The sequence below is a fragment of the Barbus barbus genome (assembly GCF_936440315.1).
Source record: "Barbus barbus genome assembly, chromosome: 19".
Classification (NCBI taxonomy): Eukaryota; Metazoa; Chordata; class Actinopteri; order Cypriniformes; family Cyprinidae; genus Barbus; species Barbus barbus.
In genome coordinates, this window is record NC_136747.1 from 10,447,626 (window position 1) to 10,574,854 (window position 127,229).

A 127,229-nucleotide genomic window follows, 5' to 3' on the forward strand; every position below is an offset into this window, starting at 1 on the left:
TCACAAAAAGGGCTTGTTGATTTAGAAGATCAATTACACAAGCATATAAATTGCTACATTTCAAATAATGCCTAATTTGGCATGCTAATAAAAGGAATGAAATGATCCTTCCCCGCCCAAATACTATAGCTTTCACTAAAGAATTTAAGATGATACACATTCACGGTTTAAATCTTCAAATTTCAAATGAAAGCCAGAAATAATGACCCTCTTTGGAAAATGTCTGAACCAGTTCCACAGCTTCCACAAGTACATCTCCCCCTGTTGCGAAGGCAAGTGTGCAAAGAACAAAAATTGAAGAACTAATCTCAAAACATAGAGTCCATTCAATTAAATATCCCACTTTTGAAAAAAAAAAAAAATAATAATAATAAAATAACATGCAGTTCTAAACAGTTCCTATTGAAAATATGGCCGGACTATGAAGGTTTATGCACGTTTCAGTTCAGCGAGTCTCCGCAGTAACTGCTGTTGCCTGTTTTTCAGCTGCTTCTTTTCCTGGGCCTTCTGTTTGTCTCTGACATGAAGCGTACGCAGGTATTCTGTGGCCTTGGTCAAGATCACAACTTTAGGTGTCTTTGGACAGTCAACCAGGCCTGGGATCTCATCCCGTAGAGCCAGAAATCGGGAGCGTAGGTCATTGCGTCTTTTCCGCTCCAAGAAGTTGTGTGTCTTACGCTTGTCTGTGTCTTCACAGTCCGAACTCTGAGGGCTGGATGGTTGGGATTTGAGGTGGTAGGATGTGTGTGTTGGAGAAGCGGAGACAGTCTGAGATGGGGTAGAAACTGAGGGGGAAGGTGAGGGGGGTTTTCTTTCTGGGGTTTGGGGTGTGGAACTCAATCGTGGCTGCAAGGTCTCTTGCCTGATCTTCTTGCGAGGCGGCTCCTCTTCAGGATAGCTGTCGGGAGAGCGGGCAGCATAGTTGTGCTGTTGCTGGTGAATGGAGATGTGGAAACGCTTCATGCAAGGGTCATAGGGGTCTGCATGAACCGTGATGGTCACTGGTTTGCGGGCGTTGACCAAGCGTGACTTGTTCTGTTTATGTTCCACCGTCACAACATCAATCTCTTCATCATCTGAAAGAACAACAGAAAGAAATATAGATTGATTGTAGACATGCATCATGTGTAACGCCACTTCCTACCAAGTCCAACACCATTCCATTCACCCATCCTAGCATGTTAGAAACTCCATTCAGAATGTCTTAGGTTTCTGTTAGTTCCCTATTCTCAACAAGAGAAAGTAAATGAGGCTTTGAACCGCAATAACGAACTTGGAGTCACCTCTGATGTGCATTTTGATAAGAGAAGCATCTGTTCCCTCTACTCTGATTTCACTATGCAATTACTTTGGTCACAGAGACAATGCACAATGTCAAAAAAAACAGAAATTCACTATTTAAAAAAAAAAAAAAAAATCAATGAAAAGTCAATGGAATCTCCTGTTGTCATCAACACTCTAAAAATATCTTCTGTATTCTGCAGAAGAAAGAAAATCTAACAGGTTTGGAATGACATTAACAAATGATACAGAATTTTCATTTTGGGTAAAAGTGCCCTTACAATGCTAATGCTTCAGATACTAACTGTTTATTCAAATTGAGTGGCCCTGAACACTTTAGGATTCAAGCATCCTTATTATTGGTTTCTGCTGCTGCCAGCCTGGCACCACCCACAAGTAAGACAATTCCTCCTTTTCTTTCACTTGAGGAATGTGGAAGCTCAGCACACTATTACATTCCACACATATTAAGCAGAAATCTAGATAAAATGCCAACCTAAATGCCATGGCACCAATGCAACTTTTCTGTTCAGGCATGTAAGGTTTTGGCTTAGTTCTACTTAACGCACAAATGAATGGTAACTACTGCACTGCATGATCCTAGACGCTGGGATCCGCCAGGTGTCAAAAGGAGGCGTCAACACAGCTTGCACAACAAATAAGTGAGTGAACGCGACGGAGCGCTAAAAGTCAACAGGCTCGTGCTTACCAGAGGAGTCGGTGCGAGATTCTGACCCGGATGACACTTGTTTCTTGCAGCTGCTGCTCAGGGGGAAGGTAAGGACAGCTGCTGGATCCACGCAATCTGTCACCAAGCTGTTGTCCGCAGGGACGCACTGCGCCTTGCTGGAGAGTTTCGACTGCGCCGAGCAGGACAAGCGCTCGCTGACAACTTTCTCCAGCTGCTGACTGGCGGAGAAACTGCTCCACATACAGTCCTGAATAATGATGGAGCTCAAGTTATCCAGAGTCTCCTCAGCATTCAGTTTACACTGTCCCTCCTGCTCGTCGTCCTGCCCCAAGAACTGGGACATCCACTCTAGCCTGTCCCCTGGAGATGGAGCGGTCCCTTCCAGCGTCCTGACGGGCGACATGGGCGGGGTTGGCACGAGCTCGAATTTCTTCCAAATGTCCTCACTCGGTGCGGTTGATTTGAAAAAGAAGTCCTCGTCCAAGTTTAGGTCGTCGTAGAAATAGTGCTGATATTGGTCGTATTCCTCCATCTCCCACTTCTTATTTCGCGATGCGTTTGCACTGATTCCTGGCATTGGTGGTTTCCTCGGAGATCAAGATCTGAAAACCACAATTGATCCGCTTTTAAAAACAATCCGATCTTATGGTGCTCTCCTAGAGATAATGAACCTAAAACACTTCATTTTTATTTTCAATGAGCTTCGGGTATATATCATTACAGTTTAATGTTTTTTGTACCCTTGCAAGCATTTTAATAAATAAAATAAGAATATAAATGTATCTTAAATAAAATAAATGATGAATTAATTATTAAAATACGCATGCAAATGTATTATTAAAGACGCCAAACAGATAACGCGATACTATATAGAGTATTTGGTCTGCATGCACGTCCACTATACAGTACAAAACTTGAAGTTTCGCAACATACTTCTATTACTATTACACAACATGCTTCATGTAAATGCATATACTACTACGAGTGAATACTGTCTCAAAGAATTGCTCTATTCGTCGTAAAATGCCTTACATTCCCCCAAAAAACGATTAAGATAAACCAAATAAATGAGCCGCTCCTTGCTTAAACACTTACCGTAACACAGAGCCAGGAACCAGTATGCTGCATGTCATTTGAGACGCGAAAATAAGGTGATGCGGTTCACCGGTGAGCTCCAGCTAAATGTTTTGCACAAAAAGCTTTCATGTCAACAAGTTAAGAACGCGTCATCAGCTGCGTGTTGAATAATCCTGTCTTGTGTTGGGTTTCTCAAGTGTGGCTTTGTATTATCCGGCTGTTGTTTATAAGTTGAGTTTCGAGGACGTTTGCTACTTTGCAGTCTCTCTCTCTCTCTCTCTCTCTCTCTCTCTATCTGCGTGCTTTATAGCGCCTGTGTGACCCCTTCTCAAGCCGCGGCTCGCGCTCATCTGGACAACTGAACCGAGTACCGCACTATATTACCCACCCAGCCAATATAGTGGGAGGATTTACATAGAAGGCGGATCGTAATGCGCTGACCACGCCCACGCTTAAAGCGACAGGATCTGCTGCAGAGGTTCGTTTGAGTGTCTCTGGATAAATTCTGAAGATGATTGAAACAATGTGTTTTATATACTTTGCTGTTTCAGAGTGGGAGACACTTTTAAGTTGATGTACTCTTTATCAGCTCAACAACCAATTGAAATACGCAAGAATTAAATATGAAAATGCATTCTTTATTATACCATTGTCAGAAAATACAAGGGCTCATTCAAACATGCCACATAAATGTTCCAGATATTTAAAATATCAGTTATTTAAAACTTAGATTCCTGCTCATTACTTGATGAGCAATATATATATTATATATTCATATATTTTAAAATATATTAAAATGCTGTTCATATACATACAACGGTTTAAATACACTCTTCTATAATGAGCATGTTTTTATTTCTGAATTAAAATGTATTTTTTGGGAGGCATGCAGTAAAAAAATAAAAAATAAAAAAAATAAAACCTGTCCTAATATTATAAAAGGGAAAGTCCTTATTAAAACAATGTTCTTTAAAATGTAAATGTAAACAAACAAACTAACAAACATTATTTAATAGTTTGGCATAATCTTTTATTTTTAATTCTTAGAAAAAAAAAAATGTTTTATTCTCTTTTTTAAGGTGTGTGTGTGTGGGGGGGGGTTGTCCTGTTATTATTGTGAAAGTTCAATATATATGAAGAGTTCATTTGCAAAAACAGATAACTCCGTTTTTAACAATTCTCAAAAATCATGTTGGGTTGTTTTGACTAGGTTATAAAAATAGCTTTAAAAACAGCTAACTAACACAATAAAACACAATAAAAACATGATAACAATAAAATACATAGTTTTTTATCTGTTTATCTGTTTTTGCTAATATATATATATATGTATATATATCAAATTATCATTATAAAATATAATTTAAATATATTATTAAATATATTTTGGCATTTTCTTGCAGTATAAGAAAAAATATGTGCAAATGTGTGTAGTTTTGAAGTAAATTCATCTCGTTTTAGGTATATTTAGATGTTTGCATAGGTATATTTACATTCAAAAATACTGTTTTGTTTTTTAAATAATAATTTTGCAAATATTCTTTTCTTATACTACAAACAAATATCAAAATATATTTATTAATATAAAATAAAAATGTCAAGAAAGCTAATTCCAGGGAGCAAATTTTGTCCAATGATAAACTTTTAATAATAATAATAACATCTTTCAGTGCAAAATGCTAGCAAATCATTGTGCATTTGATCTGAGAAAAGTGAATCATTGGCCAAGATCTTGTTTTGTTTTTGTCTCATACACAACAGCAAACCTGTAATTTGGATTTACATACGCTGTATTCATGTTGAACTAAACATTGTTGTATTATTATTGTGAGTGAAAGAGCAAGTCATATCCAGCCTACACATCTTGTCTGTGTTAATTTAGCTCAAGATAATAATTAGCGCCAGACAGCTTAATGAATTGCTGGCAGTGCACAAGCTGTACTTGTGACAATACTGTTTATTATGGCTATACCACGTGTCCTTTTCCAACAATGTCCCATATGGCAAATCTGTGCATTAGGAAGTAAGTAATCGCTGACTAGTGTCTCAATCCAGTGTCTATCCTCTCCTTTCTTTTCATCTTAATTTAAGACTTTGACCTTACGCAGAACAAAGGCTCTTTCCACAGTGATTGACGAATCTCCCTGGAGAGATGTATCTTTCTTTCTCTGGCTTTATGGTCTTTTTATAAATTTGCTTTGCTTTTTTGACCCACTCTTTTTACACAATTGTCCCATACAAATGATCAAGTGTTTGTAAGAGGCAGCGACACCCAACTGAGTGACTTTGATTGGTTTGCAGTGATGAATCACCCTCAACTCACTTACTATATATATATATATATATATATATATATAAATAAAGTAAAGAATTAGAAATAAAAAAGTTTTTGTAGCACTCATTTTATTAACACTTTTTTGTTTTCTTCTGGCAGACATAAAATGCAATATACACTGAATGAGAGACCCAGGTCATTTCTAGGTCTTTTGACTTGACCAGGTCAGTTTTACATGAACATGCACCAATATGCTTTCTGAAACAAATGTTCAGAAATGGAAAAGTTTCTCTGACAATTCGTAGCCAAATAGGGTGGAACGCATGCTTTAAAAAAAAAAAGATCGATAAGTTTCATCGGAATAAGTTAACCAATTAAGTTATACAAGATTCAGCAAGACAAGAATTTATGAAATGAGTTTAAAAGTCAGCTAGTTTATAATTTCACATTTAAAGCAGCAACTGTACATTTGTTTTAAGAAAGTGAGGTTTCTTTATTATAGGTCTAGTGTAACTGCTTTTTCTTTTTTTATACAGCGGCTGTAGTGGTAGATGTGATGACGTAAAGCAGAATATAGATCATCAACAGATGTCTTTGGTGTGAATGATGTGAGAATTCTTGTTTCCATGACAGTGCTTTTGTTTTTTCAGGTTATGAAGGTTTATTGACATAAAATCTGAACTGAGAAGTCGAATAACAAATACTGCTGTGGAGAGCAAACTGTGAGAAATGTGCTGGGTTATCAAAAAAAGGGTTTAATGTGTTACAAATGATGAGATAAATACACAAAAATGCAATCTTCCAACATTCTCTGGATATCTAAACTCTGTTTGTTGCTCAATGCATCTATCAAAGACTGGTATCATGAATTCCAAGTAGCCTGACCCTTGAGTGAATAGGTTGACTGAGCAGGTTGAATAACACCTTATATCTTTCTAATCAGATCTATCTCTCCACGTCTAATGAAAGGTCAATGTCCTCTGATCTTCTTGACCACTATGCACAAAACAGGATGGAGACAGGCCCTTTGATCTATTAGCATTGTACACGCTTTGCTCCACCCAGAATACTCTAAATCAATCTGAACAACTGGCAGCAACAGACAAGCCAGAAAAATAATGCAAAGACACAAAAGACATAATATGCAGAAATGTGAGGGACTTCTGAGGATAAGCTCTCAGCATAAATTTTAAATTTCATGTAATATAATTCGTATGAAATTAAATATATAATTCATATTTTTTCCTTACTAAGAATATCATTCTAACAATGTTTTTATATTGGGTATATTTAAAATAAATGTTATAAATATTGTAAAAGTATTGTATAATTAAAAAAGCTTGTATAAATTAAGTATTTTTATATTTAATATAATTTTTCCTTTGTATATAATAAGGTGTGTTTCCAAATAATTAAAGACACAAAAGATTCAATATACACAAATGTTTCAAAGTAAATTTTAAGTTAATTCATATTTTATATTTCACTTTTTCAAATAAATTGTAAAAGTTTTAACATTTTAATATTTAATATTTTAATATTGTAAAACATTAAATACAGGTAATCTTTTTTTAAAGTTAATGATTTTAAGTATACTGTGCTTTAAATATATATATATATGTATATATATACACACACAAAAGACTCAATATACACAAATGTGAGTGGTAAAGTTTCAACCTAAATATTAAGTTAATTCATATTTTTTATTTTATTTTTTTATTTTAAAATATTTAAATTACGTTCAATATTGTACAATTGTTATAAAAAGAAAAGGTAAACTTTTTAAAGTTTTTTTAAAGTTATCAATTTTAAGTATACTCTGTTTTCAAAAAATATACAGACAAAAGACTCAATATACACAAATATAAGGTGTAAACAGGGGCTTTTGGAATGCATATTTCAACGTTCATTTTGATTCAGACTTTTTACTTATTTTTACTGAAAGTATTGTAAAATTATGAAGTATTTTTAAATGTATTATCATTTTCATTTTCTTTTAGCACTTTTTACACTCAAAAATACTTGAAGAGTTCAGATGCAAAAGCCTCTAATGCCATCTGATATTTTCTTATAAAATGAGCATTTTTATTAGGCTCCTATATTTATGTTCAGTTATTTCACTTTAATTGCAAAAGGGCATATACATTGCCATTAGAGTAAAATGACTGAACCTAAACATAGCAGCCTGATAAAAATGCTCATTTTAGATTATTTATTTATTTTCTTTGCTTTGTTTTTTTAAATACTGATTGAAGGAACCTTGTGTATAAGATAGGATTGCATTAAAATATGTCATTACATTGGCCTACACCTAAAACACTCCTCCAGGAGGGGCCTACGAGGGACTGTGTGAATTAGAGTTTGGGGTCAAATAGATCTCGTGGTGACTCTTTGTTGTTTCCCATTGGTTGGATTTTAAAAGATGCACAAGCCAATCCCAGCCCATCCATCGCCTACTGGGTTCATATGCCAATGAGGTGCTTGTGGGTGGGTTGACATCACTTTGAAATGTATGTGAGATTGATGTCAGAGCACAAGTGAGAGCCAGGACCAAGCAGATTTCTCTGCTTGAAAGCAGATTCTGGTAGTAAACAGGTATATGTTTTAATATTGTTTATTTGTACAATATGGAAATAAGTAGTTATAATGAAAAGGTTCTAGGCTTTATACATTAAACATTCCACTGGAATTTTAAGTAGCCTATAATAAAGTTTAAATAAATGAAGCTATATTTTTCCTACCCCGTGTTTGTGATGCTCTTATAATTTAAGGTGCTAGTTCACATTAGCATGATTCAAAGGGTGATACATGAAGATGAATGTGTGAGATACATATGGAAAAGATTGTTAGATTGCGTGGGCTTTTGAATTGCTTAGCGCTTTACAGCAAATGCACAGATGTTTATGGACATGTGCTTGCATGAATGAAAGCATACTTGCAGAATAAACATTAAAGTCAAGTCAAGTCAAGTCACCTTTATTTATATAGCACTTTTAACAATACAGATTGTGCCAAATCACTTAACAGTATCAAATTAGGAGATTAGAGTGTCAGTAATGTATAATAATAAGATTAAACACTCAATTTTCAGTTAAAGGCATTTCATTATTGAATTCAGAGATGTCATTGTCTAGCTCAATTTAGTTTAAATAGTATCTGAAATCAAATTGACGATAATCGCTAGAAATTAAATGTCCCCAACTGAGCAAGCCAGAGGCGACAGCGGCAAGGAACCAAAACTCCCTCTGTGACAGAATGGAGAAAAAAAAACTTGGGAGAAACCAGGCTCAGTCGGGGGGGGCAGTTCTCCTCTGGCCAGGATATTATTGTTTATTTATTGTTTAATTATTGATTTAATAAAAAAAAAAAGTTTTTTTTGTATTTCTATTTTTAAATTGTTGCAATTTCTAACAATAATAGTATTATGTAGTTAGGTATTTTATTATATTTTTAGTTATTTTGTTTTATTTTTAGTTTTATTGTATTTTTAGTCGAGGTCTTCACTGGGGTTATGTCTCTGGGGCTCATCCAGGTGTCCGGCCTCCCCTGACAATCAGGGCTGTAGACATCATCTCCCGGCGCCGATCCCCCATCTGATCTGGACACGGACTGAGAAACAGAATAACAAAGAAACAGACAAATATTAGCGTAGATGCCATTCTTCTTACGATGTAACGAGTACATTGTGTGTTATGAGGAGTGTTCCCGGTTCCGGTTGATCTAATTAATGCAGCCTAACAATCCTTTAACGGATTTGAATAATAGAAGTGTAGTAGTGTGTTATGTGTAAGCCAGGTTAAAGAAATGTGTAGTAATTGCTATCAAACAGCACACCTAGGTTCTTAACTGATGAAGAAGAATTGACAGAGCAGCCGTCAAGTGTTAGATAGTGTTCTAGGTTATTACATGTGGGGTTTTTAGGTTCGATAATTAACACCTCTGTTTTTTCAGAATTTAGCAGTAAGAAGTTACTCGTCATCCAGTTTTTTTATAGCGACTATGCATTCCATTAGTTTCTCAATTTGGTGTGTTTCACCAGGCCGTGAAGAAATATAGCGCTGAGTATCATCAGCATAACAGTGAAAGCTAACACCATGTCTCCTGATAATATTTCCCAAGGGTAACATGTAAAGCGTGAAAAGTAACAGCCCTAGTACTGAGCCTTGAGGTACTCCATACTGCACTTGTGATCTATATGATACCTCTTCATTCACTGCTACTAAATAGTTCACCCAAATAGTTCACCCAAAAAAGAACTATTCGCAGAATAGTTCACCCAAAAAAGAACATTTACTCACACTCACGCCATCAAAGATGTAAATGAGTTTGCTTCTTCATCAGAACAGATTTGGAGAAATTTAGCATTACGTAAGTCGCTCACCAATGGATCCTCTGCAGTGAATAGGTGCCGTCAGAATGAAAGTCCAAACAGCTGATAAAAGCATCACAATAATCCACATAACATCAGTTAACCTCTTGTGAAGTGAAAAGCTGCATGTTTGTAAGAAACAAATCCATCATTAAACCACTGATGATGTTTGTAAGAAACAAATCCATCATTAAACCACTGATGAACTGACGACACCCATTCACTGCAGAGGATGCATTGGTGAACAAGTGATGCAATGCTATTTTCTCCAAATCTTTTTTAATTAAGAAACAAACTCATCTGCATCGTGGATGGATCTTGAAATTTTCATTTTTTGGGTGAACTATTCTTTTAAAGTGATCAGTGACTTCAGAAATAGTCACTTCTATCTAGTCATTATATGTTAAGAAAATCATCACTGATAGTGCAGGAATATTTTGTGTCGTTCATGTAGCATCTGTATGTAAATCACAAATGTACCACCATTCCTTTTGCAACCTTTCTTTTGTATAACAATATGTGAATTTTTCCACTAAATTGAAATTCAGAAACAATCCCATTCCTCTCATGAATATATAAGCAGCCCGACGAGAGGTCCAGGCAAGGAGGTTTTGTCCAGCAGCAACTATTGACCAGCAGGGATGAATGTGAGTGGGAGGGTCACGTGGCCCCTTTGATTCATAGATGCTCATTAATTGGAAAGGGTATGGGATTTTTTACTGCATTCTTCTGAGACTCAGCCCTGAGAGAAAGCCGGCTGTCAGCTCAGTTCTGGGTACGGCGTGTACTTGTTGCAAACTGCACCTTGGCAGCAGAAATCGGGTGAGAGAGAGACTGAAAAAGAGCCGGAGAGGGAGAAGATAGATGGAGATGGAGAGAGAGAGGTGCTGCATTTCACAACAACAGCCACAGAGTGAAAAGATTTCATAACCACTATCTGGCAGTGAGAGAAATGCAAACGCTTCAAAATAAACAAAAGGGAGCAGCAGTTATTTGACCGTTCATTGCAGTTTTGCGTGTTGTTCCACTGAAAAACGTATTTGCATATGAGATGCAGAGATACTGAAAAGTTGCACTGGATCGCTCTGCTTGATGTCAGTTATTAGTTACATAATATTAGCTACAGAATTTAGATTTGCACGGGAATGCATTATCTGAGACAAACTTGAGGGTCTGTCTGGGTTATTCAGATTAAAATCATACAGGATATTACTCGACATACCATTTAGATCTTCTTGTAAATGTGATGGGATGGCGTTTAAACAGTTGAGACAGGATTTGCAAGTTGTTTCTGTCAATGTCAATGTACACTTCTTCTTTCCACCATATAAAAAAACAAAAGAGGAAACACAATTCATAATCTTGTTTTTAACGTGAGTGTTTGTGGCTCAGGTTTTGCATACACTTTGCAGATGAAATGTCCCCATAAGGATGACCAGGCCTACAGTTCCCATGTGGAAAACATCTTAATAAACTACAAACATACTAAAATTGTCCTAATAAAGAAAAAAGGTTTCTGTGACAGCTAAACATAGAATTGGGGATAAAAAAAAATATTATTAGATCAGTATAAAAAAGTCAATGCAAAGTGTCCACCATGACAGAAAAGCAAACGTATGTGTGGCTTTTGTAGAATTGCTTATTTTGTGAATAAATGAAATACTAAATGAATGAATGAAGGAGTTGTGAGTATTATAAAGACAAAAATATGTGTTGGCAGAAGTCATGTTCAATGAATGACCCATAGACCATTGTAAGTTCTGTCAGCACATATTTTGTTGTCATTTTTTCAGTGCATTTTTGTTTTATTTGTATAATACATTTTTAATTTAAAGCCATTACATATACAGCCTTTCCTTGTCCAGTCTTTTCTTGTATTTGTCTCTAGGCATGCTTCTTTTCCCCCTTTTGTGTTTCAACTCTGTAGTCAACAACACCCACCATCTGCATTTGAATACAGCCTGCTTCTCACATTGAACACTTGTGACTTGAGAGACTTTGCTCATACAACAACTTTCTAAGGTTCTACATGTTCATGCTTGTAAAGCCTAGGATACACTTGACTTTTGCTCAGATTCTTGTCCCGGTTTACAGTCTAGAAAAGTTGATGCTAGATGCCAAAAGTCTAATCCAGTCTGCAGATTTGAGTAGACAGATTTCATAGAAAATCACGTAGTGTATGATGGTCACAGACTCTTTAGCTTCAGACTATGATTCCATCCAGTCAGAGGATATCAAACATATTGTTTTCATTTGTCACCCGTCTCCTAATTCGGAACAGCTTGGAAGTCCGGTACTGTGTGTTCCTCAGTCATTCAGTGTATGATTCCTAGTGTTTTAAAATCTGTTCAGATTTTAAAACTAGTGTTGTGAATTCCAGCCTTAAGATATAGTATTGTTTCTATGTATAATTGACTGCTCATGTGTGTGTATGTAACAGTATACAGTACGGCATGATTCCAAAGCCATTTCCTCCATATCCTGGTTCAGGCTGGTCTTCAGGCTGATCACCACCCACTCATCTCTTCTGCTGGCTCTGCAATCTTGGTCTTTGCATTGTGCCAGACAGTTACCCACCCACCTGCTTACACATACGGATTTACATGTACAAATTAAGCACTTGAACATACTCACATCTTACTAGAGGCATACCATATAATTTGACTGTGAAATTACTGTTTTGATTTGAAAAGGGTCAGTTCAGCCAAAAATTTATGTTTTGTCAGTATTTACTCGCCCTCATGTCATTCCAGACCTGTATGCTGTCACTTTTTCTGTGGAAAGCAAACATAGAAAATGTGAAAAACAAAACAAAACAACAGATTAAAAGAATTAGTAAAAAGAATATTAAATTTCAGCATAAAATTATGACATTAATATAGCTGTATCTAATCAGGTCTGTCAGCTGTAATTTAAATTTGCACATTTTCTTTGAAAACAGCCTTATAGTATTATATATTGTATAAGATACAACATATTATTAAAATTGCATATTATTTCATTTATTTACTTTGTCTGTTTGTGTGTGTGTGTGTGTGTGTGTGTGTGTGTGTATATGTATATGTATATGTATGTGTGTGTATATATATATATATATATATATATGAAGTGTTAATTTGCAAAAACAGATAACTCAACAATTTTCAAAAATCATGTTTTTTCATTTTGCATTCCAATTAATCTCAATCAAACAGCAGCTGGGTTATTTTGATTAAGTTAGAAAATAACAAAAAATATATTTAAAAAATACAGCTAACTAACACAATAAAACATGAAACATACTAAAAAACATGATTTTTGAAAATTTAACAGATATCTGTTACGAATAAACTGTTACCATAAACATAAAATAAACGATAACGTCTTCAGAAAACACACACACCCACACACACACACACACACACACACACACACACACACACACACACACACACATATATATATATATATATATATATATATATATATATATATATATATATTACAAGTTTTCTGAAGACTTTATCATTTATTTTATGTTTATGGTTTGTTTATGAGGTTTATTTGTCCAATTTTGATTGTGTGTGTATATATATATATATATACATACATACATTTTTTTTCTTGTTATGCACCTCCAATTTTTATCCACTTTTCCATATTCTTTTCTTTTTATAGTAGTGTTCACAAGAATTCATTTTTGTTTTTTGTTGTTTTTTTGTGTGTTTTTTTACAGTTCTTTTTCACAAGTTGTTGTTTGTTTTTGTTTTTTTGAAAACACCCAAATAATGTGTAGACTACATTATATGTGTTTGTATATGATAAGGCTCTAAATGTAACTGCCAAATGACTAAATGTGAGACAGAGATTAGATTAAATGACGTCCCTTGGTGTATCTGTATGATAGAAATATCTCTCCTCCTGATAACCTCTTCAGCATTCCTGGAAATCCATGCAGCAGCCAAAAAGAATAATCACATCATTGATTTGAGGCCATCTTCGTTTGATCACACAGACCACTGTTCATTTACAAAGGGATTGCAGACATCGTCATGTGACCTGACAAAATTAATCAAACTGCCAGCAGAAGAGCCACAAAACCACAAAGGTCAGAATAACAACCCAGATTCTGCATCCAGAAATCTTACACTGGTAATATGAGTGAAGGTCATGGGTATGATTATAAAATCGCAAACCGGTGCCCAGAGCCTCACAATTTAATCTGTAAACACATTAATGACTCATACAGGCTTCAAAATCCCAGAAAAAAAAACAAGATGCACAGCCATATAATTGAGCTTTGCCTGCAAAAAGGCAAATTATCTTAAAATGAATATTGTCATCATTTACTTGCCCCCTATTTACATGTACTCATTAAAGGAATATCCAAATGAGGAATATCACAAGCAGTTTATCACACAAGAAGCCAAAAATATTTGTAAACCTCTTATTTCCCATTTACTTCCTGGGTAATCTCATGTGATCTCTTTTTACAGCTGACTGGATAAATAGCTTCCATTCCAGCAGAATGGGTCTTTCAGCAGTGGCATACTGGAATGCAGCGGGTTTTAACAGAGAAGCTCTACATCCTGGCTTGCAGTCTGCTCAATATCAAGATTAGCAGGCCTTCACAAAGAGCAGTGTTGAGCCGGGATGGTCCAAATGACCCAACATGACCCATAGACGGGCATACCCTCATCAAAGAGCAGGACCCTTGTATATCAACACTGAGCACAAAGGCCGAAAAATCTGACATCTGAATGACATAAAGAGTTTCAGCAGTGTCCACAAACATCAGCTCTATGTCAGTTTGTAATAAAGCACTACCTGAGAAACGTTAACATCCTATAAAGAAGTGGATACACACAGTTGTTAACTTACACCTCTCAACATAAGGATGTCCTGCTTGCCCGAGGTCAGCTGGAAAGCGCTTTAAGACAGTTTAAGCCCAGTGTTTTTAAAGTGCTTTAAAATAATAAAAACATCATTTTTTCCACTTTTTCGAGGCTATGATTAGGTAACTGCCAAACAACTGTAAGAGCAGATAAAAGCTTTGATACTTTAAATACAGACTTTATATAAGTAAAAAAAAAAAAAATGTTAATTTAGGGATTCTGTGTGTGAATATTTATGAAAATATTAATATTAGGTGTGGTTTATCACAGAATCATTGCTGTCTGATTTCACTGATTTTCTCAATATACTCAGGCTGAGCCAAGGTTGATCCTAATACTAGCTATAGTCTATTTTAATTTACTGTTTGAATCATATTTGGGTTATTTGACAAAGCTTTTTTAGAGTGTGCAGTTCCTATATGTTTTTAGCTGTTGCTGATATTTAAACTCAATGCATGTTTTTCTTGTTCTGTAAGATTTCCCGCAGTCTGCTAGTACTGCAAATAAAAATTGCATGAAAGAAGGTGGTAAAATCGAGTAAATTTGGTCTCTCACTAACCACAAATTCTTGCCCTTAACAACAAGGGCACAAACATTTTTAGTTGAAAGAAACATTATGACATAATCTCCGCTCTACAGTGATTCGCATGCATTGCTCTTTTTTTTTCAAATTAGAATGAGAATAGTTTCCAACTGACCCCTTCATTTGTTAAAGTTAGAGGATTGCCTTCATTGTAATACAAGCATGCTAGGCCAAAGAAAACAGTTGTTGCCTTGCCAGAAGACTATTGCTTACTCATAGTGGGATAAAACAACTGTTTGGTTGCCAGAGGCTCAATCCTTACATAGGGAAATGTGTGTGTATGTGTGTGTCACCATGTTTGCATTTTACCAAGGAGGATCAAAGTCATGACAATAATCTACATTATGCCAAAATAGTTCCAAATTGCTGTGCTAAAAACATTTAGCCATGCGGGGGTCTTGACTGGAAGTGGCTTATCTTATAAATAGAACAGCTCTGGACCTTGGCATTTTTAGTGTGGACAAATACAATTATGGCAGACCTTTTAAAACAAAAATAGATAGATAGATAGATAGACAGACAGACAGACAGACAGACAGACAGACAGACAGACAGATAGATAGATAGATAGATAGATAGATAGATAGATAGATAGATAGATAGATAGATAGATAGATAGATAGATAGATAGATAGATAGATAGATAGATAGATAGATAGATAGATAGATAGATAGATAGATAGATAGATGTGTGACTAGTAAATCTCTAGTCATTCCTTAACACATCATTGTCTGATTAACATGCTCTTAATATTCATGAGTGATTTGAGTCTCTAGAGAGGATGAATAAAACTCATGAATAGTGGAGCCAGTGAAGCTTTCTGCATTGTGTTTTGTGTTCTTCTGTGACAAGCTCACTGTTCTGGGCACACCCCACAATCTGTTGCACTTATGTGATATTCATTACAGCCTGAGAGAATGACAGGCCCTTTGGCCTTTCAGACAACCAGGGCAGCTTCTCCTTCTCCTCCCATGGCCTGCCTCTGTTTCAGAGTCCCAACATTCACATTTGAGTCCCAACAATTGTTAACACTGACAACACCGTCTTTCCCACCCAAGAGCCCTCCAGGTTAACTCAAGCTGAAGGTACCTCAACTCATCCACGTCCAACCCACCCACCCACACAAACCCTCTCCATTGTCTCTCCAGCATATGTCTGTGAAACAGTGAGGAGTAGAGGGCATTGTTGGCTTTAGGGAGAAGTCAAGCAGGGCACATTAGCACATTAGCAGCCAGTCACCCCAGAGAGATGGGCCACCTCAGCAGGAGAGGGTGGGGCCATGGGGCAGACCACTCTACAGGAATTCAAGACATCCAAACAATCCTCTGCATTGATCTATCGATCCCAGTCCCAGAATGCTCTCTCAACTCAAAGCCTTCCAATAGCCAATAGCCTCTTGACCCATAGTGAAGCACTCAAGCCTACATCTCCTCCAAAAACTCCGACCAGCCTTTTCCAGACACGTCGTTACAGGCTGTAGAGAGGCCCTGTACATCAATGATGTAGGAGGACTGATGTCATGCATCTTGTGGGACACCAATCAATCACTCGGTAATAGCCCAATAAATGCACATGGTGTTGTAAAAAGGGGGATGGATGGAACCTTCTTATGTTTCTCGAGAAGATCAGGGCTTTTGTAAAAGAAATGTTGCTGATTTTATCACAAGAAATTGTGACTTAGTTGATTTCCACTGTTGCTCACCAGTGTGTCAGTAAGGTCCTTAACCTCGGTTACTCAAGTGGGACGCAATAAGATGAACTTACGCTTGGGTGAAAAGGACATGTAAATGGCAATAGAGCATTTTTCTGTGAAAAGTTTTTTTCTTCATTATTTTTGTGCTATATACAGTTGCCTATTCATATTTAATATATATGAATAAATAATCACTATTGTTGGCATTGCTCATATTTGGATCTGGGTTAAGGTAAAATTTGTGTTTGTGCCGTGAATGTTTGTGTTTGTGCATGAATGAATAATCTCAAATCATGTGCACTACCTTTACAAAAATTGAGATCAGTAAGAATTTTTTTTTTTTAAGAAAAGAAAAAAATAATACTTTAATTCAACAAGGATGCATTAAATTAATTAAAAGTCACAGTAAAGACATTTATAATGTTACAAAATGCTGTTCTTTTGATTTTTTTACTCATCAAAGATTCATGAAAATTGTTTCCACCACAAATTTAACAGTTTTTAACTTTGATAACAAAAATAAATGTTTCTTGAGCAGCAAATCAGCACATTTTGATGATTTCTGAAGGATCATGTGACACTGAAGACTGGAGTAATGATGCTGAAAATTCAGCAAAAATATATATATGAAAATTCTAAATATATTAAAATACAACACTTTTTTTTAATGGTAATAACATTTTACAATGTTTACTGTATTATGATTAAATAAATGGAGCCCTGGTGAGCACAAGGAAATATTAACTCAAAAACTGAAATACCCCATCAGTTGTAAAGAAACGCAGACTTCAGCGACATTGCTCATGGCTTCATTATTGTAACATAATTCAGTAAACTGGTGTGTACTTGTGTTTATCAATCATTGTGCAAAAAAGCAACGCTCACTCTACGAGTTCTTTATTGGCTGATGAAAAAGTCTTGATTCAGACAGACACTCATTGAAAGCAAATTATTATTGCACTGCTAATGACTCCCAGGCCGCTACAGAGAGAAGCTAGCATGATCAATCAGCTACACGCGGCTCCACCAGCTCTCAGCTCAATACTGATCAATGCTCTCTAATAAGCACCAATAAATCACAGTCCTGAAGGCTTACTGGCTGAATCTAGTATCAATAATCATTCAGTTGATTCTAATGAAAATCCATACACAGCAGCAGTGTTAAATTAAGAAGCAATGAGCAGATGCTGAGTAAGCACTATACAGAAACAATCCTCACAAAGACAGTAAATATTTGCATGTAGAATTTATGACATAAAGCTAAAATAAGCACACAAACAAATCAGCCCAGTGGATTGGTTCGCCATAAAGCAGTTCTGATGTGTTGTTATTGGATGCTTTTAACTGTATCAAAAGGATGAGACATGAAGAAAATTGTCTTTTGTCTGCAAGGGTGCACACACACACACACACGCACACGCACACACACACACAGACACAGACACAGACACAGACACAGACACACACACAGACACAGACACACACACACACACACACACACAAACAAACACACAGACGCACGCACATAGGAATCAAAGTGCTGATATTCAACAATCTGCTCATGCTGTAAGTCATTTTAAGAAATGGTGTTGTTGTGTCTCCCATCCTACTACTGTTGTGTGTGTGTGTGTGTGTGCACATTCTTCTCTCTCTCCTCTCTCTCCTCCACTGTTCTGTGTAATAAAAGTGAACAGCCCCCTAATATATACCATAAAACATACTGTACAGAAATAATGAGCATAGTCAGATTTTTTGGATAGATTTATCTGTAACTTAAATGTGTAATGCAAGAAAAAAAATTATATTCAGAATGTATTTTATTTTGAAACCTATTTTTAGTATTTGTCTGGCAATTTACATGTCTATTATCACTATTCCATTGAATACATGTAATCAGTTACAAAGGATATTAAAAAAGTCCCCAGTAAAAATAAGTACTTGATTTTTCTGACATAATGTTTGAAGAAGTGACATCATTGCATACATTTTGACCAAAGACCAGTGTTTCAATATTCTCCATTATTGTTAATGTCGAAGGCAATGCTTTGTTAAGGGGTGGAAAAACTCACCAAAAGTGATACATAAAAAAAAAAAAAGATCTCATAACTCTTTTACGAATTGGTGATTTTGTATAAATGTATGATTTTATTTGAATAAAGTGTTTCTAGAAAAAAATGAGCATGATGGTTGACCCTTAAACCCATCGTACAAAAATTTATGAATTTGAAATCATATGAATTCAAATTAATAGTCCACCAATTCTTCAAAAATGTAAATATCCACAAATTGCTGAGTGTTGAAACTGAAAGTTCAGTTGTAAACTTTTCCAATGAAATATTAAAATATATTTACAGTTTTTCTCGATTATTTACACACATTTTCTGAAAGCATGCCTCATATTCTCAGAACTCTACACACAAATAAAAAAAAAAAAAAAAAACACACAATGGGCAAAACCCCACAATTCTCCTGCAAAATTAAACTTTACATTCAAAACAATGTTATTTCTTCTCAAAATGGTATTTTGTTTTCAAATGACACGCACAAACCATCATATGAATAGACATTTATAAGAACCAGTTGAACACTGATGTGCTCAATGTAAAACACTATGATGAATGGAAAACACTTCTTCTCCATTCATCATAATGACTTAGGCCTTTTTTTGGTTCAGTGTTACACTTACCACAGACAGTACATACATAAGTGTGTTGTAAAATATTTGAGAATATTGTTTTTATACTCAGAACACACCAATACACGGTAAAATTTTATTTTATTTTTCCCGCAAAAACAATGTACACAGTGTACATCCCATTCCCAACCAACACAAAGTTGTACATACACTACATACAAAACAACAGAAGAATTTACTGTATACAGTGTTGAGAGTATGCATCAATTGTGGGGCTCACTTGCACATAGTTATGTCACAATTCTTTGACTCTTTCTGAATTGCGTTCAAATGGCACCCTGTAGACCTGCTTCATCCTGAGATGATTTCTGCGCAAGACACGGTCCAGTGTTGATAAGCTTACCCTATCAATATTTTGAAACATGTCATTGTTTTCTATTATTTTTCTTTTTATTTGCCGTAATGTTATGGCGTTGTTTTCTAGGACCATGTTCATGATTTCAGTTTCCTGTTCAGGAGACAGAACATGTTCCCGACCACCTTGTGTTGGTAATCTTTCAGTTCTGCCAAACAAATAGTAAAATACTGTAAATACAAAGTAGGTATACATTTCCTAAATACTTGAAACATAATTTACAGTATTTTTACAGTCCTACAGAACAGTCCACAGGCAATACTGTACTACTGTACTCATTGAGTACTGTATTGATATGCAGTACTGCAATTTTCTAGTGAGAGTAGATTTCTTACCTATTCTCATTTCGGAAAGTCCGGATGATGGATGCTACAGCGTACCTGCTCAAATTTGGCTGTACTCTTTGCCCAGCCTCCCTCATTGTTAGACCATGGTTGACCACATGATCAACCAAAGTGGCTTGGATCTCATCAGAGATTACGGTCCTTGGCCTTCCTCGTCCTCGTCCTCGTCCTCCCCGTCCTCCTCCTCTTGCTCTCACTCCTCTGGCTCTGCCTCTGTTTCCAATGTTGGCATCCATTGCTCCAAAACAGAAGAGCTCACCTGTTGCCCTTTTATGCTAAAGCTCTGACTGCTAATTGTAAAACTGTGTGACGGGTGTTTGCCCTTGTGATGAGTCAGTGTGCATATTTGAATGGCAGTGTGTTCCTTGTGAAAACAAGATATTTTCTGCATGAAAATTGTGCCAAAAGCAGAAAATTGTGTGTAGTGTTTTGAAAAAAGTGTGTTTTAGAACTGCAATTTGAGTGTAAAGCAGGAACTGTGCTTGTAGTTTAGCAGAATTGGTTCAGGGGGTTGGTGAATGAGTTACATGTTGTGGTCATTGTGTCTCAGGTACCAGAATTTGTGTGTAAACAATTGAGAAAAACTGTAATAAATAAAAACAGACAGACAGACAGACAGATAGATAGATAGATAGATAGATAGATAGATAGATAGATAGATAGATAGATAGATAGATAGATAGATAGATAGATAGCCATACGTGTGATGTCCATGTCCTGACAGATGGGATGGTCACTGCATCCCATCAGCCCCTTCTGCCAGCAGCATGATGGACCACTGTATGAGTCCCTTGGGAATCCCCGGGTGAGCCCTCATCCCGCATAAGAACTGTCAATGAATGTGATTGATCCTCCTGTAACTTTCCACTCTCACACACACATCTGGAGAGTTTACACACAGATGCTCCTTTTCCTGCTCTCTTTCTGTCTCTATCAGTCACACACACACACTGATCCATCCCTCTCGAGCTGATCAAAGCATTATTCATCACGCACAGGAAGAGGGCCGGGGTGAGGTGGAGAAGAGGACCTTCTGTCCACTTAGAAAACCATTACAAGTAGAACTACACAGCCTGATCTCCCACAGCTGTTACAGGCCATATACTCACATTCTTGTGAGTGTGTCAATTGCTGAATAAATTATGATATTATTGCTTTCATTGTGCACAAAAAGTATTCTCGTAGCTTCGTAAAATTACGGTTGAACCCCTGATGTCACATGGACTATTTTACTGATGTCCTTGCTAAGTTTCTCTGCGTTGCTCGTGATAGTATCCTTGCTGTCTATGGAGGGTCAGAGAGCTCTGAGATTTCATCAAAAATATCTTAATTTGTGTTCCGAAGATGAATGAAGGTCTTACAGTGGAACGACATGAGGATGAATAATTAATGATAGAATTTTCATTTTTGGGTGAACTATCCCTTTAAGTATCTTCTCAAATCTGAGCACATTTTGTGGAACTGGTGAGATGTCATTTGCAACAAAGAAACAGTATGAGAAACAGGTTTTCACAGTTCTCTCTCTCTCTCTCTCTCTCTCTCTCTCTCTCTCTCTCCAAATGTCATTGTAGTCTAAGAGAAGCAACTGTGACTTTTACTGAGGTTTTATTTGTCATTTTACTTTCTTATGTGTAGTGTTAGGTTTGACTGCTAGCTGAGTGAGTTAGTTTAATTAGTAGACCTTTCTGTGGAATGAAAGTTCAGTTCAGACAGTAGAGGTCAGGAGAAACACTACCAAAACATGCCTGAAGTTTGTACTAGTCCCAGGATGTTTGGCAGGCGAGTTGAATTTTTTCGACAGCTGAGGCATTTAAGCGCTACAGAATAACAGTATTACAACATTCAGCCGTTGGGTCTGGCACCAGGCGGAGGCCCCCTGAGGAGGAGAGAGAATCAGCTGTTTCAGCATGCATGTGTTTGTTTGAGTGTCTGCAGGGAGGGCATGTGCTTTTACTGCCCTGCAATTCTGACATAAAAGCAATAAAATAAAGTGATACTCCATGGAGAAAGAACAGTTTGTTCTAAGATTTGTGTGTGCATGTGTGCCTGGCTGCATGAAAAGCATGCTGTTATGAGGACAGTATATGTGCCATATCATATGGTAAAGGGTAGCGGGCCGGTGGGTCCATTTGCTCTGGGATCTCTTGGGGAGGCACTTAGGTTGCTGTAAACTGATGCCGAGCAACTCTGGACAGCTGGACTTGCTCATCTGTCTATAGGCTTTCATCAAAGAACTGCTTCTTCTGCCTCAGCCCCTAAGGATTTCTTTACAACTCAGCCTATACTCTCACTCTGTGTGGGGTCCGACATGATCATGTAACCAAAACTTATTAAACATTGATGTAACATTTAGAACATACATCATTTATCAGAACTTTTATGTCAAGTAAGAATACAATCAGATGATCTGCACAAAATCATAATGATGAAATACCAATAGGGTTCTTGTACAATGATGTCTTTGGATTATCACACTTATGAAATATGTTTTTTTTTTTATTGAAATTACTTTATTACGTGAATAGAAAGAGACCACAAGCTGTTGTCCAGCCAGCTGTTGCCACAAAATGAATGTCTCAAGTAAATAATTAGACACAAAAATATTGATTTGAGGTGAAATATTTTATTATCTTTTCAAACACAAGGATTAGGCCTATGTGAAGAAACACAGTTCCTACCAAGCAGATTTGAACCTAGATTATCTTGTAATCCATTACGTTGTACAAAGCAGTCATTCTAACAACAAGACGAGCAAGTCAACAATATTATGCCTACTATTAATACTGAAATCCCCTGGTTTCATTTTACAGTAAATACAGTGTGTGTTCGTGTGTGTCTGTGTATGTATATATGTATGTATATATATATATATGTACAGTGGGGAAAAAAATATTTGATCCCCTGCTGATTTTGTACATTTGCTCACTGACAAAAAAATGATCAGTCTATAATTTTAATGGTAGGTTTATTTGAACAGTGAGAGACAGAATAACAACAAAAAAAATCCAGAAAAACGTTTTAAAAATGTAAAAAAAAAATTTGATTTGCATTTTAATGAGTGAAATAAGTATTTGATCCCTTCGCAAAACATGACTTAGTATTTGGTGGCAAAACCCTTGTTGGCAATCACAGAGGTCAGACGTTTCTTGTAGTTGGCCACCAGGTTTGCACACATCTCAGAAGGGATTTTGTCCCACTCCTCTTTGCAGATCCTCTCCAAGTCATTAAGGTTTCTAGGCTGACGTTTGGCACCTTGAACCTTCAGCTCCCTCCACAGATTTTCTATGGGATTAAGGTCTGGAAACTGGCTAGGCCACTCCAGGACCTTAATGTGCTTCTTCTTGAACCACTCCTTTGTTGCCTTGGCCGTGTGTTTTGGATCATTGTCATGCTGGAATACCCATCCATGACCCATTTTCAATGTCCTGACCCTGATGGTACATGGCCCCGTCCATCATCCCTTTGATGCGGTGCAGTTGTCCAGTCCCCTTAGCAGAAAACTGAGATTAGGAGTGCTCCCTTTAATAGAGTGCTCCTAATCTCAACCCCTTACCTGTATAAAAGACACCTGGGAGACAGAAATCTTGCTGATTGATAGGGGCTCAAATACTTATTTGACTCATTAAAATGCAAATCAATTTAATTGCAAATCAATTCAAAAAATAACTTTTTGTTGTTGTTGTTATTCTGTCTCTCACTGTTCAAATAAACCTACCATTAAAATTATAGACTGATCATTTCTTTGTCAGTGGGCAAAAGTACAAAATCAGCAGGGGATCAAAAACAATTTTCCCCACTGTATATATTAGTGCTGTCAAATGTTTAATCGCAATTAGTCGCATACAAAATGAAAGTTTTTGTTTGAATAATATATGTGTGTGTTCTGTGTATATTTATTATGTATATATAAATACACACACATACAATATATAATTTGAAAATATTTACATGTGCTTACATGTCTATATTTATATTAATGTAATTTCTATTATAAATATATTTAATATATAATTTTTCTCTCTGAAATATATACATGCATGTGTGTGTATTTATATATACATAATAAATATGCACAGTACACATACATATATTATGTAAACAAAAACTTCTATTTTGGACTCACAACTCACATGACTCAACTTTTAAACTGTTTTATGGAGTTTTATTTCTACAGAGACATTTTTTCAGAAAGAGGTTTCATCAGTTGAATAATCGGCATGTTGTTAAACAATAATACAATCCAATGAATGCACTGTACTTCTATCCCTCACAAACTCATTTTCATTCCTGTCAAAAATAAAAAATAAATATGCTGTTACCCCGACTAAGGTCTATTGATCAACCAAAAACAAGTGCAATTTTTCAGTTCTTGACAGAAGTCTTCTGAAAGTTGATTTCCTGGATATGTTGTGTAAGATCCATCTGTGCTGCTAAGCACTGAGATGTGTGAAGGGTCTGGAGTGGGTGGCTTGGGACTCTATGTTTTTCTCTCTCTAGAACCCATTTAAGAAGATGCATGTCAAGTGTGATTGCATTATTCTTATGGCTGTGACATTTCTCACAACTAGATACTGTTAATGCATCAGGAGATGTGTTGGAGGTGTTTAAGTTCATAGGTAACAGGCATGATGTTTGCAAACAGCTCCAACACACAGCTAGTGCAACTGCAAGTAACTAGTTACTCAGTTGGTTACCATTGTAACAGAGAAGTCTTAGTTTGTCAAGATGAACACAGCAGCATTCACATTACCACAATGTAAACTTATTAAGTGCAAATCTAAGTACAATCTAAAGTACGGTGACTTTAGATTATGAAAGAAAAACTCTGTGGTCCAATTACGCCACCTGCTGGTGATGTATGTAATAAAAGACTATATTAATATGTATTTATATTATGTAAAATTATACAAAAGTATCTTCAAATAAACAACACATAGACTAGAAGACTATAGATTTGTTTGTGTACGATTTTGTTTTATAAATGAATTGCAGAGTGGATCTTGGCTGAGGGATCAGGGCAAAGCTATGACATGGGTGACTCATTAAAATGTCTATTCCAAATCATTGTTTTTAATCATAAATTGTATTTACATATGTGTACATTGTGCGTTGCATTGCAGCACGAGTAGCCTACATTGTGCATAGCATTGTGTCACATTTTTTACTCAAGTGAATATTTCTCAGGGTAGGTTTGATGTGACATATACTGCCAAGTAGGCTATGTGTGGCTACTTGGCAGTATGCCATACTCGGAATTCGTGCTCTGCATTTAACCCATCCAAAGTGCACACACACAGCAGTGAACACACACACACCGTGAACACACACCCGGAGCACCTTTTGATTCAAAAGAACGAGTAAACCATCATTGTCTTATATCCTCTGAACTGGCTCAAAAAAGCCTTATTTATTCTGAACAATTGCAGTAATTCCAGGAATAATATCGGGAAATATTCTATAGTCTCATGTTAACAAACTGGGTTTAGTAAATTATAGTACTATACTAAAAACATGTTCCTGATAAATTTCGAGATGGGTATAAACGGAGGTCGGAGCCAGCGGTGCCAGCCGCAGGTGGGTGTGACTTAAGCTGCAAGTGGGCTGTACAAACCAACAGAAGATTTTGATTGGTTTGCTTAATGTGTAGGTTGTAGTATCGGTTCACACTCCTGGTGGCGGTAGTGTGCAATTTTTTTTGCGATCCGTCAAATAAACGAAGAAGATGACTTTCAGCGCCAGCGGTGGCACGGTGGATGAGTGGAAGAGGTAAGCGTGATGTACTTTTCTTTGTTTTGTTTTGTAAAAAGCTGTGAAAAGTGCATTTTCTTGGTGGCTTTTGTACAACGTATTCTGAATACCACACACAGCTTACACTCTGTAATATGCCTGACAATATCTTTGTTTATTTCTACATACAACAAAATGGCTCTCCCAAGTTATGGATACCGAAGACCATAAGCAGGTAATGTAATTACATGGCATTGTAATTTTGGTAACACGTTCGATAAAGCCCATATTTATAATACATTAATAAATATAGTATTTTTAAGGCATTATAATGAATGCATCATACATTATTAAAACAACAACAACAACAACCTTATAATATGTTATATCATCTTGTGAATATAAGAACAGTTTTAAATGATTAGTTTAGTATTATATTAGTATTAGTATTATAATATTTACTTATTAGTGGTTATAGCTTTTAAGAGTATGATGATTTATAACACACAGTGAACACGTTGCATCATCTTAAGTTACAATGGATCATATTTCTCATAGTTATAATGCATTATAAGTCTCATATCTTGCCACCTTTCTTATGCTACTTTACCTAAAGCTATCAATGACCACTTATAGGTATAGTAATAATAATACTATTTTTTTTCTCTCAAAAAGCCATAAGATCAGATATCAGATCAGATTGCTTTTAACTATTTCTATTTTAATATCAGTTTGATTATTTTGATGGTACTCTTTAGACAGCTGTTTACTCTGCAACTACATGTCAACTAGCAGTCATTGGAGTATAGTAGTATGTTGTCTGCTAAATATATGCTAACACTTTATTTTGATGGTTCCCCAACAGACAAACTGACTATAAGCAACTTTATGAGTACGTCAACATTCTACCAACCCTAACTTTAACCTAAACCTACTAATACTAGTTGACATGAGAGTTGCAAAGTTGCTTCTAGTCAATAGACAAAGGGGACATCAAAATAAAATGTAACCTAACATATAAACATTGCTTTCTTTTTTTTCTGTTGAAATTATTAACTAGCTCACATAAAAATTTATATTAGCCTAACAGGGAACAAATAACACTTCACACCTGACCACTTACAAGATGTACTGTAGTAAGATACTGTGCAGATCTTAAATAATGTCAAGATATATAGTCCATTATCAGTGTAAAAGTAGATTTAATATGGTGTTCATTGTGTTATAAATAGTCATAATCTTAAAAGTTATATGTACAAATGTGTAAGCATTATAATGTATTAAAATTGACAATTTAACATATTATAAGGTTGTTTATAATGCATTATGCATTCATTATAATGCCTTAAGAATACCCTTATAATATATTATAAATATGGGCTTCATAGAAAGTGTTACCGTAATTTATTTTTCTTACATTTTGGACTGCACTGATTTATAAAGTGTAATAGATAGCTGTTTTTATACAGTCTATGATAGATACACTGTAAAAAGTGAACAGTTGGATCAACTTTAAAAACTTTTTTTTTTAAATACTTCAATTGATAACACCTAAAAAAAGCTTGTTTTTTTTCAACTTAACTTATTACAAATAAAGGTAATAAATTAAGTTGAATTTTTTTTATTAGATGTTACCAATTGAAGTATTTTTTTTAAGTTGATCCAAGTGTTCACTTTTTACAGTGTCATTTTCTAAATAATAAGGTACATTTTCAAAAGTATTAAAACACATCTCCTAACCTCCTAATCCACAATGTAATATATTTAAAACATAGTTTAAATAACCTTTTTTTATTTAATACTAATAATAATCAATAATCAGTTTTGTGTACATTAATGGTGAATAAACTATAATTTTATCTAGTGGTTTTTAAAAGGAATACTTCATATAAAAATAGTAATAAAGTCTAATTTACTTGGCCTAATGTCGTCACTTAAAATTTCTGGACACCATTAACTTGCATAGCATAGACAGAGTGCATACAAATTATTCTTGAAATGTTTGTACATGTTCAACAAGAGAATAAAGTCATGCATATCTTGGATGGCATGGGGAGAATGTTTTAAATTCGGTTTAACCCTAATGCTCATTGTGCTTCTTGTGTACCCACCAGGTTATGTTAGGAAGGACAAGCGAGGCGAGCTCCGTGGAATTTACTCAGAAGCAATGCATCTGAGATTTTGCAGTGTCCACTGCATGCAAGTCTATTGTGCTGAATGAATAATTGTACATAATTTGAGTCATCAGAAATAAAATCATTTACCCACCCTGAGATTTCAGATTAATACATTGATTTGTGTAACATGTTCTGAAGAACATTTGTCTGTCATGTGTTGTAATTTGATTTAAAAAAAATATGAAAAATAAAAATGTGCAGTACAGGCAAATGGTAACTACATTTTCTTAACAGTACTCAACATTTTCTTTATGTATCACACATTTACCTCCAAAGTGCAATTGCATCTCACTTTAATGTTCCTTAAAAGGCTACTGTAGAAGAATTGTAGAAGTAAAATGTAATAACCAGAAATATGCTTAAATTACTACAGTTAAAGGACTTAAAATGACACCATCACGAAGCATGGTGAAAGGTGTAAAGACATGATTTCAATTTTGACAGTGAATGGTATTGAATACAAATAATAATGACAAAACTAAGAATAAGACATAATTTCATTGTTAACAGTGAAATTGGACAAACACAATGACAAAACTATGAATTTCAGTTTAAACTACTATGAAAATGTGTTATATTTATGTCATTCTAAACTACCATGAAATCCTGTCTACTTGCAGCATAAGCTCCTCCCACTTGCTTCTCTCAACACCTCCCACTTGCTGTTCTTGGCGTAAGCTCCTCCCACTTGCAGGTCTCCGGGCTGCAGCTATCACTACATGTAAATTTCCAGTTAAACGCATGTGGAACATGAAGGTATTTGCTTCATATTAAAATGAGAACTGTATTGCCAACGACCACAAGATGGCAGCTACATCTCATTGAAAACAAATCAGTCTTATTCCGCTCTCCCTCGTTAGTGAGCTGACTGACTCATTTCGGTTCTAGTTTCATACTGTTATTGTTTATGTAGGGCGACTGGGCGAGACTTGACTTCATCAGAAATGTGGAAGTAAAATAACCCAGATTCCTATGAGTTTACTAAAACAATTCTTAAATAGGTATCTGCCTTATGCTGGTTATCAATCATTCCACGGAATCCTTTTGTCTTTGGAATAACATGCAATGTTTACTACGAGGGTTGCACAGAAACAGATACAAGTTATAGCCTACAGATCTTGCTTCCACACAGTCATTACTTTTCAGTAGTAATAGGCTATGTCTGCCGGATGTACTGGTTAGGTTACTTGAGGAGGAAACAATGACAGTGTGGCACATGTACTGTACAGTCATCAGAAAGAAATGAAATGTACTACAGTACAGTGTAAACTTCCTATGGACGATGTGCTGTGCTTGACTAAGAGAGTGTTACATCACAGAAAGTTTGGGTAAGGCTGCTGGGAAGTGGAAAGAATCCAGCTAGGGAGGATATTATGCCTCAGTATGTACTTCAGATGGATTATCTTGAACAGTTTGTTTCTGCTATTTCTTCCACTTTTTAATGGAATAGTTTACTAAATAGGAAACTACCAATGGAACAAAACTCACCCCTAATGCTGATGACAAAATTATTATTTTTTATATTTCTCACTGGTCCAAGTAACTCAGAATCAATATCACAAGCTTTATTGTATTTGTGTGCGCTTTTCCTTTCCCCACAATGGTTTGTTAATGGTGGACCCAAGTGTGAAAATAACAACAAAGTTACACTCCAAACAAGTCAGCATTTGGTGCTGTCCCTGACACCTTTAAACACTCTCAGGTTCAGGATGGAAAATTCATGACGGAGGCAAAGAGCTGTTATGAATGTCAATGGCATGTCTGAACATGGCAGAGTTAAAATAGACAGGAAGCTGTCAGTTGGATATTGAGTAATACTCACGCTGAGCATCATGAATCCTAATAGGGGTGTGATGAAGCTGTTCTTAAAACAGAGAGAGAATGACTGGCTTACCTTGTGACCTCACACGATATAGTATATGCAATTGTGACATAGTGTTGTTTTGGAAGGAGTCATTGTACATAATTGATCCTCATACTGAGCTTTCTGGCATCATCTTTCATAATGAAGCTAAAAGGGGGAAGCTATCTTTTTGTACTGCATTATGTACATATAAATAACTATTATTTTCTTTTTTTATTTTTGTTATTATAGCGGGCCAAATGACTCAAATTTAAATAATTAAATACATTTTTGAATATATAAATTAATTAAATTCATAATTAAACAAATACATAAATGCATAAATAAATAATAAATAAATGTTTATTTATTATTTAATTAATTTATTCATTCATTTATATATATATATTCAGTCATTCATTTGTTATTTATTTTTTTAATTGATTCATTTAATTATTTTTTTTATTTATTTCCTCCATATTTCATTTCCAGGTTTACAGTTGTCAGAATGAATGAATGTGGAAGAAATTAATGAATGAATAAATGAATAATAAATAAATAAATATTTATGCATTTATTTATGTATTTAATGATTTATTTATATATTTCAACATTTATTTAATGATTTAATTTTGAGTCATTTGGCCCTCCATACCTTTTTGATATTCTATATGCATTATTTATTTAGTTACTTGTGTTAATCTTGATTAATATTTAATATATATTTTTTAGCATGTTTGTCACACTTTAATGTTTCAGATCATCAAACAAATTTAAATATTAATCAAAGATAACACAAGTAAACACAACATGCAGTGTATATACAGTATATAATATATATTTTACAATTATATAATATATATATTTTTTATTTATAGTATATATAGCCTACTAATACCAAAAATGTTTCACAGATTTTTTTATTCAGACCTGATGTGGTATTTTTTAATGTGATATATATATATATAGGTTTTGATATCACATTTTTAATAATGTATAAGTGGTGTAGGAGCACACCAATGGGTTGAACAACTGAGTATATGTAAATAAAGGTGTTAAGATGCTTTTAAAATGATTATTTAAATCATGAGCAGTCCAAGAAATATATCTTTAGTTGCACTGCTTGTATTATTTAGTGTCATGCAGTCATATAAATCGCTCATTCTTAATCTCTTGTTCCGACACGCTCTAAAGTTTTAATACGAAGTTTTTATCTTAACAAATACCGATAGGAGTGCAGAGCACTATTCCACATATGACGTGTTCCTCACCAACATGGCCAGAGGTATTACAGTCCATGTCCATCTCAGACAGTCGGAGGTCATGTGATTTTGCAGATTAAACAGACCCAGCATGGCCAAACATTTTGTATTTCTGCCCCACAGCCACATGGACAGATTTATTGGACTTTGAGACTATCAGCAGAGATTCTTTAATAGTGTGTGTACGTGGATTGTTAAAGTCAAGTCAAGTCAAGTTGAGCTTTATTGTCATTCCGCTACATGTGGGGACATACAGTGGAAGGAAATGTCGTGCCTTGCAGGACCACGGTGCTACATAAATACAGACATACAACAATGAAGTAAAAAACACTATAAACCTATACACAACTAACCTACTGACAGATTTAACTATAAGTATACTATATATAAGTATTTACCCTATACAAACTAAAAGAATAAAGGATAAAAAATACAAACTATACGAATGCTTCACATAAATATTTACCCTATACAAACAAAAAAATAGAAGATAAAAAATACAAACTATATGAATGCTTCACAAATACTGTACATGAAAATGTCCAGGATGGAGGGGAGAGGGGCACGATGATCTTTGCAGCTGTGTTCACTGTCCGCTGGAGGGTCTTGCGGTCAGCAGCACTGCAGTTCCCGTACCAGACAGTGATGCAGCTGGTCAGCACACTCTCAATAGTGCCTCTGTAGAATGTGGTGAGGATGGGTGGAGGGAGACTTTTCTTTTCAGCCGGCGGAGAAAGTGTAGGCGCTGTTGTGCCTTTTTGGAGAGTGACATGGTGTTGGTGGTCCAGGTGAGATCCTCTGTGATGTGCACCCCCAGGAATTTAGTGCTGCTGACTCTCTTCACAGTCGAGCTGTCGATGGTCAGTGGGGGGTGGTCAACGGAGTTTCTTCTGAAGTCCATCACAACCTCCTTTGTCTTCTCCACATTGAGGGACAGATTGTTAGTGCCACACCATTCAGCCAGCTGTGCCACCTCCTCTCTGTAGTGCGTTTCATCATTGTTGCTGATGAGACCTACCACTGTTGTGTCATCAGCAAACTTGATGATGTGGTTGGAGCTGAACTTGGCAGTGCAGTCATGGGTCAGCAGTGTGAAGAGCAGCGGGCTGAGCACATAGCCTTGTGGGGCACCTGTGCTCAGTGTGGTAGAGCTCGAGGTGTTGTGGCCGACACGGACTGACTGAGGTCTTCCGGTTAGAAAGTCCAGGATCCAATTACACAGGGAATTGTTAAGGCCCAGCAGGTTTAGTATATTTATGAGCTGTTGTGGGATTATTTTGCATTAATTTGATTATTCAGCCGAGCTGAAGTCAATGAACAGCATTCTATAGGAGTCTTTATTTTCTAGGTGGGTAAGAGCCAGGTGGAGGGTGGAGGAAATTGCATCGTCCATAGAGCGGTTTGGAAGGTATGCAAACTGGAGCGGGTCGAGTGTGTTGGGGAGGCTGGTTTTGATGTTGCGCATGACTAGCCTCTCAAAGCACTTCATCATGATTGGAGTCAGTGCTATGGGACGGTAGTCATTTAGACAGGACACAGGTGATTTCTTTGGTACCGGTATGATTGTTGTGGATTTGAGACATGTGGGGACGACTGCCTGGCTCAGCGAGGTGTTGAAGATATCTGTAAGCACATCTGTCAGCTGTGCAGCACAGTCTCTCAGAACATGGCCAGGTATGTTGTCAGGACCCGCATCCTTGTGTGGGTTAATCCTAGATAGGGTCTTACTTACGTCGGCTGGAGACAGACAGAGTGCCCGGTCGTTGGGAGGTGTGGGCAGTTTTTGTGCAGGTGTGTCATTCTGCATTTCAAACCGTGAATAAAAGTGGTTGAGTGCATCGGGGAGGGATGTGTCCTCATCACAGGCCTGTGGCGGGGGCTTGTAGTCAGTGATGGTCTGAATGGCTTACCACAGGCTCCATGTGTCTCTGCTGTCTGTGAAGTGATTGTTGATTTTTTGAGCATATGACCGTTTTGCATTTTTAATGCCACAGGACAGACTGGCTCTTGCTGTTTTGAGGGCTGCTTTATCTCCTGATCTGAATGCTTTATCTCTGGTCTTTAGCAAGGCAAGGCAAGGCAAGGCAAGTTTATTTATATAGCACGTTTCATACACAGTGGTAATTCAAAGTGCTTTACATAAAAGAAAGTGAAATAGACATTAAAAATCAATAAAAACATGGGAATAAAAATAATAAAAACAAGGAATTTTAAAATGATATAGAAATTGATTTAAAATAAATTTAAAGAAAATGATTATACATAAAATTCATTGCAGTCAGTTCGGACATATAGCACAGTGCTCATTCAACAAATGCACAGTTAAACAGATGAGTTTTGAGTCTGGATTTAAATGTGGCTAATGTTTTAGCACATCTGATCTCTTCTGGAAGCTGGTTCCAACTGCAGGCCGCATAATAGCTAAAAGCAGACTCCCCTTGTTTTGTGTGAACCCTTGGTATTTCTAACTGACTCGATCCTAATGATCTGAGTGGTCTGTTTGGTTTATATTCAGTGAGCATATCAGCAATATATTTAGGTCCTGGGCCATTGAGTGACTTATAAACAAGTAAAAGTACTTTCAAATCAATCCTAAATGTAACTGGAAGCCAGTGTAAGGACCTGAGGACTGGTGTGATATGCTCAGATTTTCTGGTTCTAGTCAGAATCCTGGCAGCAGCGTTCTGGATGAGCTGCAGTTGTCTAATGGTCTTCTTGGGAAGGCCGGTGAGGAGACCATTACAATAATCCACCCTGCTGGTGATAAAGGCATGAACAAGTTTCTCCATGTCTTGACTGGAAACAAAACATCTAATTCTTGCAATGTTTTTAGCAGCCCACAAACCTCTGCTGTCATCCATGGCTTCTGGTTTGGTGTGGTGATGGTCTTGGTGACTGTCACATCATCAGTGCACTTTTTTATGTAAGCAGTCACAGTTTCAGTGTACTAATGCAGGTCTGTGTGGTTGTTGTAGGTGGCTGCCTCTTTAAACATGTTCCAGTCTGTGTCCTGGAAGCAGTCCTGCAGTGCTGAGGTGGCATTGTCTGGCCATACGGTGATCTGCTTGGCAAGTTTGAGAAGTGGTCTATATGCTGGGATTAGCATAACAGTGATGTGATCAGAGTACCCGAGGTGGGGGCGGGGTACAGCCTTGTAAGCGTTCTTCCAGTGGGTGTGTTCATTTTTTTTTTATAATGTTTGCAGTTCACATCCGAGTAGAAGTTTCAAGTGGGCAAAATGTTGAAACTGAAAGTTAATTTTAGCTTATACATGAAGGACTCAGACAGGTGCATGGACTGGCATAAGAAGAGTGCACTCTGTTGAAACCTGTAGAAAACAAACTGTAAAAATATTGATAGGAAAACATTGCATCTGTCATTTATTTGCTTCTGTCAGCAAGAAATGCATAATTTTTATTCAAGAAGTAATACATAAAGTATGCTTTGCAACACAAAAGAATATTTATTTTTGTTATGTGGTTTGTCTTTGTTATTGTTTTGAGTCATTCAAAATATCTTGCTCAGGTACACCGGTTGCTAGGTGTGATTTATTTGTGAAATGGACGCAACTCGTGTTGACTTGCAGACTTGACTTGTGTTTCTGACAGAACTGGATCTTGCTTGAGTCTTGCTATCAAATGTCTTTTATTTGTGTTTCACTTTCAGTCATGGGAACCACTGAACCTCTCTTTGTCTAAAGGCCATACTAAACAGCGCTTACTGGAGCAGATTTCAGTCAAAAAAAGAAAAGACATGAAATGAAAAGAAAAGACAGAGAAAAACTACTTTCACAGATTCCGGAAATACACCCACATCTAGACGCAAAATTAGTTTTGTTTAGTATAAAGAATGTGCAGAGAGGGTGTTTTATTCAGTCATTTTTAAATAAAATGCTGCTTTTTCTTCCATGAACTCCCTTATATTTTAGATAGAATAGCCTAAATAAAATAACAGCCGCCCTTTGCCAAGAAGAATACAGCTCTATACACCTTGGCATTCTGTCTAACAACTTCATGAGCAAACAATCTGAGGTAACTTGTATGCCTTATTAGCTGCTTTTCTTCCAATCAATTTAAAATAAAATTGATTAAAAATTAATGAAAATACATATATAGGCCTACATACATACATACAGTACATATAAAAATATAGGCCCGATTTATATTTGTCTACAAAACTCTTTTTTAAGCAGTAGTAAGTGTTAAAGGGATAGTTCACCCAAAAATGAAAATCGCAACTTTTCATTTTCTGTCGGTCTTAGTGCGCGATGTAACTACAGAAGAGTCAAGATATAAATAGGAAAATTATCGAAACTCTTTAGTCATTTTTGATGACCAAATGCTAACGGTCTAATCCGATTCAATGATCTATGCTAAGCTAAGCTAAAAGTGCTACCGCCAGACCCGGAGATCGGCTGAATGGAGTCAAAAATGGTAAAACTCAACTGTTTATCTCTAGAGGAGTTGTAAAATGAGCCTATTTCCAAAAAAAGTGTAGTGTTCCTTTAAGCCATTGTAAGGGTGTATATGACTTTCTGTTTATTTTAAGGTGTCCTTGTTATAGTGTAATTATACATTTATACTGAGTCATATTAATTAATTACATGTACTTACTATATGGTTAGGGTTTGTTTTAGGATTACTTGCATGCAATTATGCATAATTTATTGTTATTATAATAGTAAGTAACGTGTACATATAACAGTCAGGGTTATATGTATTATACATGTCCTTGCTTTTCCACACTTTATAATGGCAGTGATTTTGAAGTCCAAAAAGCGTGCATAAATCCATCATAAAAAGTACTCCACATGGCTCCAGGGGGTGAATAGTCCTTCTGGATTCAATGCAGTTTTGGCAGCTAACTGTCATACATACGGTCACGAGAGAGAGGCGTTCCAGAGGATTACAGAGGACGTAGGCAAAACATTAGGCAAAAATACTGATTCCCTTCAGTAAGCCTTTATTCACCCCCCAAGCCATGTGGAGTACTTTTTGTGATGGATTTATGGACTTCAAAAACTTAAACCCCGTTTACTGCCATTATAAGAGCCATGACATTTTTTAATATAACTCCAATGGTATTTGTCTTAAAGAAGAAAGCAATGTGTACCTCAGATTACTTGAGGGCCAGTAAATCATGGGGTCATTTTCATTTTTGGGTGAACTATCCCTTTAAGCCTTTTCCTCCAGCCAATATCAAAATCAAATAAATAAATACATATATACATAAATGAATGCAGAATGTATATTTGTCTGCAGAACTTATTTTGAAGCAGTATAGCAAGTCTTCAGTTTAAAAGGTTAAACAGTCAGGTGTGTCCAGAATTTTGACTGGTGTATAACATTCTGTTTTAATTAAAAGTACGTTCATACACTGTGCACCAGATAAGCAGAACTGACAAGGGTACAGAAGGTGCTTGTGCTTCAAAGCTGTTGCCGTAATGGGAACAATTCTCACATACTGTACACACGCACACACAGATAAATCCCAACTCCTCGCTCGTCACTTTCCATAACACCTGTTGCTATGTATAGTTCAGAACAGCGATCAGGATTTCAGTGCCATTTTACACCAGCGTCCTGTGTGTTTGACATCACACTCATGTGAGCTGATGAAAGCAAATGTGCGCGTGCCGAGAAAGCATGAATGACCCCTCCCAACATTAAACCAGTGGGATAATGGTCACAGCAAGGTCACTGCTCCTCCAACTCCTTGAAACTTTGTCACGATTATAACACTAGGCTACAAAAAGCCATTGCTTCTTGATGCTGTAACAGAAAGTGAATGCAGAAGGACTGAATCAAGGTTAGGGCTAATGTCAGGGATTCTGGTCTGAAAGAAATATGGCGACTGTGTTATGAGGTACAGGAGAGCAGTAAAACTTCAAGGCTCCATATGTGAAATACCAATAACTAATCTGTTTCATGTTGGCATTTTTCCATGTGGTTGTGCAAACAAGAACGTAATGATCTCTGGATGGATTGAAAATTGGTCATTTTGTCCCAGACAGGTAAATAAGCATCAGGACTGTGTCTTTTAACCAATGGCAAACTAAAATGTCAACTAAAGCCTCCCTCATATTTTAAAGGAAATATTAAGAAATAAACTTCAGATTGGTTAAAATTAAGGATTGTAATTTTGTTGGACTTGTAACACTTTACAACTCCATTTGTTAACATTAGTGAACTACATTAGTTAAAGGTAGGGTAGGTGATTTGATTCAAAAACATTTTTTGTTATGCTGGTTGAAAGTCTCTTTACATCCTGATAGCAAGTCTTAATGCACAGATCCGATCTTCTGACCATATCCGACTTTTTGGCCTGTCTCTTTACATTCATTTTAGACAGGACTGGTACCCAATATCTGTGTTTACATTAATTCCCGCCCAAAAGAATTGTCTGCAGTGATTGCTTTACTATGCACATGGTAGACCCTCCAGTTTTAAATGGCTGTGCTATTAAAATTATTTAAAAAATTTATGTTGAATGACCATTATTATTTGCCAGCAGCTGTGGTGGATATTTTGCAGCACAAAATCTGACTGAACATATAAAGACCGGAAAAATAAAGGTCATTTTAATTTGTTAGACTATTTTATCTACAGCTGAGGTAGAATTCTTTAGATAAATAAAGATGATGTTTATTGAAATGAATTCGAATGAATTAACAAGAGAGAGCATGCACCCACGTGAGAGCAGAGTGATTGTGAAGCATTGCGAACAAGCTTGCCAGATTTTTAACGTCAAATGAGGGTTTGCACTGGCGCAAGCTGATAGTAAATCTGGCCCTTTATATGTATTTCATCTGTGAAAACCGTAGGACCATAACATTTTCATCCAATCATATCCCTCGGTATGAAGGCTACGATACGCTGTCCTACCTGCCCGTCAGTTTCTTGCATACTGCGTTCTTGTGTTTTGGAGGAGGTGCTTTGGAGAGTGATTTCCAGTGAGGGTGGGATTGTATGCTTTCAAAGCTTGTTATTTGCTAGCCTCTCTGAAATCGCCATACCCTACCTGTAATATAACTAACAAGGACAATATTTTAAAGCATTTATTAATCTGGGTTAATATTAATTTAAACATTTACTTATTCATGATTAAAATCTAAATTTGTATTTAGACTATTTAATGGACCAGAGCCAACATTAACTCACAATGGAAAATATTTCTAAAGTTTAATGTTTAGTTAATTTTAACATTTACAAAATACATTTTTACAATCAAAAGATGTATCTGTTAATATTATTTATGGACCTGAACTACAATGAACTAACAATGTTTTTAGACAATAGGCTGTTGTAGCAAATGCACTATTAGTTGCAGCTAACATTAACGGGACACTTTGTTAAGCTTTACCATATATTTTTAGCCATAGAAAGCTTTTAGATCAAAAGGTTGCGATAAACCAGTCAGGTGTATTCAGATAACCTAAAATTGGGCAATGATGTCAGTTTCTGGTTAGATGCAATGGCAAAGTCAATCTAAACTTAATTGGAACAGCAATAGGCAGCACTGCATTGCCCTCTGCTCTCAAGATAATGCCTTCCCAAACACACCTGACACTGAACGAGTCAACCTAACAGACTGTTATCTTATCTTCTGTTGACACACATTGATTAGTGCGCGAACCTGAATTCTGTAAACACTGTATTTTTGTATATTTTGGCAAGTTACTTTGGTGGACGCCCCCAATATGTGAGTAAAGTTACAGCCTCCCCAATTGTATTGAGTTGAGTGTATTGCTGAATGGAAAGCTCATTGCACAGCTTTTGATAAATGATGAGCATAATCATAATATACACTAAGCATGATACATTAGGCTATTATGATTTTCGATGCACTTAATTTCAAAAAGATTTTCATGAGAACCAACCAGTGAGTGCATCCGGACATGCGTCAGCGTGTTGACATTATGTTTGCGTGAGAAATCATACGAGGTTGAAGAAGGAGGGGTTTGAGGGGATGAATGACTCTTTGAAAGGGGCGGAGAATCCAAGCCTTCAGGTACTACTACAGCCGGCTAGTACAGGGACCGGCAGAAACACAGGTTGATTCCGAGGAAAACGCTTTACGCGAACAGATACAGTGTTGTTGTTGTTCTTTTTTATCGCGCCGGTTTATTTTTTCCCCTCTTTATTTCATATCATTTAATAACTGGATTCATAGGTAAAGTGTAAACGACTTTGAACGTAAATCTTCAAGAACGAGATGGCTAGAGGAGAGGGCGCAGAGCAATACTCCAATACCAGTTTCCTTCAAAAACCCAGCCCAGATGGAATCAAACTGGCAGCAAAGGTAAGAAACTAAAAAATGTTTTGCTTTCATTCAGTGATAAGTTTATTAGCAGGGTACGTGTTTCCCATTCCCATGATTTCCCTGTAGAACAGGCACGTAGTTGATCGACGTGTCATTTGTCAGGTTAAATTACGCGCGCACGCCCAGTCTGCACTACTCGCGACGACGCGTGGAGATTATATGATATAAACATAGTTATTAGATCGATTGTACATGCATTATCTGGCTGTTCGAGGACTTTTCGTTTAGCATGCACGCTATCGGTGTCAAGGATTGAAAGGGAGCTGTCTGCCTGTTTCATTATTACTAGACACGGGATTTGTGATATATATAGCTAGGTGTGTGTGTGTGTATATAGCTACATCTTAAATGTGCTTACATTTTTCGTCCTTCAGAGATCACTGAATTGAACAAAAGTATTTTAAATTAATTGAGGGAATTCGTGAGGTTATCAGTTAAAAGGAAAATATTTGTGTGTAATTTAATCTATATCTCAAATGATCGCAGCGAAGCTAACTAAATGAGTAGGCCTACAAAATATTTCAGTTCAATTATTTTATTTTAATTTGCTGACAGATAAGGTCTTGATTTTTTTTGTAGGGATTTCAAAGAGACTTACTCAATACAGCAAAAGAACTAGAAAAAGGCCACAAATAAATATGACAACAATATAGGTAAATACAAATATGGAAAGCCCTGTCTCTCTGTTCAGTAAGTGCATAAACCGCTTAAACTTCCCAAAGCTTTGTGAATTATTAAAACAAATTAATGCACATTTCCACTTTACTACTTAAGAGTTTGCATTGATTTTCAGTAATGTCATGGTCTGCTGTCAACTATTCCTTACGTAAAATTTTATATATAGCAATTATTCTACCGATCACCCATCAATTTTAGATTCGTACAAAGCCTGAATTAATTGATTCCCTATAGATCCAAGTCCACATGCCACATCATCAGAATGGATAATCCATGCAAGCTTAAATTTAAACATAGTCATTTGATTTATGAGCTTGATTTTATGTGAAATGGCTTTATTGCTGTAAAACGTGATATGCATTTATTGCTAATGTAGATAAGATAAATGAGTCATAGATTCTGCATCCCAAAATTGTCCTGATAGCCCTAGATGATAGATGGAAATGGCTATCATTTAAACACATAAACACTATCATTTAAACCGAGACTAGCTGGAGTGTTTATAGTTTATCCTGACCATTGCAAAAATGAAGGGAAGCCTGACATTAGAGGATACCATCATGATTCCTAGAAATGATCAGTTGTCTTGTAGACATGTCCTGTTTGACAGCAGTTTTTCACTGTTTATTGTCATTACAAAAACATTGAGTGTGTTTCTCTACTTATGGCTGACTTTATAGCAACCATATTTACCCCAAAACTGTATATTGGCATCACAAGCGAAGTTAGTATTTGGTCCAGAATTAATGAAAGCCCCACTCACACAACATGCCAACAAATCCTCTATTAACAGTCCTTAGTGAAGCAGCTGGCAAAGAATTGTTCTCTGTTTCTGCTATAATAGCTCTGTTGCGCTGAATCAGTGTCAGTTGGACACGACCGTAATACAGTGTCTGCGTTGCATGATGTTGGAGTGTTAAGGTTGTCCAAGTGTCCTTTAACATGAGCAGGTGGCACTGAGGGAACAGCACGTGCAATAAAGCCAAAGGTAGTTACTTAACGTCTTCACATTGCAACTTTAATGGTTTATTTTAGGAGGATGCATGTGACAGACACTTGACTAATGTATAAGAAGTCACCAAACTGACTGAATCTCACGCCCACTCTTAATAAATGAAAACAGGAGTGTCAAACTCATATTTGACCCTCCCTGAGCCTCTCGAAATGTACCGATCTGCCATGAGACTATGTACTGATGTTCATCACAGAAGAACACTGCCTGTCTCATCTGATTGTGTTCTGATTGTGGGATTTCTTGCTTGAGGGCCCCCTGACCCAAATATCAGAAGTTACCGAGCTGTATGGGGAATGAGGTTATGTTTGGATTAGAACCGAACAGCAAGTCAAGCAGAAATGCATAGTGTTAGCATAATTAAAACCAGCGCTTGTCTAAGAGTGGAAATCCTAGTTAGTCAACAACTTAAGCTAAATTACAACCGAGTCTGGCCACAGTGTGCTACAATTATAGTTTGAATCCCAACTGAGACACTGAACTCAGTAAGACCTTAATGAATATAGCATATGTACTGTATTCTTAATTATTTGGAGTGTCTTTTTATGAACGTCTCAAAACATATCCTGTTTCTTCCTTTTTAAAAAAATAAAAATAGCGTGAATCAAGGGGCCGGTTGTCGGTATGCAGCAAGTTGTGTTATGCCATTGGAGGAGCACCATATCAGATAACAGGATGTGCAATTGGCTTCTTCCTTCAGATCTACCTGCTGGACGTTGCTTTGGTGAGTGAAACCATGTGATTGATTTTACTAATAACATCTTAATCATTTGGATCGATCAACGGATTTGATCAACTGATTTATGAATTTTGATGTAAATGACCGGTGCTTAACCTTTTTATTGCACCTTCCATGAAAGTTGTGCACTTGTTGTCCCATTACTTTTATTTGTGAAAACTATCTGTTCAACAAATTATTATATATCATAACATTAACTTAGAATGACACAGAAGCAGTTTTATACACACAAAATGTCACAGCAAATAATTTGGACCGGTGCCGCCTCAGAGGTCTTGATGATCTCAACTGTATCCAACAAGAAATCAGAATCATATGTTGTCATAATGTTTCTACTGAATTCAAGTCACTGAATTAAAAAAATAAATAAATTATAAACTAATGTTAATGACCAAAAGTGCAATAGTAAGATTTGAAAATGAGGAAATAATCTTACATTTTATGAATATTGTTGCTTTGGCTGCATTCGTCAAGCAAACCTCATGGAAAATGGATATAAAACAAAACAACTCGTGTAATAATTTGGTTCAACCTCGTAAGGATGACATTTTTGCAAAGAACTTCCTCATACTAACCATTTTCTAAAGAATCTTGACCTACAGTTTCCTGTAAAATCTTGCCCTATTTTGAATTCGTGGAAAGTGCCTCAACAGAACATCAGATCGACTTGTAGAATGTAGAATCTGATTGTGATCCTCAGGGGGCAGTGAGTTTCTTTACTCCCCTGTTCACATAGTCAGAGGCGACAAGTACAGTCACAAAGGGGGAATTGTACTGGAAAATGAATAGTTTTGCAAAGGCCTTTCATGCCATTAACTTTTGGGGAGCTACTGTAGTCTTGGTAGGCTGATTGACCAGATTAAAGAGGATTGTTCTAATAGCCTTCAGTGTTTATCATGTAACCACTGACTACAGAAGACAGGTTCCCAGCGTGAGATCTACTAATGTGTTTAATCCCATAATTAACAGTTATTCCTACAATACACAATGGCCAGCATGAACCACTCAATCTGAACCGCATTTCAGAGTCCTTCAAGAGTTCTGCAAGTGTGTTGTACTGGAAGTAAAACGGTTGCAACTGAGTAACTCCATTTACCTGTCATGTGGTTTATGATCTCATGTATCTCAAAGTCATTGGGCTGGCCTCATGTGCTCCTCTTGATCTCTGTAAGAAGTTGTTGTAGTTTACATGCTGTCTAGCCCCTCGAAACGGTTATAAATATTTGTAGATTTATCGTGAGAAGTCATATCTGCAACTGATATGTAGTGGTGTATATCTCTTCTTTATCACCAAATGTAAATATGTAATATTTAGCAGACATTTTTACTGTTTAAAAAGGTTTTCTTTCTTTACTTTTTACTTTTTCATGTTGGTATTTCATCTGTTAGTTTAAGTTATCATTTAGTCCATTCTGATGCTGAATAAAAGTTTTGTGAAAACTCTCAACCAGTGATGTGCGTTGATGACATGCTGATATTTTTTATTTTCTTGACAGTTGGACCCATTTTATGCCTCCATCATCTTGTTTGTGGGTCGAGCATGGGATGCCATCACAGACCCTACGGTGGGCTTTCTAATCAGCCGTAGTCCCTGGACCAGATTTGGACGAATGATGCCCTGGTAAGTCTTTCTTCACCTCTGTTTCATTTAATTTCTCCAAGGGTTTACTGTCCAGGTCTTTGTGCATTCATACCTTGATGTTCAGAGCAATCTATCACATTAAACACTGAACAAGACTCAGAATTGTCTTGTTTAAGGAACATGTTGCCTGTACTAACTGTCTGCCCTTCTTAGGAAAATCCACTAACTCAGCGGACTCCTCTGTTGCGTCTCAAATTAATCTCTCTGCTCCGTCACTTGCTTTGTCTTCTGACCCATTTCTCTGTTGTTGTGAAATGTCAGGAGGTAGTCTTTAAGTAAGCGAGCCAAGTGAATCTGGTGATGTTTCTAAGTCAGAGGACACTTGTGGGCTACATGAAGTCCCCTGAACTCTCATGGGGGGTTGAGGGGCGTGATGGATGGTGGGCTTGATACACCACAGTAGCTTTGCCTTCGGTCAATTTGCATTTTCAGCCGGCCAATCTGATTTGATTCTACATCACATGCATGACTAAACCACTTTATCAGTGTCCTGACAACAAGAAATGCTTGCCATTGAGCAATAAATTATAAGCAAATTAAACGGTTCCCTTTCTTAACTTGTATTGCAGAATATATGGAGGCAAATATGCTTAAGAAGCCAACATTTTGTCCAAAACTAACTACCAAGTGACGGCTTAATTTAGGTAAAAATTTAGGTTCTTACTCATTTTGGTGTAGCTAATTATTACTTCTAGCAAAAACAAATAAACTGTACTTTGCGACTGCTTTTTAACTGGACTCAGGGCATGTGAAGGAATCTGGTAGGAGGCTGGTGAGAAAGTTCTGCCCTAATGAGCTCATTTCAGTGACACTGGATCTGAGCAAGATGGTTGTATCCTCTCAGGGTGGTGTGATTACAAAATCCCTAGTGACGTTAGATTTGTGCTGTGATGTCTCTTGGGAGTGCCTGAGACACGTTTGTTGGTGCAGTTCTGGGCATATGTGGGAGAGAGGGGACTTTTTCTCCCCTAACTATTCCCGTGGAGAGTCATATGAACCACAAGCCTGTATAATTTCATTTTCTCTATGCTTGATCACATGCATTATTAATAGTCACAAGCATGTGAGTTAAGCTATCATAATCCTGAAAGAGAATTCATTGCAAATGTTAGTCACACTTGCAATGGTATATTAAATGACATGAGCTGGGGAACTGTAAAGAAAATGTCAATATTTGAACATATGATAGTATCTCATAAACCGCAAATGATTTTCATGGCACCATAAACCTAAAAAACATTTAGAGTCAGAACAGCTAAGAATGTCTCTGATCTTCCTTAATCCATGTGATATTTTCTGTAAGCGACTCATGTTGTGTGGATTGAATTATCTGAGGTGTAATTCTGTAAATGGCATAAGACATTTGTGCCGGGCTCAGAAGGCAGACACTCCTTTTTTCGTGCTGCATGCCTTGGGGGTTGGGAGGTTGCCAAAATGGTGCAACTCTTGAGTGGTCCAACCCACAACACACCACCTCTGTCATCCAATCAGAGTGAGAGGGAGGCAGACCAACTCTGCTTCAAGTCTAAAGGCAGCATACTGGGGTTACTTTAGTTTAAATGGAAGAGTGAGATAGTAGAGTGAGAGTGAGATTGTTACTATTTTGAACTGTTAACTATTTGCATCTTTTTGCTAAAACGGATAACTCTATTTTTAACAATTTTCAAAAATCATGTTTTTTCATTGTGCACTCCAATTAATCTCAATTAAACTGCAGTTGGTTTATTTTGATTAAGTAAAAATAAATACACTAACTAACACAATAAAACACTAAAAACATGATAATATAATAAAAAACGGAGTTATCTGTTTTTGCAAATAAACTCTTCAATTACAAACAGATACAAGAAACTGTTGAGAAATCGAATATGCAATTTATTTTCATAAATGTTTTTAATAGATTGGTGATTGTATAATAGTATTATACTGTAGAATCATTGTAGGATGTAATATAGGTCAAAACAGCTGTAAAGGGTTTTGAGTTTTTTGTTGCTTTTAGTTCAGAGGATATTCCTTTCAATAATTTCAAATGCACTTTAATAACCCTCAATCCAGCAAACCCAGTCCTACCTTTATTTCCTATTAGTTTATGAATTTGTTCAGTGCAGGCAAAGTCCAATATAATGTGTATATACTGTATACTATTATTATTTATTTATAGAGAGGCTAAAATTGTTGTTTTTGCACAAAATATATGATGATAATAGTATACTAAAGCTCAGTGAATCTGACTTTATTTGAAATTAATATTTTCTGTCTTACATCATTCTGAACACATTTGTGCAATAATATCACCATAGTATCTTTTTTAAACTAGAAATGTAACCCAGATAGATTCATGGGAAACCTGCAAACGCTTTCTGGGGAATAGCTTTAATGACTTATATAGGTATTGCTACACCTTTGAGTACTGCAGTCCTATTGGTAGCTGAAAGCATTATGGAATTAACCAAAATATTTGATAAACAAACAGAAAGGGGGTGGAGAGAAGCGTGCAATGTACTGATTGAATACAAACATTCACATTCTGCATAAATCAGTGTAATTCTATAGGGTCCGATTCTGTTAAGGTCTGCTCTAGAAAAGTGAGGTTCCGCAAACCTGTTTTTTTTTCTTGGAAATAATGCTGGGTTTACTACTCAGGATCTTAAGTTACCAGGAAAACAAAATGTGGTACCATTCAGTTGTATGACGTGTTACGCGCCTGAAATGGTATTTCCTTGTACAGATGCAACAGATTAAGAGCAGACAATGTATTTCCACTTCAGGATCCTGTTGGCCACATAGGTCACTGAAGAAAGACAGGAAGTTGTCCAATCAGTTCTTTCATCTCTCATAGTCACGGGGCAACAGAAATGACACAGTGCTTGACAAGGTTCAACAACATGACACCTAGTAAACTTCATCTATATGTACTTGAACCCAAACCTGTTTATCATCATGGGGAAGCAGTATACCAACCTAGTTATACTTCATTTTTTTACCTTTTTTACATTTCTTCTAATCTTATACATCCTTTCCTTGCAGGATTGTACTGTCTACCCCATTTGCCGTGCTATGCTATTTTCTCATTTGGTACGTGCCGTCTGTTGAGCAAGGCAAGGTTGTTTGGTACCTGATCTTCTACTGCTCCTTCCAAACATTACAGACAGTAAGTAACCATCTTTATATGACCATAGCCTGTATAGTTCTACATAATTTCCTTTAACCTTTTGCCATTGTCTTTTTCTCAAAAAACAACAGTGCTTCCATGTACCGTATTCTGCACTTACTATGTTTATCAGCACTGAGCAGAAGGAGAGGGATTCAGCCACAGCCTACCGTGAGTTTTAAAACATCTACAGCTAGATACATCCATCGTTTTCAAATTCACAGCTAACTGCTAATCTCTTATCACAGGAATGACTGTTGAGGTTTTGGGCACGCTCATCGGCACTGCTGTTCAAGGTCAGATTGTGGGAATGGCTAACGCTCCTTGTATCAGCACTGGCGAGGACCTGAACTCTACAGATCTGCAGGTGGCTCCTGAGGTCAACATCACTGAGCCTCATGCTTCACTGGAGCATCTTGTAAGGATTTTTTCTGTTGAGGTTGATTTAAATAAAAATTCTTGCTGTATTGGTATTAAATGCCTGGTATCATGTGGTTCCCACAGAGAAATGCTTACTTGATCGCATCTGGTGTCATCTGCTGCATTTATGTTGTCTGTGCCGTGGTCTTGTTCTCTGGTGTGAAAGAACAAAAAGGTAAGTGCTACTACTACTGCAAAGACACATTATTACAACTTCATGTAATTAAACTTTTGGGGTCGGTGTAAGATTTGTTTTTAAAAGTAGTCTATTATGCTCTCCAACACTGCATTTATTTTGCCAAAAATAAAGTAAAAATGATAATATTGTGAAATATTACAATTTTAAATAACTGTATTTGAATATATTTTTAATTTATTCCTGCGATGCAAAGCTGAATTTTCACCATCATTACTCCAGTCTTCAGTGTCACATGATCCTTCAGAAATCATACTTAATATGCTGATTTGGTGTAGAAAACAGTTGTGCTGCTTAATATTTTGTACAAACTGATATGTGACCCTTTTTTTTTTTCAAGTGTCTTTGAATTGAATAGAAAGTTCAAAAGAACAGTCTTTTTGAAATAGAAATCTTTTGTAACATTGCAAATGTCTTTACTGTGACTTTTGATCAATTTAATGCATGCTGGCAGAATAAAAGTATTGATTTTCTTAAAAAAAAAAAAAAAATCTTACTGACCCCAAACTTTTGAATGGTAGTATAGCTTCTTTCTTATAGACTTTATGGTATCATAATTTAAGACTTAATTTTATGCTTTTAAGCTGTTAGCTATGAGGTCTTGTAGAAATGTTAAATGTGTATCTAGAAAAGGTTAATCTTCTAATATGCTGGTAAAATTGACAAGTATAAATGCTGGAAATGTACCAAAATTTCGATGACTCATGCAGCACAACACAGATTTTTGTCCTATCCTCTCTAAAATGTCCCTACCACTGAAACAAACTTGTAAACAAGCAATTTGTAGTTTTTGGCTGTGATATAACTAAAGCCTATTGGCTGTCTTAACATGGGGAAATGATCCATTCAGTATGTCTCGCCCATACTTTCTGTTTCAGTGAGAAATGTGTGTAAACAGTGAATCCCATGAAGTTGCTTGCAGATGTACCTGGGTTTTTCCACACTGCTCGGGTTTCTTTGAGTCAGTAGTTGGCCCACAAGCAGAGCTCAGCTGGTCGCAGGGAAAGGCCAGTGAATAAGTTTAGCAGGGTGATTAGCTTTCACAGCACAGATAGGGCTGTCTAAATGGGGCACATCACATGGTAAAGGAAGGTTATTATTGGTGTTCTCTAGCGCAGTTAATTTTAAACTAAAATATTGAGCCTTAGCATGCAGACCTCAGTAGACTGTTGAAAGGAAAAATCAAGCACAGTCCTAGCTCATCATCAAGCCTCATTTGTGGATTTATCATGCTCTGCACTTATAAATGAAAGCGTACAAGCAATTAAACAACATTTTTTGAGGCAGATTCCTTGTCATGCAATGCAATGACTCATTTTGGCAGCTAATCAAAATGCATACGCTTGTGTGCACCAATTTATTTTGATTCTTCAGTAAGCTAACACCTGAGAATTGATGGGGAAAAATCCTAGTCTCTTTCCCACTGCTCTGTAATTCATTGCATTTAATCTAGCACCATTAATTACCATTTGTTTCCATCATCTCATCTTGCCCCTCTCTTCTTTTGACAGAGACTTGCAGGGTCAGGACTGAGCCCATGTCGTTCTTCCAGGGTATTCGTATGGTGATGGGCCACGGTCCGTATGCCAAGCTGGTCATGGGCTTCCTCTTCACCTCTCTGGCTTTTATGGTGAGTTCTTGTGCAAATTATACATTCATTTCATGTTGAGTCGTGGTCACCACCAGTCGTTTGGGTTGTTTAATCTGTGACCACCCTGGACGAGCACTGTTGCCTTTGTCGATCGCTTTATTTGTTAGGTTTTGCTAATGTGTCTTGACTGTGCAGCTTATTATTTCTATAAACATTTCTTGCAGTTCCTGGAGGGAAACTTTGCACTGTTCTGTAGCTACACCCTTGGCTTCAGAAATGACTTCCAAAACGTCCTTCTCGTCATTATGGTAAGCAAACTAAATTTTGTTTTAAATTGTAAATGTATTTTAAATGGGCTTTTTGAATGCTAAAGTCTCTGTATGGTCTGTAAAGATAGGTGAGGTGTCATTATGGAGTGATTGACAGTGACATTTTGATAGACAAATGTACAAAAGGAGAGCACTTAATGGGTCCATTACATAACACATTTGCATAACACAAGTTCCATTTTTGCTGACCATCTGAATAGACTAGTGTTTCCAGTAATGCATTACACCTTAACCAATCCACAACTCACTGCTTAAGCCCATAAAAATGCTTCAGTATTGCAGAAAAGTTGTCAATATCTAGAGAATTGACAACTAGATTGTTGTTTGAGGAAAAAAGTTGTTCATCTAGTTTCAAAGAACAAGAATGTCTTGTTCATGGGCTTTTGTCCATGAGAGCAGAATGTTCAAAACCCAGATTCCTTTAAGAATTCATGTTCAATAAGAGAGTATTATTGTAGTCATGTAAAACCCAGTCTGCTGACTTTTTTCAGACTACAATAACCCTTGTTCAGTGAGCTGAATGCACAAATAGAACAGTTTTCAGCCATTGTCCTAGATATGACACAAAACATGCCAGTATTGTTGTCAGAAAGGTGTGTTAGGAAGCATTCTTATTGATGGGAACCTGTGTGAACACATAGATGGATACATTCATTGCCAGAAACCTAATCTTAGCTAATGCCTTGTTCGCACACATTATAAGTCACGAAAACCATCTTGCAGTGCATTGCTTTTACTGTAATATAAACCGATATCTCTGTCGGCATAGATCATCAAAATGTTTAATATTTAAAAAATGTTTGTTTCGCAAATCACCATCATGTGGTGTGACAAGCATATACACAAAAACTAAAATGTTTTTCATCCTGCACACTTTTACAGTAGTTGTCTTTGAGCTGATTATGTTTTAATTTTCTCTATTTCAGCTCTCCGCCACACTTGCCATCCCATTTTGGCAATGGTTCCTCACAAAATTTGGCAAGAAGACCGCTGTGTATATTGGGACTACAGTAAGTACTGACAGCGGCACATAAACCTTCAGTTAATTACACTAACTGACCAACAGTGGCTGCTTCTGGTCCGTCATATACTGTAATTGATGTTTTGGTTCCTGTTACTGATGGTTTATATTCTTTTTGCAGTCTGTGGTGCCTTTCCTCGTCTCTGTCGTCTTTGTGCCCAGCAATCTTATTGTGACATACGTCGTGTCCTTTGCCGCTGGAGTCAGTGTTGCAGCGGCCTTCCTTCTGCCGTGGTAAGTACCTGAGAATTGTACAAATGTGTGTGCACTTCCAGATTTGGTGCCGTTTATTCATGGAGTGTGTTTTCCCATATGCTCAGGTCCATGCTTCCTGACGTCGTGGATGATTTTAAAGTCCAAAATCCTGAATCTCAGGGCCATGAAGCCATTTTCTACTCCTTCTATGTGTTCTTCACCAAGTTTGCATCTGGAGTTTCCTTGGGGGTCTCAACTCTTAGTCTTGAGTAAGTTTCACAGCCTTGTACATGAATCACTGGCTTTTAAATTGGATTATAGTGTTCATGATCCACTAAGCCCGGTTTTTTGTTTTACTGTATGAGAATCAGTCTATCCTCCTGACATTCAGATACAATGCGATTAGCGTCGGTTTTATGGGTCTTTTGAGTTTGGAGAGTGACCACACAGGATAGTGTTTTACTGTGAGATCCCGTGATCATTCATGAGGTTGTATTTATCTGGATGAACATGAATAAGATATTAATCTCTCATTTCTTCTTTCAAACAGTTTTGCCGGCTATGTAACGAGAGGTTGCACGCAACCTGCCGAAGTCGATTTAACATTGAAGATCCTGGTGTCTGCAGCTCCGATATTCTTTATAATTATCGGGCTGCTAATATTCATCTCATATCCAATCAACGAGGAAAAGAGACAAGGAAACCGTAAACTACTTAATGAACAACGGTAAAGCCACCTATTGAAGTCTTCCAGTCACATGTTTTTCTTAAAGATGTTAATCCTGCTCAACATTCTCGAAATCTATAAATTGACATGGTACTTTTAAACCTCTTAAGCTGATTAAATGGCATTCTTTAAATTATTTTGCCTAACTTTATCCTGTTTTTTTTCCTTCAGAGAAAATGAGCTTGACTCAGAAACAGACTCCACTGAGCTCAATGTGGTATTATAGCACCAGAACACTAGATAGAACATTGTGCCAATTACGTCGGGCCAACAGAGCCAAAACAAACTGAGTGGATGCTTTGAACCAACCATGCTGCCTTGTGGCTGAAAACTTTCAACCATATCACACCTAAACGACCGCAAATCAACTTGAAACGTGGCCTTTTCCAGCTCAAGTTCTAAGTGCCTTGCCATTTCCAGCTACAAGTGCTTATAGACGCCAGAAACGTTTCCCTGAGTCACACAAGGTTTGTGTGTGTCGCCAGTATTTGTGCTGCTCGCTGGTATAGGATCTCAAAGCAGTGTCCATGTGGTGGGACATGTCTACCGTAAGAAGAAACTTGAAACATTTAAAAAAGGTTTTTAGGTGCTAAAACCAAAAATGAATTACATCAAACTTCAGTATTGCGCACAGAATTGTTTATTTCTTGTATTACTTTACTTCTATTATGTTCCTTTTTCATCTGTTTCCGCTCTCTTGGGGCAAACAGAGCTCTTTTAGAGGGATGTGCTGAGGATAAACGTACAAATGTGGTCCCTCAACGCCTTCAGATGATATCCTTCAGATCACGGGATCTTATTCGATTACATTCTGGATGGGTTCACTAACATGTGGGTAAAAGTGCTGCTGACAACTGAGGCTATGAACTAGCAGGATGCCATCAGACTATGTGGGGTTATCAATTGTTTATGTTGTGAGGTGAACAAGATTATTTAAGTATTTATTACTTTTGTTTTAGATCATGTGTTGATTTGATTGTCTGTTTCTCCCATCTTCCTTAATTTATATTGTTTAAGGGCCTCAGCTGTATGAAATAAGGGCAATTAGAGCTGTCACTGCTGAATTATGTCTAATATGCCATTAATTCCTATGAAAATTAATCTGATTTCTGGTCATTTCATGTCAGTGTCCGTTCAGTAGTTGTCTCAAAAGTGCTTTTATTATTACATAGTTCTCTGCCTGCAACTTCTGTGTCAAAGATCTGAATGCCAAGTGTTTCTGTATGTACATAAACCATCTGAAAATATTAAGTCATATTTTTCATTTTCTATTTGGGGAAAATGGAATGGCTTGTAAATAATATTTGTGTCAATGTATTTTGTAAATATGATGCGCATTGAAATCTCGTCAGTGCATGTTTGGAGTGAACACCGTTTTCTAACACGTGTCAATTTTGTATGGATGCATCTGTCTTTTTTTTTTTTTTTAACCCAATTTGCATTAACACTAGTTTGTGGCGATTTCCATATTCTGATATCAAACATTACAGTTATTGTATATAACAGATACGCTGATGTTTGTACATAGACTTGATATTTTTGGATGCAATTGTTGTAAGTGTAAATGTGTGTAGTTATTTAAAAGAAACCATGTTACAAAAATGTTAATAAATACTAATTAATATTCAAGGATCATCATTTGCTTTTTCCCTTCTACACACTCAGCCTCTTAGATAATAAAATCTAAAAACATGTTTTAAAAATATTTTATATCTATAATATATTGACGAAGTCCAAATTCCATTTCGCTATGGTTTTACTTCAGTGTCATTATTTCGTTATAAAATGATCAAAATCGGTTTTAAAACGGGGTGCCCGTAGCCTACTCTCAGCTGTAAATCTCTCTCTCTCACACACACACACTATATATATATTATTCAAAAATGAAGAGAAGGACAAAATCTCGCCGTCTCAACCATAAACATAATATATTTTATATGGTCTCAACTTTGGGCGGATCGATCCTAAAGTATCGATACTTTCGATACTGATGTTGTATCGAAAGGATCGATCCTCACATAAAAATATCGATTCTAATTAAAGTGCATTTTTTTAAACCACTAATTTTATTAAGACATTCTGTGCATAAATAAGCTTTTAAGTGTTAGTCTAATTAGAGTGATTTCTCCTGCTCGATCGGAACGCAAATGCTGAAAGACAAAACCAATCAATCACAGACTCATGGCTCAGTCACAGTGTTTGTTCAAATAGAGCTACGCTTCCCAAAAGCATCAGAAGCATAAGTAAATCTTTATAAAACATTGCCACATCATTACATTACATATCATTGTTACTATGTATACAATTAATTCTGAAAAATGCATCACGGTTTCCACACAAATATGAAGCAGCAATAATCAGAAATGTTTCTTGAGCAGCAAATGATAATTATGAAGGATCATGTGACACTGAACACTGGAGTAATGATGCTGAAAATTCAGCTTTGATCACAAAGGCATTTTAAATTACATTTTAAAATATCTTAAAATAGAAAATAGTCATTTTAATTGTTATGGTTATATTTCACAATATTGCTATTTTTACTGTATTTTTGTTCAAATAAGTGCAACCTTGGTGAGCATGATGTTTATTTAAAAAATATTACAAAATCTTACTAACCCCAAACTTGGTTTATGTAATATGTATTTTAAATAGGCTAGTTTGTGCAAGTAAATTTATTTAAACTGGTTGTTAAAAGTTCAAATGGATTGTGTTAGGTTCTGTAATTGCTGTTAATAAAAAAATATGCTAAAGTTTCACCTTTAGAAGTACAGCAGCCTGGGAGCCTTTTACAAAAATTAACCATGGTTTTATTACAGTAACCACAGTTTAACACAGTATTTGTAGTAAAACTGCAGTAACCACAAATGTATCATAAAAATAATAATTTTAGTACTTATGGAACACAATGTTTATTTTTCATGAGGTACCCTCAAAGGTGCACATTTGTTATTTACCCTTAAAGCATGCATACTTGTATGGTACTAATATGCTCCCTTTTAGGGTAGGTGCACCTTTGAGGTTACTGCCCCAGTAAAGGGCTGAAATACAATTTATTTTATTTCTGAGTGTAAACAAAAAACAAAAACAAAAAAAGCCTATGAAATGTTAAAAAAAACCCATCTAATATTAAGTGAGTATAATTACTGATTATATTTTTTTAATAATTAAAAAAATCAGTTTAGTCGAGGTATCGTTATCGTTATCGTTATCGATATCGACGATACTGGGCTTAAAAATATCAGTATCGGATCGAAAATAAAATAAGTGGTATCGCCCATCACTAGTCTCAACAGGGTCAGTGTAGGAGCGCCTCCTGGAGGCTCAATGGGTCTCATCTCTATGCACTCGATTACTCTTCCTGCTGTTGAATAGCTGGATAATCGATTGTTCAGAGCTGATGCAACACTATCATTATAAAGCAAACTAGTTTAAAAATAGATTAATAATACACATTTATTTATATAAATCTAATATATTACACCGATATATCCAAATATTATTGTAAACTCGTGTAAATAAATTGATAAAACTGACTTTCATTCATAGATTTATCCGGGGGACTTTTATTATGAAATACGTGATGAAATCTTTCAACAGGAAGAGCCTGTCACCGGCATACACGTTTCTCAGCTACCACCGGTGAGATTTAATGTGAAATATTTATTAAATATCTTCTATTATCACTGACATTTCATAAGGATAGTATTACATTTTATACCGACCCATGTCCTGCTTTGAAGTGTTTCCATCACTCTGGGAAATTGGTATATAAGACAACCCACCCTCAGAGGTTCATTCAAAGCGGACGTCATTTTAACTCAGGGCTGAACAACTGATCCTAAAAATATCAGTTTTGACATATGGCTACCAGAACCACAAATAGAGTTTATCGTCGTTATTTGTCATATAAGCCTGTGATTGCTTCATTCGCACAGAAGCAGCAGACATCATGGGAGAGCAGCTGAGTCCTGATGAGAAGTTCCAGCTCATCACCAGAAACCTCCAGGTGAGAAACAGCAGGGAAAGATGTTAAGAGATTCCCAAACTTATTTAACATTTGAAGTATGTCTGTTCTTGTTTTGAAGATAATCATTAGTCATTTTTACATACACCGTTAATGAGGTATCTGTTCTGTCAGTTTTTAATAGACTTTTTTTTAATTTAAGATTATCACTTTCGATATCACTTTCGAGTTCACGAGTTCGCCTACCAATGGTATGAGAGGAGCACAGCTTTCACTCTCAACCAAGCTAACATTACTATATTTTTTCAGACTTTTTTGCTCTTATAGGGGTCGCAGTCTAGAAAAAGCATGGTCAAAGATGTCCATCTAGTGCATATTTACATAGAAAAACTAATTAAAAAGCAGCTGAGCTTTGTAAACGGCTCAGCATAATCATGTAATCTCCATAAGAACGTTATGATTGGTAGAAACAAATGTACAGGGACTTTTGAAACGGTCTTGTTCACACATGATCTTTTAATGGTAGTTTATCAGTAAAGACTGCATGTGTGAAAGGGGCTAAACTCTTCCTCTGCATATGCTGTGAATTTTAGTTGCTTAACGTTCATCTGGGAAAACAGTGTTCATTATCTCACTAGATTTGTAATGTAAATCAGTAAAAAAAAAAAATCAGTTTGAATAAGGAAAACAATAACTTTGCCATAGTATCCTTTCAAAATGTTAAAGTTGCCACAGTCATTGCATAATATTTATGTGCTGCCCAACCCCTCGACCCGCCCCGCATCCCACCCGGGAAAAAAAGTTTACTCTCTTTAACCTCTGCTGTTGTTTTCTCAGGAGGTTCTTGGTGAGGAGAGGTTGAAGGAGATCCTGAAGGAGAGGGAGCTGAAGGTCTACTGGGGAACAGCCACCACGGGCAAACCCCATGTGGCCTACTTTGTCCCCATGTCAAAGATCGCTGACTTCCTGAAGGCGGGCTGTGAGGTTTGACTCTGGTGTTCTGTATTGATTCTGAATTACTTGCCTGAACAATTGATCAGGGCATGGGTGATGTTTCTGTTCTGTAGGTGACCATCCTCTTTGCCGATCTCCATGCCTATCTGGACAACATGAAGGCTCCCTGGGAGCTGCTGGAGCTCAGGGTGAAGTATTATGAGCAGGTCATTAAGGCCATGTTGGAGAGCATTGGAGTTCCCCTTGACAAACTCAAATTTGTCAAAGGCACAGACTATCAGCTTAGCAGGTAACCATTCCTTTTATTTAAATACTGTAGCTATGAATTTCAAACGGTTACATAGGATGATAATTGACCAAATGGTTTTTAGGAAGAGTTTTTACAGATTAAGAAGAGATATGCGTTTTTCTTACCATGAATACAAAGATGATGCTTGTGGTTGTTCTTTCTTTAAGAAGGCGGCAAATGCTTTGTGTGGTTGTTTATTATAGAGAGTACACTCTGGATGTTTACCGACTGTCATCCATGGTCACTGAACATGATGCCAAGAAAGCAGGTGCTGAGGTGGTCAAACAGGTTGAGCATCCTCTTCTGAGTGGCCTGCTGTATCCTGGACTACAGGTATGCAGATCATCTTCTGCTAACATTTTCCTCATCTTTCTGGTCTTCTAGAGGGGTCTGTATGTATTGTGTTTAATAATAGTGTGAACATGAAGGCAATTTTCAAAACCTGCATATTTTTTCTAATTGGTGCATATGCAGACATAAAACCCATTATGCTTATGTATTTCTATATTATTGTTCAGAAGATTGGGACCCGTAATTATTATTTATTTTTTTTAAAGAAATTAATACTTTAATTCAGCAAGGGTGCATTAAATTGATCGAAAGTAACAGTAAAGACATTTATATTATTTTAAAAATATTTTTTTGTAACTTTCTTTTTTTGTTATTTTAAATGTAATATTCTTCCACAAAAAATATAAAGCAGCACAACTGTTTTTAACATGATGATAAGAAATGTTGCTATAGCAGAATATCAGCATTGAATGATTCAGTTGAATGATTGTTTGAATGATTTCTGAAGTATTGTTTTAAAATGGAAAAGTTATTTTAAATTGTAGTAATATCTCACTATATTACTGGTTTAAGTGTTTTATGTTTTAAGTGGTTTAAATATTTTTAAATACATGCAGCCTTTGTGAGCATAATAAAAATCGTACTGACTCTAAACTTGTAAATGGTAGTGTATTGTTACTCTGTGCTTATCAGTACTTCTGAGTTATTCTCTTATTTAAATCTTAAATTTCTGGACTGGATGATTTTTTTGTTGTTCTGTTCTATATTCAAATTCACAGTCCAGACACTGTGACACTGTTTTTCATTTCTGTCAGGCACTGGATGAGGAGTACTTAAAAGTAGATGCTCAGTTCGGGGGCGTGGACCAAAGGAAGATCTTCACATTAGCAGAAAAGGTACATTTTTACATATTTCTTATTCCATATGATGATTTTAAAGTGCACCTATTACTGTGCGGAAGTCTTGGGCACAATAGATGCTTCTCAAAAGTTTTTAATTTGATGTTTGTTTTTTCTTCTTTTGCTTTAACTTGACAGTTGGAAATAAAAATCAAACTTGATTATTACATTTGTATAAAGATGCGGATCCCAATGCATATATGTATGTTTGCTGGATATCTTTTTTTTTTTTTTTAGAAATTTAGTTTTCTCTCTTTTTTTGCAGTATCTGCCCTCTCTTGGGTACACCAAACGTATCCACATGATGAACCCAATGGTGCCTGGACTGACGGGGGGCAAAATGAGTTCCTCTGAGGAGGTACGGTACCATCTACACCTTCAAAGATTTCAAGAATGCTGTAAGATAAAGATTTACAATCACATTCTTTGATTCGTGTAATCAAAGAATCCTAGTAATTCTGCAGGATGGGATAGTGGCTTATGCTGCTGTATTCCAGGTGTCGGGTTAATACACTAAAATTCATTATTCTCTAACTTTCAAATCTGCTACAGGAATCCAAGATTGACCTGCTGGATAAGAACCAAGAGGTGAAGAAGAAGTTAAAGCGAGCCTTCTGTGAGCCTGGAAATGTGGAGAATAATGGAGTTCTGTCCTTTGTCAAACATGTGCTTTTCCCACTGCACTCAGGTGAGTTCTGGAAAAAGAATAATTATTTTGGAAATGTAAACATCTAGTTAAGTGCTTAATGATGTGTTCTGTTTTCAGAGTTTATGATCAAAAGAGATCCAAAGTGGGGAGGCGACAAAGTCTACACAGACTATGAGGAAGTGGAGAAGGACTTTGCTGCCGAGGTATCTAAACATTATTTATATTTATTCAAAGGGGTAGTTCACCCAAAAATGAAAATTCTGTCATTAATTACTCAGCCTCATGTCGTTCCAAACCCGTAAGACCTTGATTAATCTTTGTAACACAAATTAAGATATTTTTGGTGCAATCCAAGAGTTTTCTTAACCTCCATAGACAGCAACACAACAATAGTCCATGTGACATCAGTGGTTCAACCGTAATGTTATGAAGCTATGAGAATACTTTTTGTGTACAAAGAAAATAAAAAAATGACTTTATTCAACAATTTTTTTCTCTTCTGTGTCAGTCTTCGACGCGCGTTCATGACATTACAATGAGACGTGTGTGGTCCTGCTGATGCAGGAATCGGCGTTTTGATGGAGAACCCGGATGCGCTGCGGCTTGTTTACAAGCAGAGGAATGTATGCATGCATTGTTAATCTTGTGAATGCGCGTTGAAGTCTGACACGAGAGAGAAGAACTGTTGAATGAAGTTGTTTTTTTTGTTTTCTTTGTGCACAGAAATTATTCTCATAGCTTCATAAAATTAAGGTTGAACCACTAATGTCACATGGACTGTTTTAATGATGTCCTTACAACCTTTCTGGGCCTTGAACGTGTTAGTTGTGTTGCTGTCTATGCAGGGTCAGAAAACTCTTGGATTTCATCAAAAATATCTTAATTTGTGTTTCAAATATTAATGAAGGTCTTACCGCTTTGGAATGACATGAGGGTGAGTAATTAATAACAGAATTTTCATTTTTGGGTGAACTATCCCTTTAATGTACAAACGACATGTTCACGATGTTCACATAAATTGAGTTGAGCATCATATGTTGACCCCTGCACTGCTTACCTGCAGCAAATCCATCCTGGTGACCTGAAGGCTTCGGTAGAGGTGGCTCTTAACAAACTGTTGGACCCCATCAGAAAGAAGTTTGAGACCCCAGAGTTGAAGAAACTGACAGCATCAGCTTACCCAGAGCCCTCCAAAAACAGTGAGTGAAAATACACAACATTTAATATCTTTTTGGACTTAATCATTGACACTTGTGAACCCATTTAACAGTGCTTCAAGTTCTAGATTGAGTTTTAGGTCAAGGAAGAATTTGCCCATCTATTTACACATACATTGAAATTATAATTGCTTCACAGAAGGAGTAGCAAAGGGAAACCCTAAACAAACCGTTGATGAAGAGGAGGTCATCCCATCTAGATTGGACATCAGAGTTGGCAAAGTCATCAGTGTAGAAAAGGTAGAGAAAGCCAGCTATAATTTTAAGTGTATTTTTTTTGTAGTAAAAGGATGTTTAAGTAACCTTGTTTGTTGACCTGTTAGCATCCAGATGCAGACTCATTGTATTTAGAGAAGATTGATGTTGGTGAGGAACAGCCACGGACTGTAGTGAGTGGACTGGTGGCCTACCTCTCACAGGAGCAGCTTCAGGATCGTCTTGTTGTGTTGTTATGCAACCTAAAGCCCCAGAAGATGAGGGGGATTGAATCTCAAGCCATGCTGCTCTGTGCTTCAATGTCAGTAGGACTGATACACCCTAATTCAACCACCAAGTTCTTATAGTAAAAGTCATCTTGATTTTTGATCTTTCTAAATGTGATGGTCTTCAGTGAGGGAGAGCCCAGGAAAGTGGAGCCTTTGGATCCACCAGAAGGATCAGCACCAGGAGACCGTGTTTATGTAGAAGGGTATGAATCAGGCAAACCAGATGATGAATTGAAACCAAAGAAAAAGGTGTTTGAAAAGTTGCAGGTATGTGAGTTTTATATCTTTGTACTTAAAGATTCATATTAAAGGAATACTCCACATTTTTTGGAAATAGGCTCATTTTACAACTGCCCAAGAGTTAAACAGTTGAGTTTTACTGTTTTTGAATCCATTCAGCCGATCTCCGGGTCTGGCGGTAGAACTTTTAGCTTAGCTTAGCATAGCTCATTGAATCGGATTAGACCATTAGCATCTCGCTCAAAAATGACCAAAGAGTTTCGATAATTTTCCTATTTAAAGATTGACTCTTCTGCAGTTACATCGTGTACTAAGACCGACGGAAAATGAAAAGTTGCGATTTTCTTGGCTGATATGGCTAGAATGAGCCTATTTAAAAAAAAAAGTGTTCCTTTAAGGTATCACTGTGTCTTATTCTTGGTTGTATGTTTAATTGTCTGATCTCTTCAGGTGGATCTGAAGATCTCAGGCGAGTGTGTTGCACAATGGAAAGAGCAAAATCTGATGACCAAACTAGGACAGATCACCTGTAAAACACTGAAGGGTGGAAATATTAGCTAGTTGTATTCACCATTTCTTTCAAAATCCTCAAAGCTAGAGTTTCCCTGACAGCCCAGTATCCCCATGAAAAATACACAGTGTCAGGTATTGCTCATCATAGTCATCAAAACTGTTAACTGACGCTAATGGAGAAGCAAATGGCTTATAATGCCATTATTTAATTTCAACTGTCCCATTCAGCCATATCACACTGAATAATTTAATAGCCCATGATTAAAATACATATGGGTATCATCTGTGCTTTACATTGCATGTATTGCCGTCCAGGTTGTTTTACACAAAGTACTGCAGGAAATAATGTCACGCCGATTTGTTTGAATAACAAATGAAGACTCTTGCAGAAGTTCATCTGTTATTCTTAAACTCAGGTCCTCCTATTGTGCCATGTCTGGAACTAGATCATTGCTTACAATGATCAGTCTCCAGTCTGACAATATTCACACTATTTAATCATCAGTGGAAACGGTTCAGACATGGACAGTCCATATACTCAAACTGTTGTGGATACATATTTTAGCATTAGTTAGAAACATGGAATTTAATGTAATGAAACATTCAGAACTCATCTGATGTTAACCAAATTCATTAAAATAAACAAATGATTCATAACCATTTCCTATATGTCTTAATGGGATGATGGAAATGCTTTTGGAAGTACCTTCACGGTTTGATCCGCTGAAAAGAGATATTAAAAAATATGAACCTGACAAATGTTTGCCTATTTTAAAATATCACCATATGCAGAGGTGTAAAATAGTTGAGTAATTTTACTTGATTACTGTACTTAAGTATTATTTTGGGGGATTTTTACTTTATTCAAGTACAATGTAAACTGAGTACTTTACTTGATTACATTTCTGAAGAAAAAACAGTACTTTTTACTCCTTACAATTTTATTTAAACTTAAACAGTACATTTACATTTTTATTTTATCTTATGTACAATAAATATGGGAAACGGAAGCTCAAACGTGTGCGCTTGATGTGAGAACCAATGATCATGCATCTCTCTCTCTCTCTCTCACACACACACACACACACACACACACACACACACAGACAGACAGTTCTTCTTCAGTTATGACTTTCATCAGGTAAATGTCTGGGTTCACAAGTTCACCATCAAATCTGAGGAAGTGTGTTGAGGTAGCAAAGTTTTGTTTTTCCCCCCAAAAAAGTTTATTCATTATTCTTTGTTTTGATAGAGCCATTAGCTGTGTAATATATTGGCTGAATGCACAAGACTGAGTGCAAATAAAATCAGTGATAAAAATTTAATATAATTCATATTTTTATGGGAATTCATATTTTTTTTTAATTAAATGTTACAAATCGCCATAAAAGTGTTTAAATGAACATTGTTTACTTAATTGTAATTCATGTTTAGTGATGTTCTTACCAGGTAGTGGATAAGTTGTATTAATAATATGTCATTATATGACGCATTGAGTAGGAATTTGGACTCTCAATTAATATATTTTTAAATCTTAATAATTACATGATTTGCTCATTAATTCATATTAGTCGCAAATAATTATGTAGCAATATTTGCTGAGAAAAAGCCCCCCAAAAACCCCAATAAACAATTAAAAGATTAATTATCCTTTTAGACAGTGACGTAGACAACACAAAAAAGTGGCCTTTCAAAACGTTAATATTGTATGACTCTCCTCATTAATTCAACCCAGTCTTGCATTCTGTCTATTTCTAAACTCTGCATCACATTGCTATTAAAAGTGATAGTTCACCCAAAAATTAAGATTCTCATGTCATCCCAGATGTTTATTACTTTCTTTCTTCATATGAACACAAGCAAAGATTTTTAGTCCATATAATGCAAGGGGACAGAACCAGTCCGGAAACCACACAAAGTGAACACGACGGTCAAGTTTAAAATATTAGTATTTGTAATTTTCTTACATATGCCTATCATTTAACTTGAGAAGACACTGATTCATTAACATGTTGTATGAGGTACTGTCATATTCACTTTGTGTAGCTTTTGAAGTGTCATTTTTGGACGTCCCTTGTTATTCGAAGAAAGATGATTTAGTTTAGATGATTTAGATCTTAGTTTGAGTTCATCTGGTAAATGAAAGTCATATATATATATACACTCACCTAAAGGATTATTAGGAACACCATACTAATACTGTGTTTGACCCCCTTTCGCCTTCAGAACTGCCTTAATTCTACGTGGCATTGATTCAACAAGGTGCTGAAAGCATTCTTTAGAAATGTTGGCCCATATTGATAGGATAGCATCTTGCAGTTGATGGAGATTTGTGGGATGCACATCCAGGGCACGAAGCTCCCGTTCCACCACATCCCAAAGATGCTCTATTGGGTTGAGATCTGGTGACTGTGGGGGCCATTTTAGTACAGTGAACTCATTGTCATGTTCAAGAAACCAATTTGAAATGATTCGAGCTTTGTGACATGGTGCATTATCCTGCTGGAAGTAGCCATCAGAGGATGGGTACATGGTGGTCATAAAGAGATGGACATGGTCAGAAACAATGCTCAGGTAGGCCGTGGCATTTAAACGATGCCCAATTGGCACTAAGGGGCCTAAAGTGTGCCAAGAAAACATCCCCCACACCATTACACCACCACCAGCAGCCTGCACAGTGGTAACAAGGCATGATGGATCCATGTTCTCATTCTGTTTACGCCAAATTCTGACTCTACCATCTGAATGTCTCAACAGAAATCGAGACTCATCAGACCAGGCAACATTTTTCCAGTCTTCAACCGTCCAATTTTGGCGAGCTCGTGCAAATTGTAGCCTCTTTTCCCTATTTGTAGTGGAGATGAGTGGCACCCGGTGGGGTCTTCTGCTGTTGTAGCCCATCCGCCTCAAGGTTGTGCGTGTTGTGGCTTCACAAATGCTTTGCTGCATACCTCGGTTGTAACGAGTGGTTATTTCAGTCAAAGTTGCTCTTCTATCAGCTTGAATCAGTCGGCCCATTCTCCTCTGACCTCTAGCATCAACAAGGCATTTTCGCCCACAGGACTGCCGCATACCCTTTTCACACCATTCTTTGTAAACCCTATAAATGGTTGTGCGTGAAAATCCCAGTAACTGCGCAGATTGTGAAATACTCAGACCGGCCCGTCTGGCACCAACAACCATGCCACTCTCAAAATTGCTTAAATCACCTTTCTTTCCCATTCTGACATTCAATTTGGAGTTCAGGAGATTGTCTTGACCAGGACCACACCCCTAAATGCATTGAAGCAACTGCCATGTGATTGGTTGATTAGATAATTGCATTAATGAGAAATTGAACAGGTGTTCCTAATAATCCTTTAGGTGAGTGTGTGTGTATATATATATATATATATATATATATATATATATATGTATGTGTATATATATATATATATATATATATATATATATATATATATATATATATATATGGGACAGCATGAGGGTGGAAAGGATGGAGTTTCCTTTTAATCCCTTTCCCTGCAATCTTGCATGTGTTCCGCTGTGCTACATTTTAATTATCGCTGCACTAGATATGTGTTTGACCTCTGCCATTGCAATTTGTTTCGTTTTTTCCCTTTAACCAAACTTCTGTATGTCTGTCAGAAAAAAAAGGACTTCTACTTTTTTTAATACTTGAGTACAATTTAAAGTTGTACTTTTTTACTTTTACTCAAGTATGTTTTTGGCCAGATACTTGTACTTTTAATTGAGTAAAATTTTCACTGAGTATCTTTACTTTGACTTGAGTAAAATTGAGTACTTTTTACACCTCTGACCATATGAGCAATAAAATGTAATGCTTGATTAAAGATTATGGAAATTATAATTCACTTATGTACGGTGTTGTACAATAGAAAACAAGTGTTGTAGTAGATTTACCAGATAACATCCTTAAAAAAAACAAAACATATTGTGGTATGGGGGGCTTATGTATGATGTTACGAATGTATGGCTGTCGGTAATGTTGAAAAGCACATGGACGTCAAAAACAGTCAAACAGTCAACAGTCATGGAAGTCAAAACAAGGTAAATCTATAAATATCTTTAATGCATATTTATTTTTAAACAGTGTAGTAATTCTGTTCACTCCTCCCTTAAAGTAAATAGCTACTAAAGTATTTGTGTATGTATATTTTTACATAAATTTTAGGACCATCAGTCAATACTCTTACCTGTTTGCTGGTTTAAAAAGAAATGCAGCATTTAGCTTACAAAGTGCTTTAATCTAATGAAAAGTAAATACGTAAATGTGTATATGTTCAGCTATAGTCAGCATATTGCAAAATTCATAAAGGTAACAGATGGTTCTGTACATGTATAATTACACATTTGCTAAAAGCAAATTCTGAAAGGTGATTGCAGCAGCACTACAACTTTCAAAATTGTTAGTAGAATTTCATTAAAAGCTAGAAATCAATCTGTGTGCTTGGACATATTTGTATATGCCAAAAAAAAAAAAAATGTTTTTGCGCCAAGCAGTGATTACTACCACTAGTGCCCACTAGATGTCAGATCAGTCTTGCGGTCATTAGCTATTTTAAGTCCACAATAAACTAAAAGTGACTTTTCCCAGAGCAGACAAACTCATTTAGAAAAATACTTGAAAGCTGTAATAAAGCTATTGTATAAAACAGATTGGGGAAAAGCTTTTTGCATACACTTGAAGGCCATTTCTCCAGGCTAAGGTTTTTAAGACAACTGTGGCATCCATGGATCCTTGAACAAGACATATTTTGGGCTTTCATCACTTGCTTTGTCCTCTTGGTTGTCCCATACTATGACTAAACAGTCCAATCAAAACTCAACTCAACTGTGTCCTGACTCTTCAACATGCAGTCTCTGTACTTCCTGAAAAAGAAATATAATTATAATGATCATTTGCATAGTTCTGGCTGTATTTCATGCACAAGCTAAAATAACCAGTGAATGCTTCCTTACTTGCTTGCTTCTGGTTTCCTAACGATTGTGCTCGCTGACCAGCAGGATGCACTTGATCACTTTGCCCATTAACTTCAATCCTCGTTAGTTGTTTATTTGTCAAGATCTTAGTCTTATCCGGTGTTGCATTCTCTGTCTTATTGGGAGGATTTGTTCCAGGCACTGGTTTCTTAGCAACAGGTGGCGGTACCTTAATTGGCTTTTTTGTTCCATTTGTAACCATTGTCTTGGCTTGGTCAGAAACCTGCATTATCTCAGCTGCAAGACTTTGTTTGAGGCTTGCTTGGACCTCAGGAGAAGTAGGCGTTTCAATGACAACTTTCTTCGTGCTTTTTGAGAAGATAAAGCTGGCTGTAGATGCAGGGGACTTGTGTAAGTCACAGCCGTCTGGTGTTTTAGGGGATGGCACAGGTGAACTAGCACTACTATTTGAGGAAAATCGTAGATTGAGCATGGCAGGTACTCCGCTGGAGGACATTGCAGCTGTCTTCACACGTATGGCCTCTTGAAGACGCATGGATGGGACTGTGGCTGGAGCAGGAGATGACTTAGTAGGTGAGTTGGTCTTCAAGGTCAAGGATTTGCGAATAGGCTTTTGTGGCGTTACTTGACTAGTAATACTGTGATCCTCATTTGTTGTGGCCTCGGTGCTTGGTTTGGTATCATTGTTAACTTGATCTTCACCTACATTTACAGATCTTAGTCGAACCATCTGAAGCAAGGAAGGTGTGACTAGGGGAATGTTGGCATCCTCCTTTGGAATAGGTGTGCTTTTGTGACGACAAAGCAGGTCTTTGCTCCGACTGTCTTTGTTTATGAGGCTCAGTTGCCTTCGGAAGTTAACAGTGGATTGGTCTTCCACTGGAAGTGGAGGTGCAAGCGGCACGTTAGTGGAATCTGCTTGAGTATCAAGTGATGTTTGCTCTGATGAATCTTGTGCTGACAAAGTTGGCATTTTCTCCCCTTGTACAAGTTCACCTGGTAAAAGAGAGGACATTTTTGTAGGAGCTACAGTTTCCATGCCACCTTCGTCTACAGAGAAGTGTGAGACATTGTTAGAAGGCTTATCTTGCCTGTCCTCCATATCATTTTGTATAGTTCTTGTTGGCAGAATGGTCTGTATTTTGGAGTCTTGGTCTGGACTGCTAGCCATATCTGAGGCATTAGATGACCTCAATTCTATATTGTCTTGCTGTTCACAGGACTCTTTGTGGCAGTTGACAGGTACCTCAGAAAGGGAGTCATGGATGAACGAGGGAGGTGGTGGTGGGAAATCAAGTTCATCTTGTTCCTCAAACATAAAGTCAGTTGATTGTTCCATTGGCGGCGGTGGTGGAGGCCAAGAAGTCTCCATGAGAGTCACCTGTTCCTCTGTTTCTTGCTTCTGTTCCTCTTCATCAGATGGTGGTATAGACCCTGAGGAGGCTGAAGTCTTTTTAGTAGGCGGTGGTGGTGGGTGGTGTTCTGGAGGTGGAGAAGGAGGAGAAATGCCATTAACCTCAGGTATTTCTATGCCGAGAGTTTGCAATTGTTTATGATTGAGAATGTCCTTAGCAATGCAGTTTCCTTTGTTCTCCTCACTGGTTTCATAATTTCTTAGGGTGCATGTTGTGATCACAATTTCAGGACTTGTTTTGACTTCACAGTTTGTTTGTGACAGCATACTTTGATCAACTTTGATTGTTGGTACCGTCGTGGTAGAAAGTATTTTGCTTCCTTTTTCCTTTTGATCCTCTACAGTTCTCTGATCTTGTGTATGAACACTCTGGTTGACGTCTGTAGGGATTTTTGTACTTTCTAGTTCATTTAGCACATTGTGTAATGTTGAGCTTTCATTATGCCTCAAATATGGAGGTTCTGCCATTATTTGTTCATGCACTTGTGATGACATGGACTCATTTTGTTCTTTTATAGCTTTGTTCTCCAGTTGTGTACTTGACTTCATTTCTTCTGTTGTCTGTATCTTTGGGATCATTTGTTCAGTGATATGTATGGAATTTGTGTTTTGATTTTTACCTATTAATGACTCTTTTTGCTGTTTTTGAAGCTGATGTAACCTATGGGGGTTTGGACCTGGGCCACATAATAGTTCAAGTGTGCGTTTATTGTGAATCCAGGTTTCAGGGGGTGGGGGAGATGGGGCTTTTACCTTGGGTGGAGGGGGAATATTGAACAGCTCCCTAAGGGGAATAGTTGGGTGTGTCAGTGTCACCTTGTTTTTCACCGTTGTAACAGGAGGGGAGCACCTGAATGGCTCTGATGGAGTGGTGTTGGTTTGAATGTCATGATGTGCTGTGTCTGATGTGACTGAAGATAGAGATGTCATTGATGAAGAGACTGAAACCACCGGCGAGGTCTGTACACCTGTTCTCTCAGGCTTTGAAGGCTTAACTCTTCTCTTTCCAGGTGAGGAGGGACTGACCTCTTTAGGGGAATGCGTAGGTGTCCCACTTTGGCTTGAGTATCCACTCGAAGGAGACAAAGTCCTTTCAAATTTGTTTTCACCAGATTCTTCTCCAGTTTTCTGTGGGAATGAGTTACCTAATCTGACATGACTTCTAGTAAAAGCTTGATCAGGACTAAGTGGGCTGCATTCTCTTGATGAGTTGAGCACTGAAGAATGGACAGAACTCTTCTCATTATTGGTGGACTCGTGGTCTTTTGCACTGCTAAGATCTCTACCTGTTTGCCCATCATCTGGGGCCATATTTTTTTGACTTTTTATATCTGCTAGTTCCCTTGATCTCCGCTTAAGTTTTTCATGGTGCAGGGAATAGGTTCTCTGAGGTGGTGCTGGTGGCAATTTTGTCTTCATTACAGAGAGACTGCGAGAGAATGAATGGCTGTTTCTGACATTTTCTCCTGCTTCACCCATCTCCCTGTGGTCTAGTCTGTGATTTGTACCATTACTGTTAGAGCTTTTACAACTGCTTGAGCTTGTAACACTTGCATCCTTTGGGATTAAATCTGAAACTTCTTTGGTGCTATCAGCAACAAATGTTGGTAGACACTTTGGTTTTGAAGAGATTGTGGTGGCGTTGGAGACGATCGTCTCAGATGATTGTGATTGGCTCCTGTTGGGGCTAGCGGTAGTTAGATCTTGATTTGTGCCACCTCCGGATCGTGAAGAAACTGGACTAGCTGATTCTAAACTACTCTTGCTAACTGTACTTGTACTGCGCCGGCTGTGATCACGATTAATTTCAATGATGTCTATTGCTGCAGGCAGAATTGCGTTTGGAATAATCTTAGATAAATAAGTTGCCTGTGGCGATATAGACATAACGGGACCTTGAGGCTCATGAAGGAAATAGGAAGTGGTCATCCCTGGCACAGCAAGAGACTTTGGCCTCTGTGTAGGACATGCTCCTATCCCAAGCTTTCGGTTTAACTCATCTTGGTAGACAGAATGGATATGGTTTATTAGAAACTCCTCATCTCTTGATGTCTGAAGAACCTCAATGTTCTGCAGGTGTACACGAGCCCCTTCATGATTTACTGAAGGAAGCTCTCCATCAATTGTTGGGATGAAAACTCTGCCAGAGGAATCATCTTCACTGTCATGTTCTCCATTTGGACGCTGCTGCAGTATAGTTCCTCTTGCCATATCTTTAATAGAAATAAAACGAAGTAATGTCATTCTTCTGTTTTAGGCAGAACAGTTTGTGTAATCTCATATTTGTCATTTTAGTTGCTGTTTTAAGGTATGTCATGTTCAAAGAAACTGTTTTCTTAATGGTTGAAAATAACATAGTTTTACATGCCCAGTTCTCTTTGGACTTCTGGTATGCCCATTATAGTTGTTCTTCTACTTCTCCTCTTAGTCTTGTCCAGTCGTTTAACTGGGTTCAAGGGCTTAAATGTGGAACCTAAAGGGAGTGGTACAACATTTAGAGATTGAATACAAAGAAAATAAATGTATCATGGGTATTTTTTTTTTTTTTTTTCAAATCAAATCTCAAGTCATACTCTGAGTGATGGCTTCACTATATTAAAGGCATAATTCACCCAAAAATGATTATTCTGTCATTAATTAATGATGTCATGGACTATTTTAACAATGTCCTTGCTACCTTTCTGGACCTTTTTGAACATGGTAGTTCCCTTGCTGTCTATGCAGGGTCAGAAAGCTCTCGGATTTCATCAAAAATATCTTCATTTGTGTTCCGAAGATTAACGAAGGTCTTAAAGGTTTGGAACGTCATGACGGTGAGTGATTAATGACAGAATTTAAATTTTTTGGTGAATTAACAAACAAGTTTTATTATTTACTCTTATGTTGTCATTTTGATTATCACATTTTCTCAGAACCTATCACAGGACAGATCATAACTTTTTTTGTCCAAATGTGTGACAAATGTGTGTTTGCATTGCCCCACTACAATGCAGATTATAAGGGTGGCAAATGAGCGCACTGTTAAACTTGTAAACGCCTTAGAGGGGGAAAAAAAACGAGGTAGTATGTGCCACTAAGCATTGTTTATTCCTAGACCTTCTTAGTAAGTCAGCATTGTATACCTTGACGTGTAAGCACTGGACGTGAGGAGACTGAGTGTCCAGCAGTGCTATTAGTCTCAAGTGATTCATCTCTTTCTTTTGAGCTTGAATCTTCCTCTGGCTGTGAAGAAATGGAGGTCATCAGTAAATTGTAAGTGATCGATTAAAGGTTCAGTTTATGCATAGATGTTTTCATTTTAAAGAGTTAAGTGATTAAACGAATAGTATACAAGATAGGGCTTGCATTAAGTTGCCAAAAAGAGAAAAGGAAAACCTCTTAGCGGTAACTTCCTTAATATTACAACTAAAGCTTATCCTCAGGGGTTTGTTGGAACCAGGCCGTAAATATTTAAGTAATTAAAGTTTTATGACTCTGTTTTAATTATTTTATTGGTTAGATATAGTTGAACGATCAAAACCAGATGTAGGAGATGGAACGGGTCAAAACTTCCAAAATATTTGATTTGTTTAAACTGAACAACTTTTCATGCTAATCGAATCTTATGTTAGATTAATCTGTTGTCTGAAATACCAAGAATCTTTTTTTTTTAATGCTTTAAAAAAGCAGAATGGGATCCTAAAGTATACCATATTTGTGGAATTTGCCATGGATATTGATGTATAATTTTGGAGACTTACCACAGTCTGATCATCCTGAAATTCTACTCCATTTTTGTTCTCTGCATGGAAGAAAGACTGAGTGAGGTGCATCAGAAAACACAGTTGTACGTTAGAATGCCAGACTGTGAGCAGTCATTAAGGTTGTCATAGATCAGTGTTTTGTGTAACAAAAGATGGGCATAAGGCTCACCCTCCTGTTGTAGTATCTTCAGTCCCTCTTGGGCCTCTGTATGCAGGTCTTCCAGGTACTGTGGTCTGCTTCCCTCTATGAACACATTCTCCTGGTAGTGCTGGGAGGCCGTGTAGTGTACAGTCAGTTTTCTTGGCTCATTCTGCTTTTGGCCTGCTAAAAATAGAGGGAAGGGAAAGGTATTGTTATTCTTGTAAAAAAAAAAAAAAATGGATGTAGTCATTCTCCCAAACATGCAGAATGAGATTATCAAATCGCAGTCTGCTTTCAAGGAGAGTTTAAGAAATCTTTCTTCCAAATCAAATTAAAATAGTGATGCATAAGCAGGACATCTTTGCTAAAGACATAAAAAGGTCAACATTGACAAATTATCCTGTTCAATTTTATTAATTTCTGTGAGAAATTTGAAATGAGTGATTGAAGATTTTTGCATGCCCGCTTTGTGCAGTGAAAGAAACTCTGGCTGTCAAGTGCTCTATCTATGTCCATTCTTTCTCTATCCAGCAGCAACACATGCTATAGCTCGCAGCTAATTCTAGTCAGAATTTGATGGACGTTAGAGGCACATGTTGATTGTAAATTTCCAACATGGTAATAGACTTCACACTCATGCTGTGACCAGGTAATCTCTTCTGATCTTTAATTCCTTGAAATACCAGATTACCCTTTGCTTGCCTCCGTTTAACATATGGCACCACAAGAGCCTCTGCATTCACAGGAAGAACTTGTCTTGTCTTTCTTTAAATCTTCAATCAGTTTCATTCTGAAATCACCCAGTCAAGTATTTGTTTGTAACCCAACAAGACCAAGCTGAGGAACTGATATAAATCCTCAAAACAAGGGCAATGCACCTAAATTTCAGCAGTCATGATACAACACTTGTTCCTGTTAGCAGATTTTCTAGAAAATCTGATAAACTGGATTTCATTTTCAAATATCTATTATTGGCAAATTTATTTGTAAAACATGCAAACATTGCAAACATCAAAGCACTATGAATTACCTTAGTGGCCTTCATGTCTGACTTGCACTGAGACTCACTGTTAACTTTACAATAGGGAGAAACGGGACACTTGAGGGTCGCCTATCGTTAGACTGGGGCACTCTCAAAGGAACAGTGACAAGCCTCATACTCATACCCCTATCATCTTCCTTACGTACCTCCTGAGTGCCTTAAACCAGAGGTCTTCAACCCTGCTCCTGGGGACCCACTCTCCTGGAAAGTTTATTTCCAACCGGCTTCAGCTCGCCTGCCTGCAATTTTCAAGCAGTCTTGAGGAGCTTGATTGGCTGCTTCAGGTGTGTTTGATTAGGGCTGTAGCTAAACTCTTCAGGATAGTGGGTCCCCAGGAACAGGGTTGAAGACCTCTGCCTCAAACTACTGGCCATGAGATAACAACAGTTTTGATGCTTACAAAAGGCATTGCAAAATGGAGTTAATGAGAGTGTTTTAGGTAGGGACTTTCCCTTAACAGAGATCTTCTCCTCAGCTTCTTAGCCATTTATGCAGATTTCTAACTGTTCACTCAGTATCAACTTTTATGCTTCTTGTATAGTACACCCCATGAGGGGTGTCAGGTGTCCTGGCACTGACTACAGGCATTGTGGTACAACAGAAAGTCAAAACACACACTGTAGGCAAGTGCACTGTATGAGTCCTTTTTGCAAATTATTCAAGTTAAAGGATTGTTCCATGTTAAATACAACTCGGTTCGTAAAAACATTAACAGTGAACTTTTATACTCCAATAAACAGGTAATATTCCAATGGTCTCTCATGGCCAATTCATACATATTTTACAAGGTGGCTAATTCTTACGACTTCCTATGAATTTGCTACCACGTAAAATACATACAATTTTCACAAATTCGTAAAAATTAGCCACCTTGTCATATATGTACGAATTTGCTGTGAGATCGGGTTGAATATTCACCAATTCAATAACAGACTTCCATTTTTAAGTGGATTTCAGTCAACACATTTTATGGGTTTGATTTTTAAAATTGAGTTAAGATTTTATGAAGCTTAACTTGTATTTAACCTGAAATATTCTGTTACTTTGGTTAATTTTAACAACAAACATTTACAAACAATGTACCCTAGTATAAAGGTAAACTGGTAAAATGAAATTAAGTGTGCATGCTAAGGACTGAACTGAACGTGGCTCCTGACCTTGTTACCTCAGGTATGAACAGCAAAAAGGACAGCAAGATAATGGACTTAAAACCTTATTCTCTTTTTACTAATAATAATTATCTCTATCTGTTTGGACACATTAGTATTGAGTCTGTAAACTTCATTATAAGCATTTCATTGCACATTCTTAAAGTCCCTCAGTTTTGCCAACATTTTAAGCAAATAGAAGCCACCTGCTACATATACAGGTACACAGAGAACTTTCCATCAACTTTTAATAAATACAACTGAGAGTAGCCAATACCTTTACAACATTTGTTAACACCAGTACTCCAGTCTAGAAAAATTAACTAGAATAATCAAGACACAATAAATAAAAACTGGAAAATTCTTGACAACCAGCAGAAATATTTATGTTTGAAGGTGAATAATTACCTATGAATTCATGAATCTACTCACCCTTCTTCTTGAAGATTGACAACAGAGATAGAACATTTTTACTAATGATGACCACCATGTCTTATCTTGAGATAAAGGTCCAGGCAGAGAGTATTGTAGTTTGAAAGTGTCTTTTATTGGAATGATAAGAGAGAAACTCTTTCACCAAGCAGCATCATGACTAACTCTACACTTCTTCGGCTGCAGACTAACTGATGTCAACTAGCTGTCTCCCGTGAAGGATAATCAGGTTGGACACAATGAGATCTACTGTGTGCCACCAATCCTCCAGCTGCCCTGATCTTTCCCACCCCTCTTCCTCTCTCCTCCCCCTTGCCCCGGCTTTTGTCAGCATCTTACTGAGAGGTGTCCCCCAACGGGTTGGCTGGTTTCCTCCATTGTGCCACCAACTGAATTTGGGATTCGCCTTGACAAGGGAGCCTGGCTAATCTTCCACCCTTAAAATTTGCTTGGAAACATGCCACACTCAGATTAGAGCATCTGCTCCATGATTTGACCCATAGTAAACATCATACATATTAAAAGGAATAGACTTTTTGATATACATATAGACAGGGACAGTGTCTAGAATCAAATACTTCATCTAATGTGTTGACTAGTGTTGGTGTGTTACATGAAGTAATGAGCAAAGCTGATGGTCCCTGTGATTCAAATGGCAAAGTCCTTGTGTTTTAGCAGGAACGATGATGGTTATTTGAACTTTGTTTACCCGAAACTGAAATTTCTGCTGCTTGTTTTTAAAATTCAGTTACTCAAACTGTTCTAACCTGTAAAGCATTGAAGGAGATGTTTTAAAGAAAGTTCACACTGCTTTTCTCCATACAATGAAAGTAAGGAACAAAGCTCCAAAAAAAATATCATAAAAGTCCATGACTCCTGCACTATTTTACAAGACTTTTGAAGCCATATGATAGCACTTGTACGCTTCCATTTTATGGAAAAGAATTGTGTTCTCAGATTGTTTGTATATTGATACTCTTATGATCAGAGTTTATTCATCGTTGTGTTTTAACTTCATATCTTGGAAATTATTTATTAGTTTCTTAAAAACAATGCAATGAGAGGTCTAATTACAGCTTTAAGTATCAGAGAAGAAATAAGCAAGAACAGCAGATGTCAGAAACCATTTTAATGGATTATTTCAGGTTTAGGGTAACATAGCTACAAGTTGGTATTTTTCGTATACTTCTGCAGGGGTTGCAGCAGTGCTTTATCATTCAACCATTTATCAGACGTCCCATGTCTGCACTCGTTTCACAGTCACTGGTTTTGGCACTGAATAGAGTCTCAAGTGGAGTTGTCTTAGAATTATGGGCGTTACTTCAAACAGAGATAGAAAGGTCACTATTTCGGCTGGCAAACTTCCCATTCTTTGCTTTGAACAGAGATTCACCACATTTGCATGAATGAATCATATCTTAACTCTTTGAGATGTTTGAGAGGTGTTTCTAAGCAGTTGATTATTTTTTCATCTTTTACTTTTTTCAGTCTGTCATTCAGATTGCACCCAATCTACCAACTGCCTGTTGTCCAACTCCAGAAATCCCATTAATATTTATCAGGAGAGCCAAAAGACACCATCTGGCACATGGTGTGAGATGAGGGTTGATGCATGCCTTTAAACCATCACCAGACCCTTGAGTTTCTTCACACTGAAGCTTTTGCATTCCTAGATGCACAGGAAACAAATGACACACAGGCCATTCTATGGTAAATTACAGAAGCATAACCTGAACACTCGGTTGGCTTGGCTTAGCGATTGGGTTTACATAAGCAAAATTAATTTTTAGTATTATGTTGTAGAAAAATTAGTTTAGCTTTCATTTATTTTTATTTCCGTTTTAGTTTAGTTGCCATTTATTTTTTAACTGTGTATTTAATTTTGTTTAATATTTATATTATATTTTTAGAGCTTTTTTTTTTTTTTAATAAAGTAAAAATAATGTTCCATAAAGTCCACCAGGTGGTGGTACAGGATGTCTTTGTTGTCTGTTGCAATGTCTGATAGATATGATTCACTAATGAACATCTCTCCTAAAGTTTCCAAAACTTGACCAGATCCACTAGTGGAGCAGAGTAGAACTGACAGAGACAATATTCCTATATATATATATATATATATATATATATATATATATATATATATGTCTGTTCTCATATAAACTGAAAGTTTTTGTGTCTATATGTGAGTTTGTGTTTATAGTTGCACATGGATATTGAATAGCCTCTAGGTCTGAGAACAATGAATGCTTTAACAATATGCTTTAAATATTTCTATCCACCACCCACTAAGACTATGTGCTAATACAGTAGTTACTTATAAACGTGGGATCATTTTGTCCTGGGGCTTTCAAAGGAGGGCGTACTTTAACATCTGACTTAATCTGGGATAAACACCAATAGAAGGTTAATGTACCTTGCAGCTGTTTTAGCTTCTATTTTCCACATTTTTCCATGACGGCTATTGTGTTTGATCACAGGTAAGCGTCAACCAAACAATGCAACGTTAGCCATGCTAAATCTTCCATAAAAGTTGTATAAATGCCTAGAAATTAGCATTCGTTGTTACTATTATATACACCCACAGAATTACAGTAGTTTGACTTTTGCCAAGAAGTGCGTCAATTGTTGACTTATATTTATTTAATTATATGCTATAGTTGGTTAAGCGTTACTAACAGAGTCCTGCCCCAGATATCAGACCCAAATCTCCCATTTTGACAATGGGTTGCTTTCATAAAAGTGCCTCTGTGTTGTTTTCAAGGAATCGGACCAAACGACTGGAGGAGATGATACTGATGTACTAGGGCGTCTTCTCAATGTCTCAGGAGATGATGAGGCGTTTTTCCTCGGCTCCGCTCCCCTCCCCTCCCCTCCCCTCCTGATCATCTGGTTAATTTTAGAGCGCCCTGCAGTGCAAGACCTCAAGTCATTAGTGCCAGGAAGCCAAAGACAAGTTTATTTTCTTGGCTGTGATGGAGTTCTGCATCTATCAGTGTTTACAAGTCCCCTGAAGCATCTATAAATCTTCTGTACAAAAAAACACTGTGTGAAGCAATCCTTTCCCCCTGCCTAAAAGCTTCATCAATACTTACTAATAATAGCATGAGGGGTTGAGGAGCATGCAGGGTTTGTTCTGCAGGCGTCACAATGTTTTAAGATGGCTCTCATTCTATCAGACACAGTCTTCCATACTAAATTTACAATAGCCACAGAAGTTGGCAATTAAAGAGCGCTTAAAACATGAGCATGTCACTGCCAATAGATAGTAAGATAGCAAATCAAGTGGCTTTTTTTTTTTGCACAAGAACGTTTTTCAAGCAAAGTATTTAATTAAAAGATTGGGACGCCATGATTTTTGAAAAAAATGGCACCCAGAACTCTAATATGAACACTGATGCATAGGTTATTTGTGTGTGTGGTATAGTGGCAAATTAACATGTTTATATATTCCTAATAAGATATGGAATATTTGATTTCAGGAAATCTATTTAGTGTATATTGCTCTCATCCAAAACAACATCAGTCTAATTTTCATGATGCATATGTCTACAACAGAAACATGGATCCCCTCCTCCAGACTAAGGTCATATGTTGAATGTTAAATGTTATTACCAATAAAAGTGTTACAGTGAAATATATAGTGATTCATATGTTGCATTCCATCTGCTTTTATTCTACTATCATCAGAACAGAGGTCATACAAGGTCGCTTGGTGCTAACAAGCAGCTGCATGTCACTAATATAGGAAAAACAGCAGCTTTTCTGTCATGGTATTCCTGACTTTTTAAAAGTTGTAGGCTTCTAAGGGCCTTTTTTAGTAGGGGAGAGCAGGGCACAACCTAACAGCCTGACTCTCTCAGTTTGGGTTAATCCACATGGGGTTCAGAGTATAATTTTTTATCCACAGTAATTTTACAGTTGTCTAGAACAAATACGTTGATTTTTCATAATTACAATTTATACGTTTTTCTTTATTTACCCTCAAAAAATGGAAGTGAAATGTGACATCATGCCCCACAGGTGGGGTACATTATGACATCTGAGGGGCACGTTTTAACATGAGCATATGACAGCTTAAAATGTTATCTGATCTAATGAAAAAAATATACAAGACAAACTAAAATATTTTGTCAATAAAATAAAATAATTTTTTCAAATAAAATAATGGTGTTTTTTGACAATGAAAAATAACCTGATTTTGGAGTTTGACAATGAACACATTGCAACAGAAACAAGCCAAAATACTTTACATTTCTTGAAATAATAGTTTCTGAACAAAGAACTGTTCTAAAACAATGTTCTAAACAATGACTGTCAGTCTTTATTCACCAGTTTCTCGTGGTTTCTCATTAAAATTAATTAAAGCAAATAGTGTAAATTATATTGCGTCATAGAATAGCATAGTTTAATAATATCGGGGCACATTGTAACACAGCGTTACAACGTTCCCCATCTGCTTAAATGGAAAAACTGATTATTTAAAACTGGTTAGTGTCTTTTGAACTGACAAACTGAAAGATTAAAATTATAGCAGATTTGTCTCATTTTAAATTAATACTAAAAACTGAGATGACAAATCTACTTAAGCCAGAAATAAATAAAACAGCAAATAAAGTGAAATTATATTTATACAAACATTATTCTTCCGCCAAACAATCAAACAGTTCCTCAGAAACGGTTGTGGTTTCAAGAAAGTGGCTACCAGGCAACACACAGATGTACATGTTTGTAGAGTAATTTACAACAGCTTCAAACACAACTCAACCAATCAGAATCATGGACAGGCACTATCCGTTTTATAATAAATATTCAGCGATATGGTCAAAAGATTTTTGAATTTCACCGTGCCTTTTTCTCTATATAGTTATATATGGCAACTAGTAAATACAGTAAATTGTGTTACACTAGCATGTGTGGAAATATTTAAACCACATGTGCTACAACTAACCCAACTAGTTTTTGTACTAGTATAAATCCATACCTATTCATACATTTCACTGCAGTTTCCAGCTGAAATGAACACTATAGTGACAGTAAAACACCAACAAATGTTGTTCCTTTTCACACAAATCTTAATTGCATTATTAATTAGATTATTAATAAAGCTTTATTTTCAAACGGTTCCTTGCACAATACTATGTTAGAGCCTCAAAACACTTTTACCATAATGCATGATTTGTAAACTAACGTATTTTGACATTTGCATCACATAACTTGCGCCACATATATATGCTTTTCTGATGTAGTAAACTTGCTTGGAAGCTCACCTGGTACAGCACTGAACTTGCAATATAGAGTACTCCGGTACATATGAGTCCCGTGAAACACGATCTCAACACTTGATCAAAGAACTCAAAGATCTTTTGTTAGCATTATCGGTTAGGTATAGGGTGGGGATTAGTGATGGTGGTACTTTATTTTCAAACACTATAGAGCTTTAACCTTTTATCAAGAAGCAACGTGACCATTTTGAAGAAATGCCCCCACAAGCTGGGTTCATTAATTACTTGACTTGTTAATAGAACCTTGTAAATGTTTTGAAACAGATACTCTGTGTGTATAGTGGTATAAGACCCTGTGGTGCTTAAATGTAGAGGTGACATTAGGCCATACAAATAAAAGCATCTATTGTTTTTCTTTAAGCAACACCAGTGTTTATGTAAGTGTGTATTTTTCTCATGCTCCTGTTATTTATATCTATTGGATCTCAATCTGGCCACTGTTCTGTCCCTTTATGACGTTGTGTTATAAAATGAATTAAATAATGTGTTGGGAGGGTTGTTTAAATTAAACACTTGATTAAAACAAAATTACAGCTTTGAGGCCTTTAGTCCATGCTGTAAGCTTTGAATCGATCATATGATAGAGCAATATATTTACAATCTTTCTTCATTGTGCTTTGTGATCTACCCATAAACATGGCCCATTTACATGTCCTTATTCTTATTCATCTCACTTTTTTCTTGACTTTGCATGGCTTTTAATGTGTTTGCTTATAAAGACTGTTTTTTCCAGAGCTGGGAGACTATTTGTCAGTTTTTAGTTTTTGTTAGCAGAGTGCGACCCTGAGCAAAGTCTTCATCACATCTGATCATTCATTAGAGACAAGATCTCCAGGCAACAAGCCATTTCAACCAAAACAATGTCAATTACATTGTCACGACAAATACAGCGCAGGATTATACTGCACAGATCATTGTGTGGCTTTCACATAATGTATTTTTATTCATTCAGAACGTCAGAAAATGTTCTTATAAGATGATTTTTATGAAGTGATTTCAATATCCCTGTCAGGGATTTAATCAAGGATCTGGGAATGCTGTGCAATGCAGCCTGTGGTCAAAACTTCCAAAAGTTTCTAAGAAAGGCAAAGAAAGAGACACAGAAAGAAACCAAAAACATATAAATATTATAGTTCATATCCTTCCACTGTGGTTAAATCAAACACATGCCGGATGCAAGAATTCTGAAGGGGATTTGAGTTCAGTGGTATTTTTATTCTTTAACACCACAGAAGGCTGTTGTGGACAGCGAGGACAGCCGTCCAAACCTCAACACTCAAGCTCTGTGAGCTACTCATATTCATACACACTTTCTAATATAGTCTGTGTGCCCTCTGATTTTCAATACATTTAAATGCTTTGATGCTTTTATTATAGCCTGAAATGTATAAGTTACATTGCTATTTTTGTACAAAAATGTAACAGCTTATAATTAAACCCAGTTATGTGAAAGTATTATCTGCATGTCATCCATGCACATTCTGAAAAGCCACATTCTCCACATAAAGGAAAACAGGATGCATGACCTGTGCATGGCACTGTGGGTGAAACACACTTCTTTCCATGATGTAATGATTACTTTAATTAAATTGAGTTCAAAGCATGGTAAGCTGGAGAATGAGTGTTTCTTCTCAACCAGTCTAATTGTCAGGTTTTTGCCCATGGGGGAGTGTTTTGCAACAACAAAAAACATTCATTTCTAATAGTTTGGTAACTGATAAAACACAATTTTTTTGTTGACTGTCACTAAGCTTGCAGGGCTTTTATAATACATGTATTACTTCCTCTCTGCGAAAAGTTGCGTTAGATATTAGAGCGGAGCAGTTTCTTACCCCAAGCCTTATAACCATCATTTAACCTTTGACCCCACTGACAAAAACAGAACAACATCATGCTGGTTTTAAGGTAAAAATAATGTTACATTATTACAAAGTGCACTCAAAGTGTATTTAAAATAAGTGTGTTGGAAAAACATTGCCATGAAAGAGTACTCATGCACATTCATTACAATAAAGCACACTTCTTTTTCACTAAGTTTGTTTTGCTTTTTTTTTTTTTAGTTTGGTTGCTTAGAAAAGTAATGGCACAGCTTGGATTAACACACTAATTTACATTTATTAATTTAGCTGACGCTTTTATCCAAAGCGACTTACAATTGCTATATATGTCAGAGGTCGCACGCCTCTGGAGCAACTAAGGGTTAAGTGTCTTGCTCAGGGACACATTGGTGTCTCACAGTGGATTCGAACCCGGGTCTCTCACACCAAAGGCATGTGTCTTATCCACTGCGCCATCACCACTAATGTATGAGATATAAATTATGTGTTCAAGTTTAAAGGGATAGCTCACCCCAAAAAAGGAAAATGATGTCATTATTTACCTACCCTCAAGTTAGGGTTATGAGTTTATACCTGCATGAGTTTTTCTTCCGTTGAACATAAAAGACAATATTTTGAGTGTGGCTGACCAAACAGTTTCTGGTAGCCATTGACTTCCATTGTATGTAAATAAATAAATAAAACATAGTTTGGTTAGCCACATTACTCAAAATATTGCCTTTTATGTTCATAAAGAAGTTCATAAATTCATACAGTTTTAAGTTTGATAAATAATCATAGTGAAGTTTGCTTTAGCTTCAGAGTGAACTCGAGCAGACCCACCGTAGACAGTGCAGCACAGTTAGGAGCTTTAGAGACACTGATGGGTGCGTCTTTACTGCTCTTAGTCCATTAAAGGGTCTGTGAGTGCAGGAACCAACATGCTTCAACCAGATGTGCAACAACAACCCAGTAACTGTGTCTTCCTTATGATATCTGCTATTAGTCACAGTTCCCATCCACTTGAAACATGAGGTTATAATTTTGCTTATGGCTGTTCAGTAACACTTAATTTTTGGGACCCATTCTCACTATTAACTAGTTGCTCATTAACATGCATATTACTAGCATATTGGCTGTTTATTAGTACTTCTAAAGCACATATTAATGCCTTATTTTTCATGACCATATTTTAGATACCTTAATCCTAAACTTAACTACCTTCCTAACTATTAATAAGCAGCAAATTAGGAGTTTGCTAAGTTAATAGTGAGAACTGGTCCCCAAACTAAAATGTGACTTGCTATTTATTATAAAGGAGAAGAAATTACAATGATTGTGCCAGAATCATACTTCAAACTGTATTATTGTGAAGTTTCATTGAATGAAACATCCAGACAAAAATGATTTGCCTATTAGAACTGACAGCAATTTGAACAATATGCTTTTTTTAAGTTACAGGAAAATGGAAAACTGTCAGGAATGGGAAAACTATGTAGCTGCTTGCAAATGTTTTATAGTATTACTCTGATGTGGGGTTCAAATGGAGGGTGTTTGCTACATTAGCTCACTAGATACACTGTGAAAATGTTATCAGCATTCCATTTGTCAGTTATCATCCTTTCCTAAAACAAGGCAAACCCTGTTCAATACGACCACACAAAGACACTTTCACTTGGTTTTAAGATGTTGAAATAACTGCAAACAATAGCAATGGTGGCTTGTAATCAGCTTGTAGTCAGTCCAGTTTTCCCTCTCAGTTGCCACCGACCTAAATTTGTCCCAAGAATCAGAGGCTGTAAATGCGAGCTGCTCATGTCTTGAGCCGTCTAATTTGTTAGACAAGATGACAGGCAAATATGCCACCTGGATTACTGCTGTGACACAAACACAGCTGACTATGACAACAGAAGAAGAGCTTCATCAGCATTTAAGTGAACTGAAGGTTCTGTGAAGATCATCAGAAACTAAATTGCATCAGAAGGGCCTTAGTTAATCATTTAGACATATTGACATCATTAGTGAAATTAGGAAATAAGAGCATCTGGAGTCTGTCATATGGTATAAATGCTATGAAATAACAACATCGGTCCTGTGACTTTACATGAACTCTCAAGTCTTGTACAGAGCTGTCAGATGAATTTATCATCAAGCATAATTTGATTTAAGGGCAGTTACAAATCAAAAACAGTTCCCTTATTGGCGTGTGTGTGTTACTTTAACAAGCTAATAACACAAAGAGCAGTTCTGCCTATGCTAATGGACATGGTGTGATTCTAATACAGAACAGACAGAAGTTTTATGGAAACAGACACTACCTGGTGTTACATAAGGACAGGGAGTCAAATGCCAAATCTGTGTTTGCTGTTATACAGCAAATAAAAAAAAATCCACCATGCAACGAGATTGGAATCGTTCACCCAAAAATTACAATTCTGTTACCATATTCATCATGTTGTTCTCCAAACATGTATGGCACTCTCTCTTCAGTTGTATACAAAATTAAAAAGAGTTTGTAAGCTGCTTTACTCAAAGCTGGCCTGTTGTAATTGGTCACAACACATAATTTCACTGTCTGGAAATTGGCAGCATAATCATTCTTCGAAATATCTTCTTTTGTGTTCCACGGAGGAAAGAAAGTCACACAGATTTGAAACAACATGAGGATGACAGAATTTTTGGGTGAATTAACGATCAGACGACTATCAGCTGAATTCAACCCCAACCTTATAGTTAGTTACAGTAATTACCATGAGTGGAGGAGACGGCCATCTAGAAAGGTATGACAGTGCAAAATGCAGTAAATGCAGTTTTAACTGGACAAGAGAGGCTTCTGATTTTATATGCTGCAGAAAGCTCCCTTTAATGACTGTAGCTTGTGTGTAGGGATAAATGCATCACATATACTTTACTGCAGTCTCATTGTAACTCACATGCTCTGTTCTGCTATCACTGAAACACTATCCAGTCAATACAAACTGCTTTCTATGGCCTTGAGAATTCATTGCAGACCTTTGCATCAGACAACTTTCAAGCCTGGTCATAGACCTGCTAAATTACAGTTTGTTTGCAGAAGAATATGTGAATATTTAATACAATTTAATTAATATCTGAATGCAGCGCCAAGGCAGACTAACAGCAGTGTAAGTCTGCCCTCAGTTTGTTTATCTGAGTCTATCAGGATGAAGCGGTGGTGTGTGATAGCAATTGTTAGTGCGCTTTCTTACACAGAGTGAATGCTAATTCTGAAGTCTTTACATTGACGTTCACAGGTAAGCAAGAAAACTGCAGACTTCAGCACAGTGACCTACTTCATTAACAGAACTTGCATCAAAGCAGTAGCAAGGCTGATGACAGTGTCTTAGCATCAAGTGAAAAGAAAATTAGTGTTGTTTGTCAAAGATAACGTTGGGTCCCAATCTATAGGCTATTTCAACACTCCTACAACATTACTGTGCATTTAACATGTGGATTTGCTGAGTAATACTAATGAACTATTTATAAGTATAGTTCACCCAAAAATGAAACATTATACCAAACCTGTATGACCTCTTTGTTATTCTTTGGAAGATAAAAATGTTCCTTTTACATACAATGAAAGTCAGTGGGCGTCAGTGCACAAAAATCTATTCTGAAAAAATGGTTCAGTGAGCAAAAACAGTTGAACCATTTTTCAGAATAGATTTTTGTCTTCTACAGATAAAATATAAGATAAAAGGACAGTAGCATAAATAATGAACGAATCTTCATTTTTGATTGAACCATCCCTTTAAAGGCACATCCCAGCTACTATACTTGTTGTTCTCACAGCTACCATTTGTATGTTATTTGTTGGTCGAAAAATGTACAAAATGGCTTTGGTGTTGTCTCCTTGCCTCTAATATGCTAAATCAATTTGTCTGTAATGGAGGAAATGGCTGCAACAGGCCCTATTACATTCAGACACAATGGCTTTATATTGGGCCCTTTTCTATTCTGCCTATCACTAGATGTGAGCAACAAAACCAAAACTTCAAACAGTCAAAACATGTTTCTAAATGACTTGAAACAACTATTTGAGTTTGGAAAACAGGTTGACATTGCTAGGGATTCTTGAAACAACATTTGGCGGATTCTTCTGGTTGCAGCTCAAGATATAATAAAGGCGACTTTCTCCTCCCTGAGGAACCCTGGCCTGGTCTGAGAACAAATGCAATGCTGAGGTCACTGGTATAGGGGGATTAATTGGAGTGTGCTCTAGAATCCTATTAAAATAAACATTAAAACTGTTAGCAATTTCTATTTTGGGTATGAAAGAATTTCCCTCCACTGACACAGATTATCGTGCTGTTCTGTAACTCTCTTTGGAAACACTTTTAACTGAAACTTCAAAGAGGGAAGGATGTGCACACGCCTACACCAGTCACAGAATTCAAAGGGATTAGTCGAATGCTACTCGTGGGATAATGAAAAATGGAATATCTTGCCCACCGCAGCCTGTTGCTATGGAATTATTAATTACTACATCCAACCTCTGAGATGAGTCCTAGAGTGCAGCTTCTCCGTGTTTTGTTTTAAACAGGTGGAAAGTTTGAACACCAAATAGTATAAATCTGCTGGGATTTTTCAATATATTGTTGAACACATGTCCATGTCCAACTTGCTGAACATAAAAACGTTCTAAAGGTGTGAAACAGGATGACTTAGCCATTCACACAGACATAAATATGCAAGATGCACAGAAAATCACAAGCTGAACTGAATGCAAAAAAAGCATTCTGAACAGCTCCTTATACTGCCTTTAAGTCTTGTCAGAATTATTGCGTTTACAAGATGCAGTGATGAAATATACAATATAACACACACACACACACACACACACACACACACACACACACACACACACACACTACTGATAAAAGGTTTGGAGTCTGTAGCTTTTTTAGTGTTTTTTAAAGAAGACTTACAGTACATGCTCACCAAGGCAATTTAAAATAACTGTTTTCTATTTGAATATATTTTAAAATGTAATGATGCAAAGCTGAATTTTCAGCATCATTCAGTCTTCAGTGTCACACCACTCTAATATGCTGATTTTATGCTGAATAAACATTCCGAGTTATTTATCTTTTTTCAGGATTATTTGATGAATAGAAAGTTCAAAAGAACAACATTTGAAACAGCCTTTGACTTACACAGTATGGGGAAAAAATACTAAAATATGGAAGTCAATGGCTACCAGCAAATGTTTGGTTACCCACATTCTTCAAAATACCTTGTTTTGTGCTCAACAGAAGAAAGAAACTTAGGTTTAGAAATACAGAAATAAATAAATACAGGTTTAGAACAACTTGATAGTGAATAAATTATAACAGAATTTTCATTGTAGGTTGAACTATCCAATGCAATTCAGTAAAAGAATGTAGTTGAAGATATTTGAATGAATGGGCTGCTTTCTTATATGCTTGTGTAGGTAAGTTTAAACACTTTAGCAATTTTCTATATATTTTTTTTAATATTTTGTCTTATCTGGTTAAAATGTAATGGAGAGCTAAAGGTCAAGCAACAAATGTATTATTTTGCTGTATACTGCTTGTGAGAATTGTTTTACTTCCTAAGGCAAAGCAATCTTAATGGGAGCTGACACATCTGCTGTACATGGGAACCATCAACTGTGGATCCTAATAACTCAGAGTGATAATCAATTTTATGCCTCATTACCAACCATGCTTTGATGCCACCCCTCAGTGCATTTGACACTCTAGGGGGACATTTAGTGAGAATTTCTCACAGTGTTTACAGACACTCAAATACTACACACTATAACCAAACTATACTATAACCAGATACTATAACTATATATCTATATTATGCATTTTTGTGTTTTATGCACAATAAGATTTTATTTAAATTGTTAGTGTCCATTTACTGCTATAAATTCAAGGCAGCATGCTTGTAGTTTTCAGGAAAAACAGACAGTCACACTACATCTTATGACTTGTCCTGCATACTAAGTATCTCGATTTATATCAGGAGTATGACACAAACTCTTTTTGAACTTGTTTTGACTGCTAAAACAAGATTAAAAATGAGGTTGTATGGAAAATCCCATACTGGGTCCTGATGAGCATTTAGTTTGGACCACACACACAGAGTTTCTGCTCACAGCACTGCCAGAGTAAGAGGATTTCCCTCAAAACAAAAGCACACCTGCTCTTCTTTCTTCTTCAACTGTAATTCTGTTAGGGACTGAGATGATTTCTTTGCTCTCTAGAGGTTACTGAAGGTTAGCATGTGGTTTGTCTTGTTCAAAACGTTCAGTTTTCTGATGTGACAGGGACAGTGTGATATTTGATCATAAACAAGTACACAAAGTCTCAAAAACAATGTTTCTCACCCTCTTCTGCATGAATAGTTCATAAAAGTCTTGCATATTAAAAGTTACGTATGCCTATTTAGTGTTCATTTCAAAATGCAAGTGGCTTATGGTGTGTTGAATGAAAATGAAAAGTCATTTATTTGAAGTGCATTTATAAATGTGACCCTGGACCACAAAACCAGTCATAAGGGTCAATTTTTCGAAATTTATACATAATCTGTAAACTGAATAAATAAACTTTCCATATGGTTTGTTAGGATAGGACGATATTTGGCCGAGATACAACTATTTGAAAATCTGGAATCTGAGAGTGCAAAACAATTGAGAAAATCGCCTTTAAAGTTGTCCAAATGAAGTCCTTAGCAATGCATATTACTAATCAAAAATTAGGTTTTTATATATTTACAGTAGGAAATTCACAAAATATCGTCATGGAACATGATCTTTACTTAATGGCCTAATGATTTTTGGCATAAAAGAAAAATGGATAATATTGACCCATACAATGTATTTTTGGCTATTGCTACAACTATACCCCAGCGACTTAAGACTGGTTTTGTGGTCCAGGGTCACATATCGGTCTAATAAAAAATCAAAGATAAATTAATAAGAATATAAAAAATGTGTTTAAAGTGTTTATTTTCACCTTCCATCATACTGGCTAGCTTTACTGACTGCAGAAATCATGTTTTTTTTATTATTACTACTATTATTATTATTATTATTATTATTGGTATATACTGTAATTATGATGAAAATAACATGCTTCTTTTAAAAATACATCACAAACATGTAAGGTCTACTGAAGTCTTTATTAATACTAAATTAAACATTGATTTACAAAATGTTTTTAGTTTATCTTAAGATAAGATTCTACTTTCATAATTTAGCTAACTAAGCTTTTGTTTAAGGTGATATTAAGTTGTAATAAGCTAAAAATTAATAAGCTAAAAAAGGCCCACATCTAAAGTAAATATATTGTTTTGTATGACTCGTTTGCATGTTTTTGTCTTTGGGGGAAAATGTTTTCAATTAATATCAAATCAAACTGAACCAAACCATGACAGCAATTATATTGTGGATTGTTTTTCACTGTATTCTTTACATTGCTTCTTCCCAAGTAACAATTTTGTGTCAATAAAAAGTTATAAAAATGTTACGTCCAAAAGTTCTGGAACATTCAAAACAGTCTGCTGACCCTCCCCCAGTCCCACTTGAACTGCAGCCTGGTTGACTGGGATGAGCGATCTGTCAGAGTTATGTCCAGTGTTAATCATCATTCACGTGACCATGGAGAGAGATCTAACATATTGGATTTCTCCCCGTGAGCCCAGATTCCCCAGTGCATGACTTGACTCCTGCAGCTCAGGCACTGATGGGATGAGGAGAACTCATTCTCCATATTCCAACGTCCATCTATCAATCTCTAACATCACTAATGGCTCACGGACCTTGAGAGTCTTCGGTTGAATAGTTTGCTGCATGCAAGGTGGAGCTCAGCTACAAGAACACTTATTTTCCTCTAAATATTTAAACCGCTATAGACCGTTGGACATACGTACACAGCACCGCCGCCACAGGGGCCGACCCCTCTGTTGTGTATTCTGCCCAGTCACGCGTGAGGAGAGAGACTGGTATGCTGGAATGCATTCAGATTCAGCTCTTCTGAATAAACGGCTCGATGAATGAGTAAAGCTATGCATAAAGACAATCCAAGGAAAAGTGTATAACAGTTGCTCAATACAGCACAGCATTCAAACCTTTGTTCCACAGTCAGCCTTCGTTTTTACAGTTTTATAGTGTTTGTCTTTTGACAAACATATTATAGTTATATACACTGTAAAAATAAATCCAGAAAAGTACTGGCGGCTATAACTAATCACACATGATTCTGTTTAGATGAGTCACCGGAAACACCAGAGTTTTGTTGTTCAGTGCATTTTGTTGTTATATATTCAAATGGAATTAACAATAGAGCATGGTTTTTTAGTCCACATGTCATACTAACAAGAAACTATGCTTCTAAGCACAAGTCGAGAGCTGTAGTTCCAACCATCTACGTTTCCAGTGCGTTTTGTGAATGTTCATTTGAAGTACGGTTTCAGGAAACAGCGAATCATTGAACTATGTTGGTAACAATGGTATTTGCGGGCACAGTTAGCTAATAATGTTTTTGGGAAATGCATTGCTGATTGAGCTCAATCTGAATGAATTTTGATTGGGTTGGAAAGGAGTTTGTAGACCTGAAAAAAAGCATTTAAATGCTTGAATCAGACTACTTTCTCAATCAAATTGAAAAATACCTTGCACATATGTGCATATTTACATACATTTTATGTCATACAAACGTGTATTTCTATCTGTAAATATTCAGTTTCCTTCACTGATGAGCTGGTCAGTGAAGGAGATCAAGTATTTACAGAATCCGCCTTATTTTTAATGAAAGAACAGAATCTGCCATTTTTAACTTGAATATGTAAGGCATCAAGTGTAATTTTCTTCCAGTTATTCTACAAAAATCTGTCCACTATGCTCCCAATGGGCAATTGGTGTTGAAAAAAAACTTGACATCTAAACCGACGTCAAAAAAACAGGTCAAATATGCAAATCAAACTGACGTCAAAAACTTGACATGATGTTGATTTGATGTAAACTGAATGTTAAACATTCATACATGACCTACATACACTAAACAAATTTCAGTATGGGAATAATTTCTTATTTTCACCCAATTACCAATTTTAACCTTTTACTGCACTTTGTTATTCTTCTAGCTATTTACACATATAGCAGCTAATTATTCAGAAATCTCAAATGTTCAAAGATAGGTTTCTTCCATGTTGCAAAATAATTGGATATGTTTTCATTAAAATCATCTAGTTCATTGCCATAATGCACAATATCTTTTTATCATTCTTGTTGTCTTTATTATAAAAAAACAACAACATTTTCTTAATTATTTTACTGGCAAAAAAAGTTTATAGCAAACAAAAGGAGAAAGGAGATGTCTTAGTATATGGACATAATGGGCCCTGCACGCACAAATGACATTACTGCTAATAGGCTAATTTCCTCTTTCCATTTACTCTACAGAGATATTTTGATGTTGGAGTCTTTGCATCACATGAAAAGTGAGGTGCCTTACGAAGCAAGTCAGATTGGTGAAATGTTCCACTTGAGAACAGGCATCTTGTTTTTTATTAATACGCAACCGAGACATAGATGAAAGGGATGTGTTTGACAGATTTGTTCATCTCTGTAAACAGCAGCTCTTTCTGACGTACACTTTTGATTTCATTTTCTGTCCGGGGTCTTAGTGCTGACATTCCCCTGTGATTTTAAATGACAGAACTGACTGTCTCAAAGCCACTCACACACCCAAAGCCTGAAATAACAGAAGTGTGCTGATACTGATGAACATTAGTACCAAACCTTCAGTCAAAGACCTCCTCTGTTGTGTGCTCTGGAAAATGAGATGTTGCTTAATAACAGAGCCGTGATTGCAGGGAATTTGTGGAAAACAAGCTGTAAATGATAGACTTATGACGGGTTTACAGCATTTTCCATTTCAATAACACTCCCAAACCTTCCCCAGCCACTGAAACAACTTACTGGAACACAGGAAGAGACACCTGGATTTCTTTCCCTCCCATAATGACAAAAGCACAAAATGTCTCAGGATTCCTACACAAACAGAAATGCACCAAAAGTATATGATGTACTATCATGGTTTCTTGGACGTGTAGGCATTAGAAATGACAGATTATTATTATTATTATTTTTTTAAATAGTTAGGTCATAACGTGGCCACACTATTCCATGTTTTATCATGGATTGGTTCATACAATTTGTAACATTTTAATTTTAATAAAATTTTTATAAAAAGTTGTACATTTTTGTTATAATTTGTGATGCAGGTATTACTATAGTTTTTTTTTGTTGTTGTTGTTAAAAGGATACTTCCACGGTTTGCGGAACAGTGTAATTTTAGTATCATTGATATAATTATTATTATTATTATAATTTTTTTTTTTTATTAAATAGTTTAAGTTTTGTAGATTTTATTTTATATTAGTTAATGTTTATTTTATTTCAAGCAATGATTTTGATTTTTTTTTTTTTTTAGTTAAAAAGAACTCTGGTACCAAAATAGTATAAGGGAATATTTTGAAGTACTCATGTATATAGTAATTATTCAGTACTATGGTATATATCAAAGTACCATGCTATTACCATCTGATACCATGGTACCATCACAGTGCTTTTTTGTCCGTATTACACTAGTAATCAATCAATATGGGTTTTTCAATGACAGATTATATTTTATCTTTAAATCCCCCAATACTGAATTTGTTATACACATATACAAATAAACAAAAATACTTTAAGACAAAGTTACCACACATTCCACTATTAAATCAGCATACTCAAATCTAAATAAATAAAGCACTGCCAGAAAACGTATTCACAGTATCTAAGATGGGCAATACTAAACACTTTATCAATGCAAAATACAGCATTGCTTTTCCTACCTGTTTTGAATTTATCCACATGGCTAAAGTGCCAGATAGACTTTACTCTGCTAGTGCGGTAACTGCTGGTGAGGTTAGCTGGGGTTTTCTTCTTGCTGTTAGAGTTCCCCATGGCACTGATGTCAGACCCCACCGGCTCTAGACTCCCCAAACCCACTGGACTGCCACATATGCATGGACCCTTGCTTCCCTGCTCTCTCTTCCTCCTCCTCCCGATGACTGTATATTCCTGTTCCCGCTCAGAGCTCCAGCTGCCGCAGCAGGGACAGAGATGTCCCGCTCTCTGCTGTGTGTGTGTGTGTGTGTGAGATCCTCCCTCCTCGCCTCTGTTGTTCAGACCACACCGCTCTCAGCGATGATCAGTCACAGCTCACCCCAGCCACTTGGAATGTGAAGAAGGAGGGATATTTGCTTGCTTCAGCCACTCATGCTTGTATACTCACACAAACACGCATTAAAGCACTCACACTACAGTAATGGATGCAGTTTAACTATCAGGATTCACATATTTGAGTATATCCTGTATTGTCTCTCACTCTTTCCTGTTTTCTGTTTTATAGATCTCGCCTTAGGCAGTTCATACCTCTGTTTACACGGATGCCTGCTTTTATTTCCATTGCCTTTATCCACTAAATCCCAATGACTCCATCCACAAAATGTTTTCCTAACCGTAGGTGGGTGAATCTTATGAAAGCTGTTAAGAATTGTCCAAAGAAAAACTGCAAAAGAAGCTTAATTTTTAGGAACTTTTTTTTTAAAATTCCTGTCTGTATAGTGGAGAGCTTTAAGTATTTAAATAGTATTATATGTTAACTGTATTCACTCCATATGTCAAAGTACTATTTGCACTAATTTAATTTAATTTAATTTATTTAATTTAATTACCTTGTTATATAGATTAGATTAATGTGCTTAACTATATATTATGTGACCCTGGACCACAAAAACAGTCATAAGGGAAAATTATTTTAGATTTATTTAAGATTAATTTAAGATTTAGATCACCTGAAAGCTGAATACATAAGCTTTCCATTGATGTATGGCTTGCTAGGATAGGACAATATTTGGCCGAGATAAAAAATATTAGAAAATCTGGAATCTGAAGGTGCAAAAAATTTTTTAATATTGAGAAAATTGCCCTTTAAAGTTGTGTGAAGTTCTTAGCAATGGATATTACTAATCAGAAATTAAGTTTTGATATATTTACAGTAGGAAATTTACAAAACGTGTGGGTGTGTGTGTGTATGTGTGTGCGTGTGTGTGTGTGTTTAAATTTTTTTATTTTGTTTTGATTTTGGAGTAAAAACGTGACCCAAAGACGAGACTTTGCTTGACCAGGATATACCCTCCAAAACATTTCCCTGGTTCAGTATTAAAATGTCATGACTTAAACATCTTATATTCCACATATGTGGAAACATATGGATGATATCGTTTGATATATTACTGCTGTAGGCATGTAATTCAAATCTACACAAGACAAAAAAAAAAAAATATATTATTCAACTGCTACACTGTTCAAGCCTCAAACCTCATCCCCATCTCAGCCAAGGATATGCCAAAAACCCTGCATATTTTATCCATTATTCTTTCTTCCACCAGCATCTCTTTCTTTGTCCTATTTCTGGTGCAGTCCTCTTGTGTCTCACTCTTCTTGTGTTTCCAACTTTCTCTCCCTCCAGCTTACCGTCTTTCACTCTGTCTTTTACTGTTTCTCTCTATCAGGTAACCTAATATTCATTTGACTCTGATCTATACCAAGAAGTGTGTTAACGGCAGGATATAGCAATTTTAACTCTACATTAAAAATAAAATGTACAATCAAAGGAAATGTGCAATCAACACATTGCACATGAATCTAAATAATTAAATATTCACAAAGGTGAAATTAACAAAAATATGGTCTTGAAGGTAGGCTTATTATAGTTAACTAAAACTAAATCTAAAGATGAAGCAAAAAAAAAATAATTATTTTGAAATAAAACAAACTGAAATATATAAGAAAATATAAAAAAACCTTAAACTTACTGTATTCAGTTGATTTACATAGAGTCAATTATTTTATGAATTTACATAAACAGTGGCCCTTGTGTTATGAAAAAATGTGGTCTTGATGAAAGGCTTATTATGGTTAACTAAAACTAAAAATTAACCAAACTTCTCTTTTTTTATTTTTGTTTAACAATGTACTAAAACAACCAAAAAGTAAACCTGAAATAAAAATTAATAAAAACTATACATATTTAAAGAATAATAAAGTCAAAAACACAACACCAAAACTTTCACATTTAAATGATAACAAAGTATTAAAAATAAACACTAATCCAAAATATTAATAAAAGCTATAATTACAATGATACTAAAATAACATGCTGGGAATTTATGAACAGTATGAAGTATAAAAATATGGTTATAGTGGCTTTTAGACAGTGTCATGAAAATGTTGTTTGTTTTCCGTCTAAATTAAGGAGATGACAGTTAACAGTCTTTATGCACACTTTATGCAAGTTTTGCTATTTTAATTTATTCCATTTTATTTTGTTACGCTTCAAGTTTAAATGAAATTCTATTTAGCATTTGTGTGTGACACAGCTGTAACTGAAACTAAGCCTACCGGGCTTTAGAAACGTTAATTTATACATTGCGTACTGATCTGGAAGAAAAGGAATGCCCACTGGAGATTTTAGGAGGGGAACACAGTGCCCCAGGAATGTTTTTGACCTTTATCAGGTACAAGTTGGGCCTCCCCTTCCCTTGTTTCCTCTCCTTCAACCTCCTCTCGCTGTAATCAAGAGCCCAGGCTTTATAAATACTGAAAGCTTTGCAAATCATTGTTAATCTAAAACAGACAGAAGACATAGGAGGCCCCGGCATAAGCAGATGCAAACATAATGGAATCCTGGGAATTACGTTATCCTCTTGTAACTTGGCAGGGGAAACACTTTATGAATCATGTAACAGAAAAGGATTGTAACAAAAACTATGACGACCATCTCAATCAGCTACCTCATGCCTCATGCATTACATTTCAAACTGATCCTCTCTTGAAACACTCCTCTTTTGAAACATTATCCATATTATATCATATGTTATTCACAAACACAATGAAGCAAGACCACTATAGTGCATGTTATCATTCTCCACTAAAACAACCAGTTCTAGCAAACCACCATCAGAAGAGCATGCAAACACCAACACACACCCTTCAACATCACTCTCATGTTTAGTCATAGACTAGCTCCAGGTTTAATATCAGGTTTGACTAAGACAAGTACATCATACATCAATTTACAGACACTTAGAAGTAGTCTGAAAACCACAAGAAGCTTTCAGAGGGCATTATCACAGACTAATGTATAATAATGCCTTATAAATCGATGCCACCCTTATTTGGCTTTGCATTAAGCTCTTTGCACAGACTCACATCACCATTCTTCCATGTGACTCAGCTCATCTGAATTCTGTTGATTCTTCCTCTCCTGAACCTGAGAATGTGCTGTGGGACACGCTATGCTATTTTAGAGGCTTGTGATGTGAAGAGAGGAATTTCACCTGACAGGAATTTAATGCTCTGAAGGTGTGTAGTGATATTACTGGCTTCCTACCTTCCTGCTTCATTCGTCACTGCTGAAGTGACAAAAGTGTGTCAGTTGTTTCTATGTCACACTTCAGTTTTTCGTAAGAAACGAAAAAATGTTTTTTTACATTGTTTTACACTGAATTGCTTTATTTATAGAGCATTGTCAAAATGGCAAGTATGACAAAATGACGCTGTATTAAAATGCATACTAGAACATGCATTCATCTATAAAGATCAATTTATTGTGAGAAAAATATTACACGATATTTCTCAAATAAATGATTTGCTTTATTATTGTCATTGTACTAAGGCAAAACAGCACATAAAAAAATAAATATTAAGGCCTAAATTTAGGATTTATGTATTTGAATTTCATATAAAATTTCCATCCATTTGGATTACACAGTTTTATAATAAACCTTTTAACTAATAAAAGGTAATAAAATGCCTATGTCAGTTATGCATAATTGAAACCAGTAAGAAACGGCATAGATTATGATGAACTATTTGCATCTATTTGATTTAATTTAAATCGTCATATTTCCAAAATGCATTTATTCAAACTGCTTTGAATCACCATAAATCTGTTCAATGTGAAAATAATTAAATTCATTAAGTTAATCTTATATTTAAACCTAAATATTTTTGAGTAAAAAGATTACTTTAAATGTAATGTTCTATTTTGGAATTATTTATATAGTGATTTTCAAAATAAATATTATGCTAAAGCAGATTTTTAAAATGGCATCAATATCTTAATATTGATACTTTTATTTTCAACTTTGATTATTTCCTTAATTTTTATTGAAAATAAATGCCTTTCTGATACGACATGAGATTTGAAAAGGGAGAAAAAAGTTTGGCAAAAAGCGGACTCGAACTCGAGTCGATCGCATCAAAAAGCACACGCGTTACCATCTACTCCAGTTAAACTCATGTTAAATGAGCATCTTTTTTAGTGTTGACTAACCTAATCATACTTTAGTGGGTGAAGTTAGTGTAAATAGTAACTGAAACAAAATACTGGTCCATCAGCTACTGTGTGTATCACTGCACAGCACGCATAGAATAACATTTGTTACTGTTTACATGTCAGAGACTATATCTTCTAGAAGACGAATTCCATATTTTAGAACCTGGAGAGCAGGTATTCTTCACAAATATCCGAATGCTGCGACTGACCAATGAGGATCAAGTATCTCACATAACTTTTAGTCACCATGGCTTCTAACACCTTACTAGTTAAATTAGCCACCAGCCATCATACAAATGCAACAGCCTGCTCACTGCTGTTTACAGTTAGTCATACAGATATGACGACACATTACTTTGTTAATTAGCAGGTCGTGGCTCCTGTTGTCAAGGTGAACTTTCAGTTTCTTGCACCTCTAGAAATGTAACAGATTAAGAACCCCATCTGTGCATGAGTAATGTTACATTCCCCTCTATAGTCTAGGGGTTTCAGAGTGGAAGTAACAAAGTCAAAAGATGTGATTAAATATATAAGTGAACGTTTGAGAAATCTCCTTTTCCTCTATCCCAGCTCTTATCACTTTCACCATTAACACTTCCAATAAAGGTTCACACAAAACCCTCTATTAAACATCATGATACAAAAGAATATCAAATGTCGGAAATATACTTAATTGTTTTATTAAGAGCTTAACATAAACCAAAAAGAATACATATTGAAAATATACAATATCAGAGTAGTTAATCAACTTAAATAACCAAGTCGTCAGGAGAGAGCAAATGCCAAAATAACAAACAAAACAGTCTTTCTAAAGGTTATAACAAAACTTCCCTAGCAAAAGAAAACAAAATAAAAGACAATAATCTTACCTCTCTCCCTGACTAAAGAAAAACAGGAGAAAAGTTTAGAAGAGGTTAAACCCAAATAAATCGGCTCCCAACTCCCTACACGGTTTCACAAAACTAGACTCACACAGAGTCTCAACAGTAACGTTGTTGTAACCACACTTTAAGTTTACAGATCACAGATTGCTCAGAATAACAGAATTCTGTAAACGAGTAAACTTGAACATCTCGGTTACGCAGTCCATCTTCTTCCATGGTGTAGCTGGTAACCATAGCAACAGTGGAAGTAAGCACACTCCCCGTCTCACACTCTTCTTCACTTGTAACCTTGTCACATTCTGGTTCACTTTTACAATGTGTAGTCCCATACCTTTTTAGCATATTGATGTGGCACACACGGCTTTTGCACCTACAGTCAGGTGTGTCAATGATGTAATTTGTATTACTCCCCACTTTTTAACGATGTGGGGAGCAGTAAACTTCGCCTGGAACACCGAACCAGGGGTGGGTAACAAAGCCAGAACAGAATCGCCAGGTTGGAAAGAACTAACAACAGACTTCTTGTCATAGCGTGCTTTCATCTTGCCCTGCACTGTTACAAGGTGTTGTGCTGCCACCTCACAAGCGCGTTGTAGTGTCTGACGGAGAGACTGAATATAGTCAGGCATAGTCATAGGGGTCGGATATTCAGTCAGTTGTTCACTCAACAATTTTAATGGTCCTCGCACAACATGACCGAAAACAAGCTCCGCTGGACTAAATCCCAACGACTCTTGCACTGTCTCTCTTACAGCAAAGAGAAGAAAGGGAAGACCCTCGTCCCACTCTTTTCCCATCTCAACACAGTAACTTCGCAGCATCGTTTTCAGAGTTTGATGAAACCTCTCAATCACACCCTGCGACTCTGGATGGTATGCTCCTTCAAAATTTGGTCAAACATTCTTGATGTAAAATTTGTGCCACGGTCTGTCTGAATTATCTTTGGCAAGCCAAAAGTAGAACAGAACTTAATCAGTTCTTTCACGACTGCTTTGGCTTTCAGATTACGTAAAGGAATTGCATCAGGAAAACGTGTTGCAGCACACATAATAGTTACTAGATATTGATGTCCTGCCTTGGTCTTCGGCAACGGGCCAACACAATCAATGACCAGTCGTTCAAATGGCTCACTCATGACAGGTATTGGATTAAGGGGAGCAACAGGAACTCTCTGGTTCGGCTTTCCTGCGAGTTGACAAACTTTGCAAGCTTTACAAAAAATAAACACAGCTGATTTTATACCAGGCCAGTAGAAGTATTTCGAAATACAATAGAATGTCTTTGTCACGCCCAGATGACCGGTCTTTACGTGTTCATGAGCCAGTTTTAACACATGAGTGCGATAGCCAACAGGCAAAACTATCTGCTGTACCTCCTGACAATTCTTATCATCAATGTCTGGTTTCCATCTGCGCATCAGCATTCCATCATCCCAGAAATACATCACCCCTGATTTAGGTGTTTGCCCAAAATCTGCAGCTTTAACACACTTCACTAGTGTTGGGTCTTCTCTTTGTGCCGTTGCTAAGGGTTCTCTGCCCACTTTTAAGTGGGTTTTGGACTCTGAACTGGAATTAAACTCAAGCTCAGGCTCTACGGACAGTGTGCACTCCAATGGGGCAGATTCAGGAACTAGAAAAGAGTCAGCTAGATCCACCACTTCCTTGAATTTTTGTGCCTGTGCACGAGTCACTGCACATACAGGAAAAGCTGAAGGATACAAAGTAGAAAGGTTAGTCAACTCTTTTACAACAGGGGCATGCATCACAATCGGGGTAGGGAAAACTTCACCACCTGCTAAATCATTCCCTATGATTAAGTCTATTCCTTCCACGGGAAACTGTTTACGGACACCCAGTTTAACAGCTCCACTGACAAGATCTGATTTCAAATTAATCATATGCAGAGGCACATTAACACAGCCCATTTCAATACCTCGAACTAGTACATCACAACCAGTGTAGGTATCAGCAGAAAATGGTCGGGGTGAGAAGAGCTGGGATAGAGGAAAAGGAGATTATTCAAACGTTCACTTATTTATTTAATCACATCTTTTGACTTTGTTACTTCCACTCTGAAACCTCTAGACTATAGAGGGGAATGTAACAAATGGGGGCTCGTCCGGGATACCGAAAGAGTTACTTCCCTTTTTCGCAAGAATTCGTACACCGTTTCTGACATCCTCATAGGTGGTATTGAGATGAAGTGTTCATCTTCACATCCATCAGGTGTATATAAAGTCTGACTTTGTGATTGGGATGGTTAAACTTGGAGTGTGTTCCAAGTTGCCATTTCAAGGGGTAGGTCTTGTGTTGGGGAATGACCCAGCAGGTGGCCAGGTTTACCCCAGACCTATTGTTGTGAGCAAAAGTGGCACACCAGCAGGTGGAAAAGTGGAGAGAGTGTGGACCTTACTGACTCACTCTGGCAAGCCCCTCTGAGTCTCCCAGATGTGAGCATATTAAACCTGAAATTAGTGCGGGAACTGATGTGAGTAAAAACACTCAAACTTTACGTTGATAAAGGTCAGTTAAGCGGTGTGCAGAAAATGGACCCTTTTCTTGTTCAGTGTTCTGATGTAGTGTCAACTTTTGGGCAAGTACCTGAGGGCCAAATTGTTTGCTTCTGTGATAATAGTGCACTAACACAGAAGTGGAAGCCCATTTGTAATTTATTTGATTGTGACAACCAACAAGTAGTACAGACTGCCATGTACCGTCCTCCAATATGGCAGCTTGCATCTGAAAATGTGCGAAGACCTTACTTGGATTGTAGAGGTTGTTTGACGAAACATTAACCTCGACTTCACTTGCCCTGTGCCCAAACCCTGACATTCATACAATGTTTTGTACATGTGGGTTAACTTGCATTTGTTTTTCTTGCAGTTTTGTGAGATGTCAAGAAAAATCTTATCGGTGGGGGTATTACGTCCGTAGGGAGGAATGTTTAATATTATATTTAATATTATTATTATTCTTGAATTTGTTTAGCTATTGTTTTGTCTTGTAAATAAAACTTTTTGTATATACTTTTTGTTACTTCCCCTTACCCCTAGACACTTAGGGGAACGTAACAGTAAGCATGTGTGTGACAGCCATTTCATAGCTTGTGTGAAGACAGAAGTGTTTTCAGGTACATGTTAGAACTGTACCTCAAGACTCCACACAGAATCTGAGTGCATTTTAAATATGTATTAAATGCTGTCAAGCCTGATGTTACAGAATGTAGAGTATTGCATAAATATTATGTTTTGTTCCACACTGTCCTCTAGTGGCTGAAGGTGAAGACAACTTGGCAAGGATTGCTGGCTCATGCTTTATAAGATCAATGACCAGTAACTCAAACCTGCTGTGCTCACTGTTTTTAAGAACACAAAACGGCGCCAAAAAACTAAACCATACTGAGAACATTTTCTTTAAGTTAACAGTTTTCTCTTGCACAAATGTGTTCTGGATTTGCTGGGATATTGCTATCCCGGAATGAGGGGTGTAATCAAAGCAGCATCAAATCAAATTTCATCCACCTGCATTCCTCCAGATCCAACACTTGGCAAGACACATTGCCAGTTTACTCCGTGCCAACCAACAAATGTAATTCACCTGCTCTTAGAGGGATCTGCTTCTCCTTTATTGTATTATTGTTTCCTCCCTTTTTAATTTTTCAAGACAATTTGTCTTTGCAAGTTAAAAGGGTAGGAAAAGCTAATCTTTTGAGAAGCCCAGCCTGAACCTTCGTAGTATATCTGTGTTCATTGTTCCCTGACTTCATTCCTAGCATGCCAGCTCACAGTGCCAGAGTTATGAAGAGGCTAGAGGAGGCAGAAGAGAATCAAGGTCAAGGTGAGATGAGTCATGATTCATTATATGAAAAAAAAAAATCAGCAGAATTTTATCTCTGCATCAACCAGGTGGAAGAAGACAAAGCAAAGCGCAGGGTGTGAAAAATGTTGTCAGTGGAGAGCTAAAATTGTTGTGCTTCACAAATCAGGCAGAATTATTTTCTCATTCATGCCTATAGTGTGACGTTTGTCTCCGAGTGATGACGCACAGCTTTTTAACATGCTGAAATCCAGCATGGTTAGCAGGCATTTTAACTTTCACAAGTGTATGAACAAATTCCACCACCTTTTAATCAGCCTGTTTTATTACATCAACATGGAATCATAATTTATCCTGTTTATTTTAACACGTGTTCTTGGTCTTATTGTGCACAACTCTTCAGTGCATTTTTCTTGTCTTGGTAACATTTCATAAAAAAACTTGTTCTACCTCAGAAATAACTTTCCTTTTTTTGCTATGCAATTGTACAGCAATGCAGATGTACGGCTTGAAAATTCACAATATCTACATTCATAAAATACAGCAGATAGCAATGCAACTACCATGTTCAAGGCCCAAAAAGGTAGTAAGGACATTGTTAAAATAGTCTATGTGACATCAGTGGTTCAACCATAATTTCAAAACTACAAGAATCCTTTTTGTTCGCTAAGAAAACAAAACAACTTTATTCAAAATGTATTTTCTTCCGTGTCAGAGTTCGACCCGCTTTCTGAGAGTAGTACAATCAGTGTTCGAACTATACCGTGGGGGGGGGGTATAGTTCAATTATATATATATTTTATAATTTGTTTTATAAAAATTGCAATGACTTACTTCTTGGTTGTCATCCCGGTGCGGCGGGAGGTGAGCTAACAGGGCTTGCAGCAGGTGAATCGAAACTTAACTAATTAAACTGCCTTGTGTTCATGGTAGCTAGCTATATGATGATAACTGCAGAATGGATTTGAAGGACTGCGCGCACAGATCTATGTTGAATCCAACGTTTATATTTTTCTACGAATCTTTAAGTTAACATGCACTAAACATGAGTGGAATGAATTTGCACCGCAGCACCCCCACACCTTGATGCTCATGACAAGAAGAGCATGTATAGTTATCTTTATTGAAGTGAATTAGGTTTAAATCGCCGTCATGCATGAAGATATTTTTGCAGTTTTACACATAATAATCGATGATCACATTACACAAAACTGAAATTGCACGTCAAAATAACACATTGTCAATATTTTTTGAGACCCCCCAAAATTTCACAAATCACGTTTTCAGGGGAGCCCATGTCTTATTAAGGGGAGCCGAGCTCCCCCTAGCTCCCCCGTAGTTCGCACCCTGAGCACAATGCATGTGTGTGGTGCTGCTGGCGTTCTGACAAAAAGTATTCTCGTAGCTTCATAACATTACAGTTGAACCACTGTCACATGGACTATTTTAATGATGTCCTTGCTACCTTTTTGGGCCTTGAATGTGTCAGTTGCATTGCTGTCTATGAAGGGTCAGAAAGATCTAGGATTTCATCAAAAATATCTTAATTTGTGTTCTGAAGATAAACAAAGGTCTTATGGGTTTGGAACAACATGAGGGTGAGTAATTAATGACATTTTTCATTTTTGGGTGAACTAACCCTTTAAAGTCGTAATGTATTTTCATTATATTGAATCCACCTAACCCGCTACTCATTTAATTACCTTATTAATTGAAGAAAGTAAGTCACGAGTTTAGATGACATAAGGGTAAGTAAGTGGTGACACAATTTTCATTTCTGGCTGAACTATAACTTTAAAGCCAAGGTAATAAAGCTTACAGCCATAATTTAGCAAAATACATTGTAAAATATTAGATACATCAAGATACATACGAAAAGCCAAAAAAATAATCGAGTTCCACCCACATGACAGAAGTAACACTTCTTTATACTGCTGTGCAAACATATCCTGATAGACATAGCGACTGGATTATTCCATCTCCAATGGTATTAATCTGAACAAAGAGATATAGAGGTCAAGAGGTCATGGGCCGGCTGCCATGACAACAGGAAATATCCCCATACTGTTATCTGGTTTCACAGCAGCAAAGTGTGGGTGTGTCAGCACCCCTTGTTGAGCTTGTGTGTGTTTGCCGGGCAGTTGGGTGTTACCGTCATGACCCAGACTGAGGTCATGAGAGGATTGTCAGAGGTCAGAGAACTTGTTCGTGACCTTGGCAGCTTCTTTTAGACTCTCCTCATTCCTGTGCTTTCTCTCTGGAGCTCTAAACTGCAATTTCATCCATTAATGCTGTCAGAGTGTCCTTGTTTCATTACACCAACATCAAAATCAGCCAAAATCAAACAGTCCAGCTAAGAGGTTCAGCACTCAGATAGTTTATTGAAGCTATGTAAAATCTTACTGCAAAGGGATTAGCGACTTTGTTTTATTCCACTTATCTTGACTTTAAAAGAGGTGTGTGAGAAGTGTGCCTTAGTCTCCCTGACAGGTTTGTGGTAATAAGAAAAAGACTTAATGCTTTCTTATGTAAATGAAGACTGTAGTGAGAGGCTGTCAGTGAGCTGCCTGGTTGTTTTCATGCTCAGGCTGGAAAAGGGTGAGAGAGGGCAAGAATTTGTTGGGGTAAACCGTGAAACGATCATGTCAACAGGTGTATCATTACTGTGAGTTACATAATGAAAACCACAGACACTGAGACACATGAGACGACTTGGCTGATTGGGACTCAAAGGCGAAGGATACACAGAAAATGTAGAAGTTTCTATTCGACGGGGTAATATATAGAATGAAGTGTCCATGAAAATACACTATGGTTTAAAAGTTTGCAGCCAGAGAATTTTTTTTTTTAAGAAATGTATACTTTTTTTTCAGCAAGGATACATTAAATTGACCAAAAGTGATAGTAAAGACATGTTACAAAAGATTTCTATCTCAAATAAAATTCAAATTATCCTGAAAAAAATAATAACAAATGTATATACAAAATTATTAAGCAGCACAACTGGCAGATTTTCAATCAATAAATTAATTTTAAAATATACTAAAATAAAAATAAATAAATTGTACTTCACAAAATGAATGATTTTTACTGTATGTAATGAAATAAAGCTTTTGTGAGATAGTTCTTTCAAAAATAAACTTAAAAATCATTTGTGATAAACCTGTGGAATTGTGGCTTTATATGTTGTAAAGTGTGTTGAATGTATAGCTGATAATACTAGATTCTTTCTGATGGAATAATTGACTCCAAACTAATTCATTATTGATTATTAATGCACACCTGAGTACGTAATTTGGTCATGGCATGAAGCAGAGAAGCTGTTACACTTCAGAGTACATTAATATTTAATAATATTTTCAATATTCCAGTGACCTAAAATGATTTTGAGTGTCAAAATACTTTTTACAAACAGTACAAAATGCTGTTACTGGTTTGGAAATAAGACAAAGTAATATTTAGAATTGATTTACGACTGTAATGTAGTCAACAAAATATTGGAATTACTTTATAACCCTTGGAATGCATGTCAGCCAAAATCAGGAATTTAGTTTGTGGTCATTATTAAAAAACATTTGATTGCGTCATATTGGGAATGACCAATCAGAATAAAGTACAGCAGAGAGCTGTTTAATATGCAAAGATATTTATTAAATGATCATGCATTTATTGAACTTGAATGGCTGGTGTTCCTATTCTGTAGAAATCTGCAGCGTTTTCTGTGGAATTCCGTGGTTGTATATTTTGTAAAGGCCTACTTATCTTCACAATCTTCTAAGCAACACTTTACTTCTTAGGAAAACATGTCATCATATTATTCTACTCTGCAAGACTTTTTACACAAGACTTTGTCTTTTACAGTTTCCCAGTCTGACCTCATGTGCTCTTTAACCGTCCTCTGGGCAGAGAAGCGCTCGGAACATTAAATTACTGTCTTTTGTCACTCTGTTCCTTTGTGTTTCTGTGACGTGCGTTGGGATGTATATCAGTGTCTCCAAACGCCATTAAACATTCACATGTTCTTTATTTCAGAGCTATTACAGGAAGCTCATGTTTCATTTGACCCTCCTCCTTTTGACCACAAGTCATCATTCTATGTTGGCATTCGAGATCATCGTTAACAGATGTCTGGCTTCCACAATAAGAATGACCAGTTAAGTAACATCTGCTTTCTTCACTTTTTTTCTTATTTCCACTACACTTGTCATAAGAGTCTCACATGCTTCATCAACTACAGAAACTTTTATGTATTGATTTAAAAGTAAAAAAAAATATTTTTTAAGGTCACGTTAAGTCACATTTACTGTGTCTATGTTTTGCGTTAAAGGGAATCCCATGCACAGTGATCTCACCCCTCAAAAAGCTTCCGGACCAGATAGAGTCCTCTGGCTGGAGGGAGGGGGGTAGACAGAGGCTGAGCTCAGTCAAACAGGGGTGACGCAAGGAGTTAGTGCTGCACTGTTGAGCCCCTAAGCCCAAAAATGTCCTGAATCAGGATAGCCCAACTGATTTGTTTGGGGAAGGGCACACAAGAAGCAGCATGTCCCAAATCCTATTTCTGTATATAGACTGGAATATGAGAGTCTTGCGGGTCTTGTGCCTTCATGTAACTATAACAATGCCATGTAGCATCTACACACAGCACCCTAGAAACTGCTAAGCAATATAATAAATATGCTACTAACCAAGCACAGACATGCACCACTCACATCATCTTCTGTGAATTAGTAACTTTTAATATTGCAATTAAATTCATACTTTACATTTTTATTTTAATAATAATAATAATAATAATTCATTACATTTATATAGCGCTTTTCTGCTTTTTCTAAGCACTCAAAGCGCTCTACATTGTGAGGGGTGGTGTCTCCTCGTCCACCACCAGTGTGCAGCATCCACCTGGATGATGCGACGGCAGCCATAGTGCGCCAGAACGCCCACCACACACCAGCTTACTGGTGAAGAGGAGACAGAGTGATGAAGCCAATCAGTGTAAGGGGATGATTAGGAGGCCATGATGGTCAGAGACCAATGGGAAATTTGGCCAGGATGCCGAGGTCACACCTCTACTCTTTTCGAAAGACATCCTGGGATTTTTAATGACCACAGAGAGTCAGGACCTCGGTTTAACGTCTCATCCGAAAGACGGTGCTTTTTGACAGTATAGTGTCCCCGTCACTATACTGGGGCATTAGGACCCACACAGACCGCAGGGTGAGCACCCCCTGCTGGCCTCACTAGCACCTCTTCCAACAGCAACCTAGTTTTCACCGGAGGTCTCCCATCCAGGTACTGACCAGGCTCAACCCTGCTTAGCTTCAGTGGGCAACCAGTCTTGGGCTACAGGGTGATATGGCTGTGGCTGTAAATTAAAATAATAATTTTAATTATTATTATAACATTATTTTAATGTTATTGAATACTTAACTTTGAATTGCAATTAATTGAAAATGTATTATAGTTTAAATTGATATGAAATATAATTGGCTGAACTTTAGTTTTTGGCCCACTTATGTAGGACTTCAGTAGAACTTTATCACTCTAAAAAAATTGTACTATATAGCACTAAAAGTGGTTATTTGGCTCGTAATCATAGGGGATCCACTTTTGGTGCTGTATAGCACCAAATCTTGGTGCTTCAGTGGTTCTTCTGCGGTTCTTCACCGGTTCTTTGGCACCGCTACCATATACAGAACCTGTTAAGCTCATGTATGGTTCTTCAGTGGTTCTTTGGGGTGATTAAGGTGCTATAAAGCACCACTGCCGTACAAAGAACCTGTTAAGCTCCTTTAAAGGTTCTTTACGAGCCAAAGAACCACTGTTGGTGCTGTTTAGAACCATTTTTGTTGAAGAAATACAATGCAATATGGCACCTCTTATGGTTCTACATAGCACCAAAAGTTGTTCCCCTATGATTACGAGCCAAGAACCAGAGACCCTAAAATAAAGTGTTACCAAATACTTTTAAGATATGCAGTAAAACTACAAGTACATATCCATTAAAATTAAATGTACTTTTTGGGTTGGAGACTGCGAAACCAGATAAAAAAAGAGATTATGAGGTAAAGAAAAAGGATGTAATATTACAAAGCATTTCAGAAAAATCAGTCATCTTTCAATAACACAGCATGTTTCATCTCTCAGACCTTTCCACACGTTGGCTTTGTCGCCCTCTCATAAAGACCAGAAAATGCTATAAATTGTGAAGTTTAAGAAGAGAATATGAGACTAGAAGACTCTGAATGACATGTTATTCTCTGTGTATGTCCAGCTAAAGTCCCAAGTGCCTGTTAACTCACAGACTCTGGCAACTCAAAGTCTACTTGCTTTTTCAGTGTAACAGAGGGAGTGTGAGACTTGTGGGGGCAGTAGGAGAAAAATCCAGAAACTGAGACTTTTTACATAGTCTTCTGCTCTTCTGGTTGGACCTCTACATAAAAGTGGTCCAGTAGGTTTTAAAGAGTCAGTGTCCAAGAGGACCCCAGGGGCCGGCTTTGCAAAACTTTCCCAAGACCACTTAGCAGAAAGGTTGGGGATATAATGCCGAATGTAGTGTCCAATATTGTTCTTACAATCTTAGGTTCCACACAGGGTTTTGTGAGCAGATGTCACATGGCAGAGATCCTCAATCCTCTTGCTGGAAGTCTAATTACAGCACATCTCTCTCAAAATTTTAGTTTATTTCTAAAGCAGTTGATAGGGTGGGTGTTATTATAGTGGTTGTGGGTGGATTATAGGGTGTTTCTAGCTTGTTGCTATAGTGTTGCTAGGTGATTGCTAGAGCATTGATACATTGTTCCTGGGAAGTTCTGGGTGGTTGCAAGGATTTACATTAGGTGTAGGTGGTTGCTAGGGTGGTGCTACCTTGTGGGTGGTTGCTTGAGTGTTGATAGGGTGTTGCTAGGAAGATATGGGTGGTTGCTAGAGTATTCCCAGGAAGTTCTGGGTGGTTGTTAAAGTGTTTCTAGTGCTTACGTGTAGGGTGTTAGGATGTTGCTAGCTTGTCTTGGGTGTTTACTTGAGCATTGATAGGGTCTTGCTAGGAAGATATTGGCAGTTGCTAGGTGTTGCTATGGAAGTGCTATGAAACCACCCCAAACTTTCCTGGTTGCTAAAATGTTTCTAGGTGGCTTCTAGTTGTTGTTTTTTTTCTTAAATGTATGGTGTTGCTTGGGTGTTGATAGGGTGCTTCTAGTAAGATAAGATAATAAAACAGATCTATATAGCCTACCTCGGCCATATTTGAGTAATTCACCTTCCTACAGGGGCTGCGCAGTGTTGCCAGATTGGGCAGTTTAGAATTTCATGTACGAGTAAAAACTGACTTGGGCAGGTGGAAAAAATTTGGGCTGGTTTGGTGGTTTTCAAATATCTAAATTGTATAGACTAATTGGTTAACAAACAAAACCCAAATGTGCATGTACTTCAGCCAATCAGTCATTATGACGTTACAAAACACACACGCACACTGCAGAAACGGCTGATGCTGATGTTGACGTTGCCAACCGCGCTTTTAGCCAATCACTAGGGATCAGCAGACAGATGTGATGATTCATGAGTTGATGGGTTTTTAGCATGATAAGGGATCAGATTTTGAATGAATAGCTGTATATTCAAGTGATCACAATGCCAAATATAAATATAAATTACACGGAAAAGAGTAGAAGAGTGATTTAACTCTCAAAATGTGAATTAAACCTATGGAGGGAGAAGACACGAAGGCTCTAATATCATTGTAACTGAAATCAGAGCACGGTTGAATAATTTAATCAAAATCAAAACTGAATATGGGACTGTGCCAAGTTCTGTAATATATGTTCTCCATGAAAGACTATCTAGTTCTGTCTGAAGTTAAAGTGTGACAGGGAGGTAAGCACTTCACTGTTGTTGATTTTTTTAAGGTCGGATTATCATACAGTATGTATTAATGAGTGACACAGTTTTAACTGTCATGATGTGTGCATGAACAAATGTGAAATACCTGCCAATTACATTAGTTATTCCAATCATTTATATGAGAATGAGAATGAGCTTTATTGGCCAAGTATGTTTACACATACAAGGAATTTGTTGTAGTGACAGAAGCTCCACAGTGCAACAGAAATACAGCAACAGGACAGGACACAGATAATAAAAGAATAACAACAAATAAACAAATAGGAAATGTACAAAGCAGCAAAAACACAATATATAATATAGACACCTAGTATGTACAGGTCAAGTATGTGCAAATTAGTAATTAGAAAATAAAATAAGTGAGTGTGGTGAATGGATAGTGTATTATAGTTGTGTGTTCCACATTTATTGTTGAGTGTTCATGAGATGGATTGCCTGAGGGAAGAAACTGTTTCTGTGTCTGGTCGTTCTGGTGCTCAGAGCTCTGTAGCATCGACCAGACGGTAACAGTTCAAAGAGGGAGTGTGCTGGATGTGAGGGGTCCAGAGTGATTTTACCAGCTCTTTTGCTCACTCTGGATGAGTACAGTTCTTGGAGAGTGGGGAGGGTTGCACCAATGATTTGCTCAGCAATCCGGAATACCCTCCGTAGTCTTCGGAGGTCAGATTTGGTAGCTGAGCTGAACCAGACAGTTTTAGAAGTGCAGAGGATGGATTCAATGACGGCGGAGTAGAACTGTTTCAGCAGTTCCTGCGTCAGGTTGAACTTCCTCAGCTGGCGAAGAAAGTACAACCTCTGCTGGGCCTTTCTGACAATGGAGTCTATGAGAATATCCCACTTCAGGTCCTGAGAGATGGTGGTGCCTTGGAATCTGAATGACTCCACTGCAGTCACAGTGCTGTTCATGATGGTGAGTGGGGGGAGAGCAGGGGGGTTTCTCCTGAAGTCCACGATCATCTCCACAGTTTTGAGCGTGTTAAGCTCCAGGTTGTTAAGACTGCACCAGACAGCCAGCTCCTTAACCTCCTGTCTGTAAGCAGACTCGTCACCGTCCTGGATGAGGCCAATCAGTGTGGTGTCGTCTGCAAACTTCAGGAGCTTGACAGAGGGGTCTTTAGAGGTGCAGTCGTTGGTGTAGAGGGAGAATAGCAGTGGGGAGAGTACGCAGCCCTGAGGAGCTCCAGTGCTGATGGTTCGAGTGCTGGATGTGAATTTGCCAAGCTTTACTAACTGCTGTCTGTCTGTCAGGAAGCTGTTGATCCACTGACAGACGGAGGTGGGGACGGAGAGCTGGGTTAGTTTATTTTGTAGACTTTCCGTGATGGTGTTAAAAGCGGAGCTGAAGTCCACAAACAGGATCCTCACATAAGTCCCTGGTCTGTCCAGATGCTGCAGGATGAAGTGCAGTCCCATGTTGACAGCATCATCCACAGACCTGTTTGCTCTGTAGGCAAACTGCAGGGGGTCCAGTAAGGGTCCAGTGATGTCCTTCAGATAAGCCAAAACCAGTCTTTCAAATGATTTAATGTCTACAGACGTTAGGGCCACAGGTCTGTAGTCATTAAGTCTAGTAATTTTATTGGGCACTTTTTGCATTTAAATTGGCTTATGATTGTTGACATTGAAAATAATGCACTTTTTTTTCTCGAGGGAATCGGTTAATTTTTTGATTGCCGTTTTGACATAGTGTCTGCCTGCATATTGTAGTTATATTTGGTAATTCTCTTTTTTGTATTTGCCTTGATTTGATCCGTTTCCTGTGAGATTTATCCATTTTTATATTATTTTGTCATAATTATTTTGTTTTAAATAGTTAAAAAAGGTCCTTACATGGCAGGGCAAGAACATTATCACATTATATTGACAGTTAATGTTTTGGGCGTTTTTTTCGTTTGTTGCTGCTGTTGTTGTTGTTGGAGTGGGCGGGTTTTGGTGAGCTTTTGTGCTGGAAATCTTCCATCCAATCTGGCAACACTGGTGCTGGATGATACTTAATATGACAATTCTTGTTATGTTGCATTCAAACTGATACGCTAAGAAAACATTCACCCGTGACCACACCACACAATCCCACTGATTTGTTCAGAGACACATAATAGCATGTCAACACTGTTTTGTCTTTGCAGTAAAAAAGTTGAAACCAAAAGCAAGTGTAAAGTAGGAAGACATAAAGCAAAAAGAAACAACAAAATAGCAGATAAGCCATTCCAGAGAAGACATGTCCTTGTGATTGTAGCCTAATCCTGCTTGAATAAGTGATGTCCCAGTGATAACCATTCAAATAAAGCAAGAACAAAATTCCACGTTCAAGGTTTGGACAGACTGGCACCAGAGAACGTGGCTAAAACCAAACTTTATGGTATTTTGAAATCTTTCCATGTATGGTATCAAAATCAGGCATCTGTGATTAGCATCAACTAATCCAATTCTTCAAATACAAACCTGCTAATACACAACTAGTTATAAATACACTGCATTTGAAGCAAGCAAGGAGTTTTTGCTTACCTTTAGAGTCACCACTGGCATGAATCTGTTTGGCTGTAGTGCTCTCTCCAGACCTTCCACATGGACCTCCTGACCGGCTATGCCCATTACTGAGACTCCTCTTGCGTTTACTGCCCTTGAACCAGCTGAAAGCCCGGCCCAAGGATGAACCCCGTTTCTTCTTACTGGCCTGCTGCAAGGCCAGGATCTCAGTAATGTCTTTGGGCACCAGATCCCCCGCAGAGCTGCTCCTGGACATCCTGAGACCAGTGATCACTGATCTCTGACTGCTCTCCTATTCCACTCAAAACACCTGCCACAACATCAAGAGAGAGAAGAAACATGAACATTTACATTTCAGAAAAGAAGAAAAATAATAAGAAAATGACGTGTGGCTCAATAACATGTAAGTGTGTCCAATAATTTTTTTTTTCTTCATATGGTTTTGAAAAATGTTATGAACCATTTTCAAGAAAATATTCAATTTATTGTCTCCAAAAATGTCAAGTGGTGTAACCATAAAGTAACACCACTTTGTAAACATTGGAATTTACACATCCTACAAACCCTTTAAAAAATAAATAAATAAATATATACTGTATATATATTTATTTATTTATTTTTCAAACACTTTAAAAAAATAAATAAATAAATATATATACAGTATATATTTTAATTTAAAATACTTTAAGTATTCTTGGCAGATTTTTATTATGATTAATTCATAAATATCAGTAAGTTTTTGGGCAGTTGCACCACATGACATTTTACAACTTGAACTTACCTTGTCATACAATTATGTCAGATCATTTGAAATGTTACAAGACTAATGGACCTCAACACACTCTGAATATTGAATATTCAGAGTGTGTTGGTGGTGATGGCGCAGTGGATAAGACACATGCCTTTGGTGTGAGAGACCCGGGTTCTCTCCACTGTGAGACACCAATGTGTCCCTGAGCAAGACACTTAACTCCTAGTTGCTCCAGAGGCGTGCGACCTCTGACATATATAGCAATTGTAAGTCGCTTTGGATAAAAGCGTCAGCTAAATGAATAAATGTAAATATTCATGAATATTGCAATATAATATCCTGTTTTCTGCTTTTTTGTATGCTGGTTGCACCACATGACTTTGACCTGGTGGATGAAAGTTTCTCCAAATGTCAATAAGCGGCAAAGCAGTTTTGTTAAAATATTTTTTTCTAACAAATCACAACTCCTAACTATTATCTAGCCATAAAATCAAACAGGGTTATAATAATGTTCAAGTCCAATCTCAGTTTTAATCCAAATATCTGTTTGGAATGTTTTCCAGGACCAAGAACCAGGATCAGAACATTTGTTACAGTTCCAGTCCCTCTTGAGCAACCTGGGGTGGACGGCACTAATCGGGGACTGAACCCACAACGTTTTCATTATCATTATTATGCCCAGATCTTGCATTACGCCACACTTCTGTGTAACAGAAGAAATGCCCAGAAGTCAGCAGCCACTTCAGCTACTGTGTCTATATCAAGTCTCTCTTAGTACCCATAGAAACAGTGAAATCTGAGAAAAATTACTATTACTCCCTCTCCAAAGATGCCTCACATGTGTTCTGTATCAGGTACTTGCAAGTCCCATTTCAGCATTCACTTGCAAATGTAGCGTCTACACCCTCATTCCCTGAAAACGTTTATTCTTGCTAAGCCTTCTAATCTGTCATGGTGCGAGAACTGGAGGTATGAGAGACAAAATAAAAGTAGAAGAGTGTATGGGAGAAAAAAAAAACTTAATTTTCATGCAAAAGCAGGCAGTGAAGTTCCTCTCCCTCTGAGAAAATATTCAGAACTAAACTCTACTATATCCAACTCACCCACAAGAGCTCCGGTTTGCTGATGACCATGTATTCTGTATTTCTCTCTCAATCTTACCTCAGTACAATAATTCGACAACAACAAAATCTCTGGATGGAGTAACACACACCCCAATTACACACTCATAAACCCAAACTCTAACACACCATCACACTTACAGAACTACAGCATGCAACTCAAAACAGTCGTCACATTCCCAAACACACATTTTATGTGGCAACACACACACAAAAGTGCACAAAAACACCAGAGGGTACCTTGCTTTCCTTTCTTGCGTCCTTTTGTCTGTGTTTCTCAGTGTGTGTCTTGTCTTTGCTGCAGTGCTGTGTTGTACTGTTTATTCAGCTCTTTTTGGGTGAGTGGAGCTCCATGCTGGTCAGTCCTCCCCCTCCTGTCCTGTCTCCTGGTCACCATTCAGCGCAGTGCAGTGCAGAGAGGAACTGCAGTTCACACGTGTATTCCACCCAACTATTTCACAATGACAAGCTGCCTCCCTCCCTCCCCGACTCTCTCCTCCTCTTATCGCTCTCTCTCTTTCTCCCTCTCTCACGCTCCCACCACAATGTACACACCGTTTCACTCCTCTCTACCTTCACTTATCGCTCTTAGACATCGTCTGTCCACTCCTCCTGTTTCTCTTCCTCACGCACTCATTGGTTTTTGTTAACTTATACTATCTCATCCTAATCAGAGGTGGTGGAGAGACACCATCCAGGCTTTGAAGCATTGACATGAAGCCAAAAGGCTGATCATTGTGTTCGGCATATGAAAAATAGACGAGCACTGCACACGCCACATGTTCATTATGAGCTACAGGTGATTTATGGACTCTGGAAACCTGAGATGTAGCGTGTCTTTGGACATGATTGACAGGCTTAGAGGCTACAGTACTGTACACTACTAGCTATGAGAGTGAGGCTAAAAATAAAGGAATAAACCAAAACATGGAAAAAGGTCCTCTTTTGGCTCCTAAAAGTATAGTAAAAGTAAGTTTATTATATCAGATAGCAGAACATCAAATAAAGTGATATTTATTGTTAAGACAGATAGGACAAGCAAAACGGACAAAAGAAAGTATTTTTAAATGATCAAACAATAGATTTCCTGTTCAAAAAGAAGACAAGTGTCTGGACACTTTGTGGTTTGAAATGCTAGTGGATCATGTTCATAATTAAAATGATCAACTACACCTGTTAAGGTCATTATCATACAGCTAAAATCAAAACTAAAACAGAAAACATTTCCCTTATTTTAAATAAAATAAACAGTAACTGGAATTACGTAATTCAACTAGTTGCCAAGGCAACACTTTAGCATTTAACTTTTAAGTACTAAAATAACTAAGACTGACATAAAAATGTATAAGAACTATTGACATATTTAAATAAATAAATAATGACAAAAATAATTACAACTTTATCTAAAATGAAAATGGTCATTTAAAAAAAATCTAATTCGAATTCACATAATAAAAACTATAATAGTACATCACTGACACTAAACTAACACTGGATTGCTCTGATAGGACACCTGTGTGAACTTGAAGGAAACTGACTTCATAATTACATTAAAATCACCATCATCTTGAGACCAGCTTGTTGAGGTCAGCTGTGAGAAACTGTCTACCACCAATTATTTGCAGATGCTATTTTATATTTTGTATCTTATAGGCTATTTTAATATATTTTTGTAGCTAATATAGTGACAGCCATACATTTTAAAGAGTGTCCAAATACTCCTGGGGCCACTGTCTGCCTTAATGAGGTCTGGTAACCAGTGGAAACGGTTAAAGGAGGGTATGTGCAGAGACTTGTCTCCTTAATGTACCGAGTAGCTCTTTAACCTCTGACGGTGATTCACCCACTAGGGAATTTTCTCTTGAACTTTGAGAGCTTGGTTGCTGTGAATTCGCTATTTTCGTTCTTTAGCAGCACAGAGAAGCCACAGAAAGCAGGCTAAGAATAGCAGAGCTAATAGTGATGTCATGTCCCGTGGGAATCGGTGGCAAGGGATCTGTTACCCAGCTCATCTGGTTTCATTTTAAATCCTAGCTGACGGTGAGCTAACTCAAAGATTTTAATGTTGCCATTCTGACAATATCCTCTGAAATGATGTTTTCTGTCTGTTGCTAATGCTTTCATGTTCATTGTACAGGCTAAAGGTAGTATGGACTATGGCAGCCTATTTATTAACCTGTTATCTTAATGTTTGAGGATTTTTGTAAATTAAGAGATTAATATTTTTATTTAGCAATGATGCATTAAAATTATCAAGTGACATTAAAGCCCTTTATAATGTTACAAAATATTTCTATTTCAGATAAATTCTGTTCTTTTAAATTTCCAAAAAATCCTGCAAAAAAAAAAAAAAAATGTATCAGTTTCCACAAAAATATAATGCAGCACAACAGTTTAACAACTACTGATAATAGTAATAAATGTTTCTTGAGTAGTCAGGAAATCAGGATATAAGAATGAATTCTGAAAGATCATGTGACACTGAAGACTGGAATAATGACACTCAAGATTCAGCTTTGCCATTACTGGAATAAATTACACTTTAAAACATTAAAACAACAAAAAAAGTTTATTTTTAATCACAATATTACTGTTTTCACTTACAATACTCAAAAATATGTGTGGGATATTTTAGCTTTATTTTAGTCTATATGTTTTTAGTTTTAGCATTAATCTTATCCATCTTGAATGAATGCCAAGTTCTGTCATGAAACTCTAGATGGTGCAGACTGATGGGTCGTTAACATTAATTGAGGATATTCACAACGTTAAACTACTAGGTACAAGCTGATTGGTTCATGTTGCATATATGAGCTTACTGCTTTACATTTAAATGGCTGGTTAGCATCCACTAGAGCGTTTCACAGCAAGCTTTCAGAGTTCCTCTGAAACCCTCCACCTCCCCAGCTCCACCTGTATACATCTGCTACGGGTTATTATATATGCTACTTGTGCAGCAGCAGTATGTCTTAAATACACACAGCACCGTTTCGGCATATGTACTGGCAGTAGCAAGTTCCTTGTACTTGCTTTGCAGCAGCAGCAATAATCTACAACAACAGTAACTGTGTGTTCACACCGCCGCCGGCGAGAGCGTCAAAGTGGCCGGAAGTCATTCATTTTCAATGTGAGCCGGCGGCGAGCTCCGGTGAGAGCGGTGCGGCGTGTCTTGGACGGTGAGAGCGTCGAGAAGAGTTGAAGTCAGTTCAACTTTATGGTAATGAGCTATGACGCGGTTGGGCGGCAACCAATCGGAATGTAGAAGTCCTCCGCTTGAGAGGGTTCCAGAGAACACACTCCTGTAAACTTTGGTTCCGACCACATTAGTTCCCAAGCATTTTCACGCTAGAACGCTTGTTTTTCAGCGGAAATATAGTTCATTTCCTCAAAACAACACCGATTTGACCAATTGCATTTAGGCTACACTTCAACCAGGACAGTTTGGAATGTAGGCTGCGCACAAATTAATGTTAATGTCAATTAAAGACCTAGGCTAGTAAGTCTCCTATAAACTGCATGTTGAAATTAGACTAATTTAGCAATTAACCATGAACACAAAAACACACCACAAATGGCTTTTATTGGTTTATTTAGTTACCAAACATGTAACTATAATTAAGTTCTTTCCATCGATCAATTTCTTACTTTCACAATTAAAATATTTCATGAGGTTAACTTATACCCTACTTGTGGTCAGTCTGCACAAGATCAACCTGCTTGTTTCCTTTGCGGCTCCTTTAAATACAAGACCAAGCGCTCGATCATCAGAGAGTCAACGAATCTTTCTACAGCGTCGCTGGCAGGGCGGCCAGAGTGAATTTGCCGTGAATTTGCCGGTGTGAACGCACAGTAATAACCAACAGCAGCAGTGTAGCAGATCTATTCCGCAAAGACCAAATACATTAACACTGTCATATCCTTTACCATGCTAAAATCTTGTCATGATAGAAATGTGCTCTGCCATCTGATTCATTCATATAGTATGTTACTGTGAAACTGTGGGGCTCTTGATTCGTCCTGTGGGATTTTTCAGAGATGTGTCAAAGCAGTCTGTCAATGTTTACTCTAGAGTCTCACAAACAATCTGATTTCTGAGTTCCTTTTATCTGAATCTGAAAAAGAGACAACAAACTAAAATGATAGTATTATTTCAGGCTCTGCAAAGAAATAAAGCTTTGTTGTCTGGCGCAACCCTTCAGGAACTATGTTTAATGTGTTGTCGATGTATTTTCCACCACGCCATGGCCATTTACAGGAAAATTTAGTGACTGTAAACAGAGATAAGGGAGACGTGTGTGTCAGGATATGTACCCAGGAACGACTCAATATGCTCTGTAAACACAAGCCTGCTTATTTTCAGAGCTTGTTTGACTTTCTTTCTGCTTTGAAAAGCACAGATGGAGAACCTCGGGCCCTGGCCTCCTTCCTTGCACTGGGCTGGACCAGCTATGATCCAGTAAATCAGCACTATCTAGGGATCACAATCTGGATCTGTTTTCTAGGGTCACGGAGTGAAGATACATGCACACAATTTTCTTCAGCCAGCCACAGATTGCAGTCTGACATGATCATTAACCATTGCAGGACTACAGAGTTCATGTGTAGCTTCAAACAAGGTTAAAATATGCCATGGATGTTCTGTCAGCAACCTCTGTATTGTATAGAGAGAGAGACTTGTGGGGGATTGGGTGGGGTTACTGTGAGTCAGACTTAAACGCAGTCCCTATGAACACATTGAAATGTTTAAATGTTGTTATAGCAACTATGAAGAAAACAGTCATTCTCTACCTTCACAAAAGCCTCAGTGTTTTGTTGTGAAAGTATGGAGCTCAAACTGCGGGTATATTTTGAGTACTACTATACACAATCATTTGCCACTAGAAGAAACTCAACCTTGCCAAATCCTTTGATCATTGGATTGCATTGGGAAAATGGAACATTTCCTCATTTCCAGCTAGATAAATCAAGCCTTTCTCAAGGTTACCAAAGGATTGCTTGCAAGAAACATTTATTTTTAGTTTTAACCAAAGTGATTTACAAATGAGGAAAGCACAAGCAATTTATCATGAAGATAATGTTAGTAGCTTTGTTGTATGTAATGGGATGAGTTAGTTTTGTTGTGTTGTTAGTTTTGCGGTGCAGCTAAATTCCAAAGAAGACACTTCCAAAGACAGTTTCAAAGCATGGACCAATTGGGGCTGGATAAGTATTTTAACAAATGAACATTTGCGTTGAGTATATGTATGTTAGTGATGATGTACAGTACGGGAGTTAGTTTAATTCAGTTTCATGTCAGAAGAAGAGTGAACAGAGAAGGTGAAGGTCGACCTATTCAAACTGATCTCATGGAAAAACTATTTCATGAGGTGGCAATTTTGTGCAATAATTTATACAATCTGCAACGTACGAAAATTTTAGATATTTCGGAAAAAAATAGTATGCAAGAAAGTCCCCTAAACATAACCAACTACAAATAAGATTGTGTTGAGATAGCATTTTGGTTTAATTGAGAATCAAACACTACCCTCGGGCTCCTGTTCTGGCTGCAGTAAGTTGTTGAACCATCTGTGATGAATATCCTAATAGGTATAGCACAGTTGGTCTACTGTCTGCCAGCCAACCAGCATTTGTGGTTGTTATGGATTTTCAAAGGCCTTCAGTTATTCTCCTCCTTCCATGTATTCTCAGGCTAAAGTTGCTTTACATTGAAACTTCTCATAGTATAATATATTTCAAAGCAGTAAAACTTTGAAACTTTGTGCAGAAGTACTAAAACTTAACGGGAACAAGCCCCAGTAAAATACAACTGTACTAAAACACTAAAACATTACTGATAAATCCTTATATTTAAATTAAGATTATCATACAACGACCTGAGAAAAAAAATTCTGATTATATTTCAACAATCAAGTCATGTGTTTTTTTTTTCTATCAGCTATTTATGGTGTGTGCACACCAATAGAAAAGCCAATATTTGTATTACGTATACAATATTTGTATAATTAAACAATGTATGCTGTTCTGTGTCAGCAGCACTGTAAGCAGATACACTGTTTATGTTGTTTACAATTTGATCTGAACGTAAACAACGTATCCGCGTACATACATTGTGATACTCTCCAAAATGCTGCTATAGGGTGTCGCGGAGGAGACAAATTGTTGAATAAAGTCGTTATTTTTGTTTTCTTTGCTCACAAAAAAGTATTCTCGTAGCTTTATAACATTATGGTTGAACCACCGATGTCACATGGATTATTTTAACGATCTCCTTGCTTTGTTTCTGAGCCTTGATCGTGTAAGGATCCTTGCTGTCTATGGGAGGGTCAGAGAGCTCTCAGAATGCATCAAAATATCTTAATTTGTGTTCCGAAGATGAAAAAAGGTCTTACGGGTTTGGAACAACATGAGGGTGAGTAATTAATGACAGAATTTTCATTCTTGAGTGAATTATCCCTTTAAATTTAAACCAGCCAACAGTTGGCTATTTTTAGCTTATCAACAAAACAAGAGTCAAAATAAGTTCTTAAAACCATAAAACTCCTATTTGGCACCCAGGTTCTATTGTAATTTTCTCTGTAAATTCCTGTAACGTATAAGCAATAGCAACTCAATAACAAGCCCCCTTTACACAGGTGCTTTCTGTAAATCTCCCACCACTCTCATGGATAGGAGCTGAGGCAACAGCCAGGAAATCCCGCCTGTCCACTGGGTTAAGCCCTCCTCTCCCAGCATTGTATTATCACTCTCTCACTCTCTTTGTCCTCGGCAGACTGGATTTCCTTCTGTACCACTGAACTTCACAGCAAGTGACACAATCGCAAATGCACACAATCGCACACACCAATCACATATGAGCAGAGTTTGACACAATATACAAACACACAATTCACACACAAGCGGTAAAATAACAATGAGATAATGAAAAATGAAAAAATTAACAATGTTATTTGCTCACCTTTATATAGTTCCAAACTTACTTCCTTCTGTGGAGCACAAAATGGTGTATTTTGAAGAATGTTCATGCTGCCCTTTTCCATTTAGAAAAATAATAGTGATCAAATAATAGTGATTTTTGTTGTTGTTCCACTGAGAAAATAGAGCTGCAATGAAGAACTGTAATTAGTGGGTGAACTAGCCCTTGAAGATATAAACTTCAGTAAAGGTACAGACAGTAAAATAGTCAACACTAATACATTGTGATCTTTGGTTGCACATATGCAGTCCAGCCAAACCCCAGAGGCACCAGACGGGTGATCTAGTACCACAGCTTTAGCCCTAATGAGACTCACATAGTTTCAGTGCACACTCATTACTCTGTCACAAGAATCATGGAGAAAGTACATCTTGGCAAGCATCCCCATTTTTTTAATCTCCTTCATCAAGCCAGAGCTCCAGAATGAAACGCATGGAGAGTTTCAATTAGACATTCTGGCCTGTGATGAACACTTTGATTTAGAGGCTTCCGTGCCTTCATGCCTCTGTCTGTAATAAGGCACTGACATGCCAAGCTCCCAGAGCATCACACATTTAACACTTTAATATTAGCACTCAATTAATTCACCAGTCTTCCAGTGGCTGGTCAAATCAGGTCCACAGACTATTTCCAAAACAGTCCAGCTTGAATAATCCATCCTTATTAAAGCAGAAGTGTGTAGTTTTTGTAGATGTGGAAATACTTTGAGCAAGTATTAATAGGCTGATGTAAAAAATACAGAGTTCTGGCTCTGAGAGTTTTCCTCACATAACTGTGGATATGCAAATATGTACTTTGTGTACAATAACAATTACCATATCATATAATGCAAGCTTTCAAGTAAAACATTTGTAGTTAGCTTGCAAGCTAACAAGATAGCTGACTAGTTTGAACACTGCTAGCCAATTAACATGCCAGCTTAGCATACAAGAAACTGATTAGCCTGCTATTTTAGCACACTGGGGTCATATGATGCTATTTTAAAGATCATTATTTTGTGTATTTGGTGTAACAGAATATGTTGACATGCTTTAATGTTCAAAAAACACATTATTTTTCAATTACTGTACATTATTGTAGTTCCTCTATGCCCCGCCTCTCTCAAACACTTTGTTTTCTACAAAGCCCCTCCTTCCAACAAGTGCAGTATGGCCAGATGACACAGTGCATTGTGATTGGCCCAACACCACAAGCACGCGTCGGAAATGTGAACATTTGCGTGAACATTTGGGTGGCATTATGCACATATTTCCACATCGTGACATAGACATGTGGGGGTGTGTTTGAATGAGCCATTTTAGGGGGGCGTGGACGAGTCTTAACTTTTATAAAGAATATCTCTTTGGGTTTGAGACATTAGTCTTTGCAACTTTAGGGATCTCATCTACGCACGAACAGCTTGTAACACTCCAAAGAGAAAGGAAAACTTGAAATCGCATCATATGACCCCTTTGAAATGTTTGGTTCTTGGCTTTGTTTTTCTATTGTTGTCATACTTGCTGAAGGTAATGACTGAAAAGTAGTTTGACCAACAGAGTGCAGGCATTGTGCATAATCAACCAGCCGTGGCATGTGAAAAGGTGGGACCTACAGGAACAATTCAAATACTTATATATGTAAAAGGACCATAGAGAGTGCGTCAGTAGGAGAACAAATACAAACCCCAGACATTTTAGGCAATTGAGAAATCCCACCTAATGGGAATAACTGATACTTTTATCAAAAGGTGTTTAATTTTGATGCAAGCTACAGCAAAATAAATAAATTGGGCCAAAATTGTAATAGGATAATGATCTCCAAACCATATTGGGAACAAATTCCATGTTCACAAGTATGTGCAAGCAAGATTTCAAGCCATCCGACCACTTCCAGGTTGGAGGAGCACATCTGGCTGGATGCTCTGAGTCTGAGGCTGTATATGCCTACAGAGCCAAACCAATGACTCACAGAAATGTGGCTCTGACAAGAAACCACTGCTTCAAGGCAGGACACAAAAGAGCTTCATAACCCCACCCTATTCATAACATCTGCCACAGACAGACAATCAGACAGATGTGGCTGAAATCATTGTTTACTAAAGACAAAAAAAGCTGGAACTGCACAGACACATTTAGCCTTGATACTATTACAGAGATATTGTTGACAATAAGTCTTACATATTACAGAGATATTGTTGACAATATTTGTTTGTTTGTATTTGTCTTTCTTGCCTGTCCTTCTTTGCTGAGTTTATGGTCTTTGAGAGAGGTCAGACAAGCTAATTCATCACCCTTTTGTCCTGTTCGCTCTGTTCACACACAGGCACAGTTCCAGGCATGATGTTCGGTCTCTCTCTTTTTCCTACTCTATTTAAGAGACACGCTGAGAGGCCAAATGTCCTGAAATTCCTGGACTTTGCTCCATTTGCACAACAACAACACAAAAGAACAAGAAAAGATAGCAATCATTGTTTTTATGTCAGTTTTTATTCTCAGACAGTCTGGAAAAATGTACCGAGATTTTGCAGAGTTTAATTATGGCCTATACTAAAGGATCCTGAACACACAATAGGTTCTTTTAAACATTGGAGGTCTATGAAAACTCAGCTTGGAGCTGTCAGTATGCAGATGCCCAAAACCTGGGGATAAAGCTTTGGTTCTTTGGCTTTTCAGTGCTCCTTTGGGTATGTGGTTATGTGGTTGAGCATCCCAGTAAACACATGGGCACTTTTGTTTGTCACACTTTCCATTCTGTTATTAATTTATGCTTTGCTGGATCCATATTTAAATGCTGGTTCCCTGAAAGAATTTGGTTCATTTTGTGAAAATGACTGCACACAATCTCCATTTATGACATGAAATACTGATTTTAATTAAATTATTTTATCTTGTAGGTCTTTCAACAAGATGAATATCACAGAAAATTAAAAAGGGTACGTTTACATGACAATGATTTACACAACCAAGTCAAGTCAAGTCAGCTTTATTGTCAATTCTTCCACATGTACAGCACATACATACAGATAATTGAAATTGCATTACTCTCAGACCCTTGGTGCATACAGTTAACATTAAACACGTTCAGTGGCATAAGGCGCATGGCAGATAGAGTGCAAAACCAGTTAAATAGAAACAACACTGTGTAGATATATTTGTAGTGCAAAAGAGCTTATCAGTCTGAGGACATTGTAGAAAATAAAAAAAGAGAGATAGATAAAGTGCATAAGGCACATGGCAGAATAGATGGAGTGCAAACCAGTTGAATGTACAAAAACAAAAGTGTGCAGATTTGTTTTGTTTTGTTTTGTTATGAGTGTAGTGCAAGAAGAGCTTATCAGTCTGTTAAAGTGACAAGTTCGGATAGCTTTTTGTCAGACTATCCGAAGAGGTAATTTGCAGTCAATGTTGGATAGGTAGTGATCAGCCAATGCTGCACAAGTGACAGGTGCCGGTCACAGTTTGTTGGTCGGTGGGGGGGGGGGGGGGGGGGGGTGTCACAGAGTCAGAGTTCCTAGTGTGTTGCTGTGTTAAATGGGGGTGAAAGAGGGGAGGGGGGAGGGGGGGCAAGGACGGGAGGGAGTTCAGCTTCCTGACAGCCTGATGTATGAAGCTGTCCTTCTGTCTGCTGGTCCTCGCCTGGAGACTCCGCAGTCTCCTCCCTGATGGCAGCAGACTGAAGAAGCTGTGTGTCGGGTGAGTGGGATCGCCTGCAATGCGGAGGGCTTTGCGGGTGAGACGGGTGCTGTAGATGTCCTGGAGGGAGGGGAGAGAGACACCAACGATCTTCTCAGCTGCTCTCACTATTCGTTGAAGTGACTTGCGGCAGGATGCGTTGCAAGCGCCATACCACACAGTGATGCAGCTGGTTAGGATGCTCTCGATGGTGCCTCTGTAGAAGGTGCACATGATGGGGGTCGGGGCTCTGGCTCTTCTGAGTTTGCGGAGGAAGTAGAGACGCTGCTGTGCTTTCTTGGCCAGTGCTACAGTGTTGTTAGTCCAGGAGAGGTCCTCTGTGATGTGCACACCCAGGAACTTGGTGCTGCTCACTCTCTCCACAGTCGCACCGTTGATGGTCAGAGGGGCATGCTGAGTGTGTACTCTCCTGAAGTCAACAACAATCTCCTTCGTCTTCTTCACATTCAGAGAGAGATTGTTGTCACTGCACCACCCGGCCAGGCGGCTCACCTCGCTCCTGTAGTTTGTCTCATCTCTGTTGCTGATGAGACCCACCACAGTCGTGTCATCCGCAAACTTAATGAAAATGTTGGAGTTGTGTGATGGTGTGCAGTCGTGGGTCAGCAGAGTGAAGAGGAGGGGGCTCAGCACACATCCTTGGGGGGCCCCAGTGTTCAGTGTGATGGTGCTGGATGTGTTACTACCAAGTTTTACCTTTCCAATTTGAAAAGTTATGTGTATAACGTCATCAAGACAATCCCCATTCACACAGCTCCACAAAAACAACTAAAACCGCTATATTATTAAATGCTGCATGCCAGGCCAGTAGTTGGCGATGTTACTTTGTAAAGAAACACTACTGCACACGTGCCTATAGACTGAACATGTTATATGCATGCACATAGCATCACCATTTTAACAAATTTGAGACGATAACAGTATCTTTTTCAAAAACATGCACTTTGAAGGCTCCCAAAACAGAGTTGTCGTGTAAATGAAGGGCCAAAACAGATAAAAAGTTTTACGTTTTTAGTTGAAGTTGTCATGTAAACAAACCCTTATACGTGGTCTTTTTTCTATGGATTAGTTAGTATTACATTAATGGTCTGTAAAGTATTTTCAAAACCATTTTACACTAGTCATGAGTATATGGTTAAAAAAGAACAACAGCAGCTAGATTTGATCTTAAGGACAAATTTGCAGTACAGTTACCCAATCTTTGAGTGTTACGCATCAAATCCATTCTGAGGTCAGAAGTCTGAAAGGACAGTTTGCTTTACAGTAGTTTGTAATCTACTGCATTTGCTAATCCCGTGTTTATGCTATTACCTTAACAGCAGGTTACAACACAAAATGAAAGACCACTTTTGTAGTCTAAACCCTCTTGTTAGGTAGTGGACATCCTTCAGTGTGTATACTTGTCAGAGAATGAGGCAACAGTCACACTGTTAATGTCTGAACCTTTGAAGGAGCAATACATTTTCATTTGATTTTAAGGATTTGAACATCAGCTGTATTTCTAGCCACATAATGAACTGAAAAATATACATGATTAAGGAGATGTCTGTGATGGACCTGAGTCTATTGTTTTGGTGCATGAAAGAGGCTTATTAGAAACCAGAATAGCATTTATCACATTTTCCATGCAATGCAATGCAATGCAAAAAAAAAAAGTGTCAACATATGAACAGGAGTCTAACCAGCTATTGGGTTTTTATTTGTTCAGTCAGTGTATTGTTTGATTGTCATCCCGGTCAGAGGTGCTGGACTAAACAAATGGACTGCAGTGTGTACAATATTCCAAATTCTTTAAACTTGCCCTGTTCACTCTCCCTGCACGCTGATAAGGAGCATAATTCACATTTACACATAGAGCTGACACAGTGCAAATGTGTTAAATACTCCTGTTAGGGAATTTCAAAGTCAAAAACACAGCAGTATCAACGCCACGTCTTTCATATCAAGTATGTGGAATGATAAGTGTCTGCTGTTTTGAAAAATCCCATCAACTCTAATCTCTCTTTTCATTTTAGTTTAAATCTTCAATCTCATCTTATACTCCTTTTTTTCTGATTCAGGTGTCAGGTGGCTGATCCAATTGACCCATCCTCTAGAATTCCCTCACTATCATTGCAAAAAAAAAAAAGCCATTTTATTACAGCAATGAAAACAGCTGCACTAAAATCCCTGCAGATAGTTTTTGATCATAGCTGACCGTCAGGAGAGATGACCTCATCCACATCCACTGAAATAAATTGAGGAGACCAGTGGAAAGCAGAGCCAGAGAACATAAATCTCTCCAGATCACACTGATCTACTCATCTCCAGCATTCTTTGACTTCCAAAAACTCTATGTCCATTTATGGTTACCTTACCAACTGAGCTTTTTAGACCGTGCCTTGTGTTTCTATTACTAGGACCCAAAGTATTTCATTTTAAATGATATGTCTGCATTTAATGCACTATAGTCACTTAAAAATCATCCAACCCAATGCTCTTGCAGGTATATGTTTTTTTTTTTTAGATCAAAATTGATATGTGAAACTTGAACAAAATAAGGAACACTATGCGTGCCATTTACTTGGATTTGCTTCAGTTGTATCCCACACAAAACAATATCATGAGAGAGTTATCTGATGTTTGAGAACGTTGTCGTGGCAGTTGAGGCTGCTATTTTCAGACAGGGAAGGTTGTTTATCATGACCATCTTTCCTTCATGTGATATAATGGTTCAACATTGTTTTGAAGAGCCAAATGTTCTTTGAGATAAGTAGATATTTTTCTCAAGACTGTCTTTTTCTTAGAACAAACGTAGAGTTTCCATTAACAACACAATCTAAGAAAAATCTGACAGCCAGCAATGAATAAAAGATCACAATGCTCACCTGGCAGAGTTATAGCTCTCCAAAGACTTTTATGATACTCTGACCAAAAATGAAGATGGCACGCACGGAATGTTTAGGCTGCAATTCAAAATAAGTCAGGGATGTAATTTAACTTGATATTGCAATGTTCACCAGGTAAGCACAAACATCTAAAATATGAACAAGTAATGTTTTTGTTTTAGTGCTTTCTGCCTTTTACTGGACTGGACTTTTGAGTGAAGCTAACCTGTGACTTTTTTTGTAATGGGACTGGCTCAATGAAGATTGACTGTTGATGGCAACGTGACACTAGCGGTCCCAAGCATATTTACATGAATATTTGTGTTATACAAATACATGTAAATTGAATATCCTGAGCTGTAATGTGAACAGCAGAAAAAATAGTAATGCAAAATAAAAATAATAATGTTTATCCAAGTTTTTTTCAAAGATCCTCTGTAGATATACAGATCAAAATTCAAATCAAAAAACAAAACTTTGGGATTAAATTTTCCATCCATTACATCTCAATATGAAGAAAGCTTTTAAAGTTAGATTTTTTTTTGTAAAACTG

At 37.1% G+C, this 127,229-nt stretch overlaps 4 protein-coding genes across 6 annotated transcripts in view; 2 read left to right on the forward strand and 2 right to left on the reverse strand.

Annotated features, from left to right (window-relative positions):
* Window positions 1-3,448, reverse strand: part of LOC306885090 (protein L-Myc-1b) — a 4,491-nt gene extending 1,043 nt beyond the window's left edge. The window contains exons 1-3 of the mRNA XM_079441425.1: window positions 3,068-3,448; window positions 1,991-2,574; window positions 1-1,076 (exon numbers count right to left, since the gene is read on the reverse strand). The exon at window positions 1-1,076 is cut by the window's left edge and continues 1,043 nt beyond it. Of these exons, the coding sequence (XP_079297551.1) occupies window positions 430-1,076; window positions 1,991-2,549 (1,206 nt within the window). The 5' untranslated portion in view covers window positions 2,550-2,574; window positions 3,068-3,448 and the 3' untranslated portion in view covers window positions 1-429. The remainder of the gene's footprint in view (window positions 1,077-1,990; window positions 2,575-3,067) is intronic.
* A 35,802-nt stretch (window positions 3,449-39,250) lies between these two features.
* On the forward strand, window positions 39,251-52,906 carry LOC306885188 (sodium-dependent lysophosphatidylcholine symporter 1-B-like). Its single transcript, XM_079441566.1, has 14 exons — window positions 39,251-39,551; window positions 41,861-41,986; window positions 43,498-43,622; window positions 46,671-46,794; window positions 46,887-46,965; window positions 47,043-47,212; window positions 47,299-47,389; window positions 48,922-49,040; window positions 49,226-49,309; window positions 50,257-50,340; window positions 50,473-50,585; window positions 50,672-50,815; window positions 51,097-51,273; window positions 51,445-52,906. Exons 1-14 carry the CDS (start codon window positions 39,465-39,467, stop codon window positions 51,497-51,499), a joined length of 1,578 nt encoding a protein of 525 aa, XP_079297692.1. The 5' UTR covers window positions 39,251-39,464; the 3' UTR covers window positions 51,500-52,906.
* Window positions 52,907-54,646: 1,740 nt separating this feature from the next.
* LOC306884886 (tyrosine--tRNA ligase, cytoplasmic) lies at window positions 54,647-62,110 on the forward strand. The gene is made up of 14 exons (XM_079441117.1): window positions 54,647-54,915; window positions 55,212-55,282; window positions 56,078-56,224; window positions 56,308-56,483; window positions 56,687-56,816; window positions 57,590-57,670; window positions 57,939-58,031; window positions 58,226-58,361; window positions 58,440-58,525; window positions 59,386-59,521; window positions 59,679-59,779; window positions 59,863-60,056; window positions 60,150-60,291; window positions 60,715-62,110. Exons 2-14 carry the CDS (start codon window positions 55,226-55,228, stop codon window positions 60,823-60,825), a joined length of 1,590 nt encoding a protein of 529 aa, XP_079297243.1. The 5' UTR covers window positions 54,647-54,915; window positions 55,212-55,225; the 3' UTR covers window positions 60,826-62,110.
* Window positions 62,111-64,844: 2,734 nt separating this feature from the next.
* On the reverse strand, window positions 64,845-113,628 carry LOC306884960 (NHS-like protein 3). Of its 3 annotated transcripts, none has more exons than XM_079441233.1 (8): window positions 113,406-113,628; window positions 111,312-111,603; window positions 71,069-71,221; window positions 70,897-70,937; window positions 70,279-70,378; window positions 69,525-69,629; window positions 65,761-69,369; window positions 64,845-65,670 (listed from the first exon to the last, which is right to left on the reverse strand). In XM_079441233.1, exons 2-8 carry the CDS (start codon window positions 111,547-111,549, stop codon window positions 65,648-65,650), a joined length of 4,269 nt encoding a protein of 1,422 aa, XP_079297359.1. In that variant the 5' UTR covers window positions 111,550-111,603; window positions 113,406-113,628; the 3' UTR covers window positions 64,845-65,647. The 3 variants fall into 3 exon arrangements, with proteins under 3 accessions (XP_079297359.1, XP_079297358.1, XP_079297360.1); XM_079441232.1 differs by having other exon boundaries at window positions 71,069-71,224; XM_079441234.1 differs by lacking the exons at window positions 111,312-111,603; window positions 113,406-113,628 and adding an exon at window positions 91,656-91,956 and having other exon boundaries at window positions 71,069-71,224.
* Window positions 113,629-127,229: the final 13,601 nt, after the last annotated feature.

Coding starts and splice junctions, on each gene's coding strand:
- LOC306885188 (XM_079441566.1), top strand. CDS start 39,465: ATGGCTAGAGGAGAGGGCGCAGAGCAATACTCCAATACCAGTTTCCTT. Junction 47,213..47,298: donor ATGCTTCACTGGAGCATCTT/GTAAGGATTTTT, acceptor TGGTTCCCACAG/AGAAATGCTTACTTGATCGC. Junction 50,586..50,671: donor GCGGCCTTCCTTCTGCCGTG/GTAAGTACCTGA, acceptor CCATATGCTCAG/GTCCATGCTTCCTGACGTCG.
- LOC306884886 (XM_079441117.1), top strand. CDS start 55,226: ATGGGAGAGCAGCTGAGTCCTGATGAGAAGTTCCAGCTCATCACCAGA. Junction 55,283..56,077: donor TCATCACCAGAAACCTCCAG/GTGAGAAACAGC, acceptor TTGTTTTCTCAG/GAGGTTCTTGGTGAGGAGAG. Junction 56,225..56,307: donor TCCTGAAGGCGGGCTGTGAG/GTTTGACTCTGG, acceptor TCTGTTCTGTAG/GTGACCATCCTCTTTGCCGA.
- LOC306884960 (XM_079441232.1), bottom strand. CDS start 111,549: ATGTCCAGGAGCAGCTCTGCGGGGGATCTGGTGCCCAAAGACATTACT. Junction 70,938..71,068: donor GAAGATACTACAACAGGAGG/GTGAGCCTTATG, acceptor TCTTCCATGCAG/AGAACAAAAATGGAGTAGAA. Junction 69,370..69,524: donor AGAAGTCCAAAGAGAACTGG/GCATGTAAAACT, acceptor TTTCTATTAAAG/ATATGGCAAGAGGAACTATA.